Genomic DNA, 144,179 nt, shown 5'->3' with positions numbered 1-144,179 from the left:
TTACAGTTTTCACTACTTTTTTGACGTGTTTTTTAAAGGATAATTTCGAGTCTATTAGCACTCCCAAATACTTAAATTCCTCAACATCTATTAATTCTTGTCCACCCAAGTGAACTTTTACTGTGGCCACGGTTGTTTTAGGTTTACTAAAAAACGTCTCGGTTACGTATGGTAACCCTCGTTCCCTAAAGGAGGGAACGGAGACGTACGTCGGACGTACCGACGAATTGGGATCACTTCAGGGAGCCCCTATCAGCTTCGAGATATAGAGAACAGGCCAATGGGCCATTGGCGTGCGAGATTTGCATCTCGCGCTCCGCCCCGCGCCGCGGGTATAAACAGGAAGCGAGAGCGAATGCACGCTGTTTTTCACTGAGGAGCCGAACTTAGTGGCTCAACCTGCAGTGATGGTACAGCAACTGTGGCGACGGGACGTACGTCTCCGTTCCCTCCTTCAGGGAACGAGGGTTACCATACGTAACCGAGACGTTCCCATTCAGTCGGTCACGTTCGACGTACGTCGGACGTACCGACGAATTGGGATCCCCTATGGAAAATGCCACAGTTACTACCACTTGCAGCACCCAGCGATGAGCCCCTCAGACCCCGATCTGATGCGGGCGGGAAAGTTCACGCAGGGAGAGTCCAAGCTGCTGTTCCGCAAGACCCATTCAGCTGACTGTATTGGATAACGCTGGGAAAGCGTGCCTGTGAAGGCAGCTGCGGAAGCCACATCATGCCCAGAGGGAGTTAACATGTGGAGAATACACGTATGGGCTGGCCGTAGGCAGCACAACATACGGAAGTCCCAGGGGTGGCCCCGGCCAATTCGTGGAGGGGGACAACACGTACCTGGGACGGCAGAGGACACTCTGCCGAGGGAAAGACACGGGCTCGCCGTAGGGAGCCGTACCGTGGAAGAATACACATATGGGACCGCCGTGGGGGTCACTACATATGGAACCCAGCCTAACAAGTTCCACCAATGCATACGAGTGTTAGACCAGGCGTCGAACGCTCCGCCACGTCCGACTGCCGCGGGTTGCGGAGGACTCAACAGGGTTCGCCGATCCGGGGAACTCGACTGGAGCAGAATAAGCTTACGCATCTGTCTACCATAGGGGAGAGAATGGCGCAGCAAGCCGACACTAGAACGAGCACTTCGGTGTTACTGACTATGGGAAGTGAGCACACAGGAAGAAACCGGCTCTACACGGAGGCTATAGAATCTAGCGAACGTGTTAGGTGTCGCCCAGCCTGCAGCTCTACAAATATCTGTCAGCGAGGCGCCACGAGCCAGCGCCCAGGAAGAGGCAACACCCCTAGTGGAGTGGGCTCTTAACCCGAGCGGGCAGGGCACGTCTTGGGACTGATAAGCCAAGACGATGGCATCCACTATCCAGTGGGCCATCCTCTGCTTGGAGACAGCCTTTCCCCTCTGCTGTCCTCCGTAACAGACGAAGAGCTGCTTTGAGGTCCTGAAGCGTTGCGTTCTATCCACGTAAGTCCGGAGAGCACGGACGGGACAGAGAAAAGCTAGGGCTGGGTCTGCCTCCTCCGAAGGCAGCACTTGCAGGCTCACCACTTGGTCCCACTTGGAAGGGAGTAGTGGGAACCTTGGGCACATATCCAGGCCGGGGTCTCATGATCACATGAGAGTTACCGGGCCCGAATTCCAGGCACGATTCATCAACCGAAAATGCCTGCAGGTCCCCTACCCTCTTGATGGAGGCCAACGCAGTCAGGAGTATTGTCTTTAACGACAGAATTTTCAACTCAGCTGACTGCAGAGGCTCAAAGGGTTCTCTCTGTAATGCAGTTAGCACCAGAGTTAAGTCCCAAGAGGGTATGGAGGGAGGATGAGGCGGATTTAACCTCCTCGCCCCCCTAAGGAACCTGTCGACCAGATCGTGCTTACCTAGAGATTTTCCATCTACTAGCTCATGATTAGCGGCGATAGCGGCAACATAGACTTTGAGGGTGGAGGGAGGCCCCCTCCACAGACCCGAAACTGCAAGCCCGTTGTACGTGGCACCCCAACCCGTGGATGAGGCATCCGTGGAGACAACGCAGTGCCTGGACACTTGTTCTAGGGGAACTCCCGCCCGTAGAAACAAAGGGTCCGACCATGGGCCGAAGGTTTGGCGGCACCTCGGAGTCACTTGGACACGGAGGGAACCGCTGTGCCACGCCCATCTCAGGACTTGATCGTGTAGCCAGCGTTGAAGCGGTCTCATATGAAGCAATCCGAGCGGCGTTACTGCGGCTGCGGATGCCATATGCCCCAGGAGCCTCTGAAAATGTTTCAGTGGTACCGCTGTCCTGCCTTTGAACGAATTCAAGCAGTTCAACACTGACTGGACGCGCGCTCGGTGAGGCGCGCTGTCATGGCGACCGAGTCTATCTCCATACCGAGAAAAGAGATCCTCTGTGTGGGACAGAGTTTGCTCTTCTCCCAGTTGACCCGAAGTCCCAACTGGCTTAGGTGACTGAGCACCTTGTCCCTGTGTTCGCACAACTGCTCTCACGACTGGACAAGGATCAGCCAGTCGTCGAGGTAGTTGAGAATGCGAACACCATGCTCTCTCATGGGGGCAATGGCCACCTCCGCAACCTTCGTAAAGACGCGGGCGACAGGGACAGGCCGAAGGGCAAGACGCGGTACTGACATGCCCGTCCCTCGAACACGAAGCGCAGAAAGGGCCGGTCGAGGGGAAACGAGAATGAAAGTACGCGTCCTTCAGGTCGATCGCTGCAAACCAATCTTGGGGACGGACGCACCTGAAGATGTGCTTCTGCGTTAGTATTCTGAACGGCAGCCTGTGAAGGGACCGGTTCAAGAATCGCAGGTCCAAGACCGGCCATAACCCGCCGCCTTTCTTGGGTACAATGAAGTACGGGCTGTAGAACCCGGACCTCATATCGGCTGGAGGGACCGGCTCCATCGCGTCCTTCGCCAGTAGGACTGCGATCTCCGCCCGGAGCACGGGGGCGTTCTCCTTCGCTACTGGGAAGTGAACGCCCCCAAACTTAGGGGGACGCCTGGCGAACTGAATCGCATAGCCGAGTCTGATGGTACGGCCCCGAGACGGGCTGGGAAGCTCTAGCCAGGCTTCCAGACACCGAGCAAGGGGATTAACCACAGACGTACCCACAGTGGGGCAGCGACGCGGAATGCAGGGATCCGACTCGGACGGCATGGAGCGGCCCGAAGTGGGATCTGATTGTGCTGTGCAACACTTACCTGCGTCCGCGGAGGGGGCGTGCGAGTGTGGGGAGGCATGGGAGCGTCGACCACCGCCAAGCGCGCTCCCAAATGAAGGAGGGGCTGAGCGTGGCAAGGCTTTGTGGCGTTGCGCACGGTCTGCCTCACCTCCTTCCTCAGCGGGGAACAAGAGTGGCGAGGCATAGCGTCGCGCACTGTTGTCCACGCACCGCTGAGAAGAGGGGAATGAGAGTGGCGAGGCTTTGTAGCGTCACACACTGCCATTCTCGCCCTCTTGTGGGGAGGGGAATGAAAGCGGCGAGGCTCTGTAGCGTCACACGCTGCCATTCCTGAACTCCCGAGACCCAGAGGTATTGGAACTGCTCTTTTTTTTCTTTTTTTTTTGGGTACCACTGGCTGTTTTTAACATCAATGGCGGAACAGAATTACTAATGGTTTTCCACCCGGCCCTCCTCCGGGGAAGAACAGTTCCAGACAAAATCTGGGTCAATTGTGTTTCTGGACCAGGGTGGACATCGTCTAGCCAAGGGCCAGCGCTGTGCGCAGCTCAACCTCGGCTGAGAACTACCCTCGTGCACTAAGCAGGGCGGAGGTGGCCTGCCAGTGGCACTGCCACCCCACCGATGAGGGTAGTGAGAGAGAGGAAAACTTTATACAGATTATGGCCCTATTGGTGTTCCATATTTTGGCACCAATAGTTCCACAATGCCAAAGCCTTCCAATGCACATCCGAAAAAGGCAAGGGGCAGGCAAGGCGATTTACGCGTTGCACTATGCCTCAGCCATCCGGGAAAGCATGGCTGTCAAGTATGAATCTGATTCAGCACGAGCGCCCACTATTACGGTGGGAATCTCAGCATCATCTTCATTTTCAACACATAACAGCCCTCTCTCCGATGCAGCGATTGACATCTGTCCTCTGCTAGAGCCCCAAATGAAACGCTAGGTCCCCTTTCAAGGACCAGCAATCCCATCTGTAAGCTACCAGCAGACACGTGAGACAGTGGGCGTGGCCGTGAGATGGCACACGGCGCGCTGAACACTCAAGCCCTTATGAAAAAGGCAAGACGAACCACGCGCCGACGTGGCCATGCTCTCATGAGAGAGCATAGACCACCCACGAACACAGTCTCAACATGCTTGCGATGCGATAGAGGAGTGAGGGGCCCACAGAGATGTACGCGGCGGGGAAGGCTCACTGTAATCCTCAGGCCACCCAGGCTTATCAGCCAAAATAGTCCCCCCTCTGGTGCACCAGAAAAGAGACTAGATCGGGGTATAAGCGAAGGGACTCAACCCCGTTTGAGGCATCATAGTCTCGACCGCGCATCGGAGGCGCCGAATGACGCGCGCAGAGTTGCCGTGGCAACCCGCGCTGTCACCCGGCAGCCAGACGGCACACGGCGCGCTGAACACTCAAACCCTCACGCGGAAGGTGAGATGACCAGCGCGTCGACGTGATCCCGTTCCCCTGAGAGAACATGGATCACCCACGACACAGTCTCAACATGTTTATGCGAGAGGGATCGTGGCCGTCAGGACAGGAAACAACCGCATCCAGAAACGCACGAGTGGAATGACGTCTTGAAAAAGACGCAGTGTCACACCCGTGTTGCTCTTTTGTGAGGAAACGCTCTTTAAACAGTGCTGAAGCACCCAGGGGAAGACCGCGGCAACACACAGGTGGTAAGTGCAGTCCTGTGGTGCACTCACTGAAACAAACGCCCTCACCAAACCGACAGTTGCTGTGAGAACAGCAGTTTGTTATGCTGATGCAGCGGTGAACATGCGGTCGCGCTGATTGTGCCTTTTCGCCAACACAGAGCGTCCTTTTCGTTCTCTGGAGCATCTCTCTTGCAGATAGGCTCTCTTTTAGAAAAGCAGTCTTGCTTTATCAACGCCGTTCGGCTCCGAAGTGAATGACAGCGTGCATTCGCTCTCGCTTCCTGTTTATACCCGCGGCGCGTGGCGGAGCGCGAGATGCAAATCTCGCACGCCAATGGCCCATTGGCCTGTTCTCTATATCTCGAAGCTGATAGGGGCTCCCTGAAGTGATCCCAATTCGTCGGTACGTCCGACGTACGTCGAACGTGACCGACTGAATGGGAACATTGACACAGTCTTTTTAACATTAAGGCACAGGCATGAATCGTTCAGCCATTTTTGTAAGTCATTTAAGGCTAATGAAAGCTGATGGACTGCATCATCAGCACTTTTGGCCTGTGTAAAAATTACCGTGTCGTCTGCATACATAATCGTGTCCACATTTTTACACACATTGGGCAAGTCATTTACATAGAATGAAATTAGCAGGGGACCTAAAATTGATAGCTGAGGGACACCTTGCGTATAATGAAGATAGGGTGACTTACTATTTTTTATTTGCACACATTGTTTTCTATCTGATAGATATGACTGTATCCATTTAACGGTATGATTGCTAAAGTTAAATGTTGACAGTCTAGACAAAAGCTTCAGGTGATTCACAGTATCAAACGCACGCTTAAAATCAACAAAAACAGCCGCAACATAACTGTTTTTGTCTAAATAAGACTTCACCTTCTCAACAAAAACACAGACAGCCGTTTCAGTTGAGTGAAGAGATCGAAATCCGAATTGCATAGGGTGCAAACCCGGATTAGAATCATTAAGATGTGCAATAATAGAGTTAGCAACCCATTTTCAGGCTATCTTTGAAAAGATAGGGAGTATGCTAATAGGTCGATAATTAGCAGGGTTTAATTTATCACCCAATTTATATATTGGTATGACATTTGCCACCTTCCAACTCAAAGGGACGACTGCCTGCGTAATTGATAAATTAATAAGATGGCTCACAGGCACCAAGATACAAGATTTATAATGCTTCAGAAGATTGGTATCAAAGCCAAACACATCCCTTGCTTTAGAACTTTTCAATTTAGAGATTATGTTTTCTACTTAATTTTCTGTAATTAATTGAATATTAAACTTTGAATTTTGAGTTGAGGCATCCATATGGGGGTCGGCGTTGCCAATATTTTGTTGAGAGTCACAAGAATTACAAAACAGTTGTGCAATCTCATCAATGGTACTTTGGAAATAATCATTTAATTTAGTTGCTAGGCTGAGAGGCTCTGATACCAATTCATTGTCAAATTTGAGTTCAAGGTCTTTATCAGCATTGTGCTTACTTTTACCAAGAAGTTTGTTAATATTTTTCCAAATTAGCTTACAATTTCCTTTGGCACCATTAATTACAGTCATGAAAAAAATAGCTTTTGCTATTCTCAAAGTTTGTGTGACTTTATTCCTTGCGGATACAAAATTTAGTCGATCAGTAGGTAATCCAAATTGTAATGATTTTTTAAGTTATTTGTCTCTGATTGTCATAAGCTGTTTGCACTCACTGTTGATCCAAGGCAAGGAATAAACTTTCTGAAACTGAGACAGAACCCCTTTAATAGAGGAGTATAGTAGATCACAACATTTATTAATGTCATCACAAGATGTATACTAGTATACTAGACCAATCAAGATTATTTAGAGCTGCAGTTAAACGTTGTTCTTGGCTCTTTGGAGTAAATGTTTGTTTTATATTAGAGCTTTTACTTACACTTCTCAATCGTTTTATATTCAACTTTCTAGAGAAGAATATGGCATTGTGGTCAGACAAGCCAGTCAAGAAATTGTATGTTTTTATAATTCTATCTAGTTTGTTAGAGAACACCAGGTCTATTAGAGTTTTAGAGCGATTTGTTATTCTAGTGGGATCACTGATCATTTGTATTAATCCAAAATTATCTGTAATTTCTTTCAGTTTCTTTCTGTCATTTATGTTGTTCCAATTTACATTTAAGTCTCCCATTAGAATAACCTCATTATTAAAGTCACAATAACTCAGAAGTGCCTTAAATTGATCATAAAAATCTACTTTTGCTGAAGGCGGGCGATAAATACATAAAACAGTAAATTACATTTCTGCTGAGAGTGACACTTTAACTCAAACACATTCAATTGGGATTTCATTAGGCCAAATTATATGTGTACATTTCAAAGAATCCTTCATATACAGTAATACCCCTCCCCCTTTTCCTTGATGCCTATCCTTTCTAAAGACATTATAGCCTTGTAATGATACCACTGCTTGTGGGGAAGAGGGTTTAAGCCAAGTTTCTGAAAGTCCCAAGAAATCTACATTTGAGTTAATGAGAAGATGCTCCAATTGTTCCCTCTTAGGGGCCATACTGCGCATGTTCAGATGGCCACCTAAGAGCCCTTTGTTTTTACACTGTGGATCCCATATAGTCCTGGCTTGATTAAGAGTCTGAAATAACTTACATGATCGATGTTTTTTAAATACAAGGTTCCTCTGTGTACGCATGGGTGTGATAGGTTGTGGTGACATACTGGGCTTAGTTGTAATAGGGTCCTGCAGTGGTGATGTTAGCCTAGGAAGCTGCTGTAACCCAGGTAGCAGTGGTGGTATTAGCACAGAGAGCTGCTGTAGCTCACGTAGCAGAGGTGGTGTTAGCCCAGGAAGCTGCTGTAGCCCAGGTTGCAGTGGTGGAATTAACCCAGGAAGCTGTTGTAGCCCAGGTAGCAGAGGTGGAATTAGCCCAGGAAGCAGTTGTAGCCCAGGTAGCAGGTAGCCCAGGTAGCCCAGGTAGCCGAGATGGATTTAGCCCAGTAAGCTGTTGTAACCCAGGTAGCAGAGGTGGAATTAGCCCAGGAAGCTGCTGTAGCCCAGGTAGCAGAGGTGGATTTAGCCCAGGAAGCTGTTGTAGCCCAGGTAGCAGAGGTGATGTTAGCCTAGGAAGCTGCTGTAGCTCAGGTAGCAGAGGTGATGTTAGCCCAGGAAGCTGCTGTAGCCCAGGTAGCAGAGGTGGATTTAGCCCAGGAAGCTGTTGTAACCCAGGTAGCAGAGGTGGAATTCGCCCAGGAAGCTGTTGTAGCCCAGGTAGCAGAGGTGATGTTAGCCTAGGAAACTGCTGTAGCCCAGGTAGCAGAGGTAGAATTAGCCCAGGAAGCTGCTGTAGCCCAGGTAGCAGAGGTGGTGTTAGCCCAGGAAGCTCTTGTAGAAGACAGGCAGATACAATTCCAAAGGAAGTTTAATGACGAAGATTCTCAGGTGAGTAATACAGGCAGGTTGCAAAACACACGATACACAATGAAGATCGGACAAACTAAGGGAAACAGCAGAACTTAAATAGGGAACACAAACAAGATAATATACAAGACACAGCTGAACAGAACTAAACTAACGAGGGTTACCATGATGACAGATGAGTGGCCGGAAACTGGAACAAAGGAACATGTGATCAGGAAACAGAATGAACAGACAGGCATGTGACATATGAAAACACACTGAAAGTCCATGGACAAAACAGAACCTAACTGTGACAGGCGCGTTGCTATTTTGAGGCAACTAAATAGACTGTGCCATTGACCGACAAAAACCTGGTCTTAAGTCAATAGCGCAATATTTTTTGTGTTATTTAAAGGGCGCGTTAGTAATATGCGCCTATATGCAGGTGCACAGCACGTGTACACTGCTTATTACACACACAGGGATGCGCAGCAGCACAAAACATTTTTAACCTGTTAACCTGCATATAGCTTTTGAAAAAATCCTAAGAAATGGCATAATCAGACTAAAACTGTTACAGTTAATGTTTCCTTTGCAATAAAATCATAAGTATGGCGTCATTTGAAAGCAGACACTTGGGAGTTTACTGTAAATTCAATATAATTATTTTCATAATCAAAAATAGCTATAATAAGCTTCAAAGTTTTGTAAAGTTATTAGAAATATATTTGTATGAAGTTGGCCTTTTAGCAAATCTAGAAGTGGACTACAGCTAAAGCCACATGTCTGACCATGTTATATTTCAAATCTGAAGATGATAAGTCTAAAACTCTGAATTTGATTAAATGTTTTTCAAGATCATGTCATTTGATTTTATTTTGAGATTTCTCTAAAATGTTAACTGATGTTTATTGCCATCTCTTCTGAGCTACCATTCAGTTTATTGTCTCTATTGTTTTGAGGTGCAAACTGCCCATTCAGTTTCAGTCTCCCCAGAACACTTTCACACCTCTCTGGTCTGGTTATGGCTCTTATAATCTTAATTCTTTTGTCTTCATTGTAATCACTGACGACTCTCTATTCAAACTGTTCAATTCAAACCTCATTTATGATCAAACTTCTCACTTCACCTTCTATAAAGTGCCTAAAATGCCGTTGTTGACAATAGAAACATTTCAGTTGGTTTTTCATTTCAGTCTATTCAAAATTATTAATAAAAATAACGTATTTGCCCAGGTGGCAGGTGCATTAGCTAGCTAGCATGTTAGCTTAGCACAAAATCAAAATACAATAAAGATTAAAACCATGTTTTTTTCTCCAAAATTACTTTATATCACAAGTGGGATGTTTTAAATAACCTTCTGTGGTCTCATTTGGCTTCGGATCAAAAAATCAGACAGAAAATATATCATTTTACAATATTCTGCATTTTGATAAAAGCTATGTCGAATAGCATTGCATTATAAATATAATCTATTATGAATACACCTAACATGGTATAAAGAACACAGACAAACCATACATCATCGCGATTGTGTGTTTATTAGTCTTCAAATGTCTCTATTTGCATGTTTCGCGATCTCAGGAAGCTTTTATTATGGACTTCTATTATGGCACATGGTATCTTCTTCGTCTGTCTGTACCATATATGGACTACATGTGCACAGAGCGCCCTCCGGCTGCCAGTATGAATTGAAAACAACACATAAGAGACTCCGTCGCTCATGATAAAGCTACATCTGCGCATTTTGAGGAAGTATTGAATAAAAATACTCCTCTGTTTAGAAATTTGACACAGACATATGAGAATCTATCAATATTTCTCCTCATCTGCACACTTTTGAACTAAAAGCCCTGAGGGATGTTGATTTGTCGTGAGTCTTCGTGAGGAGAATAGAGGAGTTTTTTTATGAATGAGATCAGCTGAGGCTCACATTACAATCAAACGGTACCGACGCGGTTTTCATATTCATAACTCCTGACACATATTAACAAATTACTGTTACTATAAGACTTTGAGAGTAAAACAAAGGTAAAAAATGGAAGCTTGACTCTTAGATCTTTTAAATGATGTATAGATTGTCATGGTAATTACTTACATCTGACAGTCATTTGAGCTAATTTAAACAAATAAAGCTTGAGGACGAATGCGCCCTCAATCCGGTTAAGAGGTTAAATATTACAAATAAAAGGATTACAATGTAAAAGATTATTATTTTGTATATAAAGATAAAAATGCCTACATGTCATAATGTATAGCCATCGCATGTATCAGAATTACATATTTGTAGTAATGACGAATGAAATTGGCTACTTATTTAACCAATCGTGGCAATACACATGTATTTAAACTGACTCGTCAGGTTGAGAGTGTCTATACTCCGTCAAGTAAATAACGAATCCGCCATTGTGCAAGCGCAACTGGCTCTTAAAGGGAATGGGAGATGAGACTCTGATTGGTTTATTGCATGTTATGCCCAAAACATACCCATTACTCATTAAGAGAAAAGGGGCAATCCTTTTAGACCATGCGCCGGGCAGGCAGACCATGCGCTTATATCGTTAAAATAGGGCCCTTTGTCAACAAAAACTGAATGAGCGGTATATGATTGCAAGATCACGGTGCAAGACTCTGCAGCCATCAGTACCAGATCCACCCACTCGTTCCCAATCACCAGAATTCTGATCACCTGATCACCCTTCACTCCCTGTCTGGTCTCGTCTATGGACACTACAGACTGAGCGCAAGATCCAGGAAATCGGGAGATACCTGCGGTCATATGCCACCAACACCAGAGCAGCTGGAGCCGGTTCCTACCCTGGGCGGAGTATGCCCAAAACTCTCTGCAACAATCCACCACTGGGCTTACTCTGTTCAAGTGCATGCTGGGCTTCCAACCACCCTTGATCCCCTCGGAAGTCCCAGCAGTGAACCACTGGTTCTAGCAGAGCAAGAGGGTGTGGGACTCATCACATGTCGAAGCAGGCATTGCGGAGACACAAAGCCCGGGCAGATGTCAGACGCTCTGAGGCTCATTAGTATCGTCCAGGACAGAAGGTGTGGCTTTCGACACGAGTCATCTGTCTTCGCCTGCCCTGTTGGAAGCTGAGTCCCCACTACTTTGGTCCTTTCACCGTGCAGAGGCAGCTCAACGATGTCACCTACCGTCTCAATCTACTTGCACAGTACCGTATCTCACCTTCCTTTCATGTATCCCTACTCAAGCCCTACACTGAACCTTTGTCTCCCCACACAGGATCTCCAGAGCTTGCAGAGGATGGATTCCATCTACCGGGTCCGATCCATCATCAACTCACGACGACGAGGGGCACAACTGGAGTAGCTCATTGACTGGGAGAGGTACGGTCCAGAGCAGGGTTCCTCAAACTTGGTACTGGAGGGCCACTGTCCTGCAGAGTTTAGCTCCAACCCTAATCAAACACACCGATGTGAGTCGCGAGGACATTCTCGATCCCACACTACTAACCCAATTCCATCAGGACCACCCGGATCGTCCAGCTCCCAGAGGCAGAGGTTGCCCCCATCGTCGTCTCCAGTCGTCAGGAACCGCCCGTGGAGGAGGGGGTACTGTCACGGTGCAAGACACGCCCCCTCTGCAGACATCATTACCAGATCCCCCCAATTGTTCCAAATCACCGGAATTCTGATCACCTGCACCTGAAATCACTCATCAGTTCCCCTTTATAAGCCACCATCTCCCTTCACTCCCTGTCTGGTCTCATCTACGGACACCACAGACAGTCTCTGCTCACCTGAGTTACTTACCTGTTCCCGATCCGTCATCTGTCTTCTGTCCTCTGTATCCTGTTCGTCCACATCAGTTCCCATCATCCAGACACCTGCACGCCAACATCCGTGCTGACCATCCAGCCTTCCGGTTTACCTGCAAGATACCAAAAGACTCCAGATCACCAGATAAGCTTAATTCATTCTGCCATACTACTGTTTCGTGGACAAATTTGGCCGCGAAGGTCTCAGCTGGTTATATCACCATCTTCGATTAAACAAAATCTATCAAAGTATGCCTTTTTTGTGATTTTTGGGGTATTAATGAATTTATTTACCTCTAAAAGTACCATATTTTTAATGTGAAATATGCTTATATTTATGTTATATTTAATATTTATTTAACTTCAGTAAAAACATCATTCCAGTAAGTCAGGACAGCCAAAACCTAAAAATGACTTTGGTGACATCTAATGACATATGATAGTATAAAAATAATAAAAAGCTAAAATATCAATAGCCACTAGATTGCAATAGTACTCAATGGCTGCATATAGGCTGAACTATAAACCAGTGTTTTAATAACCTTAACCTCTTAAGTTTTAGATTTTATCACAAGTTACAATTGTAGAATGCTTTAAAAACCATTGTGTTGGGTGAGTACACAAAGATGACAAAATATGCTTACAGAGATATATGACCATGCGATAAGGAAAAGACAAAGTAGGAAACAGAGCAATCATTTATTTCTAAGAAAAAAACATCAAATTTCAATAACTCAAAAAAGTACAGAACAGGTAAGAATAAACAATAAACCTAACAAAAACTCAATAAAAGTAAATGGTATCAAACAGATAAAAATGAACAATATACAACATGTTTTGTTTGGAAGCATCAACAAATCTTGCAGTAGTACTTTGATCTGACTTTGAAGAGTGTGTGTGTGTGTGTGTGTGTGTGTGTGTGTGTGTGTGTGTGTGTGTGTGTGTGTGTGTGTGTGTGTGTGTGTGTGTGTCTATGTGTGTGTGTGTGTGTTTTGCAGTGGCTGATTGGCACATTTAAAACAAACAAAAAAGTTCAGTTATTGGCTCATTCAATTCCTTAGTTTGTGTATGTGTGAGTGAAAAAATAAAAATAAAATAAAATACTCTGTTATAGGCTCATTCAATGGCTTTCAATGCAATGCTTTTGTGTGTGTGTGTGTGTGTGTGTGTGTGTGTGTGTGTGTGAGTGTGAGCCACATTGAGAATGTTGTATAGGCTCACTCCTTCATTTGTGTGTATGTATGATCTGCATTGTGTTGGATTTATTGATTTTTATTGGACAAAAAAAAATGCTCTGAATTACAGTTTCCCCCATTCATTCCTATGGGTGCCCATTTTTGTCCACGAAGGCGAGATTAAGGAGGTTATAATTATTTTTTCAAGCACTTAACATTGTAGAATCGAGTCAAATGGTTCTGCTAGATAAGACCCTATTCCTCGGCTGGGATCATGCAGAGCCCTCTGAAGCCCTTTGAAACTGCATTGATTTGGACCTTCAACCCGTTGGTTGCAATTAAAATGCATTATGTGAAGAAAAATCCTGGAATGTTTTCCTCAAAAAATTGAAGAAAGAAAGACATGAACATCTTGGATGAGATGGGGGTGAGCAAATTATCAGGAAATTTTCATTTTGAAGTGAACTAATCCTTTAAGTGTTAGCCCACCGATCTTGGATATGAGAATACATTTGCTACACTTCATAGCATTGGCTGCAGCGGTAGATATACATCACCTAGATAGCAGACCAACACTGAATCATCGTTGAATCAATGTTAATGTATTAATCAAATTATCATTGAATCAATGTTGATATTTAACATTGATTTTTCATCAGGTTTGCACCTTGAAATAATGTTATTTTTCAGAATTCAATGAATGGAAAAGCAAGGTGAAAATATCTTCAAATATCTATCTTGTTTTTTCTAATATTAATACTGTATTTAATAGTAAATAATAGTAAATAAACAAATAACGTGAGAAAGTGAAACAAGTAAATCAATAATCAAGTAGCTAAATTAATAAAAAGGAGCTGGATAGGCTACACAGTGGTTTGTAAGAGATTATCCATTTTACAACACGAACTGGAGGTGCAGCAGTTTTCTAAATTTCTGCAGTTTGATAGCTGCCTACAGAACTTAAAGCTCTCACTCTTCTTTCTTGCTGCATTAAAGATTAAATTGGAATTCTGTAATTCTGGTCGCCCCTCGTGAGCTAATCGCACAGGCACAGCTGAAGCAGAGCTACGGACTGATTGTCCTATTTCCCCTCACCGCAAACAGGGCAATCAGTTCTAGATCTGCTTCAGCTGTGCGATTAGCTCACGAGGGCCGACCAGAATTCCTGACATGCCAGAAATTCATCCGATCGCCGCTCGTTTCTCCCTGTACACTGGACAAATATGGGATGATTTTACTATCAAAATTATTAATAAATGCAGGCACAATAATCCATGAACTTGATACATTTTATAGATAATTTTAATGTCCACAAACAAATGCCTTTCAACTTGTGTGTACTAAATACAGAATTGCATGAATGTGCAGCATTTTGTACAAATAGACAAAATTGTGAATGCAATACTTCGATTTTGTATTAATGTTGGTCAGAATCTGTGTGTGCAACGAGTAATATGTGCATTTGTGGATCCGGTGCCGCGCATGCATTCATTGACTCATATGAATCAAATAGGATCGACTCACAAACGAGTCAATGAATGCATGCGCGGCACTGGTTCCACAAATGCACATCTTACTCGTTGCACGCACAGATGAATCATTTTGATTCTAAAATCACACGAACACCTCACAACAAATGACGCACGAGAAAGATGAAAATCGTCCCGACCCAAATAAGAGTTGCACGAGTCAGAATTCGGCTCGAAATCGAACGAAAATTGCACCCTGTATGCCCAGCTTAAGAAATAAAGATTAATAAAAAAATATGATAGGGTTTGGTTTGGTTTGGTGAAAAACAAACTGAAATTCAATGTATTAAAGAATATTCTTGCCGCTGGTTGTGTACGGAGGGCATTCACGTGACTTTATTAACGTTGCAGTTCACTCTGACTCGCCCAGGAGAAGCTCACAAGTTGTAAGAAATAAAGATAAATGAAAACACGAAATGAAAATTGAGATGAATTGTCAAAAATTGAAATCTTTTTGTACTTACCTCTAAAAAAAAACACTGTTGCTGTCCTGTTTCTGTCTTTTTCGTGCTTGAAGTCTGTTAAGCCGCGCTTTGATCTGAAGGTGCATTACCGCCACCTACTGGATTGGATTGTGGCGCATTCGATCGGTAGGGGATAATATTCAAAATTCTTTATTAACCCTGTATTCTTTAGATAAATAATTAAATGTATATAAATGATACATGATTTAAATAATAATAATAATAGCCTACATTTTATACATTTAAAACAGGCTATGATTTGGATGACCACAAGAATTAAGGACTCTGTGCCAGTCATTAAATATCTCTCTGCATGTGATGTAGCTAGCCGAAAACACTAGAGGATTGGAGATGTTTTCCATGATGAGGCGATTTTAAAACAATAATTAAAACAGTAATATTAACAACATGCCTACTAGTAATAATCAACTAGTTCGTCCCATTGAGTTAAATTTATGGTAGTAGTTCTTTGTTAATCCACACACTTGTTGGCGGAGATTCATCGTTTGAGGAGAATGGATGTGCTCACATTTCACAGAAATGTACCCAAATGATTTGGATTTGCTTTAACATGTTGAATGATGGGACAGATAGATTGACAGTAAGCCTCACCAGTGGAGAATTAAGCTGACCAAAAATCAACATTGATTCAATGTTTGTCTTTTCAATACTGAAAAGCATGGAATTATCAACATTGATCCAATATTATTTAGCATTGCATTTTCAACATTGGTCCACTATTTATTTTGCATCGAATTTTCAACATTGATCCAATATTATTTAGCATTGACATTTCAACCTCAACCAAATGGATGATTCTGATGGAATTTCAACATTGACTCAATGTCACAATGCTATCTGGGTGTATTCTTTAGATAAATAATGAAATGTATGTAAATTATACATGATTTTTAAAATAATAATAATAGCCTACATTTTATATATTTAAAACAGGCTATGATTTAATTAACTGATGACCACAAGAATTAAGGACTGTGACAGTCATTATATATCTCTCTCTGCATGTGCTGTAGCTAGCCGAAAACACTAGAGGATTGGAGATTTTTTCCATGATGGAGGAGATTTTAAAACAATATTTAAAACATTAATATTAACAATATGCCTACTAATAATAATCAACTGGTTCGTCCCATTGAGTTCAATTTATTGAGTTCAATTTATGGTAGTAGTTATTTGTTAATCCACACACTCGTTGGTGGAGATTCATCCTTTGAGGATAATGAATGTGCTCACATTTCACAGAAATGTACCCAATTGATTTGGACAGTTAGATTGACAGTAAGCCTCAACAGTGGATAATTAAGCTGACCAAAAATCAACATTGATTCAATGTTTGTCTTTTCAACAGTGAAAAGCATGGAATTATCAACATTGATCCAATATTATTTAATATTGAATATTCAATATTGGTCCACTATTTTTTTTGCATAGAATTTTCAACATTGATCCAATATTACTTAGCATTGGCATTTCAACCTCAACCAAATTGATGATTCTGATGGAATTTCAACATTGACTCAATGTCACAATGCTATCTGGGTAGCTTGTAGTTTGTTTGATGTTCTAGTTATGTCCTTCTGCACTTGATTATAGTGCTAGCCGAACAAGAGACTTCAGACTTCTGAGGGAAGTTTGTTTGGCAATGTTGGCATGAACCTTTGGGCAGTTGTTCTAAGTCACCTCAGTGAATTCATGTCCCCTTACACAGAGTTTCATGTTTTCATCAAACTCTGTGTAAGGGGCATTGACCCAAAGGCAGTCTAAGCGTGGCTCAATGAGGAGATGTAACCAAATGAGACTAACACAACAAAAACTGCCTATAGGTTAGCCGCCACAATAGCTGATGGGTCCACCCGACATGTCTGTGTGTATGTGTGTATTTGTCTGTGACTGAGAGAGAGACAGTATATAGAAGTGGTTCTTTGGAAGGACTTTGGAGTTGCATGCTTGTGTAGATTGGGGTCTTCAGTCAGAGTTTCTCTAAGGGCACTTCTCAGTCACATGGCTGACCTTGATCTATTACATAAACCCAGACATCTGTGACCCAAGACTACCCCCATCAACTTAAGATATCTGGAGAAACTAAAGTTGACATTAGAAAGAGCAAAAACTGGCTGTTCAATTCAGCAGCCACTCCAACTGCATCATACTAACAATACTATCTTCATTCTGGGTTAAAATTAATTAACTGCTTTAGCACCCAAACGTCCTCCAGAAGGTTCTAAGGGGTCCTCAGAAAATTTCAGAGAATAAAAAGACAAAGCAAAAATGGATAAAGTCTACTGAACATTCTAACTGTTTCATTTGAAAATATTTCTCTCCTTTCTTGCCGTATACAAATTTTCCAGAATTGTATATGTTTGCTTTGTATCTTTCTAATGAGTTTCTCTCACTATAGTCCCCTTTATCTTGCTACGGCAATATTCTTAACGCAGTATAAGCTGCATACATTTATTGTGAATGTTGCTTATACAAATAATGCTCAATTGAAAATGTTCTTCTTCAGGTTTATACATCCAACATTAAGTATAGCCAATTTAAGTTTGGAAACAATATGTTGTAGGCTATTTATAATATCACACTTAGCCAACTATTTATCTAACAGTTTAAATGTTTTTTCATACATTAAAATATATAGATGGATTTTAGGAAGGGGGTCCCTCATAAAAGGTTCATCATTTTTGGGGGTCCTTGCCATCAAGTTTGAAAACCCCTGTTCTAACTAACATTTTTAGTCCAATAATTTGTTGAATTTACTTAAAATAATTTAGTAATCTGTACTGTTTGCTTGCTATCCCTTCGTTACTCAGAAACCCCAATCAAACATTCCTTGACTGGTTTGAGTACCATTTTGCAAAGCAAAAAAAAAAAAAAAACTTTTTGAGGCGGGGCAATTCTTAATAGACTTTTCACTCATTTCCTCCTTAGTTGCATTCCCTTATATTCCAACGTCATCTTAAATGTTATTGTCAATACAACTATTGACTATATATTGTGGCGGGAGGAGCAAACGACAGACACAGTGGGTGTGGCACCAGGCCTTGAAGAGGCATTTATTAACACAAAAAAACATAAAATATTCAAAAAGGGGATTAAAGTGACAAACAAAACAGGAGATCTGGTGTCCCCGGTGTGCCAGGGAATAGGAAAGGATGGGTAGTGAACGGATAGGATGGGTCCAGGTAAGGGACGGGGTCCAACGGCCGCACGCACTTCTCTCCGGTCCGAGGCTCGAGGGGCGGCGGCTTTGACGCAGCGGGTCGTCTTCTTCAGCCACAGCAATCGAGGGGAATAGCGGCCCGGCATCCTAGCCCATCAGCGGTGTGATGCTGCGTTCACACCAAACGCGAATAGAGCGGCAAAATCGCGTCTACCACGTCTAGTTTGACGCGTGGACATTTTGAATCCATTCGTATAAATCATGCGTTTGAAGCGAAATAGACGAGCGTTCAAGTTGCTCCAGGAGAAATGTGTCATAAAACACCTCTGCCTCTTTTCATTTTTATCAAAAATATATATTAAGCATTAATAGCCACACAAATGTGGTCCAGGCAACTCCTACATTATCTTCACTGCATGTATATTTAAATATCCTTAAAAAAATTAAGTTATCAAACTTCTCTTTGCCCTCAGTCAAAAACGATTTGGCAGACAACAAATTATAGATTCATGACACCAAAGATCACCTGTTAGATCCATACAAGACGAACCACTACAGGACATCAGAGCCAGTAGCAAACGTCAGAAGGACTAGCCGAGGAAAGGCTGCTCTCGCCGGGTTAATGAACGCCACTGATGGCCTGGATCTCACAACTCCAAAAACGCAAGACTTTTTTTTTTTTAATTAGGCGCTCTCTTTATAAACCACAGATTTGAGCTTTAAACAACTATATTCTCACCTGAAAAAGTCTTAAAACCTCATATTGTGACACAATAGTAGTATTTTTAAATTATGCAGGGTTTCTCATCACGTCACTTTACCACGTGACAGCAGCAAGCAGGCTCCTGATTGGTTAACGCGGCGCGCATTGACGCCAAAGTTCAAATTTTTCAACTCGGGCGCCAGGCACGAATTCGAATTCAAACGCGTGAATGCACAAAAGCACCACTCACGTGTAACGCGTGTATCACGCAAGACGCGTCCAATTTGCATCATTCGCGCGGCAGGACCTCCAGACGCGACGCGCCTTTCCATTGACTTAACATTGAAATTACTCGCTCCTGACGCTCTAATCGCGTTTGGTGTGAACACAGCATTACGCGGTGATGAGGCTTCATGATATTCAGGTGTGCCTCATCACTCGCCGTCATTTCTCATCATTTCAGCGCCCCTCCTCTCTCTCTCACCCACACCAGTTGGGAACCTGGCGAAGGGCGGCTATTTCAGGGACAGGGTGGCGCTGATAACGAGGGAGAGGCAGCTGTTCTGTCACAATACATATATATATATATATATATATATATATATATATATATATATATATATATATATATATATATATATATATATATATATATTAGGGATGCAAAAATACAGTTAGTCCACGGTTCAATACATACCTCGGTTTTTTAACTACGGTTTTTGGTTCGGTTCGGTTCTGATGGCTAGTCACATCAGTTTTTTTGCTATTCTATTCTTAGCCGACAGGAACAGAAAGAGGATATGGTGAAAAAAAAATACAATTCTTTTTGTATTGCAATACCCTTTCCTTATTTTATTTAAAAAAAACTACACATTCCTAGTGTATTGTATAATATAAAATAAATGTATAAAAAGATTTATACTGGCAGCTCAGAGCTGTATATTAGCATTTAAGTATGAGATTGAATGAATAAATGTAAAATTAAAACAATACATAGACTTCACTATAAAATATACATTGATTCTTATTAAAGCTACTGTATTAAATTTTTTCAGTCAAGAGCAGTGAGTGATTTTCTATTTGTCTTTTGTTGTTTTATTAATAGTTCACTCAAAAATGAAAATTCTGTCATCGATTACTCGCGCTCAAGTTGTTTTAAACCTGAATAAAGTTCTTTCTTCTGTTGGACTTAAAATATATTTTGAAGAATGTTGGAAACCAAACAGTTGCTAGTCCCCATTGTAGGAAATAATAATATGGATGTCAATGGCTACCATCAACTGTCTGGTATTCAACTGTCTGTGTTCAACAGGAACAACATTAGATTGAGTAAATAATGACACAATTTTAGAGGTGAACTGTCCCTTTAAGGACAAGTTGCAGCGTGTTCATTAGGCTGCGCTGCTGTCAATTTAAGACCTGCCCGCATCTAATATACAGACACAAGCCAATTTTACTTTCCAATAATCACGTGTTTGACAGGCTTTTAGTTTGCACACTCGGAAAAGCGCATGTCCATAAGCACGCGAATGAAATGTTTAACCGGCAAGGTTTAAAACGCATGCAAATAATGAACTTTCATGATTGTGAATAAATACAAAGTTCAGTCATGAAACTCTATTAATCGCCGATTGGTTCTTTCAGTTCTACGACACCAACCAATCGGAGGTACTTCCTCATCTACGTGGCTTTACTTATATCGTATCATAGCAGCTATCCGCATGCTGCGTAATTATGAGAACTCCGATAATCCCACCTCCTCCCCAGCGCCACCTGTAGAGATCTGCTTGGGGGTTACATCATTCTGTAGCAGACTTCCTTGTTATTATCTTGACTAAGCTGAACATTATGTATTTGCTCAGCAGCAGCAGCAGCGTAGCAGATCTCTTCCGCCAACATCAAGCCTATGTACATTCCATGCTCTATGCTAATAAAATGGTTGAATCTATTTCACTCCGAGAGTTGTCATGATTGAACTATAGTGTTACGTGAGTATAACTCTACCACTAACGTGTGATGTGAATGTATGTCGCATTGTTCAGTATTGGGATGGAGGCAAATGATAGAATTTGTAGAAAAATTGATCAGTCACACACATACTTCAACATTCAGCATGCAAAACACAACAATGGTAACCTTTTTTTATTTTATTAATAAGATCATTACAATTTTATTTTCTGTTGTTATTGGGGTAATACTGACACAAGACAGCAAATAAAATTGTAAAATAAATCCAAAAATAGTAAACCAAAGCAATTAACTTATTCATGCAGCAATGCACTCTGGGAGTACACTTCCTCAGATCACAGATAATTATGTTGACAAAACTGGTTTAAGTAAGAACAACTTGATACGATTAAGTTATGCTTACTTATTTGAATTAAGGCAATAAGGGAACACAAAAGGGGAACTTGAAGAATATGTAAGTAATTATAGTGGAACATAAATGATGACCCTGACAAATACAATTAATACTAACCATAATGTTGTAAGTCAGTAGATCAGTATTACAATTTTTTTCTCTTCTCTAGGACATGGCTGAACACTTACACAGGCGTGAGTCTTTCAATTTCATTGCCATCTAAATAAAAGGGGAAAACGTAGGAATAATTTTGTACTGTAATGTAAACATGGATAATTTAACTGTCACTGAACAGAAGGGCACAGACAAGCAGGTAAGTTAAAGTGACTTTTATTACGTTTCAGAGTGTGGTTGTAGCAGCGTGAACCAGGCAAAGGTGGGAGATGGTGACTTGTATGATGGTAAAGATGACTTAGCTGGTGCAGACTCAGATGGTGGTACTTTGCAAGTGATGGTGAACTAAAAGCCTGGATGATGGACTGAAGACTGAAGACAGGAGACGAGATGGGATAAGGTAGTTAGACAGGTAAGGAGTCTGTGGTTTCTGCGTGTACTGAGACGAGACAATGAGTGAATGGTGACTGGGTGCAAATATAGCACTCTGATGAGGTGCAAGTGTAGCGTGTCAGTATTCTGGTGATTGTGAACGAGTGGGTGGGTTTTGTTGAGTGGGTGATTGTGGCTGTGACGGTGTGACTGACAGTACCCCCTCCTCCACAGCCGGCTCCTGACGGCTATCGGACCTGGCGACTGGGACAGCCACGACCTCGGGGGGCTGGACAGTAGGGATGATCTTCGTGGAACTGGGTAATAACGGATCCAGAACATAGTCTCTGGCTACCCATGAGCGTTCTTCGGGACCGTACCCCTCCCAGCCGATGAGGTACTCAAGGTTACCGCCCCGCCACCATGAGTCTAGGATGGTGTGAACTTGGTACACTAGGTCCTTGTCCATGACTTCAGGTGGAGGAGGTACTTCGTCCGTGTTGGGTTCTGTAGCAAAAGGAGACAGGGGTTCAGTGAAGGGCTTGAGTAATGAAAAATTAAATGAAGGTGAGATCCGTTAGTGCGCTGGAAGTTTGAGTCGATAGGAGACTTTGTTGACCTGCCTCTGCACATTGAAGGAACCTATATAGCCAGGACTCAGCTTACGGCAGGGAAGGCGAAGACAGATGTCACAGGTGGAAAGCTGTCCTGGTTGATATTGGGTGGCTTCAGTTCTTCGGACATCGGCTTGGCGTTGATGTCTCCGCACTGCCCATTGGAGTTGCATGTGTGCTGAGTCCCATACCCTCTCGCTCTCCTCGAACCAGTGGTTGACGGCTGGAACCTCCAATGGCTTTCCGGACCAGGGGAAAAGAGGAGTTTCTGCCATTAGATACTCTGCCCAGGGAAGATACTGGCTCCAGCCGTCCTGGTGCTGGTGGCAGTATGACTGGAGATATCTCCCGATTTCCTGGATATTGCGGTCAGTCTGGCCGTTGAACTGTGGATGGTACCCAGATGATAAACCTACGGATATGTCCAGGAGTCAGAAGAAGGCTCTCCAGACACGGGATATGAACTGGGGACCTCTATCAGAGACAATGTCTTCTGGTAAGCCATAATGGCGGAATACTTGGTTGAACAGCAGTTCTGCAGCTACGAATGCGGTGGGTAAGCCCTTGATAGTGATAAGCTTGCAGGCTTTCGAGACTCGGTCGACGATGACAAAGATACAAGTATGATGGTTTGATGGAGGGAGGTCGGTCATGAAATCAACTCCCAGATGGGACCGTGAACGTTGGGGTATCGGTAGGGCTACCAACTTACCTTCCGGGAGTTTCCGTGGAGTGTTGGAAATTGCACAGACTGAGCATCCCTTGACATACCGGGAGATCTCCTGGGTCATGTTGGGCCACCAGTAGCGATCTTGTAGGAGCGAGAGGGTTCCCTGGCTGCCTGGGTGTCCAGAACCCGGAGATGTGTGTGCTGAGTCCATGAGGGACAGACGGCAGTTGGATGGTAAGTGTTACGTCTCATGTTGGCATAGAGGTAGAACTGACGCACATAATATCCGTGTCAACACTCTTTTATTTTGGACTCTGGGGAGTAACTAAGGAGGAAATAAACCGAGGACAAACGGGGAAGCGGTAACCATAAGTGGTTTGCTTTATTTATACAGACAGATAAATTTATACCATGGAAAACATAATCCAACCCATATTTACAACTATATACAAACAAACAGAAAGAAATAAAAAGAAAACAAGATATAGTGAATTAAACCAGACCACAGAGAGAAGGAAAACGAGCGGTGCTAAATAAACAAAATAACAAAACCAAAGCCCGTTACTAACAAATCCCCACCCTCTACACTAACTGAAAACAAAACAGCAACAAAAGAAGTCTTCAGCGTTCAACACGCCATAACTAAACTTCACTAACTAAAACAAAAACATACAAAGGGTTGCACCCGCTCCTTACCTAATGTGTTTAACAGAGAACTCTACGTGTATGTAAGATGTAAGTCACGTGACATACTTCCCTTTTCTCTACTCTCCGGGCCGGCAAAGTATCGAACAGGAACGACGTTCTCTGAAACAAAAAAAACACAACGAGCAAAGCGAACCACCACTAAGACAGCGACACAAATGGCACAGCCAACAAACACACTCCAAGCTCCGCCCCCCCTCTTCCGTTCCACCAGGTGTCCTTTATGGTGAAGCACAGTTGATGATTGGTCAATTTCCAGGTCCATCACGCCAACTGATCTGGAGAAGTAACCAATCACAGCACCTACAACTGAGCGACAGGGAAGAACAGGAAAACAAAGACAACAAAACATAGCAAAGGGGAGAAACACAGCAACCAATAACAAAAGGGGGAGGGAAAACAACCAAATCATGTAACAGTAAGTATAACCATCCCTCAGGACCTCCCGGTGGGGCAGGTTCGGTGAGGGTTGCCTGGAGGATTTGATCGTCGACGGACCACTGAATGGGACTAACCACCATCGCTGGAGGGAGAACAGGTTCAGGAGGATTGGAGTCAGGTTCAAGATGATACAGATGGGATAGGGCATCCGCTATGCAATTCATTGTACCAGGTCGGTAGGTAACGGTGAAGTCAAACCATGTGAAGAAGAGAGCCCACCGGGCTAATCTAGGATTGAGTCTTTTGGCATCTCGGAGATACTCCAGATTCCGGTGATCTGTGATCACTTCAAAGTGATTTTGAGCCCCCACCAGCCAATGTCTCCATTCCTCCAAGGCAAGCTTGATTGCGAGTAACTCAAGATTTCCGACATCATCATTTTGCTGCTTCTTGGAGTAGAAGGCGCATGGATGGAGTCGAGGAGGCTCACCCTGCCGCTGGGATAGCACGGCTCCAATCCTAGTAGTGGATGCATCGACTTCGACCATGAAGGGGAGTTCAGGATCCGGATGGACCAGGATTGGAGCAGTCATGAAGGCTTCTTTAAGATGTTGGAATGCTTTGATGGCCAAGGGGTTCCAGGACAGAGACTTGGGCTGATTTCGGAGGAGTGAGGTGAGCTGAGGAGACTGTAATTTTGAATGAAACGACAGTAGAAGTTGGCGAATCCGTTGGAGTTCCTTGACAGTGACCGGTTGGGGCCAGTTGTGGATGGCGTCCACCTTCCTCTGGTCCATTTGGATACCGTGATGGTAGATGATGTATCCCAGGAACTGGACACTGGGTAGATCTTACCCTTAGGTGGAGTGGCCCCAAGCAGCAGGTCAGTAGCACAGTGAGGTGGAAAACGGGTTGCCAACCGCTTGCTAAAGACATCCTGGAACACCCCGTACTCTGGAGGGATCTTGATGTTCACTTCCGTTTTAGGGCTTTCGACGGAGGTGGAGTTCAATGGCAGACAGGAGGAGCTGGCGGGATGATGGTAGTTCTTTCAAACCGGAGGTTTGAAAACCGGATACAGACAGGTCTGAAAGCATGCATCACTCCATTGTAGAATCTCTCCAGTGTTCCAATTGATGGTGGGTTCATGATGAGTCATCCAGGGGCGTCTTAGGATGAGATCAACAGTTGAACCTTCCAGCACCATGAACAAAATCATCTCCTCATGCAGGCAGCCGACACAGAGCGTGACAGTGGGGGAGAAGTGATGAACACAACCACGACCCAGCGGCTTGCCAAGAATGGTGGGGATGGTTAACTCTTGTGGACGGTGTTTCCTCTGGAGATTGAGTCTTTGGAGGAGTTGATGCGAGATGAAATTCCCAGCAGAGCCGGAGTCAATGAGCACTTGTGCTAGAAGGAGAAGTTTAGGGGTTATAATTTGGACAGGAGTTCGAGTAAGAGGTGCAATCTTGGGCAAAAACTGAAAAGTACTCACCGCTGGGTTTGGTGGTCATATATGATCCATATGTGATCATATGCCCTTCTCCCCCACAATAGAGACATAGTCAGTTGAGTAGTCTTCTCTGTCGCTCCGCGTGGGACAGATGATAGGAATCCACCTGCATGGGTTCTGGTGCTGGAAGGGCGACAGATGGATCAGTGGGTGGAGGATGCGAAGCAGGTTGATCCAGAGAGCAGGAGGATAGACGTTGCGGGATGCGTACAGCTTTATGAATACAATTTTCCAGGCCTATAGTGTCATCATAGGTAACCATCTGGTGACGTACCACAGGATTCAATCCTTGGCGAAAGGCGGTGAGTAAAGCCGTTTCATTCTAGCCACAACCCTTCGCGGCCTACCAATCCCAGAATTCATAGCACACCAGTGACAACAGGATTTGTATAGACTGGTCTGCATTCCCACTGCACTCGATCAGATTTCTTGCGGCGCAGGATTAAATTTCCCAGTGAAAGACCGTAGCGCCCGGTAACTGGTGTATACTTTGGATGGGAGTGAGTGGTCTGACAATAGCCCGGCCGCTCCCGACACATATATATATATATATGTTATCAATTAAAATAATAATTAATTCATCATGAAGGGTACATGGCATCTGATAATAATAATAATAATTATTTGTTACGTTTAATAGTGCTTTTCTGGGTACTTAAAGCGCTTAACATACACAAGGGAGGAATCTCCTCAACCACCACCAATGTGCAGCATCCACCTGGATGATGCAATGGCAGCCATATTGCACCAGAACGCCCACCACACACCTGTTTATTGGTGGAGAGAGAACAGGAGAGGAGAGGAGCCAATCAGTATATGGGGATGGTTAGGAGGTCATGATGGACAGAGGCCAATAGGCAAATTTGGCCAGGATGCCGGGGTTATACCCTCTTTTTTCCAACGCACATCCTGGGATTTCTTATAACCACAGAGAGTCAGGACCTTGGTTTAACATCTCATCCGAAGGACAGTGCTTTGTGAGAGCATAGTGTCCCCATCACTGTACTGGGGTGTTAGGACCCACACAGACCACAAGGTAAGCACTTCCTGCTAGCTTCACTAACACCTCTTCCAGCAGCAACCTAGTTTTCCCAGGAGGTCTCCCATCCAGATACTTACCAGGCTCAACCCTGCTTAGCTTTAGTGGGCAAACAGTCTTGGGCTACAGGGTGATATCTGCTGGCTGTGTTGGAAGTGGGCAGAGAGGCATGACCTTTGGAAGATGGAAGCCAACGGCCCATCTGAATGGGTGGGCTGTACATCTAGCCCACAGAGGCTTATAAAACGTCTCATGTTACTTGCGTAACCTATGTTCTCTGAGTAGGGAACGAGACGCTGCGTCACTTTATGACGTAATGGGAACGCCCTCTGGGTGTGCCGATTGTCTGAAGCCCTTATAGAATCACGCAATTCATTGGCTGATGGCGCAGGCCCGCCCCAACGCTCTGACGTCGCCACATTATACTGGCGCACACGCCATTCGCTCCTCAGATTTCTCTGCCGAAAAGGAAGGCCTGTCAGCAGCGCGAGGAGCTTGGCAGCGAACGCAGCGTCTCATTCCCTACTCAGAGAACATAGGTTACGCAAGTAACCTGAGATGTTCTCTTTCATAGGTTCACTCGACGCTGCGTCACTTTATGATGTAATGGGAACGATATACCACACACGCCAAGCTAAATCGCTGCCATATCTGGCTCAAAGAATACCAGATAACCTGCATGGCCAGGTTAAGCAGATAAAACATGCAAACCCGGAGCCATGTCGAGATCCAAGCTATAGAACCTCACAAAAGTGTGCGGGGAGGACACAAACATACACCAGAAGAGCCCCTCTAAAAAGCGCTTGAGAGGAAGCCACACTTCTGGTAGAATGCACCCTAATGCTAAGAGGTGAAGGTATACCGCGCACCTCATAAGCCAGCAAAATAGCCTCCGTAACCCAATGGGAAAACCTTTGCTTCGACGCGGCAAGCCCGTGGCGGCCAGCACCGAAGCACACCAAGAGCTGGTTAGATTTCCTCCAACCGTAAGACATAGCACTACAATGCTCGAACAGGACAGAGCAAATTAAGCTTCTCATCCTCCTCCGAGTCTAAAGTAGAGGTGGGTGAAAAGAGTGAAGGGTGATAACCTGAGAGCTGAAGGAAGTGGACAAACCTTGGGCACATAACCTGGCCTAGGTCTTAAAGTAACCTTGTCTAGGCCAGGAGCAAAATCCATACAGGCCCCATTAACAGAGAGAGCCTGCAGGTCGCCCACTTGCTTCAGGGAGGATAATGCTAGCAAAAGAGCAACCTTGAGAGTCAGAATCCGCTCTGGGGCTGACTCCAAGGGCTCAAAGGGAGCTTTTATTAGACCCTCAAGGACAACTGAGAGGTCCCAAGAAGGAATACTAGGGGGGCGTGCTGGCCTCAGGCGCCTAACCCCTCGCATAAAAGATGAAACCAGTCTATGCTTGCCTAGAGGATCTTTGTCCAACTCCCTATAAGCAGCGATAGCTGCAACATAAACCCTAAGGGTGGTAGCCGCTGCTCCAGCGGCAAACTTTTCCTGCAGGAACTCCAGAACTGGACCCACCAGGCAGTTAACTGGGTCCACCGCATGGGACGAGCACCATGACTCAAAGACCCTCCACTTGGAGGAATAGAGCCTCCTAGTGGAGGGAGCTCTAGCACTCGCAATGGTCTCCTGAACATTGGCAGGAAGACCAGTGTCCAGCGCTACTGGCCCTTGATGGGCCAAACCCACAACTTCCAAATTTCCGGGTGAGGATGCCAAATCCTGCCCTGAAGCTGGGACAATAGGTCCTCTCTGATCGGGATCTCCCAGGGGGGGAGAATCCAGGAGGAGAACCATCTCCGAGAACCAAGCCTGGAACGGCCAGTGTGGAGCCACCACCACTCTCGCTCACCCTGCACAGAACCGCCGGAATCAGTTTGATGGGCGGGAAAGCATAGAGTTTCAGATTGGACCATGGATGAGCGAACGCATCTATCCCCAATGGGGCTGGGGAACTCGGAGAGAACCAGAGTCGGCACTGGGACGACTCCTTCGAGGCAAAGAGGTCCACCTCCGTTTTGCCGAACACTTCCCTAATCTGAGATACAGTTTGAGGGTTCAGCATCCATTCTCCTGACCTGAGCTTCTGCCTCGACAGGTAGTCCGCTGCGAGGTTCAAGACTCCGGGTACATGGACTGCTCTCAGGGACAGAAGTTTGTCCTGAGCCCACAGGAGGAGACGGAGCGCATGCCTGTCCAGGGTGCGTGACCGTGATCCCCTTTGGCGATTCACATGAGACACCACCGCCATGTTGTCAGTCCTGACAATGACATGATGTCCCGTGAGGGAGGGGAGAAAGTGCTGAAGGGCCAGCTCTAGGCAGTTTAAGTGCCAAGAGAGAACTTCCCCTTCCCAGACCCCACATACCGGTCTGCCCTCGAATACCCCAGCCGGTTAGAGAGGCGTCCGTCGTGACCATTTGGTGATGGAAAACAGCCCCCATACTGATCCCCTTCTGAAGAAAGATAGGGTTCTGCCATACTGATAGGGCGCGGAAGCAGCCGTGCGACACCTTCAATAGACGAAGGGTCGATCCTGTTGACCGAGCCCCTGAGCGTTTCATCCACCAAAGGAAGGGTCTCATGTAGAGCAGTCCCAGGGGAAGCACCGGGGAAGCTGCGGTCATGAGACCCAGGAGCCTGCGACATGTACCCACAGAAACATGATGACCGAGCCTGAAGCGGGCCAAGCATGTTACAATACTGGAAATCCGAGCAGGGGCCAAGCGGGCCTGCATCGGAATGGAATCCAGATGAACTCCTAAGAAGGTGGTCTGCTGAGCTGGGGTGAGAACACTCTTGTCGGTGTTCACTCTCAAACCAAGAGACTGAACGTGCCGAAGAACGACATCTCTGTGGTGAGTCACCAACTCCCTGGAGTGGGCCAGAATGAGCCAATTGTCCAGGTAATTGAGAATACGGATGCCCTGGAGCCTCAGCATCCATACACTTCGTGAACGTCCTCGGTGCCAGGGCGAGGCCGAAAGGAAGAACTTTGTATTGATAAGCCCTCCCCTTGAAGACGAATCTGAGGAACTTTCTGTATCATCTGATGACCTGAATATAGAAGTATGCATCTTTCAGGTCTATTGTAACGAACCAGTCCTCCGCACGTGTCTGTGACAAAATAGCCTTGAGTGTTAGCATCTTGAACTTCCCTCTGTAGAGGGCGAAGTTCAGATGATGAAGGTCCAAAATGGGACGCAATCCGCCGTCCTTCTTCGAAACCAGGAAATAGCGGCTGAAGAAGCCACATTTCTCTTCTGCTGACGGAAACTCCTCTATCGTCCCCTTTTGGAGGATAGAAGTAAGTTCCTGTTGTAGAACAGAAGCCTTTGAGGCGCTGTTTACTACAGTTTGAATGACCCCGTCGAAGCGAGGGGGGTTGCGACAGAACTGAACTGAAGTGTGTAACCGGACTGAATTGTGCGCAGGACCCAGGATGTTATCCCTGGCAGGATGATATCCCTGGGAGAAATGTGACAGAGGGAGTGGGGTGGGGTGTTGAGGTGCGGTGGACATACCTGAGATAGGGTGTCGAGCTGAACCTCGAAGGAAGGCCTGGCCATCCGCGAAGGAGAACACGTGGCGTCCTGGCGCGGGGTGGGAGCTGTCACAACCAGAGTGGGAAGACTGGGTCGCTCTGTTTCCTGGAGAAGACCGAATGTGTCTCCATCTGAACGCGCGGCTGATGGTGAGCCAATCAGACACGAGGGGAGAAAGCAAAAGGCGTCTCTTTCCTTCAGTGCCGGAAAAGGCGTGGGTCGGGCCAGTTCTGTACTTCAAAGCGCGCTGGGCGGCGAAAGTAACAGAGCTGGATAAGGAGAGCTGGTGAGAGGCGGGCAGAGACGCTTGCACGGTCTGACCCAGCCTCGGACGTGAGCCGGAGCTGTCCTTTTTTTTTTTTTTTTTTTTTTTTTGACCGGAGGGTCAGGAGCGACTCGAAGTGGCGGGAAACGGGCGACCACGAGCTCCCCAAATCGTGGTGTTTGGGGGATGACCCTGGTCGCTCCTCCTACTGGTAAACTCCCTTCTATAAGAAGGGGCGTTCTCTGGACTGAGAGGGGGAGGGGCTGGGAGAATCCTTCGCTCTCCTAGGCATGAACTGCTTAAAAGCGGCAGACTGAGATTTAGCGGCTCTAAACTTTTCAACCACCGTGTTGACCGCCTCCCTAAACAACCCAGACTGTGAAACCTGAGCGTCCAGTAGGAAAACTTTTTCCTTATCACGGATTTCCGTGAGGTTGAGCCACAGGTGACGCTCCGCCACCACCGCGCCCGCCATTGAACGTCCTATGGCGCGAGCTGTGTGCTTCGTGGCTCGGAAAGCCAAATCCGTGGCTTTGCGCAGCTCCTGAACTGCTTCTGGTGTCAAACTGTAGCGCGCGAAAGCACGTAGACGAGCTCCGCGTATGCCGCTGAAGGCCGCGCTTCCTGGCCGCTAGGCGGGAGAGCGTCGTCATTAAAGGCAGGCCCGAAATCCTCAGAGTCGGACGCTGCGGTAAACACGACATCATCCAGTCCGAAGGAAACCGAGTCGCGTGCCTCCGGGCTGGGACACTAGTAGTCGTTAGAAAACTTGACGGGCGGAGTCCCGCGCACGTGCTCGGGGGAGAGAGGGAGAGAAAGGGCGAGGCCCGTCTGCTCGCACTCCACATCTTCGAGCTCTATATCCGAACCCCAGGGCGGGACCGAGAAAAACAGATGACTCCTTCTCAAAAACCGCGAGCCTCGAGCGGAGGGTTTTGAGAAGGAGATTATCACAAAATTTGCATTTTGAAAAACCCTCAACCGCCTTGCGCGCGTGTGAAAACCCCAAACATTTAACACACTTAATGTGGAGGTTGTCGTTCGCGATGAAGCGAGTGCACGGCGGCAGAGAACGACGAAAATCCATGGCACTTCACCGCAAGGAGAACAATGTTCCATTATCCGCAGTCGCTGAAGTGCTGGTGATAAAAGTCGTATGAAATCCAAGATATTTCGGCCAGAAAAAACGAAACCGAAGGGCATGAAATGGCCGCTTCGTGAAGGCAGAGAAATCTGAGAAGCGGATGGCGCGCGCACCACTATAATGTGGCGACGTCAGAGCGTCGGGGCGATGCCTGCGCCATCAGCCAATGAATTGGCGTGATTCTATAAGGGCTTCAGACAATCGGCACACCCAAAGGGCGTTCCCATTACGTCATAAAGTGACGCAGCGTCGAGTGAACCTATGAAAGAAAACGTAACGTTAATGACTAACGAATGGGGGTTTCGCTTAGAAGCCTATCATCTTCGAGCTTTAAGAAAACGCCCAATGGCGTGCCAATGCCATGGGGCATGTGGAATTTGCATACGTAACTCCGCCTCACCACGTGAGTTTAAAAGGAAGTACGTGGCAATATCGCATTATGTTACCTGCTTGAGGAGCCAAGACTGAACTCCTGCGTTCCAGGTAGCACAGCTGATGAGGCAACGGGACGTTACGTCTCCGTTCCCTCCTCAGGGAATGAGGGTTACATCCGTAACCGAGACGTTCCCTTTCGTTCAGTCACTACGACGTAACGTTAGTGACTAACAAATGGGGGTCCCAATATAATCCCGCCACTCAGCTGTCTTCCAGTGCCCTGCGTAAGTGTGAGTGCCCTGTTGTAAGACTAGTACGGACGAAGGACTCCCACTAATCAAAGGAATACCAAGGTACACTGGGATGCATATTGCAGTGAGGAAATGCCAAGATGCCTACACGTAGGGAGGACTTAAGAGTACACATATGACCCGCTAAGGGCTGCATATGGGAGAACTCTAGGGTACCAGCCGAAGGTGGATTTTTAACCCTAGAGGTGGCAGGGACTTGCCAAGGGAAAGACACCTGCTCACTGCGGAGGCTTATGGTGGAAATACACGTGTGGGGGTCGCCGGAGGGGAACCATGCACACAGGGCACCTGGCCGGACACGAGGGTCTGGGCTCGCTAGAGGGCAGACACACAGGTATCGGCGTAAGCAGTGCTGGAAGGACTCAGGGCTCTCGGGTAGAAGATATCGCACGTATCCAGTCCGTGGAGTGGAATGGCGAGCAAGCGAAGACACCTGAGCCTGGCCCATTACCGGCCCCGGGGAGGGGCGAGTACATAGTCGGACACTGGCTCCACTCGGAGATTATAAAATCTGGCGAATGTGTTAGGTGTCGCCCAGCCTGCAGCTCTGCAGATGTCTGCGCTAAAGCCCAAGAGGAGGCGACACTCCGAGTGGAGTGAGCCCGAACCCCAAGGGGACATGGTCGACCTTGCTGCTGGTAAGCCAAAACAATGGTGTCCACTATCCAGTGAGACAGCCTTTGCTTTGAGAGAGCTCTTCCCTTCCGCTCTCCACCATATCAGACAAAGAGCTGGTCTAAGGTCCTGAAACACTGTGTCCTGTCTACGTATGCGCGGAGAGCGCGTACTGGACAGAGCAGTGCCAAGGCTAGGTCTGCCCCCTCCATGGGCAGCACTTGCAGGTTCACCACCTGGTCTTTGAACGGAGTGGTGGGAACCTTGGGCACATATCCAGGCCGGGGTCTCAGGATCACGTGAGATTTGGCCGACCCAAATTCCAGGCACGCTTCGTCAACCGAAAATGCCTGCAGGTCCCCGACCCTCTTGACGGAGGCCAATGCAGTTAGGATCGCTGTCTTCATTAACAAATATTTAAGATCCACTGACTGTAAAGGCTCAAAGGGAGGCCTCTGCAGAGCACTTAAAACTACTGAGAGGTCCCAAGAGGGTACGAGAGGAGAGCGAGGAGGATTTAGTCTCCTCGCTCCCCTCAGGAACCTGATGATCAGGTCGTGCTGACTTACCTTTTTGTTCTCCAAAAGATATTGCGGCCACATAAACTTTGAGGGTGGAGGGAGACAGCCTTCGCTCCAACCCCTCTTGGAGAAACGAGAGCACAGACCCGATCGGGCATTTCCAGGGGTCTTCTTGGCGAGAAGAGCACCAGGTGATGAAGAGGTTCCACTTCAACGCATAGGCATGCCGAGTGGACTCTGCCCTTGCGGAAGTGATGGCCGCGACCACCGTAGGTGGCAGGCCACTCAAACCTGCCGCGCCCCATCGAGGAGCCACACGTGGAGGTTCCACAGATCGGGACGCGGGTGCCATAGTGTGCCCCGTCTCTGAGTGAGGAGGTCCGGTCTCAGAGGAATAGGCCAGGGAGGGGCTGTCGCAAGGAGTATGAGTTCGGGGAACCAGGTCCGGCCGTGCCAGTACGGGGCGACCAGAAGGACCTGCTCCTTGTCCTCCCTAATCTTGCACAAGAACTGTGCGAGTAGGCTCACTGGGGGGAACGCATATTTGCGTAGGCCCCGCGGCCAGCTGTGTGCCAGTGCATCCGTGCCGAGCGTGCCCTCGGTCAGGGAATAAAACAGGCTGCAGTGGGAAGAGTCGTGGGAGGCAAACAGATCTACCTGCAGTCTACTGAACAGTCCCCGAACTGTTCCCAAATCAGCTGGACCGTCTGGGGATGGAGTCTCCATTCTCCCGGGAGAGGCTGAAACCGCGAGAGCTTGTCGGCTGCGTGGTTCAGGACTCCCGGAATATGGACAGCACGAAGGGACCTCAGGCGCTTCTGACTCCATAGAACGAGATGGCGGGCGAGTTGAGACATACGGCGGGAGTGTAGACCACCCTGGTGGTTGATGTACGCTACTACGGCCGTGTTGTCTGTCCGGACAAGCACATGTTGACCCTTCAGCAACGCCCGGAAGCAGTGCAGGGCAAACCGTACTGCCAGCAACTCGAGGCAATTGACATCCAGAAGGCGCTGGGGTCCTGTCCAGCCGCCCGCGGCTGCTTGTCCATTGCACATGGCACCCCAACCCGTGGCAGAGGCATCCGTCGATACGACAACATGCCTGGAAACTCGTTCTAAGGGCACACCGGCCCATAGAAAACTGAGGTTCGACCACGGGGTGAGCGTCTGTAAGCAGGTCAGTTGAACCCGGAGCGTGCCAAACTGCCATGCCCATCTCGGGACTCGATCGCGAAGCCAATGCTGAAACGGTCTCATATGAAGCAATCCGAGCGGTGTCACCGCGGCTGCAGATTTCATATGCCCCAGGTGCCTCTGAAATAGTTTCAGTGGAACCGCACTCTTGCTTTCGATTTGACGGAGGCAAGTCAGCAGAGACTGCACACGCTCGCTTGAAAGCTGCGCGCACGTGGTGACCGAGTCAATGTCCATACCGAGAAAAGAGATCCTCTGCGCTGGGCAGAGTTTGCTTTTCTCCCAGCAAACTTGTACTGATATGCCCTCCCCTCGAAAGCAAACCGTAGGAACGGTCTGTGTCAAGGAAGGATGGAGACATGGAAGTAGGCGTCCTTCAGGTCGATCACTGCAAACCAATCGGGAGGACGAACGCATTTGAAAAGGCGTTTCGCAGCCGGTAAAGGGATCGGTTCAAGATGCGAAGGTCCAGGATTGGTCATAACCCACCGGTTTTCTTGGGTACAATGAAGTAGGGGCTGTAAAACCCAGACTTAATTTTGGCTGGAGGGACAGGCTCGATTGCACCCTTCGCCAGCAGGGTGGCAGTCTCCGCACGCATGACTGGGGCTTTGGCCCCGATCACGTTCTGGCGGACTCCCCTGTAGCGGGGAGGAGCCTGCGCGAACTGAATCGCGTAGCTGAGTCTGACGGTCCGCGTGACCCAGCGGGACAGCCCCGGAGGCTGAAGCCAGGCTCCCAGGAACTGCACCAGCGGGGTCATACGGACCACAGACGTACCCAGGGTGGGGCAGCGAAGCAGCGTTACCGGCCCGGACATGGGAGGCTGTTGGGCGTCCTGGTGTGGGGGCACGGTTAACGGCTGCGTCCTGACAGAGGAGACCAGGGAAGGACATGCATTCCACTGGGGTCTGATCTGAGAGGAGGCTGGCGACAGAGAGGGATGCGAGTGGCGGGACCCGGGGATGGCGCGCACGTCATCACCGGTCTCTTGCTGCTCAGGGATGGGATTATTAGTTCTTTCTTTAACCACATTGGGGTGCTGCTGACCCGGGGGCCAGCAGCTGAACAAAAGATTCTCCCCCGGCCCTCCACCGGGGGAAGGAGCGGCCCTGCTGCCGTCTCCTGGAAAGAACTGCCCATCCCTGAGCTGTCCGCGTCAGGAGTGCCACTTAGCCTGGCGTTTTTTCGCGGGCTGCGGGGCTGGAGCGGACTGGGACGCCTTCCTGCGGTTACGGTTGAGGGAGCCCCGGGAGGGCGCCCTCGGCGGCGAGCAGGCTGAGGCAACTGCGCGGGCAGTGGGGTGGAGGCAGCAGCTGACTGCCGGGGCAGTATGTGTTTGATGGCCTCAGTCTGCTTCTGAGCGGCCGAGAACTGTTGGGCGAAGCTCTTGACCGCCCCGCCGAATAGCCCATCCTGGGATATGGGAGTGTTGAGGAACCGGGTTCGCTCGCCGTCCCACATATCGGCCAGGGTGAGCCATAGGTGTGTCTCCTGCACCACGTTTGTGGACATCACCTGACCCAGGGAGCGTGCGGTCACCTTCGTCGCCCGGAGAGCGAGGTCGGTGGCGGCACGCAACTCATTGCTGAGTCCTGGATCAGCCCCGCCCTCGTGCAGGTCACACAGCAACTTGGCTTGGTAAGCCTGAAGAGTTGCCATGGCATGCAAAGAAGCGGCGGCCGCGTCAGGTCAAAGCACTCTGAGGACACAGTTGCATTGCAATAGATCGTTCAACTGGGGGGACCCAGTACCCCCAGTGTACCCACGAGCCACGCCTCCATCGAGAGCGGTGAAGGCGGAAGAGTTCACCGAACGGTCACGGGAAGACACGAGCCACGAGCGTGCCGCCCCCAAAAACCAATCATCCAGCCGCGAACGCTCAGGTCGGGGCGGAGGGTTCCACTCCAACCAAAGCGCTGCGGCGGCCCGAGAGAGCATGGCTGTCAACTCCGGGTCCGACTCGGGCAATGCTGGCACACCCGAAGGCGGTAGCACAGCCGAGTCATCATCCTAAGATGACTCCAGCCCACCTTGTGATGCGGCGATAGACATTTCTTCGTCCTCCGCCGCGCCAAACGCCACAGTCGGGACAGCAGGAGCCGGCCCCGATGTAGACGCTTGAACACGGGGCGGGTCAGGTGCAAGAGAGGGGGGTGTGGGCCGAGGCATGAGCGTCGGAGCTTTATTCCACACCGTCACCCTCAGATCACCCTGGCCACTAGCCAAAGTGCAGCCTCCGGTGGAGACCGCAGATTGGGGTGTGGCAGAGGGGACTCTCGCTCCGGCATCAGCACGAAGCTCACGGAGTCTTGATCAAAGCACCGAGATGACCATGTTCCCGCAGTGAGAACATGAATCACCCACGAGCGCTGCCTGTGCGTGCTGAAAGCCCAAACACGACAAACAACGCTCGTGCCCATCAGAGGGCGAGATAAATCTACCGCACCCAGAAGTGCACGGGCGAGACATCCTGAAAAGGACGTGCCACGCGCAAGCTCTTTTTGTGAGAGGAAGCCTCGCAGTTGATGCCGAAGCGCCCAGGGAAACACACACCAGCTGTCAGACAGACCACTGCGCAGATCAGCAGGCAGGAAGTATGCGATCACTGGAACGCGCCATTACACCAACACCGGCTGAAAAGCTGCTCATCTCGAAGAAGCTGACAGAGTCTCAGAAGGCTGTAGGAGTGAAGAGGTAGGTACTCTTGGCTCCGAAAGCAGAAACATAATGCGATATTGCCACGTACTTCCTTTTATACTCACGCGGTGAGGCGGAGTTACGTATGCAAATTCCGCATGGCCCATGGTATTGGCACGGCGTTGGGCATTTTCTTAAAGCTCGAAGATGATAGGCTTCTAAGCGAAACCCCCATCGTTAGTCACTAACGTTACGTCGTAGTGACTGAACGAAAGGGAACGCATGTCCATGGAAGTCCACCAGTAGTTTTCTGCTCACTGAATACATACACTGCTCTTTCATGGCACTATGTCAATAGCAAAACAATAGTGGGGCACTCCCTCTAGAAAACTGCCTTTCTTCTGCAGAGCTTTGATTAGCGGAACAAATTAAAACCATTATATAACAGAAAGATATTAAGGTTTGTCTATTTCTTTCTGGTTTTATGATGGTCTGAAGTCAAGTCAAGTCAAGTCAACTTTATTTATATAGCGCTTTTAACAATGCAGATTGTTTCAAAGCAGCTTTAAATTGTTAAACAGGAAAATAATGCAGCATAATTTTATCCAGCCGTCTAGCCATTCTCAATTTACAATAATTGAGAAATGAACAATAATTTATACTGTTGGAGTTACAGGTTTACAGGGCTTTAAGTATTTACTCATAGTTAATAACTTACTGCATAATTTCTGCTGTATTGCAAAGAAAAAAATTTCATATGTAGTCAGGTATGCAAAACATATAAAAATTCAGTTCTCTGCAGAGTCGGAAATTAACGTGCAAAAAATGCCCCTGCACATTTAAAGAAAATCTTTTACAAATATTGTGATGAAAGTGAAATGCTGCACGTAAGAGGTAAATTGACTGCTTCAGAGATGGGGAATGTTCTTTGCTCGCTTTATTCCCAGTTTGAAACATTAAAAAAGGGCACATATGACATATAGTATTATGACAATGTCTAAATGGCAGATTTATTACAGTATGTCCAAATTGTCTTCATAATACACAAATGCATATTTTATAGAATGCACCTTTTTTTTAAGGAAGTAAGTTCTTGATCCAACATCAAATGCAGTACATACTCTGACAGTAACCACCTGCTATGTTCTACAAGATCACTGTACAGTGATAATTTAAAACAATAATTGTGCTGGAACATACCAGAAGTCAGTCTTGGAGTTACTTGATCCAGGGCCAATAGCCAGAGGAACTATTTCTCTTGCGTTTTCCCCTCCTCTTTATAAGTCTTCTCTTGACAGTGGGTGAATGCAAAACAAGCTAGACTCAGAGATGATTGTGAGGCTTGAGTGAGACAGATGGTCTCTCATGTGCTGTCCAGAATGGGCATGTGGGATGCTGAGCTTTCCGTCTCTCGCGCGCTGCTAGTTTTAGATAATAATGGATCACAATTCCATTTGACTGTGGACAGGCGACCACAAGTGGAATGCTTAGACGCCACCGCAGTTTTGTGGAAAGTTATGACTGGATGGAGCGTGCATCTTCTGGAGGTGTTTCCTTGGTGCAACTTCCTAAGGTCTGTATGTAATTTCCTCATAGTCTTTAACAAGTGTGAGAGGCGAAGGATAGGCTTTAATCGATTTAAACTCACACTAAAATGTTACTTTTGTAATAGAAGTTGTTGCATTGGTTCTTAGTATTTGATATTTCTTTTGTTACATTTTGCAATTATTCAAGTAGAAGATGTGTTTTAAGTGATTTGTTTGCAAGAAAAATTTGAAGGTACATGAACAAAAGTGTGAAATGTAGCCTACATTAGTATATGGTCTTGGGTAGATTACTTACAGTTTGTAATCGGTTACTGAGTCAAAATTACTTGACAAAAATTGTAATTAGTAATGTAATCCATTACATTACCTGTTAAAGGTAATATAATTGGACACATTCTTTTCTTTATTTTTAAGTAGATGTGGCCAAAATATTACAATCTCACAAATATGTCATTTTATTTCACGATAAGGATAACACTATATAGTTATTTTTGCTTTAAATAAGGTTATGATATCCAAAAAAAATGTACCATTAAAATGTCATAATTCTTGTCATCAACACTGAAAAAAAAAACAATAAGTAATTTATTTCCAAGTTTTTGCATGCATATATTTTTAGAAAATTTCACATGTGGAATTAAGTAAATTCTACTTAACTAAGTTAGGTAAAATTAACAATGAAAATAAGTCATTTTAACTTGGCCAGTAAAAGATTGAGTAATTTGTACATAGTTGAAGTTTCCTTTGCAATACTTTATGCTCAAACAATTAAGCCATGCTTTTAAAGTGAATGTTTTACTTAGAAACATCTAAGTAAATAACACAATAGACATTGTAAACACCATATCTACATAAAAGAAGTAACACTGCATGAACAAAGAGACATCAATACTTGGTTTACAATACACAATGACGGTAACATTCGATGGATCGTTTTTGAGTATGAATGTCATTTTGAGTAGAAAATGACCAAATGTCACAAAATGACAAGTTACTAAACCTAACAGCAAAAGCAATGATAAAACAGTGTAAATACAGCTGGAAAACCGCGAAAAAACAACCAAATTATTCAAACCCCAGTGCATGATGGGAACACCAGTATCAGAAAAGTTGAGTAGTTTTACTTAATTTTATAGTGTTGATATTTATGCTTTCATTTCTACAAGCTTGAATTGACCTATTGGTAAGCCCCGCCTCCCTTAGTTACTGTTGCTAACTCGGACAAACAAACGGAGTTGCTATATCTTTCAATGTACAGCTGTCAGTGTGAAAACCTTATCCCAAGATGTTTTTGGACACAGATTGTAGCGTATATCCCGTCCGAATGATGGCCAAACTTAACTGATGGTTTATCAAGTTTATTGCATCGTTATTCACTCCAAAAAATCATCGTAAGAGCTGAACAAACAAAGCATAAGAAGTGTGCATTAACGTCTCATTCACAAACTATCTCTCTCCGTTGCATTACCATTAACATACACAGCAAATTACACAAGAACACTCAAACAACTAACAGTAAACATACATATACACAGACCATGTGCCTTTTCGAGGGTGCAGTTAATAACTGGTAAACTTTGTATCTGCAAAACAACTCCGATAAACTGCGTGCAAGCTCTTCCTTTCGTTACCCGGAGACTATAATACCCATCAAAATAGGAGTCCTCCTTAGTAGGACCGATAATGTAGACCTTAAACATATCTAAAATGAAATGTATGTAAATATAACCAGTTTAATATGGAGAGGCACTGAAATGTAGACCTTCGTGTTTTTGACCTACAGTGTTAACGTTACATGACGTGAGAACAGTTAGTTATTTCGGTTTGTATGTTAGCAGGGATTTTAAACGTAACTTAACGAGAGTATGACAAACAGAAAATCCTCTCAGGATACCTGGAATCAGTGTTACAGTACCTCAGGCACTATGTTTTAGCATTTTTGTAGCATAAACACCATCAAACCGATGAGAGCTTCAGATTTTCCAATGCATCTCTATGGCGCTGACACCTAAAGATGTCCGAGTTCCGGTCCCAGCGCAACTGATACTCAACTGCTATTGGCTCATCTGCATTCGAGGGGAGGGGCTTACCGATAGGTCAATTGAGTACTAATATAGAATTTACTTTTTAATTTACTTTTAATTTACTTTAAATTCTTGTCCGAACTAACTTTTCATGTAGAAATTAGGGGCCAAGCACCGAAGGTGCGAAGGCACCTATTGAAACCGTTCCCGTTCCTATTATTATTATTATTAGGGGCCAAGCACCGAAGGTGCGAAGGCACCTATTGAAACCGTTCCCGTTCCTATTATTATTATTATTAGGGGCCAAGCACCGAAGGTGTGAAGGCACCTATTGAAACCGTTCCCGTTCCTATTATTATTATTATTAGGGGCCAAGCACCGAAGGTGCGAAGGCACCTATTGAAACCGTTCCCGTTCCTATTATTAGGGGCCAAGCACCGAAGGTGCGAAGGCACCTATTGAAACCGTTCCCGTTCTTATTATTATTATTCATCTTCTTCTTCTTCTTCTTCTTCTTCTTCCGCCACGAAGTCTGTGGCAGCCCATAGAACCGTATGGTAAAAAGTTGTGAAATTTGGCACACTAATAGAGGACAGTCTGAAATGTCACCGTAGCAAATTTGGAGTCTCAAACTCAATCCCTCTAGCGCCACCATCAGTCCAAAATTTGACTCATGTTTATGCTAATAACTTTTGAACCATAAGGGCTAGAAACAAAATTATTTTTTCCTCTGATTCCTTGGCTCAAGACGATTCGATTGCACCATATGACGTCATTTTCCGTCATAAAAATTTTCCCGCCATTTTGAATTTTCCGAAAAACCTACTTTTACAAACTCGTCCTAGACGGTTCATCCGATTTGCACGAAAATTGAACCAGATCATCTTCAGACCATGCTGACAAAAAATCTTGCAAATCAAGTTGATTCGTCAAATCATTTGCGATAAACTCGCAAACAAATTTTACGTAGCGGTTGCAAAAACACTCATAAGCCTATATCTCCGCAACGCTTTATCGTATTGAAACCAAACTTGGTACATGTCATCACAAGCATGACTTGAGGCAACATACAGCGTTTCGGCGCAGCGCCACCTACTGGTCCGGAGATACGAAAAATTGCTATTTTTGCTTATAACTTCTGAACTGTTTGTCCAAAAATCATAAAAAAGGTCTCGTTACATTCAGGACGGCATGCCGAGTCGTCTGATATTCAATTTTACCATATCGGCCATTTTGGCTGTCGGCCATTTTGAATTTTGTCAAAAAATGCTATATTTTACAAATGCATTAGTATATTGTTACTAAACTCGGTATGTGACTTCCATGCTATGCCCTGAAGGTACTCAAAAAGTTTTAGGGCAGTGCCACCTTGTGGTCAAAATATATAACAAACTTGACAAAAATGCTAATAACTTTTGATTAAATTAGCCTAGTATATTGAAACTGGTCATAATAGAGTCATTGGCTCATGCCGATTCAATTGCAACCTATGATGTCATTTTCGGTCATGATAATTTCCCCGCCATTTTTAATTTTCCAAAAAACCTACTTTTGCGAACTCGTCCTAGACGGTTTGTCCGATTTGCACAGAAATTTAACCATATCATCTTCAGACCATGTTGACAAAAAATCTTGCAAATCAAGTTGATTTGTCAAATCGTTTTCGATAAACGCGCACACAAATTTTGCGTAGCGGTTGCAAAAACACTCATAAGCCTATATCTCCACAACGCTTAATCGTATTCAAACCAATCTTGGTATATGTCATCACAAGCATGACCTGAAGCAACATGCAGCGTTTCGGCGCAGCGACACCTACTGGTCCGGAGATACAAAAAATGGCTATTTTTGCTTATAACTTTTGAACTGTTTGTCCAAAAATGATAAAAGTGGTCTCGTTAGATTCAAGACGGCATGCCGAGTCGTCTGATATTCAATTTTACCATATCGGCCATTTTGGCTGTCGGCCATTGTGAAATTTTGGCAAAAAATGCTATTTTTTACAAATGCATTAGTGTATTGTTACTAAACTCGGTATGTGACTTCCACGCCATGCCCTGAAAGTACTCAAAATGTTTTGGGGCAGTGCCACCTTGTGGTCAAAAGTTATAACAAACTTGACAAAAATGCTAATAACTTTTGATTAAATTAGCCTAGTTTATTGAAACTGGTCATAATACAGTTATTGGCTCATGCCGAGCACATAGATACCAATTTTGCCATATTTGGCAAACTTTCTTGTCCTCCATCTTGTTATTTGCTAAAAACCTACTTTTGCAAACTCATCCTAGACAGTTCGTCCAATTTGCACAAAAATTTAACCAGATCATCTTCAGACGATGCTGAAAAAAAAACTTAGAAATCATGTTGATTCGTCGAATCGTTTTCGATAAACGCGTGGACAAATTTTACGTAGCAGTTGCAAACATACACTTAAGGATATATCTCTGCAACGCTTTATCGTATTCAAACCAATCTTGGTACATGTCATCACAAGGATGACTTGAGGCAACATGCAGCGTTTCGGAGCAGCGCCACCTACTGGTCCGGAGATACAAAAAATTTTTATTTTTTCTTATAACTTTTGAACCATTTGTCCAAAAATCATAAAAGTGGTCTCGTTAGATTCAGGACGGCATGCCGAGTTGTCTGATAATTTTGCCATATTTGGTCAAACATCTTGTCCTCAATGTTCTTATTTGATCAAAACCTACTTTTTCAAACTCATCCTAGACCGTTTGTCCAAAATCGAATCGTATCATCTTCAGACTATGTCAACAAAAAGTTAGGAATTTTGCATCAATAGATGAAACCGTTTTTGTAAACCGCAGTGACGAAGTTGAGCCATGATGCCAAAATGACTCTTGAGGCTGTATCTCTGCAATGCTTTGACATATTGGCATCAAACTTTGCATGTGTCATTGTTCCCTTATTCTGACCACACCACATACATTTTGTAACTGTGCCACCTATTGGTCAAAAGTGATAAACCATTAACTTATATTATCAGTGACTCTATATATGATATTTCAGCCATTTTGCCTAATCTTCTTAAACTGTATAATTTTTCATTGCTGCAGTTGGTCTAACACTCTCAGACTACAATGCATTTTCAGCCTTTTGCCTAAAATCATCTTAAAACGTGATTAATTTCTCATTGCTGCAGTTGATCTGACACTGCCAGCCATTTTGGCATGTCTTGTCTTCTTCTTTGCGTTTGGCCCCGGTATTGCTGCTTGCAGCTATATTTAGGGGCCAAGCACCGAAGGTGCGAAGGCACCTATTGAAACCGTTCCCGTTCTTATTATTAGGGGCCAAGCACCGAAGGTGCGAAGGCACCTATTGAAACCGTTCCCGTTCTTATTATTATTATTCATCTTCTTCTTCTTCTTCTTCTTCTTCTTCTTCTTCCGCCACAAAGTCTATGGCAGCCCATAGAACCGTATGGTAAAAAGTTGTGAAATTTGGCACACTAATAGAGGACAGTCTGACATGTCACCGTAGCAAATTTGGAGTCTCAAACTCAATCCCTCTAGCGCCACCATCAGTCCAAAATTTGACTCATGTTTATGCTAATAACTTTTGAACCATAAGGGCTAGAAACAAAATTCTTTTTTCCTCTGATTCCTTGGCTCAAGACGATTCGATTGCAACCTATGACGTCATTTTCCGCCATGGTAATTTTCCCGCCATTTTTAATTAACCGAAAAACCTACTTTTACGAACTCGTCCTAGACGGTTCATCCGATTTGCACGAAAATTTAACCAGATCATCTTCAGACCATGCTGACAAAAAATCTTGCAAATCAAGTTGATTCGTCAAATCATTTGCGATAAACGCGCAAACAAATTTTACGTAGCGGTTGCAAAAACACTCTTAAGGCAATATCTCCGCAACGCTTTATCGTATTCAAACCAAACTTGGTACATGTCATCACAAGCATGACTTGAGGCAACATACAGCGTTTCGGCGCAGTGCCACCTACTGGTCCGGAGATACGAAAAATTGCAATTTTTGCTTATAACTTCTGAACTGTTTGTCCAAAAATCATAAAAGTGGTCTCGTTACATTCAGGACGGCATGCCGAGTCGTCTGATATTCAATTTTACCATATCGGCCATTTTGGCTGTCGGCCATTTTGAATTTTGTCAAAAAATGCTATATTTTACAAATGCATTAGTATATTGTTACTAAACTCGGTATGTGACTTCCTTGCTATGCCCTGAAGGTACTCAAAAAGTTTTAGGGCAGTGCCACCTTGTGGTCAAAAGATATAACAAACTTGACAAAAATGCTAATAACTTTTGATTAAATTAGCCTAGTATATTGAAACTGGTCATAATAGAGTCATTGGCTCATGCCGATTCAATTGCAACCTATGATGTCATTTTCGGTCATGATAATTTCCCCGCCATTTTTAATTTTCCAAAAAACCTACTTTTACGAACTCGTCCTAGACGGTTTGTCCGATTTGCACGAAAATTGAACCAGATCATCTTCAGACCATGCTGACAAAAAATCTTGCAAATCAAGTTGATTTGTCAAATCGTTTTCGATAAACGCGCACACAAATTTTGCGTAGCGGTTGCAAAAACACTCATAAGCCTATATCTCCACAACGCTTTATCGTATTCAAACCAATCTTGGTATATGTCATCAAAAGCATGACTTGAAGCAACATGCAGCGTTTCGGCGCAGCGCCACCTACTGGTCCGGAGATACAAAAAATGGCTATTTTTGCGTATAACTTTTGAACTGTTTGTCCAAAAATCATGTCTTCCGCACCATGCTTTGAAGGTACTCAAAACGTTTTGGGGCAGTGCCACCTTGTGGTCAGAGGTTATAACAAAATTTACAAACATGCTAATAACTTTTGATTAAATTAGCCTAGTTTAATGAAACTGGTCATAATACAGTCATTGGCTCATGCCGAGAACAGAGATACTAATTTTTCCATATTTGGTCAAACATCCTGTCCTCAATGTTCTTATTTGATCAAAACCTACTTTTTCAAACTCATCCTAGACCGTTTGTCCAATTTCCACCAAAATCGAATCGTATCATCTTCAGACAGTGTCAACAAAAAGTTAGGGATTTTGCATCAATAGATGAAACCGTTTTTGTAAACCGCAGCGACGAAGTTGAGCCATCATGCCAAAATTACTCTTGAGGCTGTATCTCTGCAATGCTTATACATATTGGCATCAAACTTTGCATGTGTCATTGTTCCCTTATTCTGACCACACCACATCAATTTCGTATCTGTGCCACCTATTGGTCAAAAGTGATAAACCATTAACTTACATTATCAGTGACTCAATATATGATATTTCAGCCATTTTGCCTAATCTTCTTAAACTGTATAATTGTTAATTGTTGCAGTTGGTCTGACACTCTCAGACTACAATGCATTTTCAGCCTTTTGCTTCAAATCATCTTAAAACGTGATTAATTGCTCATTGCTCCAGTTGATCTGACACTGCCAGCCATTTTGGCATGTCTTGTCTTCTTCTTTGCGCTTGGCCCCGGTATTGCTGCTTGCAGCTATATTTATTCATCTTCTTCTTCTTCTTCTTCAGCCACGAAGTCTATGGCAGCCCATAGAACCGTATGGTAAAAAGTTGTGAAATTTGGCACACTAATAGAGGACAGTCTGCAATGTCACCGTAGCAAATTTGGAGTCTCAAACTCAATCCCTCTAGCGCCACCATCAGTCCAAAATTTGACTCATGTTTATGCTAATAACTTTTGAACCATAAGGGCTAGAAACAAAATTCTTTTTTCCCCTGATTCCTTGGCTCAAGACGATTCGATTGCACCCTATGACGTCATTTTCCGTCATAAAAATTTTCCCGCCATTTTTAATTTTCCGAAAAACCTACTTTTACGAACTCGTCCTAGACGGTTCATCCGATTTGCACGAAAATTGAACCAGATCATCTTCAGACCATGCTGACAAAAAATCTTGCAAATCAAGTTGATTCGTCAAATCATTTGCGATAAACGCGCAAACAAATTTTACGTAGCGGTTGCAAAAACACTCTTAAGGCAATATCTTCACAACGCTTTATCGTATTCAAACCAAACTTGGTACATGTCATCACAAGCATGACTTGAGGCAACATACAGCGTTTCGGCGCAGCGCCACCTACTGGTCCGGAGATACGAAAAATTGCTATTTTTGCTTATAACTTCTGAACTGTTTGTCCAAAAATCATAAAAGTGGTCTCGTTACATTCAGGACGGCATGCCGAGTCGTCTGATATTCAATTTTACCATATCGGCCATTTTGGCTGTCGGCCATTTTGAATTTTGTCAAAAAATGCTATATTTTACAAATGCATTAGTATATTGTTACTAAACTCGGTATGTGACTTCCTTGCTATGCCCTGAAGGTACTCAAAAAGTTTTAGGGCAGTGCCACCTTGTGGTCAAAAGATATAACAAACTTGACAAAAATGCTAATAACTTTTGATTAAATTAGCCTAGTATATTGAAACTGGTCATAATAGAGTCATTGGCTCATGCCGATTCAATTGCAACCTATGACGTCATTTTCGGTCATGATAATTTCCCCGCCATTTTTAATTTTCCAAAAAACCTACTTTTACGAACTCGTCCTAGACGGTTTGTCCGATTTGCACAGAAATTGAACCAGATCATCTTCAGACCATGCTGACAAAAAATCTTGCAAATCAAGTTGATTTGTCAAATCGTTTTCGATAAACGCGCACACAAATTTTGCATAGCGGTTGCAAAAACACTCATAAGCCTATATCTCCACAACGCTTTATCTTATTCAAACCAATCTTGGTATATGTCATCACAAGCATGACCTGAGGCAACATGCAGCGTTTCGGCGCAGCGCCACCTACTGGTCCGGAGATACAAAAAATGGCTATTTTTGCTTATAACTTGTGAACTGTTTGTCCAAAATTCATGTCTTCCGCACCATGCTTTGAAGGTACTCAAAAAGTTTTGGGGCAGTGCCACCTTGTGGTCAGAGGTTATAACAAAATTTACAAACATGCTAATAAATTTTGATTAAATTAGCCTAGTTTAATGAAACTGGTCATAATACAGTCATTGGCTCATGCCGAGAACATAGATACTAATTTTGCCATATTTGGTCAAACATCCTGTCCTCAATGTTCTTATTTGATCAAAACCTACTTTTTCAAACTCATCCTAGACCGTTTGTCCAATTTCCACCAAAATCGAATCGTATCATCTTCAGACTGTGTCAACAAAAAGTTAGGAATTTTGCATCGATAGATGAAACCGTTTTTGTAAACCGCAGTGACGAAGTTGAGCCATGATGCCAAAATGACTCTTGAGGCTGTATCTCTGCAATGCTTTGACATATTGGTATCAAACTTTGCATGTGTCATTGTTCCCTTATTCTGACCACACCACATCAATTTCGTATCTGTGCCACCTTTTGGTCAAAAGTGATAAACCATTAACTTATATTATCAGTGACTCTATATATGATATTTCAGCCATTTTGCCTAATCTTCTTAAACTGTATAATTGTTCATTGCTGCAGTTGGTCTAACACTCTCAGACTACAATGCATTTTCAGCCTTTTGCCTAAAATCATCTTAAAACGTGATTAATTTCTCATTGCTGCAGTTGATCTGACACTGCCAGCCATTTTGGCATGTCTTGTCTTCTTCTTTGCGCTTGGCCCCGGTATTGCTGCTTGCAGCTATATTTAGGGGCCAAGCACCGAAGGTGCGAAGGCACCTATTGAAACCGTTCCCGTTCTTATTATTAGGGGCCAAGCACCGAAGGTGCGAAGGCACCTATTGAAACCGTTCCCGTTCCTATTATTATTATTATTCATCTTCTTCTTCTTCTTCTTCTTCTTCTTCTTCCGCCACGAAGTCTATGGCAGCCCATAGAACCGTATGGTAAAAAGTTATGAAATTTGGCACACTAATAGAGGACAGTCTGAAATGTCACCATAGCAAATTTTGAGTCTCTAACTCAATTCCTCTAGCGCCACCATCAGTCCAAAATTAGACTCATGTTTATGCTAATAACTTTTGAACCATAAAGGCTAGAAACAAAATTCTTTTTTCCTCTGATTCCTTGGCTCAAGACAATTTGATTGCACCCTATGACGTCATTTTCCGTCATAAAAATTTTCCCGCCATTTTGAATTTTCCGAAAAACCTACTTTTGCGAACTCGTCCTAGACGGTTCATCCGATTTGCACGAAAATTGAACCAGATCATCTGCAGACCATGCTGACAAAAAATCTTGCAAATCAACTTGATTCGTCAAATTGTTTTTGAAAAACACGCAAACAAATTTTACGTAGCAGTTGCAAAAACACACTTAAGGCAATATCTCCACAACGCTTTATCGTATTCAAACCAAACTTGGTACATGTCATCAAAAGCATGACATGAGGCAACATGCAGTGTTTCGGCGCAGCGCCACCTACTGGTCCGGAGATACAAAAAATGGCTGTTTTTGCTTATAACTTTTGAACCGTTTGTCCAAAAATCATAAAAGTGGTCTCGTTAGATTCAGGACGGCATGCCGAGTCGTCTGATATTCAATTTTACCATATCGGCCATTTTGGCTGTCGGCCATTTTGAATTATGTGCTAAAATGCTATATTTTACAAACTCATTAGTCTATCGTTATGAAACTTGGTATGTGTCTTCCGCACTATGCTTTGAAGGTACTCAAAAAGTGTTGGGGCAGTGCCACCTTGTGGTCAAAGGTTATAACAAAATTTACAAAAATGCTAATAACTTTTGATTAAATTAGCTTAGTTTAATGAAACTGGTCATAATACATTCATTGGCTCATACCGATTCAATTGCACCCTATGACGTCATTTTCGGTCATGATAATTTCCCCGCCATTTTTAATTTTCCAAAAAACCTACTTTTGCGAACTCGTCCTAGACGGTTTGTCCGATTTGCACAGAAATTGAACCATATCATCTTCAGACCATGCTGACAAAAAATCTTGCAAATCAAGTTGATTTGTATAATCGTTTTCGATAAACGCGCACACAAATTTTGCGTAGCGGTTGCAAAAACACTCATAAGGCAATATCTCCGCAATGCTTTATCGTATTCAAACCAATCTTGGTACATGTCATCACAAGCATGACCTGAGGCAACATGCTGCGTTTCGGCGCAGTGCCACCTACTGGTCCGGAGATACAAAGAATGGATATTTTTGCTTTTATCATTTTTTTAACCGTTTGTCCAAAAATCATAAAAGTTGTCTCATTAGATTCAGGACGGCATGCCGAGTCGTCTGATATTCAATTTTACCATATCGGCCATTTTGGCTGTCGGCCATTTTGAATTATGTGCTAAAATACAAACGCATTAGTCTATCGTTATGAAATGTGGTATGTCTTCCGCACCATGCTTTGAAGGTACTCAAAAAGTTTTGGGGCAGTGCCACCTTGTGGTCAAAGGTTATAACAAAATTTACAAAAATGCTAATAACGTTTGATTAAATTAGCCTAGTTTAATGAAACTGGTCATAATACATTTATTGGCTTATGCCGAGAATATAGATACTAATTTTACCATATTTGGTCAAACATACTGTCCTCAATATTCTTATTTGATCAAAACCTACTTTTTCAAACTCATCCTAGACCGTTTGTCCAATTTCTACCAAAATCAAATCGTATCATCTTCAGACTGTGTCAATAAAAAGTTAGGGATTTTGCATCAATAGATGAAACCGTTTTTGTAAACCGCAGCGACGAAGTTGAGGCATGATGCCAAAATGACTCTTGAGGCTGTATCTCTGCAATGCTTTGACATATTGGCATTAAACTTTGCATGTGTCATTGTTCCCTTATTCTGACCACACCACATAAATTTCGTAACTGTGCCACCTATTGGTCAAAAGTGATAAACCATTAACTTATATTATCAGTGACTCTATATATGATATTTCAGCCATTTTGCCTAATCTTCTTAAACTGATAGATACTAATTTTGCCATATTTGGTCAAACATCCTGTCCTCAATGTTCTTATTTGATCAAAATCTACTTTTTCAAACTCATCCTAGACCGTTTGTCCGATTTCCACCAAAATCGAATCGTATCATCTTCAGACTGTGTCAACAAAAAGTTAGGGATTTTGCATCAATAGATGAAACCGTTTTTGTAAACCGCAGCGACGAATTTGAGACATGATGCCAAAATGACTCTTGAGGCTGTATCTCTGCAATGCTTTGACATATTGGTATCAAACTTTGCATGTGTCATTGTTCCCTTATTCTGACCACACCATATCAATTTCGTAACTGCGCCACCTATTGGTCAAAAGTGAAAAACCATCAACTTATATTATCAGTGACTCTATATATGATATTTCAGCCATTTTGCCTAATCTTCTTAAACTGTATAATTGTTCATTGTTGCAGTTGGTCTGACACTGTCAGACTACAATGCATTTTTCAGCCTTTTGCCTAAAATCATCTTAAAACGTGATTAATTGCTCATTGCTCCAGTTGATCTGACACTGCCAGCCATTTTGGCATGTCTTGTCTTCTTCTTTGCGCTTGGCCCCGGTATTGCTGCTTGCAGCTATATTTCATCTTCTTCTTCTTCTTCCGCCACGAAGTCTATGGCAGCCCATAGAACCGTATGGTAAAAAGTTGTGAAATTTGGCACACTAATAGAGGACAGTCTGAAATGTCACCGTAGCAAATTTGGAGTCTCAAACTCAATCCCTCTAGCGCCACCATCAGTCCAAATTTTGACTCATGTTTATGCTAATAACTTTTGAACCATAAGGGCTAGAAACGAAATTCTTTTTTCCTCTGATTCCTTGGCTCAAGGCGATTCGATTGCACCCTATGACGTCATTTTCCGTCATAATAATTTTCCCGCCATTTTTAATTTTCCGAAAAACCTACTTTTACGAACTCGTCCTAGACGGTTCATCCGATTTGCACGAAAATTGAACCAGATCATCTTCAGACCATGCTGACAAAAAATCTTGCAAATCAAGTTGATTCGTCAAATCATTTGCGATAAACGCGCAAACAAATTTTACGTAGCGGTTGCAAAAACACTCTTAAGGCAATATCTCCGCAACGCTTTATCGTATTTAAACCAAACTTGGTACATGTCATCACAAGCATGACTTGAGGCAACATGCAGTGTTTCGGCGCAGCGCCACCTACTGGTCCGGAGATACAAAAAATGGCTGTTTTTGCTTATAACTTTTGAACCGTTTGTCCAAAAATCATAAAAGTGGTCTCGTTAGATTCAGGACGGCATGCCGAGTCGTCTGATATTCAATTTTACCATATCGCCCATTTTGGCTGTCGGCCATTTTGAATTATGTGCTAAAATGCTATATTTTACAAATGCATTAGTGTATTGTTACTAAACTCGGTATGTGACTTCCACTCCATGCCCTGAAGGTACTCAAAAAGTTTTGGGGCAGTGCCACCTTGTGGTCAAAAGTTATAACAAACTTGACAAAAATGCTAATAACTTTTGATTTAATTAGCTTAGTATAATGAAACTGGTCATAATACATTCATTGGCTCATGCCGATTCAATTGCATCCTATGACGTCATTTTCGGTCATGATAATTTCCCCGCCATATTTAATTTTCCAAAAAACCTACTTTTGCGAACTCGTCCTAGACGGTTTGTCCGATTTGCACGAAAATTGAACCAGATCATCTTCAGACCATGCTGACAAAAAATCTTGCAAATCAAGTTGATTCGTCAAATCGTTTTTGATAAACGTGCACACAAATTTTACGTAGCGGTTGCAAAAACACTCATAAGGCTATATCTCTACAATGCTTTATCGTATTCAATCCAAACTTGGTACATGTCATCACAAGCATGACTTGAGGCAACATGCAGTGTTTCGGCGCAGCGCCACCTACTGGTCCGGAGATACAAAAAATGGCTGTTTTTGCTTATAACTTTTGAACTGTTTGTCCAAAAATCATATCTTCCGCACCATGCTTTGAAGGTACTCAAAACGTTTTGGGGCAGTGCCACCTTGTGGTCAGAGGTTATAACAAAATTTACAAACATGCTAATAACTTTTGATTAAATTAGCCTAGTTTAATGAAACTGGTCATAATACAGTCATTGGCTCATGCCGAGAACAGAGATACTATTTTTTCCATATTTGGTCAAACATCCTGTCCTCAATCTTCTTATTTGATCAAAACCTACTTTTTCAAACTCATCCTAGACCGTTTGTCCAATTTCCACCAAAATCGAATCGTATCATCTTCAGACTGTGTCAACAAAAAGTTAGGGATTTTGCATCAATAGATGAAACCGTTTTTGTAAACCGCAACGACGAAGTTGAGCCATTATGCCAAAATGACTCTTGAGGCTGTATCTCTGCAATGCTTTGACATATTGGCATCAAACTTTGCATGTGTCATTGTTCCCTTATTCTGACCACACCACATCAATTTCGTATCTGTGCCACCTATTGGTCAAAAGTGATAAACCATTAACTTACATTATCAGTGACTCAATATATGATATTTCAGCCATTTTGCCTAATCTTCTTAAACTGTATAATTGTTAATTGTTGCAGTTGGTCTGACACTCTCAGACTACAATGCATTTTCAGCCTTTTGCTTCAAATCATCTTAAAACGTGATTAATTGCTCATTGCTCCTGTTGATCTGACACTGCCAGCCATTTTGGCATGTCTTGTCTTCTTCTTTGCGCTTGGCCCCGGTATTGCTGCTTGCAGCTATATTTATTATTCATCTTCTTCTTCTTCTTCTTCTTCCGCCACGAAGTCTATGGCAGCCCATAGAACCGCATGGTAAAAAGTTGTGAAATTTGGCACACTAATAGAGGACAGTCTGAAATGTCACCGTAGCAAATTTGGAGTCTCAAACTTAATCCCTCTAGCGCCACCATCAGTCCAAAATTTGACTCATGTTTATGCTAATAACTTTTGAACCATAAGGGCTAGAAACAAAATTCTTTTTTTCCTCTGATTCCTTGGCTCAAGACGATTCCATTGCACCCTATGACGTCATTTTCCGTCATAAAAATTTTCCCGCCATTTTGAATTTTCCGAAAAACCTACTTTTACGAACTCGTCCTAGACGGTTCATCCGATTTGCACGAAAATTGAACCAGATCATCTTCAGACCATGCTGACAAAAAATCTTGCAAATCAAGTTGATTCGTCAAATCATTTGCGATAAACGCGCAAACAAATTTTACGTAGCGGTTGCAAAAACACTCTTAAGGCAATATCTCCGCAACGCTTTATCGTATTCAAACCAAACTTGGTACATGTCATCACAAGCATGACTTGAGGCAACATGCAGCGTTTCGGCGCAGCGCCACCTACTGGTCCGGAGATACGAAAAATTGCAGTTTTTGCTTATAACTTCTGAACTGTTTGTCCAAAAATCATAAAAGTGGTCTCGTTACATTCAGGACGGCATGCCGAGTCGTCTGATATTCAATTTTACCATATCGGCCATTTTGGCTGTCGGCCATTTTGAATTTTGTCAAAAAATGCTATATTTTACAAATGCATTAGTGTATTGTTACTAAACTCGGTATGTGACTTCCATGCCATGCCCTGAAGGTACTCAAAAAGTTTTAGGGCAGTGCCACCTAGTGGTCAAAAGATATAACAAACTTGACAAAAATGCTAATAACTTTTGATTAAATTAGCCTAGTATAATGAAACTGGTCATAATAGAGTCATTGGCTCATGCCGATTCAATTGCACCCTATGATGTCATTTTCGGTTATGATAATTTCCCCGCTATTTTTAATTTTCCAAAAAACCTACTTTTGCGAACTCGTCCTAGACGGTTCATCCGATTTGCACGAAAATTGAACCATATCATCTTCAGACCATGCTGACAAAAAATCTTGCAAATCAAGTTGATTTGTCAAATCGTTTTTGATAAACGCGCACACAAATTTTGCGTAGCGGTTGCAAAAACACTCATAAGCCTATATCTCCACAACGCTTTATCATATTCAAACCAATCTTGGTATATGTCATCACAAGCATGACCTGAGGCAACATGCAGCGTTTCGGCGCAGCGCCACCTACTGGTCCGGAGATACAAAAAATGGCTATTTTTGCTTATAACTTTTGAACTGTTTGTCCAAAAATCATGTCTTCCGCACCATGCTTTGAAGGTACTCAAAAAGTTTTGGGGCAGTGCCACCTTGTGGTCAGAGGTTATAACAAAATTTACAAACATGCTAATAACATTTGATTAAATTAGCCTAGTTTAAAGAAACTGGTCATAATACATTTATTGGCTCATGCCGAGAACATAGATACTAATTTTGCCATATTTGGTCAAACATCCTGTCCTCAATGTTCTTATTTGATCAAAATCTACTTTTTCAAACTCATCCTAGACCGTTTGTCCAATTTCCACCAAAATTGAATCATATCATCTTCAGACTGTGTCAACAAAAAGTTAGGGATTTTGCATCAATAGATGAAACTGTTTTTGTAAACCGCAGCGACAAATTTGAGGCATGATGCCAAAATGACTCTTGAGGCTGTATCTCTGCAATGCTTTGACATATTGGCATCAAACTTTGCATGTGTCATTGTTCCCTTATTCTGACCACACCACATAAATTTCGTAACTGTGCCACCTATTGGTCAAAAGTGATAAACCATTAACTTATATTATCAGTGACTCTATATATGATATTTCAGCCATTTTGCCTAATCTTCTTAAACTGTATAATTGTTCATTGATGCAGTTGGTCTGACACTGTCAGACTACAATGCATTTTTCAGCCTTTTGCCTAAAATCATCTTAAAACGTGATTAATTGCTCATTGCTCCAGTTGATCGAACACTGCCAGCCATTTTGGCATGTCTTGTCTTCTTCTTTGCGCTTGGCCCCGGTATTGCTGCTTGCAGCTATATTTATTATTCATCTTCTTCTTCTTCTTCCGCCACGAAGTCAATGGCAGCCCATAGAACCGTATGGTAAAAAGTTGTGAAATTTGGCACACTAATAGAGGACAGTCTGAAATGTCACCGTAGCAAATTTGGAGTCTCAAACTCAATCCCTCTAGCGCCACCATCAGTCCAAAATTTTACTCATGTTTATGCTAATAACTTTTGAACCATAAGGGCTAGAAACAAAATTCTTTTTTCCTCTGATTCCTTGGCTCAAGACGATTCCATTGCACCCTATGACGTCATTTTCCGTCATAAAAATTTTCCCGCCATTTTGAATTTTCCGAAAAACCTACTTTTACGAACTCGTCCTAGACGGTTCATCCGATTTGCACGAAAATTGAACCAGATCATCTTCAGACCATGCTGACAAAAAATCTTGCAAATCAAGTTGATTCGTCAAATCATTTGCGATAAACGCGCAAACAAATTTTACGTAGTGGTTGCAAAAACACTCTTAAGGCAATATCTCCGCAACGCTTTATCGTATTCAAACCAAACTTGGTACATGTCATCACAAGCATGACTTGAGGCAACATACAGCGTTTCGGCGCAGCGTCACCTACTGGTCCGGAGATACGAAAAATTGCTATTTTTGCTTATAACTTCTGAACTGTTTGTCCAAAAATCATAAAAGTGGTCTCGATACATTCAGGACGGCATGCCGAGTCGTCTGATATTCAATTTTACCATATCGGCCATTTTGGCTGTCGGCCATTTTGAATTTTGTCAAAAAATGCTATATTTTACAAATGCATTAGTATATTGTTACTAAACTCGGTATGTGACTTCCTTGCTATGCCCTGAAGGTACTCAAAAAGTTTTAGGGCAGTGCCACCTTGTGGTCAAAAGATATAACAAACTTGACAAAAATGCTAATAACTTTTGATTAAATTAGCCTAGTATATTGAAACTGGTCATAATAGAGTCATTGGCTCATGCCGATTTAATTGCAACCTATGATGTCATTTTTGGTCATGATAATTTCCCCGCCATTTTTAATTTTCCAAAAAACCTACTTTTACGAACTCGTCCTAGACGGTTTGTCCGATTTGCACGAAAATTGAACCAGATCATCTTCAGACCATGCTGACAAAAAATCTTGCAAATCAAGTTGATTTGTCAAATCGTTTTCGATAAACGCGCACACAAAATTTGCGTAGCGGTTGCAAAAACACTCATAAGCCTATATCTCCACAACGCTTTATCGTATTCAAACCAATCTTGGTATATGTCATCACAAGCATGACCTGAAGCAACATGCAGCGTTTCGGCGCAGCGCCACCTACTGGTCCGGAGATACAAAAAATGGCTATTTTTGCTTATAACTTTTGAACTGTTTGTCCAAAAATCATGTCTTCCGCACCATGCTTTGAAGGTACTCAAAACGTTTTGGGGCAGTGCCACCTTGTGGTCAGAGGTTATAACAAAATTTACAAACATGCTAATAACTTTTGATTAAATTAGCCTAGTTTAATGAAACTGGTCATAATACAGTCATTGGCTCATGCCGAGAACAGAGATACTAATTTTTCCATATTTGGTCAAACATCCTGTCCTCAATGTTCTTATTTGATCAAAACCTACTTTTTCAAACTCATCCTAGACCGTTTGTCCAATTTCCACCAAAATCGAATCGTATCATCTTCAGACTGTGTCAACAAAAAGTTATGGATTTTGCATCAATAGATGAAACCATTTTTGTAAACCGCAGTGACGAAGTTGAGCCATTATGCCAAAATGACTCTTGAGGCTGTATCTCTGCAATGCTTTGACATATTGGCATCAAACTTTGCATGTGTCATTGTTCCCTTATTCTGACCACACCACATACATTTCGTAACTGGTCAAAGTATTGGTCAAAAGTGATAAACCATTAACTTACATTATCAGTGACTCAATATATGATATTTCAGCCATTTTGCCTAATCTTGTTAAACTGTATAATTGTTAATTGTTGCAGTTGGTCTGACACTCTCAGACTACAATGCATTTTCAGCCTTTTGCTTAAAATCATCTTAAAACGTGATTAATTGCTCATTGCTCCAGTTGATCTGACACTGCCAGCCATTTTGGCATGTCTTGTCTTCTTCTTTGCGCTTGGCCCCGGTATTGCTGCTTGCAGCTATATTTATTATTATTCATCTTCTTCTTCTTCTTCTTCTTCCGTCACGAAGTCTATGGCAGCCCATAGAACCATATGGTAAAAAGTTATGAAATTCGGCACACTTATAGAGGACGGTCTCAAGTGTCTCCATAGCAAGTTTGGAGTCTCTAACTCAATCCCTCTAGCGCCACCATCAGTCGAAAATTGCACTCATGTTTATGTTAATAACTTTTGAACCATAAGGGCTAGAAACAAAATTATTTTTTCCTCTGATTCCTTGGCTTAAGACGATTCAATTGCACCCTATGACGTCATTTTCCGTCATAATAATTTTCCCGCCATTTTTAATTAACCGAAAAACCTACTTTTGCGAACTCGTCCTAGACGGTTCATCCGATTTGCACGAAAATTGAACCAGATTATCTTCAGACCATGTTGACAAAAAATCTTGCAAATCAAGTTGATTCGTCAAATTGTTTGCGAAAAACGTGCACACAAATTTTACGTAGCGGTTAAAAAAACACACTTACGGCAATATCTCCGCAACGCTTTATCGTGTTCAAACCAAACTTGGTACATGTCATCACAAGCATAACATGAGGCAACATGCAGCGTTTCGTCGCAGCGCCACCTACTGGTCCGGAGATACAACAAATGTCTGTTTTTGCTTATAACTTTTGAACCGTTTGTCCAAAAATCATGAAAGTTGTCTCATTACATTCAGGACGGCATGCCGAGTCGTCTGATATTCATTTTTACCATATCGGCCATTTTGGCTGCCGGCCAGTTTGAATTATGTGCTAAAATGCTGTATTTTATGAACACATGAACGGATTGTTACGAAACTCGGTTTGGGTCATCAACACGGTGCCCTGAATGAGCCCAAGAAGTTTCGAAACAGCGCCACCTAGTGGAGAATTTTTTTTTCAAATGCTTATAACTTTAGGTGAGATTGACTTATTTTCATGAGAGTAACTTTTTTGTCTCCTGAATCCTCGCAGAGTCCAACGATACCAGACTTGCCAGGTTTCGGCGTATTATTTGTGCAGCGTTGTAATTTACATTTACATTTACATTTACATTTACATTTATGCATTTGGCAGACGCTTTTATCCAAAGCGACTTACATTGCATTCAAGGCACACATTTTACATTTTGTCAGTTCTTGCTTTCCCTGGGAATCGTACCCATGACCTTGGCATTGCTAGCGCCATGCTCTACTGTTTGAGCTACAGGAAAGCAAATTTAGCACTTTAAAAACATTAGCTGATATCTTCGAAACCGCTAGTCCGATCGAGACGAAACCAGCTTCAGAAGTTCGGAAACATAGGTCGATAGCTGTACGCTAATTATCAAATGTCAAAATATTGATAGTAAGGGGGTGTAAAATCCAATCAAAGTCAGGTGTCAGTCATTTTTTATGTGTTTTTTCATATAAATGTATATAACTCCAAAACTAAACAAGATATTTTCACCAAAATTGACACAGACATGTATGGGCTCACTCCAAGGACACATAAAAAAAATGATAGGATTGTGCCACTTGGTGGCGCTATAATAGAACAAAACATGAAATTCCCATTGACTACAATGCAGTTTTATGATATAAAATGCTATGCTTCACAAATGAATTGGTGTATCATTACGAAACTTGAAATTGGCCATCAATGACATATTGACACTATATTGACACTCTGCTTTGATATATTGACACCAATCTTTCCATGTGTCATTGTTCCCTTATTCTGACCACACCACATCAATTTCGTAACTGTGCCACCTATTGGTTGAAAGTGATAAATCATTAAATCATTATTATTGACTGTATTTATCATTTTAAAGCAATTTTGCCTAAAATCACCTTAATAGGTCTTTAATTGCTCATTGCTGCCGTTGATCTGACATTGCCAGCTTTTTTGGCATGTCTTGTCTTCTTCTTTGCGCTTGGCCCCGGTATTGCTGCTTGCAGCTATATTTCATCATCTTCTTCTTGAAAAACCTACTTTTACAAACTCGTCCTAGACGGTTCATCCAATTTGCACGAGAATTGAACCAGATCATCTTCAGTCCATGCTGACAAAAAATCTTGCAAATCAAGTTGATTCGTCAAATCATTTGCGATAAAAGCGCAAACCAATTTTACTTAGCGGTTGCAAAAACACACTTAAGGCAATATCTCCTCAACGCTTTATCGTATTCAAACCAAACTTGGTCCATGTCATCACAAGCATGACTTGAGGCAACATGCAGCGTTTCGGCGCAACGCCACATACTGGTCCAGAGATACGAAAAATGGCTATTTTTGCTTATAACTTCTGAACTGTTTGTCCAACAATCATAAAAGTGGTCGCGTTACATTCAGGACGGCATGCCGAGTCGTCTGATATTTAATTTTACCATATCGGCCATTTTGGCTGTCGGCCATTTTGAATTATGTGCTAAAATGCTGTATTTTATGAACACATGAACGGATTGTTACGAAACTCGGTTTGGGTCATCAACACGGTGCCTTGAAGGAGCCTGAGAAGTTTCGAAACAGCGCCACCTAGTGGATAATTTTTTTTCCAAACGCTTATAACTTTGGGTGGGTTTGACTTATTTTCATGGGACTAACTTTTTTTGTCTCCTGAATCCTTGCCGAATCCAACGATACCAGATTTGCCAGGTTTCGGCATATGGTCTGTGCAGCGTTGCAATTTAGCGCTTAAAAAACTTTTACTGATATCTTCGAAACCGCTACTCCCATTGAGACGAAACTAGCGTCAGAAGTTCGTAAACATAGGTCGATAGCTATATGCTAATGCCCAAATGTCAAAATATTGATAGTAAGGGGGTGTAAAATCCAATCAAAGTTAGGTGTCAGTCATTTTTTACATGTTTTTTCATATAAATGTCTATAACTCAAAAACGAAATGAGATATTTTCCCCAAAATTGACACAGACATGTATGGGCTCACTCCGAGGACACATTAAAAAAATTGTAGGAATGTGCCACTTGGTGGCGCTATAATAGAACAAAACATGAAATTCCCATTGACTACAATGCAGTATTATGATATAAAATGCTATACTTTACAAATGAATTGTTGTATCATTACGAAACTTGGTATGTACCATCAGCACCATGCCTTTAAGGTCCTTAAAAGGTTTCAAAACAGCACCGCCATGTGGTCCATACTTATAATGAAAAGGCCTCTTGAGGCTAGATCTCTACAATGACATATTGACACTATATTGACACCCTGCTTTGATATATTGAAACCAATCTTTGCATGTGTCATTGTTCCCTTATTCTGACCACACCATATCAATTTTGTAACTGTGCCACCTATTGGTTGAAGGTGATAAATCATTAAATCATTATTATTGACTGTATTTATCATTTTACAGCTATTTTGCCTAAAATCACCTTAATAGGTCTTTAATTGCTCATTTCTGCTGTTGATCTGACATTGCCAGCCATTTTGGCATGTCTTGTCTTCTTCTTTGCGCTTGGCCCCGATAATGGCTGCTTGCAGCTATATTTATTAGGGGCCAAGCACCGAAGGTGCGGAGGCACCTATTGAAACCGTTAGCGTTCCTATTATTCTTCTTCTTCTTCTTCTTCCCCCATGGGAGTCTATGGCAGCCCATAGAACCGTTTGCGGGAAAGTTATGAAATTTGGCACATTCATAGAAGACAGTCTGAAGTGTCAACATAGCAAATTTGGAGTGTCTAACTCAATCCCTCTAGCGCCACCACCTGTCCAAAATATGACTCATGTTTTTGCTAATAACTTTTGAATCATAAGGGCTAGAAACAAAATCATTTTTTCCTCTGATTCCTTGGCTCAAGCCGATTCGATTGCACCCTATCATCAATCATCTCAATCATCAACATTTTCCCGCCATTTTTAATTAACCAAATCCCAACTTTTTCGAACTCCTCCTAGGCCGTTGGTCCGATTTTCAAGAAAATTGAACCAGATCATCTCCAGACAGGGTTGACAAAAAAACATGGAATTCAAGTTGATTCGTTAAATCGTTTTTGATTAACACGCAAACAAATTTTACGTAACGCTTGAAAAAACACACTTAAGGCAATATCTCCGCAACGCTTTATTGTATTCAAACCAAACTTGGTACAAGTCATCACAAGCATGACCTGAGGCAACATGCAGCGTTTCGGTGCAGCGCCACCTACTGGTCCAGAGATACGAAAAATGGCTATTTTTGCTTATAACTTCTTAACTGTTTGTCCAAAAATCATAAAAGTGGTCTCGTTAGATTCAGGACGGCATGACGAGTCGTCTGATATCCAATTTTACAATATCGGCCATTTTGACTGTCGGACATTTTGAATTATGTACTAAAATGCTGTATTTTATGAACGCATTAACGGATTGTTACGAAACTCGGTATGGGTCATCAGCATGAGAACCGGAAATAGCCTGGCAAGTTTCGAAACAGCGCCACCTAGTGGATAATTTTTTTTTCAAACGCTTATAACTTTGGGTGGGGTTGACTTATTTTCATGGGACTAACTTTTTTTGTCTCCTGAATCCTTGCCGAGTCCAACGATTTTACCATATCTGCCATTTTGACTGTCGGCCATCTTGAATTATGTGCTAAAATGCTGTATTTTATGATCGCATGAACGGATTGTTACAAAACTCAGTATGGGTCATCAGCACGATGTCCTGAAGTAGCCTGAGAAGTTTCGAAACAGCGCCACCTAGTGGATAATTTTTTTTTCTTATAACTCTGGGTGAAATTGACTTATTTTCATGGGAGTCACTTTTTTTGTCTCCTGAATCCTAACCGAGTCCAACAATACCAGACTTGCTAGGTTTCGGCATACGGTTTGTGCAGCGTTGTAATTTAGCGCTTTAAAAACATTAGCTGATATCTTCAAAACCGCTAGTCCGATCGAGACGAAACCAGCGTCAGAAGTTCGAAAACATAGGTCGATAGCTTTACGCTAATGCCCAAATGTCAAAATATTGATAGTAAGGGGGTGTAAAATCCAATCAAAGTCAGGTGTCAGTCATTTTTCATGTGTTGTATCATATAAATGTCTATAACTCCAAAACGAAATGAGATATTTTCACCACAATTGACACAGACATGTATGGGCTCACTCCGAGGACACATAAAAGAAATGGTAGGATTGTGCCACTTGGTGGCGCTATAATAGAACAAAACATGAAATTCCCATTGACTACAATGCAGTTTTATGATATAAAATGCTATGCTTCACAAATGATTTGGTGTATCATTACGAAACTTGAAATTGGCCATCAGCACCATGCCTTTAAGCTGCTTAAACGGTTTCAAAACAGCACCGCCATGTGGTCCATACTTATAATGAAAAGGCCTCTTGAGGCTATATCTCTGCAATGACATGTTTACACTATATTGACACTCTGCTTTGATATATTGACACCAATCTTTGCATGTGTCATTGTTCCCTTATTCTGACCACACCACATCAATTTTGTAACTGTGCCACCTATTGGTTGAAAGTGATAAATCATTAAATCATTATTCTTGACTGTATTTATCATTTTACAGCTATTTTGCCTATAATCACCTTAATAGGTCTTTAATTGCTCATTGCTGCAGTTGATCCGACATTGCCAGCATTTTTGGCATGTCTTGTCTTCTTCTTTGCGCTTGGCCCCGGTATTGCTGCTTGCAGCTATATTTCATCTTCTTCTTCTTCTTCTTCCGCCACGAAGTCTATGGTAGCCCATAGAACCGTATGGTAAAAAGTTATGAAATTTGGCACACTTATAGAGGACGGTCTGAAGTGTCTTCATAGCAAATTTGGAGTCTCTAATTCAATCCCTCTAGCGCCACCATCAGTCCAAAATTGGACTCATGTTTATGTTAATAACTTTTGAACCATAAGGGCTAGAAACAAAATTATTTTTTCCTCTGATTCCTTGGCTCAAGACAATTCGATTGCAACCTATGACGTCATTTTCCGCCATGATAATTTTCCCGCCATTTTTAATTAACCGAAAAACCTACTTTTGCAAACTCGTCCTAGACGGTTCATCCGATTTGCACGAAAATTGAACAAGATCATCTTCAGACCATGCTGACAAAAAATCTTGCAAATCAAGTTGATTCGTCAAATCATTTACGATAAACGCGCAAACAAATTTTACGTACACACTTAAGGCAATATCTCCGCAACGCTTTATCGTATTCAAACCAAACTTGGGGCATCTAATCACAAGCATGACATTAGGCAACATGCAGTGTTTCGGCGCAGCGCCACCTACTGGTCCGGAGATACAAAAAATGGCTGTTTTTGCTTATAACTTTTGAACCGTTTGTCCAAAAATTATAAAAGTGGTCTCGTTAGATTCAGGACGTCATGCAGAGTTGTCTGATATTCAATTTTATCATATCGGCCATTTTGGCTGTCGGCCATTTTGAATTATGTGCTAAAATGCTGTATTTTATGAACACATGAACGGATTGTAACGAAACTCGGTTTGGGTCATCAACACGATGCCCTGAATGAGCCCAAGAAGTTTCGAAACAGCGCCACCTAGTGGAGAATTTTTTTTTTCAAATGCTTATAACTTTAGGTGAGATTGACTTATTTGATGAGAGTAACTTTTTTTTGTCTCCTGAATCCTCGCCGAGTCCAACGATACCAGACTTGCTAGGTTTCGGCGTATTGTTTGTGCAGCATTGTAATTTAGCACTTTAAAAACATTAGCTGATATCTTCGAAACCGCTAGTCCGATCGAGACGAAACCAGCGTCAGAAGTTCGAAAACATAGGTCGATAGCTATTCGCTAATGCCCAAATGTCAAAATATTGATAGTAAGGGGGTGTAAAATCCAATCAAAGTCAGGTGTCAGTCATTTTTCATGTGTTTTTTCATATAAATGTATATGACTCCAAAACTAAACAAGATATTTTCACCAAAATTGACACACACATGTATGGGCTCACTCCAAGGACACATCAAAAAAAATGATAGGATTGTGCCACTTGGTGGCGCTATAATAGAACAAAACATGAAATTCCCATTGACTACAATGCAGTTGTATGATATAAAATGCTATGCTTCACAAATGAATTGGTGTATCATTAAGAAACTTGAAATTGGCCATCAGCACCATGCCTTTAAGCTGCTTAAACGGTTTCAAAACAGCACCGCCATGTGGTCCATACTTATAATGAAAAGGTCTCTTGAGGCTATATCTCTGCAATGACATATTGACACTATATTGACACTCTGCTTTGATATATTGACACCAATCTTTGCATGTGTCATTGTTCCCTTATTCTGACCACACCACATCAATTTCGTAACTGTGCCACCTATTGGTTGAAAGTGATAAATCATTAAATCATTATTATTGACTGTATTTATCATTTTACAGCTATTTTGCCTAAAATCACCTTAATAGGTCTTTAATTGCTCATTGCTGCCGTTGATCTGACATTGCCAGCCATTTTTGGCATGTCTTGTCTTCTTCTTTGCGCTTGGCCCCGGTATTGCTGCTTGCAGCTATATTTACATTTGTTTTTTCTGTAGTATTTACTTCACCACAGAATAATTTTGTATCAGTGAATTTCAATATCACAAAAACTATAATTCTAATTATATAAATACTAATTCAAGCAGGGCTGGAAATGGCTGAGATATATATAATGCATATGTAGATTGCAGCAACTAACAGTGAATCTCCGCCATTTCCAGCCCTGCTTGAATATATATTATGGGGGGCCAAACAGGAAATAATTCAATGTAAATCCCAATATATAGTTAAAACTCTGAATATATAGTTGTAAATCCTGAATATATAGTTATAACTCTGAATATATAAATGTAAATCCTGAATATATAGTTAAAACTCTGAAAATATAAATGTAATCCTGAATATATAAATGTAAATCCTGAATATATAGTTATAACTCTGAATATAAAGTTATTACTCTGAATAAATAAATGTAACTCAGAATATATAGTTATAACTCTGAATATGTAAAAGTAAATCCTGAATAAATAGTTATAATTCTGAATATATAAATGTAAATCCTGAATATATAGTTATAACTCTGAATATATAAATGTAACTCTGATATATACTAAATGTAAATCTAAATATATAGTTATAACTCTAAATCAGAGCATGTGAGCTAAGCTCAATATTCCGATCTATGCCAGCGCGCTCCACTCAATTGCTCACGGCCCAAGCACTCAAATCCCACCCGACATGAAATTTAAATGTAACATACTGTACTACAGCCTTTGTTGATGCTGTTTAAGGCATTGCTAGGGGGGGGGGGGGGGTGTTTACCATTTTGCATAGATGGCCTCAGCACATTGCCTATGAATATAGCGCTCTGCGCGTGGGTGATCACATTAATTATAATTATATGAGATAGGAGAAACTTTGTATCTCTTAATTTCATACAGATTACATTGCAGGATAATATTTGTTTTATTTATTTCTTTAGACGTATATTTCATGTTTGTGTGATAATAGGCTATTCGTTGAGTTTCAGTTAATTTTTGAGTTTCAAAGATTCTCGCGAATACAGAGACAGTTGAAAGCTTTTTATTTACAAAAGCACAAGGTTTTGGTGTTATATATATTTGGTGTTTTTATGGTTGATATGATTGATACAATCTTTATTTGAAGCATCAAGTTACTTCAAAAGGTGATTGACTATCATTTTGATGGTAACGCTACCGTAGACATCAGAGTTTATATCTGAAATATAAACTTTTTTCCCAGTACTTCTCTGATAATTTGAATTACTGTAACACAGAAATAATGATCCTGTGTGCTTGAAAATACTTTGTGAAGCTGTTTCATATCTATACATGATAACTGCTCTCTCTGACTCAGAGGCTGCGACAAGACAGATCTGAATGTTTGCTGTGATAATACTAGTCAAAGGTTTAATAGACACAGCTGAATCATTATCATCTAGGAGTAAGATTGCGGGGATGTTTTGAATCGAGATTGCATTCTTTTAATGATTGACCATGAAATCATCTTTGTATATTTATTTATTTTAATTATGTAAGCTTTGGAATTCCATAACCGGATGTCAAAACACAGTGCTGAAAAAGTATAAATACTCATTTATTTTTGCTTTTAGAAAAATATATATTTGTGTATGTATTTTTCATGTATTTTTGCTTTTTTTTTATTTCTTTGTATATTTATTTATTTATAATTATGTAAGCTTTAATTCCATGACCTGATGTCAAAACACAATGGGCGCAGTGCTGAAAAGGGGCGGGGCTATATAAGGTCAATACAACAGTTATTGTACAACAGACTGTACAACAGACTGTACAACAGAATGTTTTCTTGTTTTCAGTAAGCTTGAGAGTTTAAAAAAAAAAACTTGTATTCAGGGCTGGAAATGGTGGGTAATTTCGAAGCGTTCCAGTTCAAATTGGTTCGATTTTTTTTTTAGGGAAATGAAAGGGGTTTCTATCTTATATTCTCCAAATAGCCTACAAAACCTAAATTAATTCAGCACAAAAATGGTGGATAATTTCACGTGCTTCCATGTCAAAGTATCTGTTATCAGATCTGTTAATGATGCGGTTTCCATGTTTGCCAAGACATTTTAGAAATCCCGACCAGACATTGTTTTACAGCCATGTTCAGAATAAAGAGTATGTGTGGTAACCCTACATACATACAGTTAAGGTGATATTAAATGACTTAAACTGTGATATAAACTGTGATTTTGGATACATTGCCAAAGTCATTAATTCCCTGTGCGACTTTTTCAAAAGCTTGCGTTTCGATTGGTCACACCACAAGGTGTCACTGTGGACTCAAAACGTCTCGGGTTTTGACTATAACCCTTGTTCCCTGAGAAGGGAACAAGACACTGCGTCGGAACGACACTTTTGGGAATGCCCTCAGCGTTGCGCGTCTGAAGTATGAATGAAACTAACATCGATCTTGATTGGTGATACGTCATGACTTAATATGTGACGACATACCCGGAAGTATAAAGGGACGCCGGATCACAACAGCGCTAGCTTTTTTCGCGATGAAGCAGACGCTCCCCAGCATGAAGAGGCGTGGCAAGGAGCAAGGTTATAGTCATAACCCGAGACGTTCCCTTTCGAGGGAACTCGCACTGCGTCAGAACGACACTTTTGGGAACGAAATTCCCACTATGCCACCGCGAACCATGCCTCCCCTAGTGTGAATCTGGAACCCATCCACACTTACGAGAGCACCCTAGTGCCTGGCGTCGCAGGGAGATGCAGACTATAGAACCTGATAAATGTGTGTGGGGTAGCCCAGCCGTCTGCCTCACAAAACAGCTGAATCGGGACCCCCATATGAAGGGCCCGAGAAGAGGTTATGCCCCTGGTGGAATGCGCCCTCAAGGCCAAAGGTGAAGGCAAACCGCGCACCTGATAGGCCAAGGCAATCGCCTGAACGATCCAATTACTGACCGTCTGCTTGGACACAGGCAGCCCCTTCTTAGGAGACCCGAAGCACACTAACAGTTGTTCTGATCTTCTGCACTGCGAAGACTTCCGCAGATAAATTTGCAGAGCTCTGACCGAGCAGAGCAAATGAAGCCTCCCCTCTTCAGCCGACACATGAGGTGGAGGATGAAACGCCTGCAGAACCATAGGCCGTGCCACATTAGATGGCACCTTGGGCACATAGCCCGGCCTAGGATGAAGGATGGCTTTAACTCCGCCAGGGGCAAACTCCAGGCAAGTTGGTGTGATAGCCAAGGCCTGAAGGTCCCCCACTCTCCTCAGAGAAGTGATAGCCAGGAGCAGCGCCACCTTTAGCGACAGAACTTGGTCTGTCGCAGACTCGAGCGGTTCGAAGGGGGCCGAAGCCAATCCCTCGAGAACCACCGCCAGATCCCAAGTTGGAACTCTGGAGCGAGTCGCGGGCCTCATCCTCCAAGTACCACAAAGGAAACGTACGACCAAAGGGTGCCTCCCCAAAGGCCCATCAATTATTGGAGCGTGGAAAGCCGCAATGGCAGCCACGTACACCTTAAGCGTGGACGGGGTAAGCCCTGCAGAGAAGCGATCTTGGAGGAACTCCAGCACTGAAGCCACTGGGCAGTTAACTGAGTTCACCTCACGCTCCCTGCACCAAGTGGAAAACACGTTCCACTTTAAGCCGTACAACCTTCTTGCGGAAGGAGCCCTGGAACTGAGTATGTCTCCACTACATCTGCCGACAGGCCAGCCTCTAAGTACTGAGCCCCCTCAGGGGCCAGACCCAAAGCTTCCACAGCTCTGTCTGGGGGTGAAATATTGTGCCCCCTGCCTGAGACAGCAAGTCCATCCTCAGAGGGATCTGCCATGGAGGACCTGCCAGCAGTGCCATGATGTCTGAGAACCACACTCGGGCCGGCCAAAACGGGGCTACTAGGAGTAGACTGACCCCGTCCTGCCGGACCCTCTCCAGGACTCCCGGGAGCAGAGCTATCGGGGGAAATGCATACAGACGCAGCCTCTGCCACGTCTGCACCATAACATCCAACCCCAGCGGGGCTGGATGCCTGAGAGAAAACCACAGAGGACAGTGGGACGTCTCTCGAGACGCAAATAGGTCCACTTCCACTGGGCCGAACCTCTCGCATATGGACTTCACAACCTCTGAGTGAAGTCTCCACTCCCCGGGCCTCAGCCCCTGCCTCGACAGGATGTCTGCTCCCTGGTTCTGGTCCCCGGGAATAAACATCGCCCTGAGAGACGATAATTTCCCCTGGGACCACAGGAGGATCTGATACGCCAGACTGCACAGAGGGCGAGACCTCAGACCCCCCTGATGGTTCAGGTACGCGACCACTGACATGTTGTCGGAGCGCACCAGAACATGATAACCCCTGACACTGCATGAAAAGTGGGATTTTCGTCAGTATGTGGCACTGTAGATTGCCGTGAAACTTCAGGTTTACGACTGTGCACGGCAATTTGCAGGCAACACCGAAAAATTGTGTTGGGCACTTCTCTTTGACGTTTTTGGAGGACAACATAAGATACATTACTGCTGCACTGTACATAGTTGTGTGTTTAACAATAAAGCTCTTTCTTTGAATGAACAGCTGTGTGTTTATAAATGAAGCTCTTTCTTTGAATGAACAGCTGTGTGTTTATAAATGAAGCTCTTTCTTTGAATAAACGGCACGGTCCGTATAATTTTCCCATATATTTCTTGATGTTATGAATAGTGTACTTCATAGCACAATAACATTAATATAAAACATAAATTATTACAACATAAATGATATATTTATATGTATTATTATTATTATTATTATTGGGGTTTACATTTATAATGAGCCAGGGGGACCAATAATGATTGGTTTGCAGTGATCTGCCAACCAATCACGAGGGATTTTTCTTGTTTAAAAGTAGTGGCCTCAGCCAATACTGAGTGAGTAAATTCAAGTCTGGCCGTTGACTCTCTGGTTTCGCTGCTATTCATATGCTAATTAGAGGCGTCGCACCTCCGCGCGGTCTCTCCGCGGGGGGCTCTCCACCTACGTCATGGTTCGTTTACGACAATTTGTGGCACAGACAAACGCGACGTTCGCTGCCTCTAAATTGTCGAAAACTGCCGAAAATTAGGGAGATTTCCGGGAGTCTACAGGCGTTTACGGGGTCGAAAATCCCACTTTTCATGCAGTGTGAGATCTGTGAGGAAGCTCCTCAGAGCCCTGAACACAGCCAACATCTCCAGGCAATTTATATGCCATGAATGATGATGGTCCTGCCACAGACCCTGGGTAAAGCGGCCGACCATGACCGCGCCCCAACCAGTGAGGGAGGCGCCCCTTGGCTTGGCCACCAATGCAGGGGTCTCATGTACAGCAGGCCAAAAGGTATTATGTTGGACGCAGCTGCCATGAGCCCCAGCAGTCTTTGAAACTGCTTTACAGTGACGTTGCGGCCTAGCTTCATGCTGGAGACCATCGCCCGTATGGACTCCACGCGTGCGGGAGACATTTGTGCCCGCATCGTTTGTCGAGTCCCATACTACCCCCAGGAATGTGGTCCTCTGGGAAGGCGTCAACACGCTCTTTTTCGTGTTGAGTCTCAACCCCAAGCTTTGAATATGGCCAAGGACGACATCTCGATGCCGAACTGCCATCTCTCGCGACTGAGCCAGTATGAGCCAGTCGTCGATATAGTTCAGCACACGGATACCCTGGAGTCTCAGAGGAGCCAGAACTGCATCCATGCACTTGGTGAACGTGCGAGGGGAAAGAGCTAGGCCAAACGGAAGAACACAATATTGGAACGCTTCGCCCCCGAAACCGAACTTCAGGAACTTCCTGTGCGTAAGACTGATGGAAATATGCGTCCTTTAGATCTATCGTGACAAACCAGTCCTCGGACCGAATTTGATTCACGATGATAGAAATCGTGAGTATCTTGAACCTGAACCTCCTCAGAGACCGGATCAAGTACCTCAGATCTAAAATTGGCCACAGACCCCCATCCTTTTTGGGAACTATAAAGTACCAGCTGTATTTATGACATTGATTTATTCTGTCCATACTATTTTATCATTAGCTGCCATATTGGAGCCATATATCAGTTCAGCTAGGGGTCCCTCCTTTTCAGAGTAAGCCAGTATGAAGGTTCTACAGTATGACGTCATACCCAAAAAAGACAATTTGCTTTTTTGTAATGTGTTTTGGGATGTTCTGTATGGCTTCTACCCTAGTTTTGGAAATCGATTTCCCTGAACCTTCCATGCCCTAAAAACGTGACCTTTTCCTATCCTGTGACTTTTCTGGGGTTAACTTTTTGGCCCTTATCTGCTAAGTGACATAGTAATGAAGTTGTGGCTTCGTCACATAGGTCCTTGTTTGGTGCACACAGCAGGAGGTCATCTACGTACTGCAAGAGAACCACTTCCTCTGGCAGCACCAAATCATCTAAGCTATTTTTCAATGCCTCATTATATATCGTTGGACTCCCACAGTACCCTTGACACAGTCTTGTGAAAGTGTATGCCTTACCATTGAAATTGAAGGCAAACCAGAACTGTGAATCTTTGTGCACAGGTACACTATAAAATGCGTTTGAGATGTCCACCAACGTATAATGTGTCGTATTGGCTGGTATTTGAGATAGAATGGTGTACGGATTTGGTATGTTTGGAGCTCTGGCCTGCACCGTACTATTCACTGCTTGCAGGTCCTTTACAAATCCATTCAGTGGGCTTGCCTTTTTGCCTTAATTTTTTCACTGGAAAAATTGGAGTGCGCACAGGTGAGTCAGGGCATTCTACCTCTGGACAATAGAGATTCAAAAACAGGCGTAATGCCCTCAACTCAACTTCATATTGCATTCTTTTAGGCCTGTAGTCGCTTTTAGGGGTGATGTGGACTGGCTCACAACCTTTTATGAGTCCCACATCATATTTATCTTTTGCCCATAAGCACTCTGGTACCCCCTCCTTTTTTTGTCACATCTGTCATCAACATCCTGTCACAGTTTCCAGCGTCCACAATGTCAACAAAGCATGTGGCTGTCAGAGTTTTCACGCAAGGCTGTCTATAACATCCTGTGCTTTCGCTGAAAAAAGTATTTCTCTTAGAATCAAATATCTGCCAGTCCTTTGTGGTTTGGCATTTTACAGTGAATGGGCCACAATCTTCCCATTCTGATTTTTTAGATTTCGACAGCGAAATGTGAGGGGTCGAACCCTCCATAGAAAACAGTTATTTCTGCTCATCTGACAAACATACGCCTACAACACACATCTCAGCATTCCAAAAGAGGAAGTCAGTTTTGAGTTCCTCAACTGTAACACTGCATCATTTTTCTTCAAAGTTTCATCTGGGCCTGGGCTGACATGGCATGTGCAGTGCAAATCTGCTTCTTTTTCATAATATCTGAATCAGGGTTTACCCTGGCTTTGGCTTTTTCTAACACCCATTTATTGGGTGTTCCATTCATAAGCAAACAAAACATTTTCTGTCATCATGCGTATGTCAGCCGTGACCCCTCCTTCATCCCAATACAACTTCATTTTAGCTTACACATCAAATTCCTACTTAAAAGGTTAACCGGACATGTTTCAGTTTTCAAGAAATTATGTACAAATTTAAGGCCCTGCAATTCAAATTTTAATGGCATTTTATATGGTTCACGAACTACGTGACCTGTTGCACTTAACTTAATGTCCATTTTCCTGACAGAGAGACATCCTGGGGTAAATCTTTACATCTAATCACAGAGTTTGTGGCCCCTGAGTCTACTAACATTCTAATTCTACAGTCACTTCTATCATAGATAACTGAGTATGAGCTTTATAGAAATTATCTATGTTTATGTCAGCAAGCAGATCTTCATTGCAAGTAGCAAAATCAGAGAAAAGAAAAATGATACAATCACCCCATCAGAAGCCGTGGTCCCGTTGGACGACCCCTCTCCTCAGTCCCCCTCCGTTCTCTTTGCTGTTAAACCCTCGGCCTCTTCCTCTTCCTCTCCCCCGTCCTCGCGCTCCCACTCCTCTCATTGTGCGTTGGTTGTGCACTGCATGTCGTCTGACTTCTGAGAGTGGCGCAGTTGCCACTACCACGCACATTCTTTTTGTCCTTTTTGTCAAGTCAGTCAGTAACCATTCCTAGGGGGTCATTTCCTTGCTGTGGTGCACGTGGTTTTAACTAACTGCAACGATCAAAAGTTTATTTCAGCTCGCAGTAATGCTCATCCACATCCTGCCCGTCTTTTTGCTTGTGGCGTCTGATCTTTTCTGTGTCCACTATGGGCGGGTATGCTTCTTCCAGAGCTTTCAGCAGTGTTGTTACTTTGTCTCAGTAACTTGCATTGTCATTATTGTCCCAATCAACATGTACAAGTCTGTCATCCTCCGACCCCTGAGATTTCTTGGATTTCTTTGCCTAATGGTAAGTACACCCCGGATGGTATGATACGAAGGAGCATTGGAGGCAGGTGACCCTGGAGTCTTCCTTTGTTTTCTGAACGTGTTAGAATGGGGAGGTGGTCCATATTCTCCTGTTCTGGTTCCATGAGGCTCCGCAGGGACTGGTGGGTACAATTGTGCTGGAGGAGGTGGTGTCTGAGAAGATGGGCGCCGTCCCAGAACTCATTCGTCTTCGAGGCTCATATGAATGAAACAATCAAAACAGTCAGAAAATTCCTTTAACTTTTCTAAAGCTTTATCTTAGAGTTTCTTCTGGTTTATCTAAAGGAGCTATAGCCTAGCATATTTGTTTTCTTTGTCTGGTCATGACCTCGCATAATCACATATCAATAATTTTGCCGTGTCTCTTCTATGTATCTTTATCTTTTTTAGGCTTTTGATTTGCTTAATTTTTTCCAAATTTTTATTTTGTTTTCTGCAGATATGAGGTTCCTAAACGTCCATTAAAGCCATATAATTTATCTATGTATGGTGTCGATATCAGCATGCCACCACAAACCATATTTGTCTGTCATTAATTTTATAACAACCTTTCGAGAAATCTCTTTGTGAATCCTGTGTCAACTCTGTATTTTCGTTTCTCATTTTTGCACTATATTACAACTTGCCTTTACTCTCAGTAAAGGCCTTTAAAGGACCTCGTCCTTTTGATACCCGCGTAGGTCGCCACGCCCTGCCTTTACTCGTCAGTTAAGGTCTTTATCCAACCGGCTTGGGATTACCCTTTTTGTAATATAGAGCAAAAATGCGGTTCCTATTCTTGTATTTATATTACTTAAATCAAACAAAGTTCCTTATTTAAAATAAAGAAATAAATTTGTCTTATATTATCAAATTCCCAGCGCGGTCACCACGCCCTGCCTACATTTGGCCTGAATATAGGTCTTTCCTTTAGGTCTGACCCTTTTGGGATTTATCACTATGTAATATAAAACAAGAATTTTCACCGTTTGTCAAAGTGACCTTGGTGTGTTCTTAGGATTGCGTCCGCCTAGGCCGTCGTACTGTCTGTAAGACATCTCTCCTTCCCTCAATCACGGGGTTGAGCCTCAGATCCACTGTCTGGGGATGGCCAATCAGTTGTCCCAGTCACGACAGTCATCAGTTTAGCAATCCCATCCTCGCCGCCATTTGTTGTGGAAATTATTTTATTTTGAAAGTAATTAGGATTCAGAGAAGTAAAGGTTTAACAATTTTTTATTTCTTGCAAGAAAGGCGTTCATCACTCTGAGCATTCAGAGAGCTAAGGCAAACTTCCCTCTGTGTCTGAAAGCTTTATACCTCGTGCGCACAAGCTCTCGCACTCAACATCCTCTTTATTTTTGCAGCTTGCACACGGAGGGTTCACAAAAGTCACGTATAAAAAACACACACATATAGCAATACAAACATAGCATGTCATATTCCTTAATATAAATACACAGCATATCTGCCTGTTGCCGGGCAGAAGTTTCCTCTTTTAAAGTTTCTCTGAACTAGGCCCTTTTTCTTGTTATCTAGTTTCGGCCAAACTAAGCAGAACTTAATGTTCTCTGAAGTTTATTGTAATAAGGAATCAAAACTAAGAAGAATTTAAAGGAGAACTCTGGTGAATTTTTAAGTTAATCTTGATCGTTATACCTTTGTGAGTACTGTCTATAGAAAAAAACCCGAACCGGATTGATGCTTGCAACACGGAGCTGTTACAGTTAATGCCCAGAGCTCCCACTCAGCTAACACGGCAGCTATGGGGGCATATGAATAAAGAATGTCTTTGCTTTGTGCCTCTTAACAGACACAAAATGCAATTAAAATGTCTGTCCAACATGAACAGGGCCCTTACATGACAACGAGATGCGTTTAGCAACTTAGCCATTGTTTAAACTCACCGAAATAGTGTTTTAGACGGCAAGCTGTAGTCTCGTGCTGAAGTCCCATGGGAACTCAGTTGTAGCCAGTAAAATGTAAATAGTCCAGGGGGGAGGTAAAGGACCAATATTTTTTGATAAACCTTTTTATTTTTGTAGGGAAATTCTTCTTACACAAATGTAAATTTCAAGGTGCCAAGCCCTACTTTTTTATCTTTTGTAAAGAGTTTAAATCCTACTTGGACACTCTTCTTCCATCCAGCAACTCCAAAGCCCTTAAAACTGTCTCACTGTGTCATATGTATGATATTTTCCTGATTGTCTAACCTGTAATTGTACTTTCAATTGTATTTACCCCTGGCATGTATTATGTATGTTCTTTGCATCAATAAAAAAATAAAATAAAAAAATTACTGCCAGTTGAAGTGGAGCAAGAACAGAGAAATGATTTTGCGCATCTGTCAGTGACTGTTCTGTTAGACCAGTACGTTATTAGAATCATAGATATTTATGGTTAGAACGTCTCGCAGAGAACGCATGCACCCTAACATGAGCGCGGGCGCGTGTCTGCTGAAGTGCTGAAACAGTTGCGCCGCCGCCAGTGAGCGGTGCTTTACAACAGGTTATTTTACTCTCAAATAATCTTAGACAAGCTGTCCAAGATTATCGTTTGGGTAACACTTTACTTGAAGGGGTGTGCATAAGACTGACATGACACCTTCATAATCATGACATGACACATGTCATGAATATGAAGGAGTTTTTATGCATGTTCTTGACAACTGTCATTAAGTGTCATTCGCTCAATTATGTAATTTTTAATGCAAAGATTAGGCTACATTATTTTACCAAGACAACATAAACATGCACTGTAAAAAATGTAAGGCCTCTCCAATTCAACATTTTGTAGTGACCAATCACATCTAAATTTTTCACTAGGCCAAATTGAATTTCTGTGAATTGAATTTTATTAATTGTGGCAACAGTCTGTTAACATGGGCTCAATTAGAAATATAATATGTTGAGCCAATGGAAAAATGTAATTTACCAACACTGTAAAAAATTTCAGGCCTCTCCAATTTAAAATGTTCTAGTGACTGGTCACATCTAAATTTTTCAGTTAGCCAAATTGAATTTCTGAGAATTGACGTATTGAATTCACAGAAATTAAATTCGGCCAATTAACAAATTTAGATGTGACCAGTCACTAGAAAATTTTAAATTGGAGAAATGTTTTACAGTGAAACTGTGAGGTTGGTCCAATTAAATGTTTTAAATTGTAGTAACAATTGTTTATTTCTCACTGTCCCAAAAGACAAAAATTACTAAAAACATAAATATATTAAGCAAAATAGAACACAGACAACAGGGTTGACATTTTATCTCATTACATTAATTTAAGTCAATTCCAACACAGGATATTTGGTGAAAATACAGTAATTTCAATAAGGAAAAACTCTGAATACATTCAAGAAGTCTTCTGCATAACAGGATGTCTTAAAGGACAACTCCGGTGAAAAATGAACCTAGGGGTAATTAACACATGGTTACCGAGTAGATTGTTCTCTGGGATGCCTTTTCATGAAAATCAAATGTAAAGAGTTTTATCTCTAAAAAAAGATTATCTTATAACGCTAGTATATGGGGCATATAATAAGTAAAATTAAATCGCTAGTTAATACCACTAACAAGGCTCAAAATAGCCTCACACTAACACAATGAGGGTGAAGCATTGAGAACTTTGTAAGTGTACAAACAGTTTAATAAGAATATACTTTATAAAGACAGTACATTACGCGTATACAGACCGGAGCCATTTTGGAAAACAGCCTCGACAAGTCAAGCCACGGTTGAATAATCCGCCATCTCTTTAGTGTGTATCCTTTGGAAGCACTAGTCTCTGTTGCGTTCAGTTTTTTTTTTTTTATTATTTTTATTTATTTCTTTTCTCTGTTGCGTTCAGTGCTTTCTTCCGGAAACAACGGACCATATGAGATTCCAAGTCACAGTTCATCACTTAGCACAGCGTTCGTGGCTCGACTTGTCGAGACTGTTTTCCAAGATTGCTCCTGTCTGTATACGCGTAATGTACTGTCTTTATAAAGTATCTTCTTATTAAACTGTTTGTACACTTACAAAGTTCTCAATGCTTCGGTTTGCATGTAGGGACCCTCATTAGTGTGAGGCTATTTTGAGCCTTGTTAGTGGTATTAACTAACGATTTAATTTTACTTATTATATGCCCCATATACTAGCGTTATAAGCTAATCTGTTTTTAGAGAGAAAACTCTTTACATTCGATTTTCATGAAAATGCATCCCAGAGAACGATCTACTCGGTAACAATGTGTTAATGACAAAGCTCCACTGCATCACATCTGGCAAGAGACATAACAGAAGTTTCTTCATTATATAATGAGGATGAGACGAATGAATGGACGAATAAGAAAAACGCGAGCTTGACGTGTTTGATATCAAAAGGCAATTAAAGGACAAGTCTGGTGTAAGTCATTTGTGATTTTAACGAGCGCAGTTTCTGTGCTATGATGGGATCTGAATCCAGTCTGAATTTTTTCATAGATATCGTTTTCTTGTAAGTAAGAGCATAATTGAGCAGACACAATTTTTTCTAGTATTTTAGACAGAAATTAAAGATTTGAAATAGGTCTGTAATTTGCTAATTCATTTGGATCTAGTTGTGGTTTCTTAATGAGAAGTTTAATAACTGCCATCTTGAATGGTCTTGGGACATGACCTAGAGTTAAAGATGAATTAATAATATTGAGAAATGGCTCTTCTGCTACAGGTAACAACTCTTTAAATAGTTTAGTGGGTATTGGATCTAATAAACATGTTGTTGGTTTAGAAGCAATCATAAGTTTATTTAGCTCTTCCTGTCTTATAGCTGTAAAGCACTGCAGTTTTTTCTTCAGGGGTGATAATTGAGACTGAATCGTAAAACGCTGTCAAAGGTTGTACATTTATAATTGTATTTCTGATGTTTTCAATTTTTTTAGTGAAGAAATTCATAAAGTCATTACTACTAAACTGTACTGGAATATTTTGTTCAGGTGATGTACGTTTATTTGTTAATCTGGCTGTAGTAAGGTTAGTTTGTGTGGTAAGAAGGAGGCGGGAACCGGCGAACATTCAACAATAAACTTTAATCAAATAAACAAACAAACAAAGTGAAAGTAAAAGCGGCAGCCCCTCACGGACGACTGCCGCACACATACATAAACAAATTATAAATAAAACACAACTTAAAGTCCAGGCCTGGTCCTCTCTCGTCCTTCACTGTCGTCGCTCCTCCTTTATACTCCCGTCACTCCTCCGTGAGACACGAGGTGTCGATCATCATCACTAATGACCGTGGCCTCGTCCCGTTTTCATGGTCCCTCAGCCTCGCTGCTCGCCACACTGGCCACTGTACTAAATAAAACCCTGTGGTTGTTTTGGTTATTTTCTATCAGTTTATGGTAATGGTCAGCCCTGGCTGCTTTTAGAGCCTTTTTATAACAGGAAGTGCTGTCTTTCCACGCAATTCTAAATACCTCTAAATGTGTTTGTTTCCATTTGCGCTCTAGATTACGAGTTTCTCTCTTGATAGCGTGAGTAATATTGTTGTACCACGGTGCAGTACTTTTCTCTCTAACCTTTTTTAATCTGAGCGGTGCTACCGTTTCTAATGTACTAGAGAAAATGGTGCTCATACAGCTAGTCATTTCCTCTAGTTCATCTGTGTGTTTGGGTACACTGAGCTGCTGAGATAAATTTGGTAGGTTATTTGTGAATTTATCTATAGTGTTTGGGAGAATTGTTCTACCTGGTCTATAACGCGGGGCAGTATGTAAAATATCAGCAGTGCACAGTGTGCACGTTACAAGGTAGTGATCAGTGACATCACTTTGCGGAATGATGTCTATATCAGTAGGATTGATTCCATGTGATATAATTAAATCTAGTGTATGATTAAAACGATGAGTGGGCTCAGTTACATTTTGCTTGACCCCAAAGGAGTTTAATAAATCTGTAAACGCAACCCCTAGCGCATCGTTTGCATTATCTACGTGAATGTTCAAATCACAGACAATCAGTGCTTTATCGACATTAACCATTAGGTCTGATAGAAAATCTGCAAACTCTTTTAAGAAATCAACATAGGGCCCTGGCGGTCTATATATGGTAGCCAAAGCAAAAGATAATATGGATTTTTTTCTTATATCTGAGAGTTTAACATTCAGCAAAAGCACTTCAAATTAATTAAACCTGTGTCCTGTTTTCTGAGTAACATTAAGAATATCTCTATAGATAGTTGCAACACCGCCACCATGGCCAATCAGATGGGGCTCGTGTGTATAACAGTAGCCTGGTGGAGTAGACTCATTAAGACCAAAATAATCATTAGGTTTAAGCCAGGTTTCAGTCAGACATAGTAAATCAAAGCTATTATCTGTGATCATTTTGTTTACAATAACTGCTTTAGGTGTGAGCGATCGAATGTTAAGGAGACCTAGTTTTAGAATGTTTTTGTTCATTTCTTTTACGATTATCTGGTTTAATAATGATCAGATTTTCTTTAGATCCTATAGAGGATTTTGACCTAAATATTCGGGGAACAGACACAGTTTCTATACAATGCACTACAGAACAATAACTGTCAAGTGTAGTTTGACTTACTAGTCATACGGTGCGTAGCGTCTTGGAGATGTTGTTGGACAGAAGATCCGCTCCGATCTTGCTGGGGTGCAGGCCATCAGCACGGAAAAGCCTAGGCCGCTCCCAGAAAAGATTCCAATTATTTACAAAGAGCAGCTTCTGTTCATTACACCATGACATTAACCATTCATTTAGAGCGAATAGTCTACTGAACCTTTCATGCCCTCGTCTGTATGTGGGAAGCAGTCCGGACACAATGATCCACTTCGCAGGTGATGTTCTGCGTCTCGATCAGGCTCCTGAAGTCCGTCTTCAGAACCTCCGTCACCATTCAGAATCGCCGGTATTATAAAATTATGTAATTTTTAGAGTAGGCATTGAGGTCCACCATGTTCTCTTTATTATGTAATAATAAGAAAGTAGAAAACAGAAAGTAGAAAGTAAGTTGTTTTGGCATTTTGGTTTAATAACATATGTTTGGACTAAAAAGTTTTAATTCTGAAACTTTTCAGGGTTTATTTTAAAAATTACAATGACCTCTTATGTGTCAAAAGATCAAGGAATTTTTTCTTAGTTCATGACCATTCTACAAAATGGATAATTATTTTTTTACATCACGTGGATGGCTGAGTGCATGTGCATCACTAACCTGGGGAACACATGGCACCAGGATGCACTATGGGAAGAAGGCAAGCCAGCAGAGGCAGTGTGATGCTTTGGGCAATATTCTGATTGGGAAACTTGCTCGTTTTGTGTTGTTTAACTGTATCATATATTACAAATACAAAAACTTCACATTTTGAATGTTTACCGCAGTAAGTTAACTGAGTTTCCCTTTCAGTCGGTCACGTTCGACATACGTCGGAACTGACCGACGAATTGGGATCTATTTTCAGAGACCAATCTACTTCGAGTGTATTAGAAATGAGCCAATGGACATTGGCATGCGGTTCACGCATTCCACGCACCGCACCGCCCCGCGTCGCCGGTATAAATACTGAAGTGGTACCATATGGTGATAAATACCATATCGCTTTCAACTTCGGAGCTGAACACTGCTGTTTTCAGCCTCTCTGTGTTTTCTACGAAGAGTGTTTACTTACGAGTCTGCTCGAGGAAGGAACTCCAGGACTGCTTCTTCAGCGCGGGTGTCACGGCGTGTTGCAGTGAATTGCCGCCGACGAGAAACAACAGCTGTTTTCACAGCTCGCTGGGCTTTCCATTGAGTGCTCACAGCGGGCTTGCACTTACGAACCGGCCAAGGGTTATGTGGAGGTCCCCCCAGTGGAGCGGGCGGTAGCGATGCAACTGTGTCCAAAGACAGCTACTGACTGGCGGGGTCGTCCGCGTCTCCCCTCCTGGGTGTGTAGGTTTTTGTCTGGTCTAACGGGCAGAGCCTACACGGCCTGTGGAGAGGCCGCGTCATCTTTGCATGCCATGGCGCTCCTGCAGGTCTACCAGGCTAAAGCACACAAGGAACTGCACAAGGGTAGTTCCGACCCAGGGGTTATGCAGGAACTGCGTACCGTGACGGACCTCGCCCTCCGGACGACAAAAGTCACTGCACGCAACCTGGGTCGGGCGATGTCCACACTTGTTGTCCAGGAACGCCACCTGTGGCTGACCCTGGCGGATATGTGTGAGACCGACAAATTGCGGTTCCTCAACGCCCCTGTCTGCCAGGCCGGCCTCTTCGGCGACGCCATCGAGAACTTCACCCAGCAGTTCTCGGTGGCCCAGAAGCAGACAGAGGCCATCAAAAAAGAGCAGTTTCCTCCTTCCCTGGGCCCCGAGAGGGACAGGTTGGCAGTGTGCGACGCCTCCGGGCCTTGCCACTCCTTTCCTCCCCTCTCACCCCTCGCAAGGGGGCAGCAGAGTGGGCACCAGGACGCCCCCGGGCCTTCTCACCCACTCTCTGCCCCACCCGGAGTACTCGGGCAACACTCCGGACCGCCTCCGGGCCTCCCGAGTCGGGTCTGAGTACTCCACCTTGCTGCTTCACCCCGGGTACGTCTGTGGTGCCGTTGGTCCCACTAGTTCGGTTCCTGGGGGCCTGGCTAGGTCTCCCCAGGCCGTCTCGCTGGCTCATCCATGCCATAAGACTCGGCTATATGATTCAATTCGCACGCCGGCCTCCCAAGTACAGGGGCATCCTCTTCACCACCGTGCGGAGCAGCGATGCCCATGTCTTGCGGTCTGAGATCGGTGTCCTGCTGACACCCGCGTCCAGACCCTCTGGAAACTCCATGTCTGGTCCCTGGACGGGACGCGGAGGTTCTAGGTGGCCTACCACAAGCAGTGGTAGACACCATCACTTCTGCTAGAGCCCCCTCTACGAGGCGCCTCTATGCTCTGAATTGGAACCTGTTTGTCGAGTGGTGCTCTTCCCGCCGGGAAGACCCCGGAAGTGTTCGATTAACGTTGTGCTTTCCTTTCTGCTAGATGGGTTGGAGCGAAGGCTGTCTCCCTCCACCCTCAAAGTGTACGTCGCAGCAATAGCGGTATATCACGATGCAGTAGAAGGTATATCCTTAGGTAAGCACGACTTAATCGTCAGGTTCCTCAGAGGTGCGAGGAGACTAAATCCTCCTCGTTCTGCCTCGGTACCCACTTGGGACTTAGCCCTGGTGATCAGAGCACTGCAGGCTCCTCCATTTGAGCCTTTGCAGTCTGTTGAGTTGAAAATTCTGTCCATGAAGACAGTTCTCCTGATTGCATTGGCCTCAATCAAGAGGGTAGGGGACCTGCATGCACTTTTGGTCGACGAATCGTGCCTAGAATCGGGCCGGCCAACTCTCACGTTGTCCTGAGACCCGGGCCTGGATACATGCCAAAGGTTCCTACCACTCCCTTTCGGGACCAGGTGGTGAACCTGCAAGCGCTGCCCTTGGAGGAGGCAGACACAGCCCTGGCTTTGTTATGTCCCGTCCGCGCTCTCCGCGCTTACGTTGACCGGACTCAAAGCTTTAGGACCTCACTGCAGCTCTTCGTCTGTTACGGAGACCAGCAGAAGGGAAAGGCTGTCTCCAAGCAGAGGTTAGCCCACTGGATAGTGGATGCTATAGTCCTGGCTTACCAGTCCCAGGACGTGCCTTGCCCGTTCGGATTGCAAGCACACTCAACAAGGAGTGTTGCTTCCTCCTGGGCGCTTGCTCAAGGCGCCTCGCTGACAGACATATGTAGAGCTGCGGGCTGGGCGACACCTAACACGTTCGCTAGATTCTATAGCCTCCGTGTAGAGCCGGTATCTTCCCGCATCCTCGCCCCCAGTGGCCAGTAGCGCTAAGCACCCGTTCTTGTGGTGGCTTGCAACGCAACTCCCGCCCTCTGGGCTGGATACATGCGTCCACTTTTCTCCAGTTGAGTTCCCCGGAAACGGCTAACCCTGTGAGCTCCTCCGTCACCCTTTCGGTGTCAGACGTTGCGGCCATCTGACGCTAGGCCTACACCCGTATGCTTGTGGAACGTGTTTGTAGGCTGGGTTCCATTTGTTGCTGTCCCCTAACGGCTACCCCATATGTGTATTCTCCCTACTTGGCTAGCCCCGTGTCTTCCCTGGACAGAGCTCGCTCTGTCGTCTCTGGGTGTGTTCTTTCCCCCCTGGGACCAGGTTGGATCCACCCCAGAGACTTCCATATGTTGTACTACCCTGATAGGTTAGTCCTTATGTGTATTTCCACCTCTCCTTCCATTGAAGGATGTGGCTCCGCAGCGTACCATCTATACGAGACGGCCACGCTTTCCCAGCACTATCCAATAGTCATTCTGAGTGGGTCTTGCAGGAACAGCAGTGACTGACCTTCCCTGCCCGGAGCCCTGACTTCCACTCCAACTAGGAGTGGCCAGTGAGCTCGGGCAGGGCACTGGAAGGGCCAGCTTCCCTGGTGTGTTTGTAGGGATCCCAATTCGTCGGTCAGTTCCGACGTACGTCGAACGTGACCGAATAAAAGGGAACGTCTCGTTTACCTATGCAACCCTCGTTCCATGAAGGAGGGAACGGAGACGTACGTCCCGTCGCCAGGTACTGTGCTTCAGCTGAAGGCCAAGTCACTTGTCTCGGCTCCTCAGTTGAGAACGATATGCGGAACTTCCACTTCCGTATGTATACCCGCGATGCGGGGTGGTGCGTGGAATGCGTGAACCGTATGCCAATGTCCATTGGCTCGTTTCTAATACACTCAAAGTAGATTGGTCTCTGAAAATAGATCTCAATTCATCGGTCAGTTCCGACGTACGTCTCCGTTCCCTCCTTCAGGGAACAAGGGTTACATACGTAACCGAGACGTTCTCTGTGTGAGGAGAGTTTTCTCCTCAAGAGGCGCGAGCGCCCCGCAGCGCAATCTTGTTACCGTCAGTTCATTATACATTATATATTATTTAGAGATGCACCGATTTTTGGGGTTCGGCCGAATACCGAATCTACTGGTTAAGATTCTGCCAAATCCAAAACTGAATACCAAATCCTACTCCCATCCGCAGTCCAGTATCACAGTAAACACATTAATGAAGTAAACAACGTCCACAGCAGTGTAGGGATGCTATTTTACCATTTAACAGTTAACCGAAAGTAAGAACTTTGACCGATTATTACTATCAGTTAAACGGTTAAAATGTTTTTAACGCTTTTTTGTTGTTGTTTTTTTATGCATGGTTAAGAAAAATATGCTGTATAGCGTTATTTGTTCACTCACGGAGCGCGTCGACATGTGCAACCACAAACAAAATAATTATATAATTATAATAATAAAATCGCCTCCATTATGGAAAACATCTCCAATCCTCTAGTGTTTTCGGCTAGCTACAGCACATATAGTGAGATATATAATGACTGTCACAGAGTCCTTAATTCTTGTGGTCATCCAGTTATATAAATCATAGTTTTAAATGTATAAAATGTAAGCTATTATTATTATTTTTTAAATAATGTATAATTTACATGCATTTAATAATTTATCTAAAGAATACAGGGTTATTAAAGAATTTTGAATATTTTCCCCTACCGATCGAATGCGCCACAATCCAATCCAGTAGCTGGCGGTAATGCACCTTCAGATCTAGAGAAAAATGAATAAACACCTAGGCATGAAAGTCAGTGATAAAGTCTTTTAGGTATGCGGGACGAGCCCTTGCTCGACTCAGCCGACCCTCAGTTACTGTCGACTGCGGCACCTCCTGGCCCTCCTGATTCTCATCAAGCAGTGGCTGAAGAGGTTGAGGCCCCACAGCTGGTGGAGATTGTTGCGGAATCACCCTGACAGGGGAACCTTGAAGTACCCGGCCTGTCCCTGGTTGTACTGGCCTCAGTGATGGTGGTGCAAAAGCTATGCTGTGTGTTGGTCCTCCCCTAGGCTCCCTTGCCTGTGAGCACATGTTTGAGTTGAAAGAGGTTGGAACTTTCCGGACTCGGCTAGCATGCCAGCGAGAACCATCGCTCAACAAGAAAGTGGCAGGCCCTAACTGACGATCCACCTGGAGGGGTTTAGACCAAAACAATGTCATTTTGTTGCTACGGTGGGGTCTCTGGACCCGAACCCAGTCTTGAACTGTTATCTTACTATGTTTGGCCTTGTGTTTTCTGTCGAAGTTCGCTTTCTTTTGCCTCTGGTTTGAAGTTACGGCAGCTTTGATTGCTGTCCAGGTGCCACCTACTGCTGCAGCCGACAATTCTTGTGGTCTGAGTCTGTCCAATGGCAATCCCATTTCTCGGCCAAGCATGAGCAGAGCAGGAGAGGCCTGAGTGGTGGTGTGCTGGCTAGCTCTGTAATGCATCAGTGTTAAGTTGAGTGCTGTTTGGAATGTATACCCCTGGGCCTGGTGTGCACGAATGCCGTTCTTAAGGCTTTGATTGAATCTTTGGACCCCACCATTTGCCTGAGGATGGTAGAGTGCGGCACGGAAATGCTTAATTCCTTTACTGCACAGGAAGGTGGAGAAGTCTGCAGAGGTAAACTGCGGCCCATTGTCAGTAGTGATGGCACGGGGCATGCCCCAGCGAGCAAATAGACTCTCCAGTATCTGAGTGATGGTCTGTGTTGTCACTGTTCCGGCTGGTATTACCTCAGGCCATTTAGAATGGAGATCATACACGATCACTAGAAAGCGCTCATGGTGGGGAATGCCATGACCAGGAATTTCCCCACAAATGTCCAGTTGCAGGCGCTCCCATGGATGACATGGCCATGGAACAGGCTGCAAAGGGGGTGCGACCGGTTGTCCAGTCTTTCCACTGAGTAGACACGGTTCGCAGTCTCTGACCAGTCCTTCAATGTCACGATCAATGCCTGGCCACCAGACCAGGTCCCGGCATCTTTGCTTGAGCTTTACAATACCCAAGTGCCGCTCATGCATCATTGAGAAGACTCGTGCACGCAGGCTGCCCGGCACCACTGTACAAAGGCCTCTAGAGACACAAACATCGCTCCAGGGAGACTGCTTCTTGCAGAGGTGTGTGTAGCATCTGAATGAGGTCTGGCTCCATGTCATCATTGCCTGGCTGGTGTGGATGCATCAGTTGATCGAGATAAGAGATCAGCCACCACGTTGTCCCTCCCTGGCTTGAACTTGAGTTGGTAGTCATACTGCCTTTGACGCTCACCCCATCTGTGCAGACGCAGGGGTTTATGACCTGAGCCAGAGGCTGACAAGATTGTGGTCAGAGCCTGATGGTCTGTGCGGAGGGTGAAGTGCCGACCATAGAGGAAGAGATGCCATCTTTCAGTTTCCCAGACGCAAGCAAGGGCCTCGCGTTCACCTACAGAGTAGCGCTGTTCTGTGGGGGTCAAAGCTCTGGAAGCAAATGCTACAGGTCTTTCCACTCCGTTCTGCATCTGCGACAGCACTGCTCCCAGTGCCTGTGTGGAGGCATTGCAGGTGACGACAGGCTGGCTCTCGGGGTCGAAGTGAGCTAGGACAGGAGGTGTGGTAAGCTGGGACTTCAGTGTTCGAACAGCCTCGGAGCATGCACTAGTCCAGTTCCATGGCTCTTCTTTCTTTAGTAACTGGCGAAGGGGTGCCGTGGTTTGGGAGTACTGAGGCAGGAACCGAAGGTAATAGGCTGTCATGCCCAGAAACGATTCTGTGTATCGCCTCAATATTTGACTGAAGAGGGGCGATGCCCCTAGACGTGAGGCGGTACCCCACAAAGTCTATGGCTGAGGCTGCAAAAGTGCATTTCTCTCTATTCAACATAAGGTTATGTGCCATGAGATCACTGGCCACCCTGTTGAGATGGTCGTTATGGGTTTGGACATCTGGCGCATGGACTACTATATCATCCAAGAATACTGCTACTCCGGGAATTCCAGCCAAAATGGTGGTCATTACCTTTTGAAAGCAACTGGGGGCGGAGCTTAGGCCAAACGGCATACGAGTATAATGAAATACCCCAGCGTGTGTGACGAATGCTGTGAGGTCTCTGCTAGAAGGGTGAAGCGGCACCTGCAGATAACCTTGGCGCAGGTCCATTTTTGAGAAGACCGTCGAACCATAGAAGTTAGCAGTCAGCTCCTCAGCTGTGGGTAAGTGGTACTTGTCTGGGATAACTGCCTTATTTACAGGGCGCAAGTCAACACAGACTCGTATTCCTCCCGATTTTCTTTTGCAATGACCAGGTTAGAAATCCAGGGGGATGCATTGACTGGCTCAATAACGTTGCCTTGTACTTGTACTTGTGTAATGACAATAAAGTTGAATCTAATCTAATCTAATCTAATCTAATAACTCCCATGTCCAGTATCATTTGGAGCTCCGCAGTAACTTCCTCCCGCAGGGCTAGGGGAATTCTGCGCAGGTGCTGTATGACCGGCGGCACAGCAGGGTCAACTAAAGGCCTATGGGTGAATGTTTTAAGGCAGCCTAGTCCGTCGAACAGCGATGGCTATCTTCAGAGAGAAGCACCGAACATCAGGGAGAACAACTAGTGTGTGAGTTTCTGTATTCATTTTCCTCACTTGATCTGTAGTTCAACTTTTGTTTAGAACATTGTATGTGTGCTGTAGTTGGCCGTTTGTTGTAGTCTCGTTTGTTATCGTTTGACCTCGTGCGAGCTAACGCGTTTCACTGGGCGTGGCCATAAGCCAGCGTGGTATTTAGAGCGTGCACTGTTTACATTGTGTCAGAGAGAAGCACCGAACATCAGGGAGAACAACTAGTGTGTGAGTTTCTGTATTCATTTTCCTCACTTGATCTGTAGTTCAACTTTTGTTTAGAACATTGTATGTGTGCTGTAGTTGGGCGTTTGTTGTAGTCTCGTTTGTTATCGTTTGACCTCGTGCGAGCTAACGCGTTTCACTGGGCGTGGCCATAAGCCAGCGTGGTATTTAGAGCGTGCACTGTTTACATTGTGTCAGAGAGAAGCACCGAACATCAGGGAGAACAACTAGTGTGTGAGTTTCTGTATTCATTTTCCTCACTTGATCTGTAGTTCAACTTTTGTTTAGAACATTGTATGTGTGCTGTAGTTGGCCGTTTGTTGTAGTCTCGTTTGTTATCGTTTGACCTCGTGCGAGCTAACGCGTTTCACTGGGCATGGCCATAAGCCAGCGTGGTATTTAGAGCGTGCACTGTTTACATTGTGTCAGAGAGAAGCACCGAACATCAGGGAGAACAACTAGTGTGTGAGTTTCTGTATTCATTTTCCTCACTTGATCTGTAGTTCAACTTTTGTTTAGAACATTGTATGTGTGCTGTAGTTGGCCGTTTGTTGTAGTCTCGTTTGTTATCGTTTGACCTCGTGCGAGCTAACGCGTTTCACTGGGAGTGACCAGCTGTATTCACTAACGACACTTACCGTGAGTATAAATTGAGTAGTACTACGCGGCAGCGGAAGCGGCAGCCCTCGTGTGAAGCCCTCCTCGTGTGAAGACCGAAGAGTGTAAAGACATCGACTCTACTCTGTGCGACTCCACTCGAGCAAGGACACCGACAAGGCACTTAAGTATAGCTTTCCTTCTACTTTGTCCACTTTTGTGTTTTGCTTGTTTTCATCTGTTTATTTGTCTGACCTGTTTTCATAATGTGCTTCCAAATCTCTACTATTACCACACACACCCGTAAATCACGCTCAGGACATTCTAGACGCCGTAATCCCAATAATCTGCGTAGTGTACCTATTTCCTCTGCTACATTAATATCCATTCCAATTGGTCTCTGGAATTGCCAGTCTGCTGTAAACAAAGCAGACTTTATTTCATCTCTTTCCACTCTTTCACATCTCAGTCTCATGGCTCTAACTGAGACATGGATCAAACCAGAAGACACTGCCACTCCTGCAGCTCTCTCAAATAATTTCTCTTTTTCACACACCTCTCGCCCGATTGGGAGGGGCGGAGGTACTGGTCTGCTCATTTCAAAGGATTGGAAATTTGAGCCCATCCCTTCTCTATCTGGCAACTGCTCATTTGAATCACACTCAATCACGATCACTCACCCTGCTAAAATCCATGTTGTAGTTATTTATCGCCCTCCAGGTCAACTGGGTAACTTCTTGGAGGAGTTGGATATGTTACTCTCTCACTTCCCCGAGGATGGCACTCCTCTGGTACTGCTCGGTGACTTCAACATTCACCTTGATAAACCACAGGCTGCAGACTTCACCACTCTTCTGACCTCATTTGACCTTAAGCGAGTATCTACTGCAGCTACTCACAAATCAGGTAATCATCTGGACCTTATCTACACGCGCTACTGCTCCACCGACGACCCTTTAGTTACTCCATTGCACACCTCTGATCACTTTCTCATCACTCTTAACCTCCTACTGACTCCTGACACAACACACACTCCTCCCCAGATCACCTTTCGGCGTAATCTACGCTCACTCTCTCCCTCCCGTCTATCCACTATGGTTTCCTCCTCACTCCCTCCACCTGCTCAGTTCCAAGCACTGGACACTAACAGTGCTACTGACACTCTTTGCTCCACTCTAACATCTTGCTTGGACAACCTCTGTCCCGTTTCAACCAGGCCAGCCCGCACCACTCCCTCTGCCCCCTGGCTGTCTGATGTTCTCCGCGAACATCGTTCTGGGCTCCGGGCGGCAGAGAGGAAGTGGCGAAAAACTAAAAACACTACTGACCTGACCCTGTATCAGTCTCTCCTTGCTTCTTTCTCTGCTAATGTCTCCACTGCTAAATCTACATACTACCACAACAAAATCAACAACTGCTCTGACTCTCGTGCACTTTTCAGAACATTCTCTTCACTCCTTTGTCCCCCCCCCCCCCCCCCCTCCTTCATCAACTCTTACAGCTGGCGACTTTGCATCATTTTTCACAAATAAAATCTCCTCCATCAGCAGCCAATTCTCCGCACCACAAACCGACACGCACATCTCAACAACCATCACACATACGCTCCCCTCTTTTTCTCTGCTCTCTGAAGCTGACATCTCCAAACTCATCCTTTCCAACCACCCCACTACCTGTCCACTTGACCCTATCCCCACTCACCTCCTTCAGGCCATCTCTTCTTCTGTTACTCCTGCACTCACTCATATTGTCAACACCTCTCTTCACACCGGGACCTTCCCCACAGCATTTAAGCAGGCTCGGGTAACCCCACTGCTTAAGAAACCCTCTCTGAACCCAGCACTTTTAGAAAACTACAGACCGGTATCCCTTCTGCCTTTCATTGCAAAGACACTCGAGCGAGTTGTTTTTAACCAGCTCTCTACGTTTCTTGAACAGAACAACCTCCTGGATATCAACCAATCTGGCTTCAAAAGTGGCCACTCAACTGAGACTGCCCTGCTCTCGGTTACCGAAGCACTGAGACAGGCAAGAGCGACTTCCAAATCCACAGTACTTATCTTACTGGATTTGTCTGCTGCTTTTGACACAGTTAACCACCAGATACTCCTGTCAACTCTCATGGAGATGGGCATCTCAGGAACTGCTCTCCAGTGGCTCAAGTCTTACCTCTCAGGTAGGTCCTTCAGAGTGTCATGGAGAGGTGAAGTGTCTAAGTCACATCATCTAGCTACTGGCGTTCCCCAGGGCTCAGTGCTTGGACCACTTCTCTTCTCCATCTACATGTCATCACTGGGAACTGTCATTCAGAAACATGGCTTTTCCTATCATTGCTACGCTAACGACACTCAACTCTACTTCTCATTTCAACCAGATGATCCCACGGTTGGTGGTCGTATCGCTGCCTGCCTAACAGACATTTCTGCCTGGATGAAGGAACATCACCTGCAACTCAACCTTCCAAAGACAGAACTGCTTGTGGTCTCAGCCAACCCAGCACTTCATCATAATCTCTCCATTCAGCTAGGATCATCAATCATAACTCCGTCCAGGACAGCCAGGAATCTTGGAGTTGTGATTGATGATCAGCTAAAATTCACTGACCACATTACTGCAACATCCCGGTCCTGCAGATTTGCGTTATACAATATTAGGAGGATCAGACCCTTCCTATCAGAGCAGGCCACACAACTCCTGGTCCAAGCTCTTGTTCTCTCCAGACTGGACTACTGTAATGCTCTTCTAGCGGGCCTTCCGGCATGCACTATCAAACCCTTGCAACTGATCCAGAACGCAGCGGCGAGGGTGATCTTTAACGAGCCGAAGAGAGCGCACGTCACGCCTCTCTTCATCAGTCTCCACTGGCTGCCAATTGCTGCTCGCATCAAATTCAAGTCACTGGTGCTCGCCTTCAAAGCAACCACTGGCTCTGCACCAATATACCTAAACTCGCTTGTTCAGACTTACACACCCTCCAGGAGCTTACGGTCTGCCAGTGAACGACGCCTTGTAGTGCCATACCAAAGAGGCATGAAATCACTCTCACGGACCTTTTCCTGGACTGCCCCCACCTGGTGGAATGACCTGCCTATCTCAATTCGAGCCGCCGAGTCTGTAGCCATTTTCAAAAAACGGCTAAAGACACGTCTTTTCCAGCAGCACCTAACCAATCAAGAATAGCACTTAACATTCCATTCGATTCATTTTCTGTCTGTCTAATTTATTTAAAAAAAAATTGTCGTGTGTTCTGTGTTAGATTAACTGAGACTTGTTACAGCACTTGCATACTGTAGCCCTTGACCGTTCTAGTTGCTTCTATTGCTCTCATTTGTAAGTCGCTTTGGATAAAAGCGTCTGCTAAATGACTAAATGTAAATGTAATGTAAATGGCTATCTCTGTTGCCATGTGGAGGTGAAATGGTGAATATCGGAGCCCTTTTCATCTCGAAGTGTGAATCCCAAGCTTGTAAATAGATCAAGTCCCAGAAGGTTGGCTCCCCGCTCATTAATGTAGAAAGGAGATGATGGCAGATGTTTACAGCCGTAACATACTGAGACCCAGAGAACGCGAGCATCACAATCTTTGAGCTGTCGTAGCCACAGAGGGAAGTGCAGGGTTGCTGTAAAGCCAAATGTGAGAAAAACTTGTGATACGTACTGGCATTAAGCAACGATGCCGCTGCTCCCGTATCCATCAGGAGTGGAAGGCTCACCTCCTCCAGGAGCACAGTACATGTCCTAAAAGCTGCCTGACCAGCTGATACATGCCTGATCTCAGTGTAGTCATTACGGACAGGTGAGGGTCTTCTTCGTGCTGCTTGTGTAGTGGAAGCCGACCGGCAAACTTTAGCAAAGTGATTTTTTTTAAACACTTTCTGCATGTCTGTCCAGGTGCAGGGCAATTTTGGGCTCTTGAATTGTGTGAACTGGAGCCACAGTTGTTAAAAAAGCTCAAACTGTGTTGGTTTCGCTTTAACTGTGTAAACTGCACTGGAACACCTGCATTGTTATCTTCAGTATTTTCTGTGGATAAATGACAGTGGCCTGAATGGCAGGAAGATCAGAGCTGTTGCATGGGAACTTCTGCAGGGGGGTGCGCGTCAGCGAGCAGTGTGGAGCATACGAGAGCAGCCTCCACTTGCTGTGCAATTACAACTGGTTGGTTTAGTGTCACACTGCATGAAAAGTGGGATTTTCGACCCCGTAAACGCATGTATACTCCCGGAAATCTCCCTAATTTTCGGCAGTTTTCGACAATTTAGAGGCAGCGAACATCGCGTTCGTCTGTGCCACAAATTGTCGTAAACGAACCATGACGTAGGTGGAGGGCCCCCCGCTGAGACCGCGCGGAGGTGCGATGCTCTAATTAGCATATGAATAGCAGCGAAACCAGAGAGTCAACGGCCAGACTTGAATTTACTCACTCACTATTGGCTGAAGCCACTACATTAAAAAAAGATAAATCCCTCGTGACTGGTTGGCAGATCACTGCAAACCAATCATTATTGGTCCCCCTGGCTCATTATAAATGTAAACCCCAATAATAATAATACATATATAATTTATGTTGTAATAATTTCTTTTATATTAATGTTATTGTGCTATGAAGTATTCATACCATCAAGGAATATATGGGAAAATTATACGGACCGTGCCGTTTATTCAAAGAAAGAGCTTCATTTATAAGCATACAGCTGTTCATTCAAAGAAAGGGCTTCATTTATAAAACAGCTGTTTATTCAAAGAAAGAGCTTTATTGTTAAACACTCAACTATGTACAGTGCAGCAGTAATGTCTTGTAATGTAATGTAAAGTTCGGCGTGCTCCAGGCTGCGAGAGGGCGGTGGCCGCACAATCCATCCAGACACCCCGTCAACAAAACCGTCTTCCTCGTCAGATATGAGTTCAATGGTCGCGGACTTCCAAATGTCCACCTCATCCAGCACACTCTTGCTTCCAGCAACTGTAATACAATCCATAAAGACAATAAGCAACCTGAAAAATACTCACATTGACAAAAAACGGATCTAATATAATAAATCTTACCCTTTTTCTTCTTGATCGACTCACATTAGAAGTTACTTACACACAATTTCGTCGTGATCAGCGGTTAAATCTGGACTCGCGGAAATCGCTCCAAGCAGATAAGAGCTCACGGCTTCGTTATGAGGCGAGGATAGTCTGTGAAAACAAAATGTGCAGTTTTAAGCTCGGATCTATTAACGCATCCATTTCCTTATACAGCTGAATAAAAGCATATTCTTTAAATCGTAACGTTACATTATCCATGCTCTGGTTCATAGCGCCTGCAGTTTGCCTCAGAGTTGTGAAGACGAAGACAGCTGAAAATTAGTCGAAAAAGTTAGCAGTGTCCATGCAGAGGAGTTGAAGGGGAGCTGAAGGCGAAATTACGTCCTGTCGTTGTTGATCACGAAAAAGCAAAACAGCAAAAACACAAAGCAAAAAGAGTCCAAGGGTCCGTCCACACGGAGATGCGTATCACTGTATATGTATACATTTTTTTATCGTATTGGCGTTTCGTCCACACGGATCCGGCGTTTTTGGAGACTGAAACCGCTATTTTTTGAAACCGGGTCCTAAAGTGGATACATTGAAAACGACACCCTTGCGGTTTCGTGTATACGGTCAATCCGTCTATTTTGTGAAACGATGATGTCATCACACCACGTCCTGCGCAGGGAAGACTTAAAGGGGATACAACTACGGGCACTGGGCATGCGCACATCAATACTGCGTTGTTTAATTACTGTATTTGCATTATTATAAGGTTATGTTTAGGGTTGGGATAGGTGTATGTGTTAATAAAACACATCTGGTAAGTAGCAAATGTATTTATTGTTATTTTATTGTGAGATTTTACCTCACCTCCGACTGTTGCCGTACCCCTTCTAGCCACAACTCTTCTTCTCCGTTTTTAGTGTATTTCTGTGGCAGAATTACAGTGCCACATACTGGCCTGGCATGTATACTACATCGTTTTGAGCCGTTTTCATGCTCTCGTGTGTACGCTGATATATCTTGAAACGAGGGAAAAAAAAGATCGGATAGGGAAAGTTCTGGCTTCGTGTGGACATGGCCCAAAACACGTCTGTTTAAAGCTCGTCTTCAAGTTTTGTACGCGTCATGGCCATGACCTGTGTGTGTGTGTGTGTGTGTGTGTGTGTGTGTCTGCCTGCACAGATGTGTGTGTGTGTGTGTCTGTGTGTGTGTGTGTGTGTGTGTGTGAGAGAGAGAGAGAGAGAGAGAGAGAGAGAGAGAGAGAGAGAGAGAGAGAGAGAGAGAGAGAGAGAGAGATCAAGAGTCAGGAAATCAGTCCACAGAGGGGCTTAATTTATCCCTATATTCTTCAACCTCATTGAGGTTTCAGACCACCAAGGAGCTCCAGAAAAACCTATTATATTTATTTTCACTTTATTTAAGTTAATGGGTGTGGCAAAAGTGCTTCAATTACATATAGGCATAACACCGTAACTTTTTATTTTGTGTGTATTTTTTTTTTTTTCACATGGTTATTGCTAATGACATACAGAGTAATTAATCTACTCTGTTTGCCCGGACAAGTTGAATCTACTTAAAAAATTGGAGCAAACTGGTTGCCCTAGAAATTTTTTTTAGTAATGTGAACTAAAACGAGTACATTTAACTGAAAAATGTTTTAGTTAAAAAAATTCAGAACCTAGATAAAACTCCCCCTGCTGCTACTCTGATTTGCATTTGTGTAGCTCACAGCATGTTCATTTACATGATAAAGCCTCCCCTAGAATTAAGGGGAGGGGGGGGGGTCATGGGGGGACAACTGCCAAGCAAGGCCCACGTCAATTTCCGTCAATTTACGGCAGTTTTCGGTGTTGCCTGCAAATTGCCGTGCACAGTCGTAAACCTGAAGTTTCGCGGCAATCTACAGTGCCACATACTGACGAAAATCCCACTTTTCATGCAGTGTCAATTCGTCAGGTTCTAACAACAGTTTTTCCCGAATCTTGTCACATAGTATTCCTTCAATAAACTGATCACAAACAATCTGATCTTGAAGCGTCCCATAATTGCATGAGCGCGCCATGTCATGCAGATTAGTCACGTAGTCTTGCATGGACTCACCCGGTCACTGAAGACGCTTGCGTAGTTTATATCGGCGGAGTATGACTCACTGTTGGCCCGTGAAGTGTTGTGTGAAAAGGGAGACGGCTTCCTCATACATCTCAGCTTCCCCGAGAGCACGATATATTCTCTGTCCCTCAGCCCCGAGGCAGTGACGAAGCAGAGCGATTTTCCGCCTATCTGGTATGTCATCATAGTTCATGGCCTCGAGATACACTGTGAAGCCATCAATCCAGCTCGCCCATGGAATAGGCACAGGAAGAAAAGGGGCCGGCGGTGGTAAGCTAAACTCAGCCATCCTTGTCGCCAATGTTATGTTGGAGTAGTTCATTTAGTTATTTAACATGAAGCACACGCACACAGCTGAACGGATAACCACTTTACTAGTTCTGTGTAACTCATTCTACAACACATGCGCACAATGCAGACAAAAACGTAACCCCTTGAAACCCGCAAACCTAGTGCTAGAACACAACAACATTGAATTTCAGTTTGTTTTTCACCAAACCCTATCATATTTTTTATTTTTTATTTTCTTAAACTGGGCATACACGGTGCGATTTTCGTCCCATTTTTTTGAGCCGAATTCTGACTCGTGCAACTCTTATTTCGATCGGAACGATTTTCAGCTTTGTCATGCGTTTGTTGTGAGGTGTTCGCTTGATTTTAGAATCAAAATGATTAATCTGTGCGTGCAACGAGTGAGATGTGTATTTGTGGATCCGGTGCCGCGCATGCATTCATTGCCTCGTTTGTGAGTCGATCCTATTTGATTCATTTGGATTTTGAGACAATAGGATCGACTCACAAACGAGTCAATGAATGCATGCGTGGCACCGGATCCACAAATGCACATCTTACTCGTTGCACGCACAGATTCTGACCAACATTAATACAAAATCGTTTTTGCAAGTTTTGCATTCACAATTATGTTTATTAGTACAAAATGCTGCTCATTCATGTAATTCTGTATTTAGCACACACAAGTAGAAAGGCATTTGTTTGTGGACAGTAAAAATATCTGCAAAATGTAACAAGTTCATGGATAATTGTGCGTGCATTTATTAATCATTTTGATAGTAAAATCATCTCATATTTGTCCAGTGTACAGGCAGTAACGAGAGGCGATTGGATGAATTTCTGGCATGTGAGTTCTTCTGGTCGCCCCTCGTGCAGGTATCGCACAGATGAAGTAGAGCTATGAACTGATTGCCCTGTTTGCGCGGTGAGGGGGAATAGGACAATCAGTTCGTAGCTCTGCTTCAGCTTTGCGATACCCGCACGAGGGGTGAACAGAATTACAATTTAATCTTTAGTGCAGCAAGAAAGAAAATGAAAGAAGAGTGAGATCTTTAAGTTCTGTAGGCAACTAATGTTATATCAAACTGCAGAAATTTAGAAAACTGCTGCGCCTCCAGTTCGAGTTGTAAAATGGATAATCTCTTACAAACCACTGTGTAACCAATCCAGCTCCTCTTTATTAATTTAGCTACTTGATTATTGATTTACTTGTTTCACTTTCACACTTTATTTGTTTATTTACTATTATTTACTATTAAATACAGTATTAATATTAGATAAAACAAGATAGATATTTGAAGATATTTTCACATTGCTTTTCCATTCATTCCTCCTGTGTCTGCAGGTGCTTTAAAGGGAAAAGTCTATACTAAAATTCATTAAATAGTCTTGAATTTAAATTCAGCGTGTTTTAACTGGAATGTAAAGATTTTGATCACATTTAGATTAGATTAGATTAGATTAGATTAGATTCAACTTTATTGTCATTACACAAGTACAAGTACAAGGCAACGAAATGCAGTTTAGGTCTAACCAGAAGTGCAATAGCAGCAAGTGCAGGATATACAACGTTTGCATAAGTGCAGGACATGGATATGTACTGAGTATATATAAATATATCTATACATAGAGAGATGGTTATTACTATAAACAGAATTTACAGGTGAATATGTACAGTGAATAATATACAGATGGTTATTACTATAAACAGAATTTACAGGTGGATATGTAATATAATATACAGATGGCTATTACTATAAACAGAATTTTACAGAGAGAGGTATATAATGATATGTTAGGCTAAAATGAGGAATATGGCAGTGGATTAAGGTAGTGCAATAAATTATGGACAGAAGCTATCCGGAAAAAAAGTGTAAAAGTGCAGTGGAAGGTGATTGCATATTACAGTTAGAAGTACGGTGCAAAATGCAAATGTAAACAGTAGGTACTGTAAATAACAGTCGGCAGTGCAAATGAGCATAATACAGTTAAGGTATGGTAGTGCAAAATGAATAAGTAAACAGTTGTGACTGTAATAAACAGTCGGTAGTGCAAATAACAGAGTGAAGGCGGATGTGAGGTAGGAGAGTTATCAGTATATGAGGGAAGTGGATCAGCGGCGGTTAGAGTTCAGTAAAGAGACAGCTCTGGGGAAAAAACTGTTCTTTAGTCTGCTGGTCCTGGTCCGGTGGATCCTGAAACGCCTGCCGGAGGGCAGGAGAGAAAACAGTCTGTGGGCTGGGTGAGAGGAGTCCTTGAGGATGCTGCGAGCTCGATGCAGGCAGCGTTTCCTCTGGATGTGCTCGATGGCAGGTAGTGGAGTCCCTGTGATGCGCTGGGCAGTTTTCACCACCCGCTGCAGTGCCTTGCGCTCCGCAACAGAGCAGCTCCCATACCATACTGCCACACAGTTGGTCAGGATGCTTTCTATTGCGCAGCGATAGAAGTTCACCAGGATAGCCGAGGAGAGCTGATTCTTCCTCAGTGTCCTCAGGAAGAAGAGGCGCTGGTGAGCCTTCTTGACCAGGCTGGAGGTGTTGGTCGTCCACGACATGTCCGCCGAGATGTGGATCCCCAGGAACTTGAAACTGGAGACACGTTCAACAGCCATTCCATTGATGTGGATGGTGTCGTGTGTGCCTCTTGACTCCTTCCTGAAGTCCACGATGAGCTCCTTTGTTTTGGTGGTGTTGAGGAGCAGGTCATTTTCGGTGCACCATGTGGCCAGGTGCTGGATCTCCTCCCTATAGGCAGTCTCATCGTTGTTGCTGATGAGACCAATCACCGTTGTGTCGTCCGCAAACTTGACGATAGAATTAGATCCATACACAGGCTTGCAGTCGGCGGTGAAGAGGGAGTAGAGAAACGGGCTTAGCACACAGCCCTGTGGTACACCAGTGTTAAGAGTGATGGATGTGGAGCAGGTGAATCCTGAACGAACATTCTGGGGTCTGTCAGTTAGGAAGTCCAAAATCCAGTTACACATTGAAGTGTTGATGCCCAGGTCTCCAAGTTTGGCTATTAACTTGGTTGGGATGACAGTGTTGAATGCTGAGCTGAAGTCAACAAACAGCATGCGTGCGTAAGTGTTTTTATTGTCCAGGTGAGTGATCACAGAGTGCAGTGCCATGGAAACGGCATCCTCTGTGCTCCTATTGCTGCAGTAGGCAAACTGGTGTGAGTCCAATGTGGATGGTAGAGAGTCTTTTAGGTGTTCCAGGACCAGCCGCTCAAAGCACTTCATGACGATGGGTGTTAGTGCTACAGGGCGGTAGTCATTAGGGCACCTCGGGTTAGAGTGTTTTGGCACTGGCACAATGGAAGTGCGTTTAAAGCATGAAGGTACAGCTGCTTGGGCAAGAGACAGGTTGAAAATGTCTGTAAAAACCTCAGCGAGCTGCTCCGAACATGCCCTGAGAACACGACCACGGATGTTGTCTGGTCCAGCAGCCTTGTGCGCGCTGATCCGGCTCAGTGCCTTGCAGACATCTGTGGAGGAGAGTGTGATTGGTGGGTCAGCTGAGGGTTTGAGCTTGGTGGCAGTTTCTCTGTTGTCTCTTTCAAAGCGAGCATAAAAGTAATTTAGCTCGTTCAGGAAGTTGACATCAGTGGCTGCGGGGGTGGAGTGGGGGGGGTTTGTAGTCACTGATGGCCTGAATGCCCAGCCACATGCGTCGAGGGTCAGAGTTGGAAAAGTGTCCCTCTATCTTTAGCTTGTAGCAGTGCTTGGCCTTTTTGATGCCCCTCTTCAGGTTTGCCCTGGACGTACTGTAGGCTTGTACATCTCCTGATCTGAAGGCAGTATTGCGTGACTTCAGCAGAAGTCGCACTTCCCTGTTCATCCATGGCTTCTGATTTGGGTATGTGGTGATCTGTTTCTGGGTTGTAACACTGTCAATGGTGGTATTGATATGATCCAATACAGAGGAGGTGTAGAAGTCAATGTCTGTGTGAGCGCCACTGGTGGCTTGAAGCAAACACACTCCAGTCTGTGTGTAGAAACCTTTCCTGGAGTGTGGAATCAACCCCCGCAGGCCACACCTTGATGGTCTTCACTGATGGCTTCACACGGTTGATGAGGGGTGCATATTTGGGGATGAGGAACAAAGACAGGTGATCTGACTGTCCCAGGTGGGGGAGGGGTGTCGCAACGTAAGCGCCAGCCATGTTTGTGTAAACATGGTCTAAGGTTTTGTTTCCTCTGGTGTGGCAGGAAACATGCTGGTGAAACTTGGGTGGCACTGACTTTAAGTTTGAATGATTAAAGTCACCTGCAACAATAAAAGCAGCTTCCGGGTGATCAGTCTGTTGTTTACTGATGGCTGCATGAAGTTCTTTCATAGCAAGCTTGGCATCAGCATCCGGGGGAATATAGGCTGCAGTTATAATGGTGGAAGTGAACTCCTGCGGTAGATAAAACGGTCTACATTTAACCATGAGAAACTCGAGGTTAGCTGAACAACGACTCCCAACAATAGCAGAGTTTGTGCACCAGGCTTTGTTAATGTAAATGCACAATCCACCACCTCTGGTCTTACCGGAGCCATCTAATGTTCTATCCGCCCGGAGCGTGTGGCATCCCGCTAGCTCAATAGCGGTGTCCGGTATTCCGCCGTTTAGCCAGGTTTCCGTGAAGATTAGGACGTTACAGTTCAAAAGTTTCTTGCTGTGTGTGATGCTGAGTCGAATCTCCTCCATTTTGTTCACTAGCGACCGTACATTGGCAAGGAAAATACTGGGTAAAGAGAGCCGATGTGGGGTTAGCCTTAGCTTTAGCCTTAGCTTAGCTCTCAGTCCTCCGCGTATACCCCGCCTTTGTTTACGATCTCGGCGCCGCCTGCGAGCACTTCCGCCCGGCCGGGTAGAGTGCATAGCCTCGGGTGTCCTAGCGATCTCAGGAAGGAGTCGAAGGTTGTCCATAAAACTGTCGGAAATTCGCAAACCAATATCCAAAATCTCACCACGGGTGTACGATGTTAAGGCACAACTATTCTGAACGAACAGACCCGAGATGAGCAAGAAAAATACCGCAAAATTGCAGAATCTGGAGAGACCCAGAGCCTCGCGAACTACTCACGCCGCCATCTTGGGTGTACCCCCACTCCATTTCAAGTTTCACTTCATTTTGTAGTACATTTGAAATGTATAATTAGTCACTTTTCCAAATATTTACTAACTTATTGTTGTTTTAGGTGCATTACAAGTGAATGCTGAAAAAAAGGAGGAATCAGAGTTCATCTTTACTGGAACGGTGCACAAATGGCTTCGTTACACCCCTGAAAGACTTGGGGTCATTGCTCATGGTGTAAACCCCTGAGTTTAGAGTATTCAGAGTATTTCATTCTTTCTTCTACCTTTTTTCTTTCAGTAGTACTGTCCCATTTCTGTCTTTATTGGCAAGTTTCCATTTGTATTTACTTCCATTTTGCAGATGCAGGTTGTCATGTTTTTCATTTGTGTTATAAATTCAGATGTAATTGTTTTAAGTCAATGTGAGATTTCCTGTTGAAACTGTGGGGGCATAAATAAATACATTTGCATGTAAACTGAAGGGTGTTGTTTACTTTGAGTGACTTTTTGATTCAAAATCATATCAATTGCAGCCAAACATGAAAATTAACTGGCATAGAATCCTGCGGTACATAAAGCAAGATTGATTTTATAGTGTTTCTATGTTGATTCAGTGTTAAATAAGTGATTTAATTTAAGTTGAAAAAATATAGATTTTATGGCCATCTTGATCTATTTTTCATCATTGAAATAACATTATTCAAAGTGCAAACCTGATGAAAAATCAATGTTAAATATCACCATTGTTTCAATGATAATTTGATTAATGCATTAACATTGATTCAATGTTGATTCAGTGTTAAATAAGTGATTTAATTGTAGTTGAAAAAAATAGTGATTTTAAGGCCATCTTGATCTATTTTTCATCATTGAAATAACATTATTTCAGGGTGCAAACCTGATGAAAAATCAATGTTAAATTTCAACATTGATTTAATTATATTTTAGTTGATGCATTAACATTGATTCAATGATGATTCAGTGTTGGTCTGCTATCTGGGGAAGCTCGACTTGAATCGCCTTCTTTTGACTTAAAGTAGCCTACTGCCACGTTTTCTGTTCATGAGTTCCATTTTCACTTTCAACGGCGGCGTCAATACATTCGACCAGCGGAACGTGCGTAGTGCAAGCCTAGGGTAAAATTTCTGAGGTCCAGCAGAAACCGAACCCCGTCAAAAAGCCCAATATTCGTATTCGGTGCATCGCTAATATTATTATCCACTATGGCTCACCACTTACACTAAATTAATGCAGAATCATTCTTGCATTTTAGTGATTCACTAGTTATGTTTTGTTATTAACGTTTTAATCAGGATACTTGTACGTATGGTTTATTTGCCTAATTATGTAGCAATATTGGTTAAGAGATGTGGACCAGATGTTGTAGATTGTTACCTAATAGTTGTTAATGCTTGAGATTGGTGAAAAGTTTTAAAGCTAGTCCTGCATCTTCCCTCTATTCAAGTCAAGTCACCATCATTTATATAATGCTTTTTAAGATTGTTTTGGCTTTTTAGGTATGTTTAACAGTAGTTTTCAGGTACTGAAAAAAAGTAAACAAAAATGACACTGCATATTCTTCACTATATAAATTAAATACCTATTAATCCTTATTAAAGTTATTTAGTCACGATTAGTGAGCGATTCTTTTGTCTTTGTTATTTCATTAACATTAAAACACAGACAGCAGCGTAGCAGGATTATTAGGCTGCTGTAACTTTAAGAGGTACATGGATCCAATATACTGTTACACAAGCATTTTATTTCTCAGCTGTTTACATTAATTTAAGACATAACCGACTATAGCTGTGTCCCAATTAGAGGCTGTATCCTTCGAAGGACTCGGACTTGGCCGCAGAGTCAGATCGAGCATTGTTGAATGGGACGGTCTAGTCTACGGAGGACTCTTCGGAGGCCACAAACAGGCATCTGTTGTATCCTTCATTGCGCGGGAAACGAAGGACACATTTTGAGGTCTCATTGAAGGAGCCTTCGAATTAGGACAGCCTTCATCACGCCACGGTGAAACAAATAGCCTTTGAATGCAGCAATAGAAGGATGCAGCCTCTGAATTGGGACGCAGCTACAGTTTACAAGCATACTCACCAGGAAGGCCATTTTGATAGAATTGTGTGTGAATTAGAAGAAGTGAAAGACATCTCCATTCAATATTTGCCTGTTACCTGAGATGTTGCTTTCCGGGCATGCGCTTTGGATGTGTGCAAACTTCTCACACAGTGAGTAGAATTGGGTTCTCTTTTGTGTCTTCTTGCGCTTGAATTTTATCATTCGCAAGGCTTATAACCACATGCAAAACTTTAGCAAAGTGGTGCACAATTCAATTGTCCTGAGCGTTATTCATACTGACCCTGGGTGGTCCTTCTAGCAGAGCCCTGCTGTATTTTGTACAGATTTAATTTTGTTTTGGCAAGTATTTAATTATTTTACCCAGAGAAAAATGTTGGATCAGCCTTTTTCATGCTATAGCCGATATGTTGATGGTTGTAAATTCATCCAAAAATCCGCTGGCCATTCATCGGTGCATCTCTAGTAAATACATAATAATGTTTACAATTAAATTTTGTCAATATGTCGTATGTTTCAGCATTTCTTCAAAATTTACGTTTTGTACCTGTAAATGTTATGTATTAATATCTATGCATTAACAATGAGACCAGGCTGTGCAAACATAAATGTCTTTTTTATGAGAATGTTACCTTGTAGAAGCAGAATTTGTCGCAGCAAATAAGACTTTTTAGTGTCAAAAATGTACTTGGTTACTAACGTAACCTTGGTTCCCTTTCAGTCAGTACACTATGAGTTACATCAGTTACTGACGAAATGGGGGTTTCGCTTAGAAGCCAATCGCCTTTGAGATCTACAAAACGAGCCAATGGCATGAAAATGCCATGGGTCTGCGGAATTTGCATAATGCAACCCCGCCCCACCGCGTGGGTATAAAGGATGTTGCATTGCACACTCGCATTATGTTTCTGCTTCAGAGCCGAGTATCACTTGCCTGAGCGTTATAATCTCTTGAAGACGAGCTTCTCTCCAGAGTGTTGGTGTGACGGCGCGTTCCAGCGAGTTCCGCATTCCTGTCAGATCTGTGCAGTGATCCACACAGTGTGCAAGTTCTCCCTTGGCGCTTCAGCATTTCTGTAGAGTACAAACTCCTCTCTAAAAGAGCTGCACATGGCACATCTTTTTCAAGATGTCTCGCCTGTGCTCCGTTCCTGGGTGTGGGCGGCTGGTTAATCCGTTTGACGGGCACAAACGCTGTTTGGTGTGCTTGGGCCTCGTGCACGCTGAGCGTGCGTTCGTGGATGCGTCATGTTCTCACTGCGGGAACATGACCATCGCAGTGTTGCGATCAAGACTCAGTGATCTCCGTAAAGGGGGGAGAGTCCCCTCTACCATACCCCAATCTATCTCCTCCGGGAGAGGGGATACTTTGGCTGGTGGTCAGGGTGATCTGAGGGTGACGGTGTGGGCCAACCCGATGAACATTCCTCGGGCCACACCCCCTTCGAGCACGCTGCAACCCGTGGTGTTGCCAGATGATGGCACTGGTGTTTCCCGGGCTGAGAAGGAATACTTGGAAGGAATACTTCGAGAATCTCCTCAATCCAACCGACATGTCTTCCGTTGAGGAAGCAGTGGCTGGGGACTCGGAGGAGGACTCGTCCTTCACCCGGGCTGAAGTCATCGAGGTAGTTAAAAAGCTCCTCGGTGGCAAGGCACCAGGGGTGGAAGAGATCCGCCCTGAGTACCTCAAGTCTCTGGATGTTGTGGGGCTGTCTTGGCTGACACGCCTCTGCAACATTGCATGGCGGTTGGGGACAGTACCTCTGGACTGGCAGACCGGGGTGGTGGTCCCTCTTTTCAAGAAGGGGGACCGGAGAGTGTGTTCCAACTATAGGGGGATCACACTTCTCAGCCTCCCCGGGAAAGTCTATGCCAGGGTACTGGAGAGGAGAATTCGGCCGATAGTGGAACCTCGGATTCAGGAGGAACAGTGTGGTTTTAGTCCCGGTCGTGGAACACTGGACCAGCTCTATACCCTTTCCAGGGTGCTGGAGGGTTCATGGGAGTTTGCCCAACCAGTCCATATGTGTTTTGTGGATTTGGAGAAGGCATTCGACTGTGTTCCTCGTGGCATCCTGTGGAGGGTGCTCTGGGAGTATGGGGTCAGCGGCCCCCTGCTTAGGGCTGTTCGGTCCCTGTACGACCGGAGCAAGAGCTTGGTTCGCATTGCCGGCAGTAAGTCAGACCTGTTCCCGGTGCATGTTGGACTCCGGCAGGGCTGCCCTTTGTCACCGGTTCTGTTTATAATTTTTATGGACTGAATTTCTAGGCGCAGCCAAGGGCCGGAGAGTGTCCGGTTTGAGGACCATACGATTTCGTCGCTGCTTTTTGCGGATGATGTTGTCGTGTTGGCCTCCTCAGACCAGGACCTTCAGCGTGCACTGGGGGGGGGTTTGCAGCCGAGTGTGAAGCGGCTGGGATGAGAATTAGCACCCCCAAGTCCGACGCCATGGTTCTCAGTCGGAAAAGGGTGGATTGCCCACTTCAGGTTGGTGGAGAGTTCCTGTCTCAAGTGGAGGAGTTCAGGTCTCTTGGGGTCTTGTTCACGAGTGAGGGAAGGATGGAACGGGAGATTGACAGACTGATCTGTGCAGCTTCTGCAGTAATGCAGTCGATGTACCGGTCTGTCGGGGTGAAGAAGGAGCTGAGCTGTAAGGCAAAGCTCTCGATTTACCGGTCGATCTACATTCCTACTCTCACCTATGGTCATGAGCTGTGGGTCATGACAGAAAGGACAAGATCCCGGATACAGGCGGCCGAAATGAGCTTTCTCTGTAGGGTGGCTGGGTGCTCCCTTAGAAATAGGGTGAGAAGCTCGGTCAGGACGCTGGAAGACAGCCGTCGTGGCGAGATTGAATTGGGACCCCCATTTCATCAGTAACTAATGTAACTCGTAGTGTACTGACTGAAAGGGAACGTCTCGCTGTACTGAACGCGACACAGTACTCTTTCCCTTGTCTCAGGAAACGTCTCGGTTACGTATGTAACCCTCGTTCCCTGAAGGAAGGGAACGGAGACGTTACGTCCCCATGCCACTACCGCTGTACCGCTGGAATGGCCAGGTGCTCATGCCTCGGTTCTTCAGCAGGTAAACATAATGCGAGTGTGCAATGTGGGGTTGCATTATGCAAATTCCGCAGACCCATGGCATTTTCATGGCATTTGCTCATTTTGTTGATCTCAAAGGCGATTGGCTTCTAAGCGAAACCCCCATTTTGTCAGTAACCTCCTTCAGGGAACGAGGGTTACATACATAACCGAGACGTTTCCTGAGACACGGGAAAGAGTACTGTGTCGCTAGATGCTGTTGGGAAAACTTATTTTTCTCTGAAAACTGAATCCTTTTTAAATCACGCAGTGAAAAAGCATGACCATTAGTTTGTGCAGTGAAACAGTTCGAACCAATGGCAAAGCAGCGGAGCTGCACGAGCCTATGGCGATGAAGCCCGCTGAACAGGGCGGGGACATCTGGCTATTTAAGCGGGCATGGATCTCAGGTCAATTCGACTGCAGCGAGTCGTGCAGCAAAATAGCATGGCCTTCAACGCAGTACTTGTTCCTATATCTTAGGGAACCGATGATACGCTAGTAACAGAGTACGTTCCCTTTCAATACTTCACTTGTACTGGGTCGCTAGACCTTTTGGTGATTTATGTAGGACACTACCGTCATGCTATCCGAGTGGATCAAGACATGGTGTCCCTTTAGGTCTGGCAGGAAGGTTTGTAGGGCACAAAAAACCGCCAGCATTTTGATTTGCAGCCATTTTTCCCTGGCCGACCAGGAGCCGTAGGTCAGTTTGCCTTCACACAGAGTCCCCCAACCTGTGTTGGAGGCATCTGTCGAAACTACTTTCCTTCTGGAGACCGCACCCATCTTGAATGTCCATCTCATGAGGGCGTGGTTCAGATGCCTGAGATTGAGGATGGGCCTGAGGCCCCCATCCTTCTTGGGGACGAGGAAGTAGCAGCTTTAGAAGCATGACTCGCGTTGGGCTTTCAAAACCGTTTTGACAGCTCCTTTTGCCAGCAAAGCCATCACCTCAGAGCGGAGCTTGTGACCTTCATTGCTCCCTACCGAGGTGTGAACCACGCCATTGAAGCCCAGTGGCCTGCGAGTGAACTGGAGTGAGTATCCTTGTTTTATCACCCCCAAAACCCAATTTGACACCCTGGGGATGGCCTCCCAAGCCTCTGCCCGAGTCACTAAGGATTGATAGTTTGAGCGGCAGACCGCTGTGTAGGGGCCTTACACTCGAGATTAGTGTAAGAGGAAAAGTTATCTCTTTTTGAATATGTTTGTTTTTTATTTTGTTCGCTGTAACAGCAGGTAGATGCATGGGTGGGTGAGTTTGAAGAGGCCCAATGCTTGCAACAAACAAACTGCTTCCAGAGCCTTCAGTTTTTTCCTCCAAGGTTCCTGGGAGGAGGAAAACGGGAGGGCGCGAGGGGCGGAGTCGTGCTCTGAAAAGAAAGCGATCCGTGAGTGTAGTGAGAGCAGTTTGCCTCTGTGAATGCGAATTCTGCATGGGATTTCCCCAGACAGGCAACGCATTCACTGTGCTAGTCATCAGCCCTGCACGAGCTACACTGTTGGTGCAACATTTGTATCAACGTAAGCTGCAGGGGAATCGCTGATCAGCTTGCAGACACAGGCTCGCAGAGGTGCCGTCAACAGCTGAAGCTGGCAGCATGCTGAAGCTGAAGACTGATCCACTGCATTGCTTGTCAATGACGAGAAGGCTTCTTTCAGTCTTGTAGTTCAGTGAAGAGAGATGATCTTCGTTGCTGAAGGAGAATTCATCTGAGATCCTATGGCAGAAAGCATCCTTATATAGCCAGATGGCCCAGCCCAGTTTGGCGGGCTCGTACAGCTCCTCTGCCTCACCATTGCTTAAAAAATGTTCACTGCGTGCTTAAAAAAGGCTTCCATAAGTTTTCTCCATAGCGTCTAGCGACGTAGAACGAGTGTATCGAAAGGGAAATTTACCCAATATCTTTTTTATGTATATGTAGACTTTTTCTTTGACTTACCATCCTCATTTTTCCACTATTTGCAGATCATAAGTAAAGAGTCTCTGTCACCAACATGAGTTGGAGCTTTCTCACTCGACTACTGGAGGAAATCCACAACCACTCCACGTTTGTGGGGAAAGTCTGGCTAACTGTCTTAATCATTTTCCGGATTGTTCTGACTGCAGTGGGAGGTGAATCAATCTACTCAGATGAGCAGACAAAGTTCACCTGCAACACTAAGCAGCCTGGCTGTGACAACGTATGCTATGATTCCTTTGCCCCCCTCTCACATGTCCGATTCTGGGTGTTCCAGATAATCATGATATCCACTCCCTCTGTCATGTATCTGGGTTATGCCATTCATAAGATCGCCCGTACCTCGGAGGAGGAATGGCGCAAGAGCCAGATTTATCAAAAGAGGAGTCGCCACAGTCAGTGGAGAAATGGACACCACCTAGAAGAGGTCTGTGGAAATGTAGAGGATGAGGATGCAGAGCCAATGATCTATGAAGAAGACTCTTTGGATGCGCAGGAGGTCAAACCAGAGACAGACAAGGGCAAAGGCCAAGATCCAATGAAGCATGATGGCCGCCGTAGAATAATGCAAGAAGGATTGATGAGAATGTATGTGCTTCAGCTTTTATCCCGTGCCATCTTTGAGGTGGGATTCCTCACGGGTCAGTATTTCCTTTATGGCTTCCGTGTTAATCCTTCGTATGTCTGCAACAAGATCCCATGTCCGCACAGAGTAGACTGCTTTGTTTCACGACCCACTGAGAAGACCATCTTTTTACTCATCATGTATGTTGTGAGCTGTCTTTGTCTGCTGCTCAATGTTTGTGAGATGTTCCACTTGGGGATTGGTGCCTTCCGTGACAGTCTTCGTAGACGTCGAAGCCAGGGCCAACGACCTTCCTACAGCTACCCTTACACCAGGAACATTTCTAGTTCTCCACCAGGGTACAACCTTGTGGTTAAATCTGACAAACCAGGTCGCATTCCCAACAGCATCATCTTACATGACCAGAACATGCCCAGAGTGGTTCAAGAACAGCATTGTACAAGTCCTGATGAGAATATTCCATCTGACCTGGCTACCTTGCACCACCATTTACGAGTAGCCCAGGAACAACTTGATATGGCGTTTCAGACATACAACACAAAAAATTCTCATATTTCCAGAACTAGCAGCCCTGTATCTGGTGGCACAATGACTGAGCAGAACCGGGTCAACACAGCACAGGATAAACAGGGTGCAAGACCTAAAGCAAGCACTGAGAGGGAAGGTACAATAGTAAAAAATGGAAAGACATCTGTGTGGATTTAATGGCAAACTCTTAACTGATTCGTTTTCCTGAACCATTATCCTCAGAAAACATTTTGTCCCAGGCAATGAAAACTTTAGTTAGTGTTGAACAATAAACACAACTGAAAAATAAATATATTGTAGAAGGGTAGTATTGATTTCTAAAACTTTATTTACAATGCTTTAGTGTATTCCCCCTTTTTAGAATAATTCTTAATGTTCTTTTATTTAATGCTACATTTATTAAGTGTTGCGTTTCTCTAAATTCCAATGCATGCAAGTGTCCATCATTGACCATCTTAGAAATCTGTATTACAATTTAGTCTTTAATGGATCATTGATTTAATTGAAATATGTAAGAACAACCCCTGTGTATCTACTCCATTCAAATAGTTATCATAGCTGTAAGACACATGTTCTCCTCTTTATGTTCTCATATTGTTATTAATCTCTGGCTCTGTTCCAAACCCAAGCGAGCTGCCCACCTAGCCCTAAGTTTTAAGGTACATGTATGTGGCGATGCCGAGACTGTTCCAGTCAAGCAACAAGATTATGCTCCTTTATAAAATTTCTAATAGCATCAGCATCACATGTATACTTTGTGGATAAAGCAATCCCTCATTGCATTGTAATGAAAGTGTGATCAAATAGGGTGGATGCAAGTTGCAAGAAACTCAACTTTAAATATAATTGTACATCTTATAAAAATGTATTAAAATGGTTATCTTATTAAAAATGCACTTTCCCACAAGTGGCTGTGCTATGTATTTTTGGCCTTATTACAATGTCTTTATTACAACATCTTTTATCTTATTTACACATCTTTGGCTTAGCAATATGTATCTAATGCCAAACTCAATTTGAATCAATTGCGAGTGTTAGTTTTCTTGTGTGATCACGAGAAGAGTTGTGCTGATAAGTGAAGTTTAACATAGTTGTTATGTAAAGTGGTTTCACATTGTATGGGATTAGCTGCCTTTTTAGACAAGGTTTTGGAACAGAGCCTTTAACTCAAAGTTAAAGGGATACTCCAACCCAAAATTAAAATTCACTAAAAATGTACTTACCCATAATTTTCTAAAAAATCTCTGTGTTCTACAGAAGAACAAAAGTCATATACATACTGTATAGGATGGCATGAGGGTGAGTATATAATGATATTTTTTATTTATTTTTTGCGGTGGAGTATCTGTTTAATCTTAAAAAAGATTATGATGATTTTCAATTTTCTCAGTTTCTTCATTATGAATAAACATGGAGATATTAATGTGCATTTATAGCTTCTATATGCATTCATGTGTGGCACTAAAATTATGCATTGAGATTGCAATGCTAAATTGTGCCATTGTCTTGTGAATATATTTTAAATGTGCAGTTTTATTTACATTTGTCATTATTTATTGACCCTCATGTCATCAAAAAAAATCTATAACTTTCTTTCTTCTGTAGAACAAAATTTAATTACAGTTATTGAGGACTGATGGTTTCAAGCTACAAAAAGGACACAAAAGCACATTAAAAGGTATTATGAAAGTGGTCTGAATTGTGTGCTATATTCCAAGTCTTCTGAAACTGTACAACAGCTCTGTTAATTTAAATCATTATTCACTGAAAAACTTGACATTCGAATTTATGAGTGAAGTAGCATCTTCATGAAGTGGCAATGCTCAATTCATGAACAGATTACTCTTCAGTGTCAATGTAGTTTACAAGTCTGAATGCTCCCTAACAAACCAGTTCTAGAGTTCCCTTTCGTTCAGTCACTACGACGTAACGTTAGTGACTAACGAATGGGGGTTTCGCTTAGAAGCCTATCATCTTCGAGCTTAGAGAAAACGGAATTTGCATACGTAACTCCGCCTCACCGCGTGAGTATATAAGGAAGTACGTGGCAATATTGCATTATGTTTCTGCTTTCGGAGCCAAGAGTACCTACCTCTTCACTCCTCACAAGCCTTCTGAGACTCTGTCAGCCTCTTCGAGACGAGCAGCTTTCCAGTCGGTGTTGGTGTGACGGCGCGTTCCAGTGATCGCATACTTCCTGCCTGCTGATCTGCGCAGTGGTCTGCTAGACGGCTGGTGTGTGTTTCCCTGGGCGCTTCAGCATCGACTGCGAGGCTTCCTCTCACAAAAAGAGCTTGCGCGTGGCACGTCTTTTTCAAGACGGTTCGCCCGTGCACTTCCGGGTGCGATCGATCTCTGTTGCTGTCAATGGGCACATTTACTGCTCGACGTGTTTGGGCTTCAGCACGTTCGGGCAGTGTTTGTGGATGTGTCATGTTCCCACTTCGGGAACGTGACCATCGCAATGTCGCGGTCGAGACTCAATGATTTCCGTGAGGAGAGAGAGTCCCCTCTGCCACACCCCAATCTACCGTCTCCGAGAGAGGTGGTACTTTGGCTGGTGGCCAGGGTGACCTGAGGGCGATGCTGTGGTATTAAGAACCCCGATGATCATTCCTCGGGCCACGCCCCCCTCTCGCACATCGCTTCCCGTGAGTGTTGGACTGACACAGCGGCCCGTCTCTGACGCCTCGTTCGTTTCGTTCACACTCCAGATAGCAACGAGATGTCGATCGCCGCATCCCAAGGTGGGCTGGAGTCCTTTGGGGATGACGATGAGGTTGTGCTCTGCCTCCGGGTGTGTCAGCGCTGCCTGATCCGACCTAAAGTTGACAGCCATGTTATCTCGGGCAGCCGCGAGTCTCGCGCTGGTGTGGAACTCTGCCCAGTCGTGAGTGCTCGTGGTTGCGCGATTGGTTTTTGGGGGCGGCACCCGACAGCTGTTGGGCCCCGCCCCCAATGCCTTTCGCTCCCGAGGTGCATGAGGAGATCACGCAGTCCCAGAAGTCCCCGTGCTTCCCGCGACCATTTGGTGGCCTCCTCCGCCTTCTCTGCCCTTGATGGGGCCGCGGCCTAAGGGTACACTGGGCCCCCCCCCCACTGTTGAACTCTCTGTTGCGCACTACGGTGTCCACAGAGGGCTTTGACGTGGCGTGGTGTGGCTGTCCTAAGCACCCTCCCAAAGCCTGTGGGCTCGTCTACTTCGGTGGCGTGGTCCTGCAGAGCTACGGGCAGGCCGCCGCCCCTTTGCACATGCACAAGGGTGGAGCCGACCCAGGGCTCTTCAATGAGCTGCGTGCCGCAACTAATCCCGCCCCCGGGCGGTGAAGGTGGCCACACGCTCCCTGGGTCGGGCGATGTCCAAAGCTGTGGTCCGGGAGAACACCTGGCCTTACCTGGTGATGTGGAGGACGTTGAGCGGGACCGCCCCCTCAACTCACCCGTATCCCAGGCTGGCCTCTTCGGCGGCGTGGCTGAGAACTGCGCCCAACGGTTCTCGGCCGCCCCAGAGACGCCCAACAGCCTCCCTTGTCCGGGTCGGTAACGCTGCATCGCTGGCCCACACGGGTACGCCTGTAGTCCGAATGACCCCGCTGGTGCAGTTCCTGGGAGCCTGGCTTCAGATTCCAGGGCTGTCCCGCTGGGTCGCGAAGACAATCAGGTGCGGCTATGCGATTTCAGTTCGCGCAGGCTCCTCCCTGCTTCCGGGGAGTCCACTTTCTATGGTCGGGGCCAATGCCCCTGTCATGCGAGCGGAGGTTGCCACCCTACTGGCGAAGGGTGCGATCGAGCCTGTCCCTCCAGCCGAGATGAAGTCCGGGTTCTACAGCCCCTACTTCATTGTACCCAAAAAGACCGGTGGGTTAAGACCAATCCTCGACCTGCGCATCTTGAACAGTTACCTACACAGGCTTCCGTTCGAGATGTTGACAGCGAAACGCCTTTTCGAATGCGTTCGTCCGGTCGATTGGTTGCAGCGATCGACCTGAAGGACGCCTACTTCCATGTCTCCATCCTTTCTCGACACAGACCGTTTCTACGGTTTGCTTTCGAGGGGCGGGCATGTCAGTATGCGGTCCTCCCATTCGGGCTATCTCTGTCCCCTCGCGTCTTTACGAAGATTGTTGAGGCAGCCCTTGCGCCCCTCCGGCAGCACGGGGTTCGCATCCTGAGTTTCCTCGACAACTGGCTCATAATGAGTCACTCTCGAGAGCAGGTTTGCGGACACAGAGATCTGGTTCTCCACCACTTAGCCCGTCTGGGCCTTCGGGTCAACTGGGAAAAGAGCAAACTTTGCCCCGTGCAGAGGATCTCTTTTCTCGGTATGGAGATCGACTCGGTCGCCATGTGCGCGCAGCTTACGAGCGAGCGCGCAGTCTCTGCTGACTTGCCTCCGTCAAATCGAGAGAAAGAGTGCGGTTCCACTGAAACTGTTTCAGAGGCTCCTGGGGCATATGGCATCTGCAGCCGCGGTGACGCCGCTCGGATTGCTTCATATGAGACCGCTTCAGCACTGGCTTCGCGATCAAGTCCCTAGATGGGCATGGCAGTCTGGCACGCTCCGGGTCCAAGTGACTCGGGCCTGCTTACAGACGCTCACCCTGTGGTCGAACCTCAGTTTTCTACGGGCCGGTGTGCCCTTAGAACGAGTTTCCAGGCATGTTGTCGTATCGACAGATGCCTCTGCCACGGGCTGGGGTGCCATGTGCAATGGACAAGCAGCTGCGGGCTCCTGGACAGGACCCCAGCGCCTCCTGCATATCAATTGCCTCGAGTTGCTGGCAGTACGGTTCGCCCTGCACCGCTTCCGAGCGTTGCTGAAGGGTCAACATGTGCTTGTCCGGACAGACAACACGGCCGTAGTAGTGTACATCAACCACCAGGGCGGTCTACGCTCCCGCCGTATGTCTCAACTCGCCCGCAATCTCATTCTATGGAGTCAGAAGCGCCTGAGGTCCCTTCCTGCTGACCATATACCGGGAGTCCTGAACCACGCAGCCGACGAGCTCTCGCGGTTCAGCCTCTCCCGGGAGAATGGACTCCATCCCCAGACGGTCCAGCTGATTTGGGAACAGTTCGGGGACGCGCAGGTAGATCTGTTTGCCTCCCACGACTCTTCCCACTGCAGCCTGTTCTATTCCCTGTCCGAGGGCATGCTCGGCATGGATGCACTGGCGCACAGCTGGCCGCGGGGCCTACGCAAATATGCGTTCCCCCCAGTGAGCCTACTCGCACAACTCTTGTGCAAGATCAGGGAGGACAAGGAGCAGGTCCTTTTGGTCGCCCCTTACTGGCACAGCCGGACCTGGTTCCCCGAACTCATACTCCTTGCGACAGCCCCGCCCTGGCCTATTCCTCTGAGACCGGACCTCCTTACTCAGAGACGGGGCACCCTTTGGCACCCGCGTCCCGACCTGTGGAACCTCCACGTCTGGCTCCTGGACGGGACGCGGCAGGGTTGAGTGGCCTGCCACCTACGGTGGTCGCAACCATCACTTCTGCTAGGGCAGAGTCCACTCGGCATGCCTATGCGTTGAAGTGGAACCTCTTCGTCACCTGGTGCTCTTCCCGCCAAGAAGACCCCTGGAAATGCCTGATCGGGTCCGTGCTCTCGTTTCTCCAAGAGGGGTTGGAGCGAAGGCTGTCCCCCTCCACCCTTAAAGTTTATGTGGCCGCAATATCTGCCCACCACGATCTCTTGGAGAACAAAAAGGTAAGTCAGCACGACCTGATCATCAGGTTCCTGAGGTGGGCGAGGAGACTGAATCCTCCTCGCTCTCCTCTCGTACCCTCTTGGGACCTCTCAGTAGTTCTAAGTGCTCTTCAGAGGCCTCTCTTTGAGCCTTTGCGGTCGGTCGATATTAAGTTCCTGTCGATGAAGACGGCTCTGCTGACCGCATTGGCCTCCGTTAAGAGGGTCGGGGACCTGCAGGCATTTTCGGTTGACGAAGCGTGCCTGGAGTTCGGGCCGGCTAACTCTCACGTGATCCTGAGACCCCGACCTGGATATGTGCCCAAGGTTCCCACCACTCCGTTCAAGGACCAGGTGGTGAACCTGCAAGCGCTGCCCGTGGAGGGGGCAGACCCAGCCTTGGCACTGCTCTGTAAGTCTCCGCAGTGAGCGGGGTTCTTCCCTTGGCGTGTCCCCGCCACCCCTAGGGTTAAAAATCCACCTTCGGCTGGTACCCTAGAGTTTTCCCATATGCAGCCCTTAGCGGGTCATATGTGTACTTTTAAGTCCTCCCCACGGGTAGGCATCTTGGCATTCCCTCACTGGGATATGCTTCCCAGTGTACCTTGGTATTCCTGTGATAAGTGGGAGTCCTTCGTCCGTACTAGTCTTACGACAGGGTACTCACACTTATGCAGGGCACTGGAAGACAGCTGAGTGGCGGGATTATATTGGGACCCCCATTCGTTAGTCACTAAAGTTACGTCGTAGTGACTGAATGAAAGGGAACGTCTCGGTTACGGATGTAACCCTCGTTCCCTGAGGAGGGAACGGAGACGTAACGTCCCGTTGCCACATCAGCTGTGCTACCTGGAACGCAGGAGTTCAGTCTTGGCTCCTCAAGCAGGTAACATAATGCGATATTGCCACGTACTTCCTTATATACTCACGCGGTGAGGCGGAGTTACGTATGCAAATTCCGCATGCCCCATGGCATTGGCACGCCATTGGGCGTTTTCTATAAGCTCGAAGATGATAGGCTTCTAAGCGAAACCCCCATTCGTTAGTCACTAACGTTACGTCTCCGTTCCCTCCTCAGGGAACGAGGGTTACATCCGTAACCGAGATGTTTGGCTGACTCAAAGACTTATGACTTAACAGGTTGATGGAGAAGCTGTTTGTCAGTAAATAGCAACTTCAATTTCACTCTGTCTATCACAAAACTATAACGTCTTCAATTAACTTGAAACATAAAGCCTTATGGACTCATTTTAGCTGCATTGACTGTTGTGAAGCTTAACGTTAATGTTACCATTTATGGACAAGAACATTTAGTACAAAACCTTCTTCTTTTGTGTTTCTAGAACAACATGAGAATAAGCAACATAATGTTTAGTTTTGGGTGAACTATTCATTTTAAGTAAGATATGTGTTTTAATTATTTTAAAATTAGCTTGTATAAATTACCTGATGTGATTTGCATTGTTCCTGTTCCTTGTCAAAGTGGGAGGTACATTTACATTTACATTTACATTTATGCATTTAGCAGACGCTTTTATCCAAAGCGACTTACAACTTGGGGGTACAATAAGCGATTGGTCGTGAAGAGTCGAGTGAGCGCAACAAGTGCCTGAAATACTTGGTCCGTGTACATTTCTCAGTGTAGCACAGGCCAGAGTAGGGCGGGAAAGAGGAGGAAAAGAGGAAAGGAAAGTTTTTTTTTTTTTTTTTTAATTTATTTACATTTTTTTTTTTTTTTTTTTTTTAGGAGGTTAAGTGCTCACGGAAGAGATGAGTTTTTAGTTGACTTTTGAATGTTGTCAATGAATCCGCATTTCGGATGGCGGTGGGCAGATCATTCCACCAGCTGGGAACGTTGAATGAAAATGTTCTGGAGAGGGATTTTTTGCCTCTCTGTGATGGTACCACAAGCCTTCGCTCCTTAGCTGAACGAAGGCTTCTGGTGGGGGTGTGATGACGTAGAATCGAGTCAAAGTATGCAGGAGCTGAGTGCGTGGTGGCTCTGTAGGCAAGCGTCAGCGACTTAAACTTGATGCGAGCAGCGAGTGGTAGCCAGTGCAGAGAGATGAAGAGTGGTGTGACGTGGGTCCTTTTGGGCTCGTTGAAGACCAGACGTGCCGCTGCATTCTGGATCATTCGAAGTGTTTGGATCGCACAAGAGGGGAGTCCAGCCAGAAGCGCATTGCAGTAGTCAAGTCTAGAAATAACCAGGGCCTGGACAAGAAGCTGTGTTGCGTGTTCTGTTAGGAACGGTCTGATCTTCCTGATGTTGTAGAGTGCAAACCTGCAAGAGCGAGCTGTCTTAGCAATGTGATCTCTGAAGGACAGCTGGTCATCAAATGTAACTCCAAGATTTCTGACTGATTTTGAAGGGGAGATCAGGGATGCACCTAGCTGGATGGTGAAGTCATGTTGCATAGTGGGACTGGCGGGAAAGATGAGGAACTCAGTCTTTGCCAGGTTGAGCTGTAGGTGGTTTTTACTCATCCATGCAGAGATGTCAGCCAGACAGCTGGAGATTCGTGCAGCTACTGTGGGGTCGTCTGGTTGGAATGAAAGGTAGAGCTGAGTGTCATCAGCATAGCAGTGATATGAGAAGCCATGTGCCTGTATGATGGGACCTAATGAAGTAGTGTAAATGGAGAAAAGGAGAGGTCCAAGCACTGAGCCCTGAGGAACCCCCGTGGTCAGTTGATGCGCTTGGGATTCCTCTCCTCTCCAGGCAACCTTGAAAGACCTACCTGTGAGATAAGATTCAAACCAATGGAGCGGAGTCCCTGTGATGCCCAGTGATGAGAGGGTGGACAGAAGAATTTGATGATTTACCGTGTCAAAGGCAGCAGATAGATCAAGGAGGACAAGGACTGATGATTTGGACTCAGCTTTAGCTATCCGCAGGGCTTCGGTGACCGACAGTAATGCAGTCTCTGTGGAGTGGCCCCTTTTGAAACCGGATTGGTTCGAGTCCAGCTGGTTATTCTGTGAGAGGAAGGATGAAACCTGGTTGAAAACAACTCGTTCAAGAGTTTTTGCTATGAATGGCAGGAGAGAGACAGGTCTGTAGTTATCTATGAGTGATGCGTTTAAAGTGGGTTTCTTAAGCAGTGGAGTTACCCGAGCCTGCTTGAAAGTGGTAGGGAAAGTGCCAGTGCAGAGCGATGTGTTGATGATGTGTGTGAGTGCAGGAAGGAGAGTAGGAGAGATGGCTTGAAGGAGGTGTGAGGGAATGGGATCGAGAGGACAGGTGGTAGGATGGCTGGAGAGGAGAAGTTTAGATACTTCGGCCTCAGTGAGTGTGGAAAATGAGGAGAGAGTATGTTCGGTCGTGGAAGTGGCTGATCTAAAATCCACAGTGTGTGGGGGTGAGAACTGATTGCTGATAGTTGTTGTTTTGTTTGTGAAGAATTGTGCAAAGTCGTCTGGAGATAGGGAGGTCGTGGGGGGTGGAGGAGGAGGACAGAGCAGAGAGTTGAATGTTCTGAATAGTGTGCGTGAGTTTGAGGTGCTGCTGATTTTGTTTTGGAAATAAGACTATTTAGCTGCGTGTACTTCATTCGAGAAGGATGAGAGCAAAGACTGATACTTAGCTAGATCTGATGGGTGATTTGATTTATGCCATTTCCTCTCTGCTGCCCTGAGTGTCGTCCGATGTTCACGAATAACATCAGATAACCAAGGGTTAGAGGGAGTAGCTCGTGCTGGCCTAAAAGAAAGAGGGCAGATATTGTCTAGACATGAAGTTAAGGTGGAGCATAGAGTGTCAGTTGGAGTGTTAACATCCATAGAAGAGAATTGTGTGGATGAGGGAAGGGAGGAAGAGACAGCAGAGGAAAGATGAGAAGGAGAGAGTGAGCGCAGGTTTCGTCTGAAAGTAACTGGTGGAGGAACTGGAGGTGTGTGAGTACTAAATTGAAGATTAAATGTGATGAAAAAGTGATCTGAGATGTGTAGAGGTTTGACCAAGATATTGTCTGTAGAGCAGTTGCGTGTGTAAATGAGGTCCAGCTGGTTACCAGATTTGTGGGTATGTGAAGTGATGAGGCGTTTGAGGTCGAATGAAGCTAGGAGGGAGTGGAAATCTGAAGCATAAGATTTGTCCAGGTGAATGTTGAAGTCGCCGAGTACTATGAGTGGGCAGCCATCCTCTGGAAATGAGGACAGCAGAACATCTAGCTCATCAACAAAGGTGGTCAGTGGACCTGGGGGGCGGTAAATGACTACAATATGTATTTTAGTGGGAGTTGAAAGCGTTATAGCATGATATTCAAATGTGTTGTTTTTGCAAAGAGCTGTGTGAGATGAGTATTTCCAATTGTTAGAAATGAGAAGACCCGTGCCCCCACCCCTCCCAGTCTGGTGAGGGGTGTGGGAGAAAGAGAAGTTATTAGAGAGAGCAGCAGGTGTTGCTGAGTCTTCTGGACGGATCCAGGTCTCAGTCAAGGCCAGGATTTTGAGGGTGGATTGAGTGGCAAAGGCAGGAATGAAGTCAGCTTTATTGACAGCTGACTGACAATTCCATAGGTCCACAGAAAAAGAAAGAGATGGAGAGGCATTAGAGGAGGAGGGAACAGGAAGTAGATTAGCAGTGTTACGGTGCCGTCTACGTCTACGTGTAATAGTGGGTCGTGGTTGCGAGATAACGGGGATGGAGTGGACGCACATGGTTAGAGAGAGGAAGGAAAGAAAGATGAAGGGAGAAGAAGGAGATAACTCGGTGCCTTATCGGAGTCCCTGCCTCGGAGGAGTCGCGCAGAGGAAGAGTCGAATGCAGATGTCTTTACCCGCGTCGGTCTTCACACGCGGAGGCTGAAGGTGTCATTAAGTGATGTTTTATTAACAAATTTCGGGAGGAGCACGTTCAGAAATTTAATCATAATTTAACACAAGTGGAGCATGTTCAGATAATTAAACCTTATTAAACATGAGTGGAGCACATTAAGTTAATCAATGTAAGGGGGGGAGGGGGCTCTGGGTTAGGGCCAAAATTTAGAGCCCGGAGCCCTCCCCCGGACAGCGTGCCAAATACACATAATATTTACTCTATTTAATTTGATGTAAGTCTGAACTTGTGAAATTATGTATCAAATAAAAATACACAATCCTGAATGTCAGCATGTTGGGCAGGTAAGAACATCTTAATCACTGCACACATCAGGGGCGCAGCACAGCCTTTCTGAGAACGTCATTCTTACGAAACATACACACTTTTAGAAAGAAGTAAACATTAATGTCCACCCCTAAACCTAACCCATAGTGGGTTGTAAGCAAATGAGATTTGCCACCAATTCACCAAAACGTAAAATAGTTTTGAGTTGCCATGAGTATGCCACTAGTAATATTAATAATAATAATAATACATTTTATTTGTAACACACTTTACATTAAACAAAATCTCAAAGTGCTACAGATTTAAAACAAAAAAATAAAATAAATTAAAGCTGTGCCGATGACGGGCCCAAGCCGGTGGCATCAGCTTAACTGTGCACGGCAGGCAATAGGCATTTAAAATGGGAAAACATAAAAGGACTATGTCAAAGTAATCTGCATTCACCACATTAACTGCAGCAGTTGGTGCTGCTATGACCACTAACCACAACAGCCACATCTAAGAGATCAATTACATTTAAATGAATTTCATGTCAGATGATGTCAAAGGTCAAATCGTAATGAGTTCAGAATACCATTCGAATGCTGTTGTATTAACATCAATATAAAAAATAAAACAAACAATATAAAAAATAAATTACAAAATTAATAAATGGAGCCAAATCACAGAAACAGCAAAGATGATTTTAATATCAGTGTCAGGTAAGAGTAAGATGCGTGTCTACATTTTATGAAGTTTATTATAAATAGCCACTTTTATCAAATCATGTGAAATTTATGTTTTTATCAATTTATATTATATCGGTAAATAATTAATTTAAAGACATATGCATCATCCGTGATCTTGGCAAACACATCAAATGACGTTTTTATTTAAAGTGATAGTTCTTTGTGATAGCCTATATGAAAGGGTTAAATTATCATCATCAAGAGAGAAAGTCACACACACACACACACACACACACACACACATACACGTCTATATTACCAACAGGGGACCATCACTCCACACTGACCAAGAGGGGACCTGTGTTTCTAGTCATTTTGAAGAAACAAAACTTAGATACAAAATTTTGTTTTAAGGTCTTTTTTCATAATATAACTTCAAATAAGCATTTATTTTTTATTTTTTAAACATGCCAAGAGGGGACCTGACCGATGTCTACCTATCCAACAGGGGACCTCCATAGACTACAATGGAGCTGAGTGTGTGAAAGGGAAGAGAGCTGGCAGTCAAGTCTGTCTTCATTAATTAATATATATATATAATTATATAATGTTCACACAGGCATCAGGGAACACAATGAGCACACAACGGAGAAAAAGCCATGTTGTGGAGATTACAGAAAAGAATTTAAGAAATTAAAAAATTCTTAAAATTAAGAATTATCTTTAAGAAATTCATTCTCTGTTGTGTCTTCATACTTACAGTATATGATCCGTCCACATCTCTCATTTAAGCTTATTTTCAAGAACACCAACACTGTAAAAAAAAATCAGGTCTCCAATTGAAAATGTTCTAGTGACCGATCACATCTAAATTTTTTAGTTGGCCAAATTGAATTTCTTGAATTTTAACTGAATTAAAGTGCATCAATTTACAGAAATTTAATTTGGCCAACTGAAAAATTTAGATGTGATCGGTCACTAGAACATTTTCAATTGGAGACCTGAATTTTTTTTACAGTAAAGGTATTTCAATGTGTGATTTATTTTTAATTAAAACATAGTTTCTGCTCTCTAAAATCCACAAAAATGTCCTTTGTTTTTGAGATTTTTAGAGTGAGATTTGATTTCTTGCACCAATAAAAAAATAAATAAATATAGGACTGGACAAGCAGAAATTGTTCTTTAAGGTAATAATCACAGGTCATCACTTTATATATAAATCGTGATAATGTTACACAATAACACATTACACAATAACTCGGTCCCCTGTTAGATAGTAAATCTCGACACCAGTGTGTTTGCTTTGTCATTTCTTGCCATCATAAACACACTGTAGAGATTTAGAGTTTGTATAGCAATAACTGAGTTTTAAGAGTTAAATCAAGCAGAAATATTTCTCTAATGTATTAATTGCAGATCATCTTTGAATAATGATTATGTTAAACACAATGACTCGGTCCCCTGTTAGATAGTAAATCACGACACCAGTGTGTTTGCATTGTCATTTCTTGCCATCATAAACACACTGTGGAGATATAGAGTTTTTATAGCAATAACTGAGTTTTAAGAGTTAAATCAATCAGAAATATTTCTCTAATGACTTAATTGCAGATCATCTTTGAATAATGATTATGTTAAACACAATAACTCGGTCCCCTGTTGGATAATAAATCTCGACACCAGTGTGTTTGCGTTGTCATTTCTTGCCATCATAAACACACTGTAGATATTTAGAGTTTTTATAGCAATAACTGAGTTTTAAGAGTTAAATCAAGCAGAAATATTTCTCTAATGTATAAATTGCAGATCATCTTTGAATAATGATTATGTTAAACACAATGGCTCGGTCCCCTGTTAGATAGTAAATCACGACATCAGTGTGTTTGCGTTGTCATTACTTGCCATCATAAACACACTGTAGAGATTTAGAGTTTTTATAGCAATAACTGAGTTTTAAGAGTTAAATCAAGCAGAAATATTTCTCTAATGTATAAATTGCAGATCATCTTTGAATAATGATTATGTTAAACACAATGGCTCGGTCCCCTGTTAGATAGTAAATCACGAAACCAGTGTGTTTAATTTGTCATTTCTTGCCATCATAAACACACTGTAGATATTTAGAGTTTTTATAGCAATAACTGAGTTTTAAGAGTTAAATCAAGCAGAAATATTTCTCTAATGTATTAATTGCAGATCATCTTTGAATAATGATTATGTTTAATACAATGACTCGGTCCCCTGTTAGATAGTAAATCACGACACCAGTGTGTTTGCTTTGTCATTTCTTCATCTCAAACACACTGTAGATATTCACTGTATATATTGAGATAACTCAATTTTATGGTGACTTGCATTAAAATGTTTATCCGTCTCAATTAAATTATGTGAACTGAATGACTTTTAACATTGACACTTTAGTTATTTAACCAACTGATGATTTGCAACTCAGCAATCAACACACAACTGAGTTTTGACCTCCAAAATCTTATTATAGTGTATTTTTATGGTAAGTATTGGTGTTTTATGTTTTAAATCAAGCAGAAATCACTCTTTAAGGAAACAATTGCAGGTCACACTTTATACAGTGAACATGATTTCCTTAAATTGACTTAAGTCCCCTGTTGGATGGTAAAACACGACACCTGTTTGATTGCTTTGCCATTTCTTGCCATCACAAACACACTGGAGAGATTTTGAATGTCAGAACTACATTTTTTGGTGACTTGCATGAAAATGTTCATCCGTCTCAATTAAATTATGTGAATTGAATGTCTTTTAACATTGACACTTTAGTCGAAGATTTTCAACTCAACAATCAACACACAACTGAGTTTTGACCTCCAAAATCATTATACAGTGTATATTAAATTTAAATAAAAAATATAAAATTTCTTTACAAAACAAGTTTGACTCTCTACTGCTTATTAATTATTGTTTATGTTACATGGTCCATGTTTACATTACAGGATAAAAATGTTCCTAAGTTTTCCCCTTTTATATAGATGGTAATGACTAAATATCCTCGCACACCGAATTTTTCACACGTTAAAAAAAAGATCAAGCACGTTTACACACAGCCTCTGAAACTTTCCTTCATCATAAAAAAAAATCTGATCAGGTTCAGTTTTCTGCATTTTTTGAATCCATAGTAAGCATTTAAAGAGGGGTTTCAATTTTCTGTGTTATTCATTTTTGTGTTAAAATTTTGAACATAAGTTGAACAGTTTAAAAAAGAAAGTGTGAACCTTCAAATTAGCCATTATAGTTCATAAAGTTTTGCTGGCGTTTGTATCTAATTGAGAAAAGAATGAATGTAAATCGAAAGATGTCGTCATTGAACGCATTTTGTGCCAAAGCAAATAAATGATCCACAGTTTAGCCACATAGGCTGATGTGATCCCTGAGTGAAGAGTTTTGAAAAAGTGATGAGTATTCAGAAATGTGTCCTAGCAGATGTTTAAAAAAACCTGTAATATCACTATTAGTAAGGGATCACTGTATAATATCAGTCTTTAAATGTGAGATATTTAAAGTGAACCTAAAGTATACTTGCAATAGTGTGATTTAAGCACAATTAAATATACTTAATGGATGTTTCGCAAAAGCGTTGTTTAGTGATATTGCGTCCTTGTGTTTCTGCTGTACGTCATCAGCAACTGTCGAAGTTCAATTACAATACTCAAGAACACATGTACAGAGGATGCACAAAAGTACCCGGATGTTATAAGATATATAAGTATATGAAAACAATGTCTACAATAATATGAAATAAATGTTTTAACAGGTTATGTTTGTGGTTATTTTGTGTTAGCCACTATGTAATATGCTGGGATGGTTAGTTGAGCAACAAGTTCGCAGCACATCTCAATTTCTGTTCTGTGTCCTCACAAACTTCTGAGCTCGTTCTTTCAAGATCACATAGCAAGACTGGTCTCCACGAAATCACAAGTCCCTTCTTTGCATTCCCAGAATTGCGAAACAGCCATCATTAAGAAATGTGCACTGTGCAATAAAGGAGTACTCCAAGAATAATTATAATATTTATACCAGTAAGTCTCACGCAGGTCACTAGGGTTTACAATATTTGATGCTTTAATACTATCCAAAAAAAATTGTTACGGCCATTTCACACTGAACGCGACAATGTGAGGTGAATCGTTGATGAATGGAGGTTTAACACCGAACGCCACTCAAACCATCATCGAGGACTTGCTATAATTATATAATAGGCAGACATGCATTATTTCTAGTGATTTATGATTATGTAATATAATTGACCGATCCAGAGCGAATGCGAACTCTGACTCATAACACTCACACACGTGGAAGAAAACGGACAGTTCTCTTCTGATAGCATATAATTCAGTGGAAAAAGAAGTAAACTTGAGAATTACATATGGCATATCTTGCTTTATTATGCTGAGATTGATCGAGCCTGGTATAAATAACTCCATACAGATCTATTGTTTTACAAAAATAATCTATTGTTTACAAAAGGAGAAAACGTGTGTACTTTAATGTAAACGTGGACCATGTGACATAAACTGAAGTTAACAGCAAAAAAATATACTATAATGCTGACTGTTGTTAGGGTTTTTTGTTGTATGGGTTAAAAGTGTATATGTTGGGTGAATCCTCATTGTGTTCTGGAAGAATGAGTTGATTTAAGACATCAATGAAGTGTTTTGGTAGTTTTAGCACATTTTGAACGTGAAATTAATTGCTTTGCTAAGAAAAGAGAAAGGTGTCCCAGCGATTGTAGCTGAGAGATAGACGTCAAACAGACTCAAACAAAGACCCAGAATTCTGTGGTGTTACAGCACTGTGGCTGCTGTAAATGGCTGCTGTAAGGTTTCTTTATGAAATAACAGGCACAATGGCAAATATATTTCTGCAAAAACTCCAAAGTAATGTTCGGTTGCAGTGAGAAAGTCACAAGAGACAACTAAAAAAACTCATGCGTGTATTTAGCCTAGTGTAGATCAGTTTGCTTACACATCCCCCAAACTCCATTTACATATGAATACAGGAAAGGCCAAAGCCATTGTCTCACAGGTGAGGAAGAGGCCTTACAGAGCTTTTACACCCATGTCACAGACACAAACTTCTCATCCAAACTAGAGAAAACGCTGGGATTTACCTGGGAAAATTAAATCAATGTACACTTTTTCCAATCCCTACGACACATTTTTCAATACTTGGGTCACTTTTTTAAAACTCTTCACACACTTTTTCACACAAATTCACACAACTGAATTTCAGCTTGGCACAGCAGTTATTTTAGTGTTCAAAATGCACTAAAACTACCAAAAAGGATTCTGAGGATTCAAAGGAATCACCCAATATTTCAATATGGTAATACTGCCGAAATGTAGCAAATTGTTTTTTTTTATTTTATTAATTTTAGTTAAGTTTTGAACATAAGTTAGGGAGTTTTGAAAAGAGAATCAAAAATTTTTCTAATTGGCCTATACAGTTCATAATGTTTTGGTGGTGTTTGTGTTGAAGTGAGAAAATAATTCTTATAAATCGAAAGATGTCGCCATTGAATGTATTTTATGCCAAATCAATGATAAATTATGACTTTGGATGGCCCCACTTTATATTAGGGGGCCTTAACTACTATGTACTTAAATAAGTACAATGTACTTATTGTGTTCATATTGCGTTGCAAAACACTTTTGCTGATATTGAGGTGGGATATGGGTAGGGTTAGGGACATGTGTGGTTGTATTGGTAAGTTTAAGAGTAGGGTTAGATGTAAGGGAAGTGTCAACAGTGTAATTACAAATGTAACTACAGAAATTAATTACAGATGTAATTACATGCCGGTATATTTAAAAATGTAAGTACAATGTAAAGACATGTATGTACACAATAAGTGCATTGTACCAAATGGATAATTAAAATGTTAGTATATAGTAGTTAAGGCCACCTAATATAAAGTGGGTCCCTTTGGATTTTAAGATTTTATATTTCTGTATAATTCCTGCAGAAATGAGTTAATCATCGTTCTGACTTGAATGTTTTTGATCAGTTCTGAAAGCAGTGTGTTAGCATTCAAAGAATGTGCTAAAAATATATAGTTTTGCAGATAGTTAGGTACGAATAACAAAAGTGTTCGTGGATTTTGGAAAATGTGGTCATTGAATGCATTTTGTGTGAAAGCAATGAAAAATGATTCACAGTTTTTAACATATCAATTTAGTATTGGCCAATGCAATTAAAAAAAAAAAAGGTAAAGCGATATGCAGAAAGCTGTGGGGCTAAACACCAAGAAAATATCACTTCTAATAAGATGAAAATATATTTAATTTAATTTTTGAAACAATTTAAAACATGTCAACAGTTTTATTTTTATTTATTTTTTTACATTTGCTGGGACACATTTCTCAATCCTCATCACTTTTTCACTGTTCACTTTTTGTCTTCACTCAGTGATCACATCAGTCTATGTGGCTAAACTCTGGATCATTTATCATTGCTTTGGGCACAAAATGTGTTCAATGACGACATCTTTCAATTTACATTCATTCTTTTCTGACTTTGAAACAAACACCACCAAAACATTATGTACTATACAGGCCAATTTGAACATTTTTACATTCTCTTTTCAAAACTGTTAAACTTATGTTCAAAATTTAACACAAAACTAAAAAAAAAATAGAAATTTGCTACATTTCGACAGTAATACCATATTGAAATATATTTTGAATCTAAAATATAAAATACTATCAAAACAAATAGATTTAGCTGGTGTTAGTTTTTAAATTGCATTGCCATCCATTCAAAAGGGAAAAAATTAGGAATAATGTTATACTGTACTGGACCAAGGACCATGTAACATAAACTGCAGTGAATTATAGTGTAAGTCTTTTTTTGAAAAGAACATTTTACAAAAGAAAACATTGTGTAATGATCATGTGTTTTAGGTCTGTGTTTTATGATTGAAAAAGTGTGTTTGTTGGGTGATTCCTTTGAATCCTCAGAATCCTTTTTTGTAGTTTTAGTGCATTTTGAACATAACTGCTGTGTGTGAAGAGTTTTAAAAAAGTGACCCAAGTATTGAAAAATGTGTCGTAGGGATTGGAAAAAGTGTACATTGATTTAATTTTCCCAGGTAAATCCCAGCATTTTCTCTAGTTTGTTTGAGAAGTCTGTGACATGGGTGTAACTGTATGGGTGTAACCACTCTGTATGGCCTGTTCCTCACCTGTGAGACAATGGCTTTGGCCTTTCCTGTATTCATATGTAAATGGAGTTTGGGGGATGTGTAAGCAAACTGATCTACACTAGGCTAAATACATGCATGAGTTTTTTTAGTTGTCTCTTGTGACTTTCTCACTGCAACCGAACATTACTTTGGAGTTTTTGCAGAAATATCTTTGCCATTGTGCCTGTTATTTCATAAAGAAACCTTACAGCAGCCATTTACAGCAGCCACAGTGCTGTAACACCACAGAATTCTGGGTCTTTGTTTGAGTCTGTTTGACGTCTATCTCTCAGCTACAATCGCTAGGACACCTTTCTCTTTTCTTAGCAAAGCAGTTAATTTCACGTTCAAAATGTGCTAAAACTACCAAAACACTTCATTGATGTCTTAAATCAACTCATTCTTCCAGAACACAATGAGGATAGGCCTTTATCACACTTCCTATTTCCGGTAAGTGAAGCAGTGCCCCTCTACTTCCGGTCCCATCGCGACTCAATCAAAACGCGGGTGTAACTGCAGTGATCCCGTGCTCTAATACTAAATAGTGACATCCTTACCTCAGATTTGAACATTTCCTGACACTAAAAGAATAGAGGAGAGCATGGGTGAGACTGATATGGTGGGATGAAGTTGTATGTTTGTGTGTTGTAGGCCTGTGCATTTCCAAACTGCGGATGTTTACGTCTCATATCGTCAGCCTGCTGAAATGTTCCCATCCCAATGTGCATTCTGAATAATAAATACATTTCTAACCTGCCGCAGTCCAGTGATTGTCTTCTCATTAACAGTGTTTCTCTTACTAATCATATTTCATACCTGTTGTTACATGTTTTAATTAATTTGACTGATAAACACCCTTACGAAAGTTAACCATGGTTTTATTATAGTAAGAATGTAGTAACCATGTTTTTTTTTTCGTGGATTGACTACCATTTGTATTAGTTTTACTAAAAAATACCATGATAAACTACAATAACCATGTTTTATTTTATTTGTAATAAAAACCATGGTTCATTTTCTTGTAATAAATAGATGAATGAATCCGCGGTAACTGCCTTAAAGAAAGTAAACAATGTTAAGCATTTAATTAATCTTAAACAGTAATACGTTAACAGCGTGACTGAATTTTGGCATAAATGTGTGAATTACATATACTGTACGCTACAGTGAAATGATTGTCACTGAAAAGTGACAGAACAATGACTAAAATATTAATACAAATCAATATGTTCATTCAGATCTTATTCGTCAGGTCTCACACACACTTAATCGCGGACACTATTTAGACGTGCACTGACACCGTGTGGTGAAATAATCACGTATGTTTACGACCCTCTGCTTATGTCGGATTAAAAAACGACAAGTTCAACAGAGTTTGGAAAATCCTGTACACAGTAATGATCAGTTTATCTCTTCTCCTGTCTCGGAAAATGTCCGGATTTTTAAATCATCCTCCAGATGCTTATTTTAATGGTCGTTTGTTCAGCTAGGTGTTCACAGCACATTGAAAACATGCATAACCGGAAGAATCAGCACACTGCTTCGACGCGCACTTCCGGTATTCAATTCCTTGGTGATAAAGGTCTATTCACCCAACATATACACTTTTAACCCATACAACAAAAAACCCTAACAACAGTCAGCATTATAGTATATTTTTTTGCTGTTAACTTCAGTTTATGTCACATGGTGCACGTTTACATTAAAGTACACACATTTTCTCCTTTTGTAAACAATAGATTATTTTTGTAAAACAATAGATCTGTATGGAGTTATTTATACCAGGCTCGATCAATCTCAGCATAATAAAGCAAGATATGCCATATGTAATTCTCAAGTTTACTTCTTTTTCCACTGAATTATATGCTATCAGAAGAGAACTGTCCGTTTTCTTCCACGTGTGTGAGTGTTATGAGTCAGAGATCGCATTCGCTCTGGATCGGTCAATTATATTACATAATCATAAATCACTAGAAATAATGCATGTCTGCCTATTATATAATTATAGCAAGTCCTCGATGATGGTTTGAGTGGCGTTCGGTGTTAAACCTCCATTCATCAACGATTCACCTCACTTTGTCGCGTTCAGTGTGAAATGGCCGTAACAATTTTTTTTGGATAGTATTAAAGCATTAAATATTGTAAACCCTAGTGACCTGCGTGAGACTTACTGGTATAAATATTATAATTATTCTTGGAGTACTCCTTTATTGCACAGTGCACATTTCTTAATGATGGCTGTTTCGCAATTCTGGGAATGCAAAGAAGGGACTTGTGATTTCGTGGAGACCAGTCTTGCTATGTGATCTTGAAAGAACGAGCTCAGAAGTTTGTGAGGACACAGAACAGAAATTGAGATGTGCTGCGAACTTGTTGCTCAACTAACCATCCCAGCATATTACATAGTGGCTAACACAAAATAACCACAAACATAACCTGTTAAAACATTTATTTCATATTATTGTAGACATTGTTTTCATATACTTATATATCTTATAAAATCCGGGTACTTTTGTGCATCCTCTGTACATGTGTTCTTGAGTATTGTAATTGAACTTCGACAGTTGCTGATGACGTACAGCAGAAACACAAGGACGCAATATCACTAAACAATGCTTTTGCGAAACATCCATTAAGTATATTTAATTGTGCTAAAATCACACTATTGCAAGTATACTTTAGGTTCACTTTAAATATCTCACATTTAAAGACTGATATTATACAGTGATCCCTTACTAATAGTGATATTACAGGGTTTTTTAAACATCTGCTAGGACACATTTCTGAATACTCATCACTTTTTCAAAACTCTTCACTCAGGGATCACATCAGCCTATGTGGCTAAACTGTGGATCATTTATTTGCTTTGGCACAAAATGCGTTCAATGACGACATCTTTCAATTTACATTCATTCTTTTCTCAATTAGATACAAACGCCAGCAAAACTTTATGAACTATAATGGCTAATTTGAAGGTTCACACTTTCTTTTTTAAACTGTTCAACTTATGTTCAAAATTTTAACACAAAAATGAATAACACAGAAATTTGAAACCCCTCTTTAAATGCTTACTATGGATTCGAAAAATGCAGAAAACTGAACCTGATCAGATTTTTTTTTATGATGAAGTAAAGTTTCAGAGGCTGTGTAAACGTACTTGATCTTTTTTTTAACGTGTGAAAATTTCAGTGTGCGAGGATATTTAGTCATTACCATCTATATAAAAGGGGAAAACTTAGGAACAATTTTATACTGTAATGTAAACATGGACCATGTAACATAAACAATAATTAATAAGCAGTAGAGAGTCAAACTTGTTTTGTAAAGAAATTTTATATTTTTTATTTAAATTTAATATACACTGTATAATGATTTTGGAGGTCAAAACTCAGTTGTGTTTTGATTGTTGAGTTGAAAATCTTCAACTAAAGTGTCAATGTTAAAAGACATTCAGTTCACATAATTTAATTGAGACGGATGAACATTTTCATGCAAGTCACCAAAAAATGTAGTTCTGACCTTCAAAATCTCTACAGTGTGTTTGTGATGGCAAGAAATGGCAAAGCAATCAAACAGGCGTTGTGTTTTACCATCCAATGTTCACTGTATAAAGTGTGACCTGCAATTGTTTCCTTAAAGAGTGATTTCTGCTTGATTTAAAACACAAAACACCAATACTTACCATAAAAATATACTATAATAAGATTTTGGAGGTCAAAACTCAGTTGTGTGTTGATTGCTGACTTGAAAATCATCAGTTGGTTAAATAACTAAAGTGTCAATGTTAAAAAGTCATTCAGTTCACATAATTTAATTGAGACGGATAAACATTTTAATGCAAGTCACCATAAAATTGAGTTGTCTCAATATATACAGTGAATATCTACAGTGTGTTTGAGATGAAGAAATTACAAATTAAACACACTGGTGTCGTGATTTACTATCTAACAGGGGACCGAGTCATTGTGTTTAACATAATCATTATTCAAAGAGGATCTGCAATTAATACATTAGATAACTATTTCTGCTTGATTTAACTCTTAAAACTCAGTTATTGCTATAAAAACTCTAAATCTCCACAGTGTGTTCATGGCAAGAAATGACAAAGCAAACACACTGGTGTCGAGATTTACTATCTAACAGGGGACCGAGTCATTGTGTTTAACATAATCATTGATCTGATGATCTGCAATTAATACATTAGAGAACTATTTCTGCTTGATTTAACTCTTAAAACTCAGTTATTGCTATAAAAACTCTAAATCTCCACAGTGTGTTTATGGCAAGAAATGACAACGCAAACACACTGGTGTCGTGATTTACTATCCAATAGGGGACCGAGTCATTGTGTTTAACATAATCATTATTCAAAGAGGATCTGCAATTAATACATTAGAGAAATATTTCTGCTTGATTTAACTCTTAAAACTCAGTTATTGCTATAAAAACTCTAAATCTCTACAGTGTGTTTATGATGGCAAGAAATGACAACGCAAACACACTGGTGTCGTGATTTACTATCTAACAGGGGACCGAGTCATTGTGTAAATCATAAATAAATCAAAAGTGGTTTGTTTAAAAAAACTCATAAATGTATAAGGTGGTAAGGTGGGCCTTTTACACCCCATTTTACATGGGGCAAAAGTCACACATTATTTATACAAATACTTGAGCTAAAATGTTTTTTTTTAATAATGTCTTAACACTTGTTTAAAAGAATAGTAAAGTTTGTACTATTTTCTGTTTATTTTGATAAATACAATAATATTCAATGAATATAGGCTACTGTCATTAAAATATGTTAAAATAAAAAATACAAAAACAAAACTTCTAATTACATTCTGGTTGTTTAGATTTTTAAATCCTTTTTTCTTGGATTCTGTGTAGAATTTAATTGTAATGTAATGCAAAGTTTGAAACTAGTCAGGGTATCTAGTAAAGAGATGTAATACTTGTTCCTTTAGTAAGCAGCCTGTTAAACAGCAGAGTCTCTCTGGGACAGCAGGCCATTCAAACAATAGAGTGTGTGTGTGAACGACGTGTGTTTAAGAGCCATTACAGTTCCTGCTCCAGCCTACAGGGGAGCTGCTGAGTATGACATTAAACACACACACACACACACTTAGGTCCCCACTTGGTCATAAGTTTTAAAAAAATTACCAGAGTGTTTTTACTCAATTTTCACATGATTTAAACACACACACTTGTAGGTCCCCACTTGGTCAAAAGTAAAAAAAAATCACCAGAGCGTTTTTTTAGTGTTTTTACTTGATTTTAACATGATTTAAAGCATGACCAACAGGGGACCTGAAAAATGTCCCCTCTTGGCTCAGAGGTCCCCTGTTAGTGAGTGTGTTACGACACCAAGGTCCCCTGTTAGATAGGTAGACAAGTACACACACACACACACACACACACACACACACACACACACACAGTAATAGATTGAGGGGGGAGGGGAAGGACCGAGAGAAAGGCACACACACAAACTCACAGGGTGATAGAGAGGGGGGAGGGGAAAGACAGGCAGAGGGCATTCCATAGACTTAATGGTTTTTATACTGTACAAACTGTACATTCTATCCCTCTACACTACCCCTAAACCTACATATCACACACACACACACACACTACCCCTAAACCTACCATCACAGAAAACATTCTGCATTTTTACATTTTTATTAAAACATTGTTTAGTATGTTTTTAAAGCTATTTTGATTTACGGGGACACATTAAATGTCTTCATAAACCATGACTATGTTGTAATAAACACCCCTCCAACACACCCATTTCTGAGGCTTTGCCCATTTCCACTGACTGACATCTCTGATGTGTGTGTTGAGTTTCAAGCAATTTCAAGCATGTTAAGAGCCTCAAAAACAGCCAAAAGATTATTAAACTTTGACACACTGCCATGGCAACAGTATTTAAAATATCAGGAATCCATTCGTATGTCTATATCTTCCATGTTTTGTCATTATACTGATGAAGTTTGAAGTAAATCGGGTGAAAACAAGACAGTGATTTAGCATTTTTTAAACACACTTCCTGCTGCCAGTTGTATATATTAAATAAAATAAATATATTGATCTGAAAAATAGTATGATTATTTTAAAGTTATTTGGTTACATTTTAATAAAACATTGTTTAGTATGTTTCTAAACACACACAAATAGCACGTTGTAATACCAGTGTAATACCCATGTCATTATACAAATTTGCGTCCTCATAAATCACATAAACAAGAGAGAGAGACACAGAGAGAGAGAGAAACAAGTTTTTTTTTATCCTGCTTCAAAACTAACACAATGCTTCCATCTTCTGTTCATTGAGGGGAGAGGAGCACACACAGACACAGAATAGATTATTCAAAGAAATATTTTAAATAAATAAATATATTGATCTGAAAAATAGTATAGTCCTTTTAAATTAATCCAAGTTCAATTACCGAACATACGATCTTAATTTAATTTAAATCAAAATATTATTTTACAAGATATGAGAGAATTTCTGTTCCCCTTTTTTGTCCTTATTTAATCCCTCGCCATGGCAACACCGTTTGAGATATCCAATATCCGTTCGCATTTTAGCATCTTCCTTATCTTTTTTCATGTTGACCGAGTTTGGTGGAGATTGAATAAATCGCCAACGAGGAAAACGTAAAAACTCAGAGCCCGAATTATCCAAATATTCACATTCAAACCAAAATATCTGACTTCCTGTTGGTCAGAGCTAATGACTGTAAATTAGAAAGTTGTCTGGCTCGATGAGAACAATATATATACCGAGTTTGGTAATTGTAGATGAAACGAAGCCCTCCACTTTTGTCAAAAGGTGGCGCTATAGAGCCCTTCATCCCCGCCCATTTCTGAGGCTTTGCCCATGTGTACTGACTGACATCACTGATGTGTGTGTCGAGTTTCCTGCAATTTCAAGTATGCTAAGAGTCTCAAAAAAGCCAAAAACATTTTTAAACTTTGACACGTTGCCATGGCAACAGTATTTAAAATATCAGAAATCCATTCATATGTCTATATCTGCCATGTTTTCACATTATACTGATGAAGTTTGAAGTCAATAGGGTGAAAATAAGACAGTGATTTAAAGCATTTTTAAAAAGTCACACACTTCCTGCTTCCAGTTGATGGCGCTATAACTTTGACTCACAAAAGTCATATCCATGCGATCGGCTTCCTACAACAAACACACAGCTGAAGTTTCATCCAAATCAGTCAATGTTTGCAGAAGTTATAACACACTTCCTGTTTCCCTTTTCTCGCCATAAATTCGTTGCTTCGCCACGGCCAAACCATTCAAGATATCAAAAAGCCGCTCGCAATTTAGCATCCTCCCTGTGTTTACTTCATGCTGACCGAGTTTGGTGCTGATCGAAACAATGGCCTCGGAGGAGTATATTAAATTCCAGAGCATGCGTTTTCCAAGCAAACCAAAATAGCTCACTTCCTGTTGGGCTGACGCATAACTATGAGCACGAAAGTTGTTCGGCCCGATGAGGTTTTTATGTGTACCGAGTTTCATACATGTACGTGCAAGTCTGTTTGATATATAGACCAAGTTTTCAGACCCCACCTTAGGGGGCGCTGTCGAGCCCCCCTGCCACGCCCGGGTACCAGCTTCAGCCCGGCTCTGATGGCCGCGCATTCCGACATGTGTGCAAAGTTTCAAGAGTTTTCGAGCATGTTAAGTGCCCCAAAAGTACCCGAGAAGTCGAAAAAAAAAAGAAAAAAAAGAAAAAGAATTAAAGCTGCGAGCAGCGATGACGGGCTCAAGCCGGTGGCACCGCCACGCCGGTGGCATCAGCTTAACTGTGCACGGCAGGCAATAGGCATTTAAAATGGGAAAACATAAAAGCACTATGTCAAAGTAACCTGAATTCACCACATTAACTGCAGCAGTTGGTGCTGCTATGACCACAACAGCCACATCTATGAGATCAAATAAATTTTAATTAATTTCATGTCAGATGATGTCAAAGGTCAAATTGGAATGAGTTCACAATACCATTCAACTTCTCTAACCATTCAACTAACACTTCTCTTCATGTGCATATCAGGGTGTCCGCGGGGTCTTGAAAAGTATTAAAAGTTGATAAATCCATTTTTGGAAAATTAAGGCCCTTAAAAGGTATTAAAAAGTCTTAATCACGATTTTATGAGGTATTAAATTTTGTTCAAGCTTTGTCAAAAGAGTTTGACTCCAAAAAGTATTCATGAATATTTATTTTCATCCCCATAACTATATAAAAAAAAATGGTGTGCTCGGTCAGTGAGATCAGCTCGGGGCGCGCGCACCGTCTACGGGTGACGTCACGTATTTTGCGAAATGCGCGGTTAGGTGATTTGTCGCCCTCCACACGTTGCGAAACAGACTCCGAAATGGGGAAATGTAAATTTGTGGACTCCTGTTTGGAGAAGGATGAGTTTAACCTGTTAACTGTCACCCCCCTTTTTGAAGATATACACGAAGATGCACTATCCAAACTTAAATGGTTGCAATTCAAGAATGCTTTGGAATACAGACATAAGTTTGGTCTTATTTTAAAGAAGACAGTCAGCAGATTATGGCTCAAGTGGAATAACTTCAAAAAATCGAAGTATGAAAAGGTTATGAAATTTTAAATTTACTGTAAATCAAATATATTGTACTAAATATTTTATATTTTATATAAAATATATATGTTACAAAATAATTTGTACTCTAAAATTACTATCAAATCAAAGCCAAATGTCTAACCAATTTTTGTTCCAAATTTGAAGTTGATATCACAAAAATTGAAGTTCCCATGAGATTTTGTTTAGGCGCTGTACCACAAATAGCCACCGGGTGTCATTGAAATTCCATAGATTTTTTTAATGCAATCTCCTGTAACAAATGTATATATTTTTGTCCAAATATCACAAAACAGTTGCCAGATATAGAACCATGAGACTCAGACCTTTCCGACGATATGTGTTTTGTCAAGATTAGAAAAAGTTTTTATTATAAAGTTTTTAAAATAAATGTTGTAATATGAAACATGACGACGCCCACTAGGGGAGGTGCCGCTAGAAGAATTTAGAGTACCGTTTCCATGGTAATGCAAAATCCGATTTGAAAACGGGTTTCACAGGATGAATCTTGAGTTCGTAAGCTTTCAAATGATATATAGTTTGTCAACATTAGATCAGGATAAATATAGGATATAACTGTTTTAAACATGCAGTGGCAAATGGGCCCACCGGTGGGCCAGTGACAGTTAACAGGTTAAACAATGGCCGCAGGGTTTTTCTATGGTTTTTCCCGCCTCCATCAAATTTCGTGCCACCTCTGTCTGTCGACAAAACTCAAGACAGGCAGTCACTTGCTCAGATTAGGCATGTCGTGGTAATTAAATAATCATCAGAAATATATATTTTCACATGATCTTTCAGCAATTAGTATTATTAGTATTTTATGATTTGCTAGTACAAAGTCATCTAAAGCCATTCCATAGCTGTCCATCATTCTCCGTTCAGCATTCAAACTGCGAGTCACGTTTGGTTACAGTCAGTCAGCTGCTCGGTAAAGCTCACTCCAAGATGATATATTCCTGTTATAATATTTGATATGTAGATAAAATAATTTATCTTCCTGGAGTTTATCTAGCGGCTTCTGAACGATGTTGTGCTCGCTACCCTACATGTTGTGCTCGCTACCCTACATGTCTCGCTACCACATGATTCCTGTTCACTCCGACAACAAAGCACTTGAATGCAACAAGCTCGTAATCACGACTTCTAAAGTGGGAATTAGGAAATTTCCGATAGCACGTGAAGGCAGCATAACCCTTTAAAATTATGTTGATTGAGAAAAACACCACATACCTTTGCTGAAATCATCATCAGTGTTCCTGTCACTTTAAGAACAGCCGCGGATCTCACGTGCTGTCCCGCGCATCTCATTTCCTCACAACTCTTTAAGTTCATTTAAGACGTTATTTAACTAATTTAAGACTCTAATATGAGAATACTAAAAATCCTCTGTGTTATTGTTTGTTCAAGAGCAAAAGAGAACTCGATGTGAGCAGGAAACTGACGCGAGTCTATCTATGCGTCGAGTGTGTGTGTGTGTGTGTGTGTGTGTGTGTGTCAGCGTCCCTTGATTAGCTGACATGAGACGCATCCACACAGACAGGACACTGACACACACACACACACACACACACACACACACACACACACACACACACACACACACACACACACACACACACACACACACACACACACACACACAGACAGGACACTGACACACACACACAGACAGGACACACACACACACACACACAGGACACTGGCATACAGCGCGCTCTCTTGTGTCTTGTCGCGCTTGGAAGCATTTACATGAATAGGAGCGTGGTGATCATGTAACGCTAAGCAAAAATGGATATAAAAACGGACGCTGCGTTATTTGCGTTAAATATTTTTAATGCGTTAAGCTTCCGTTTCACGTTGACCGAGTTTGGTGGAGATTGAATAAATCGCCTACGAGGAGAACGTAAAAAATCAGACCCTGAATTATACAAATATTCACGTTCAAACAAAAACTTTCTGTGAAAAAAGACACTTATAAACAGACACTTGTAGAAAATAATGTGAATTTTTTTTTTAAATAAATTTGAACTATGTCAGTAAATAATGAATTTAAAGACAAATGTGTCAAAAGTGATCTTTGCAAACACAGCACATGACCTTCTGTAAAGCACATGTATAGAAAACACTCACACTCCTCTGTTTTAAAAAAAGAGTTCTGTCTGAATGAGAAAGGGAGTTTCAAAAATAATACAACACTGCCACCTTTTGGTGATAGAGGGGAGGGCACACAAACAGCCAAAAACATTATTAAACTTTGACATGTTGCCATGGCAACATTATTTGAAATATCAGGAATCCATTCATATGTCTCTATCTGTCATGTTTTCACATTATACTGATGAAGTTTGAAGTCAATCGAGTGAAAATAAGATGGTGATTCAAAGCATTTTTGAAAGTGACACACTTCCTGCTGCCAGTTGGTGGCGCTTTAACTTTGACTCACAAAAGTCATATCCATGTGATCGACCTCTTACAACGAATACACAGCTGAAGTTTCATCCAAATCATTCAATGTTTGCACAAGTTATTACACACTTCCTGTTTACCTTTTCTCGCCATAAATTCGTTGCTTCGCCACGGCCAAACCGTTTGAGTTATCAAAAAGCCGCTCGCAATTTAGCATCCTCAGTGTCTTGACTTCATGCTGACAGAGTTTGGCACTGATTGAAACAATGGCCTCGGAGGAGTATATTAAATTCCAGAGCATGTGTTTTCAGAACAACCCATATTAGCTCACTTCCTGTTGGGCTGACACATAACTTAGAGCACGAAAGTTGTTTGGCCCGATGAGGTCTATATGTGTACCGAGTTTCATACATGTACGTGCAAGTGTGTTTGATATATAGACCAAGTTTTCAAACCCCACTTTAGGGGGCGCTGTCGTGTCCCCCTGCCACGCCCAGGTACCAGCTTCAGCCCGGCTCTGATGGCCGCGCATTCCGATGTGTGTGCTAAGTTTCAAGAGTTTTTGAGCATGGTAAGAGCCCCAAAAGTGCCCGAGAAGTCGATAAAATAATAATAATAATTAAAGCTGCGAGCAGCGATGACGGGCTCAAGCCGGTGGCACCGCCACGCCGGTGGCATCAGCTTAACTGTGCACTGCAGGCAATAGGCATTTAAAATGGGAAAACATAAAAGGACTATGTCAAATTCATCTAAATTCACCACATTAACTGCAGCAGTTGGTGCTGCTATGACCACAACAGCCACATCTATGAGATCAAATAAATTTAAATTAATTTCATGTCAGATGATGTCAAAGGTCAAATTGGAATGAGTTCACAATACCATTCAAATGCTGATGTTGTATTATTGTAACACTTCTCTTCATATGCATATCAGGGTGTCCGCGGGGTCTTGAAAAGTATTAAAAGTTGATAAATCCATTTTTGGAAAATTAAGGCCCTTAAAAGGTATTAAAAAGTCTTAATCACGATTTTATGAGGTATTAAATTTTGTTCAGGCTTTGTCAAAAGAGTTTGACTCCAAAAAGTATTCATGAATATATTTATTTTCATCCCCATAACTATATAAAAAAAAAAAACGGTTTGCTCGGTCAGTGAGATCAGCTCGGGGCGCGCGCACCGTCTACGGGTGACGTCACATATTTTGCGAAATGCGCGGTTAGGTGATGTGTCGCCCTCCACACATTGCGAAACAGACTCCGAAATGGGGAAATGTAAATTTGCGGACTCCTGGTTGGAGAAGGATGAGTTTAAACAATGGCCGCAGGGTTTTTCTATGGTTTTTCCTGCATAGCGGCCGCATCCGTCAAATTTCGTGCCACCGCTGTCTGTCGACAACACTCAAGACAGGCAGTCCCTTGCTCAGATTAGGCATGTCGTGGTAATTAAATAATCATCAGAAATATATATTGTCACATGATCTTTCAGCAATCATTATTATTATTTTATGATTTGCTAGTACAAAGTCATCTAAAGCCATTCCATAGCTGTCTGAATGTCTTTCCTCCACTGTAGCTGTCCATCATTCTCCGTTCAGAATTCAAACTGCGCGTCGCGTTTGGTTACAGTCAGTCAGCTGTTCGGTAAAGCTCACTCCAAGATGATATATTCCTGTTATAATACTTGATATGTAGATAAAATAATTTATCTTCCTGGAGTTTATCTAGCGGTTTCTGAACGATGTTGTGCTCGCCACCCGGGTGACAACACAAGGCATCACACGCACAATAACCGGAATTTAAAACTGTGAAGAAACGAATAATCAGTGACCTTTTGGACCGATATACATAGTAGACTAGGATTTGTGCGCTCAACGCTCATCGTCTCTTTATGCCGTGAACTTTTCAATGTGCACTCGCGCTGCACTGCGCCCTCTGACTCCATGTTGCTTTAAGCGCATAATTTTGCACCCGGGATGCGCATAAGCACATTGTGCCGCGCTTTCATATATTTTCATAGTTTTGATTCTTGTTCTCACGTATCTATCATATATTTGTTGCCCCTTTACAGAGCTGCACATTATGTTTACAATAAACTATAAATCTTGAAATGTTATATTATTTGTGTAGGCCCATATAATTATTTACATTCATATATAAATTAAATATAAATCGTTTTTTTTATAAATGTATTTAATAAGAACACAAAGTAATTTGTACCTTTTCATTAACATGTTTAGATTTTATAAAAATTAGTCCAGAGATGTTTTTTCAAGAATTACTTTTTGTAATTGCAATTTCTTTTAACTATCCACTCACCTAATTTAATATATATTTTTGTCATAGCTTATGATTATGTATTTTTATTTTATTGCTCAACAGTAGTTCTCATCGCCGATGAGGTCTTTACATATTTTGAGAAGGTCTTAAAAAAGTCTTAAAAAGGTATTAAAATTTACTTCAGGATTCCTGCATATACCCTGCAAATGCATCATACGTGATCTTGGCAAACACAGCACATGACGTTTTTATTTCAAGTGATAGTTATTTGTGAAAGCCTATATGAAAGGGTTAAATTATCATCATGAAGAGAGAAAGTCACACACACACACAGAGAGAGAGAGAGAGAGAGAGAGAGAGAGAGAGAGAGAGAGAGAGAGAGAGAGAGAGAGAGAGGGGGAGGGGAGGAGAGGGGAAGGACAGAGAGAGTGAGATTCTGATTGAATAAAAACATTTTTTTTTTAAAATCTAAACAGTGGGAGAGAGTTGGTATTTCATTGTCTGAAACTTTATTTTACTATAGGAATAAGTTTTATCTTCAAAATAGATTCTGCATTTACATTTTTAATAAAACATTGTTTAGTCTGTTTTTTTTGGACACATGAAATGTCATAAACCATGAAATACCCATGTCATACAAATTTGTGTCCTCATAAATCACATAAACAAGCACACACACACACACACACACACACACACACACACACACACACACACACACACACACACACACACACACACACACACACACACACACACATACACAGGCAGAGATGCATGCTTAAGCGGCCAACCCCCACCCCCCTTCAAACACACACAGTGAGAAAGTGAGAGTGAGGGGGGGAGGGGAAGGAAAGGCAGAGGGCATTGCATAGACTTAATGGTTTTTATACTGTACAAACTGTACATTCTATCCCCCTACACTACCCCTACTCCTAAACCTACATCACAGAAAACATTCTGCATTTTTACATTTTGAATAAAACATTGTTTAGAAAGCTAGACAGTGAATTAAAGCATTTTTGAAAGTGACACACTTCCTGCTGCCAGTTGGTGGCCACACACACACACACACACACACACACACACACACACACACACACTCACACTCACACTCACACTCACACAGACAAACCCCTTAGAGAGAAAGAGAGATGGGATTTTTTTATCCTGTTTCAAAACTAACACAATGCTGCCATCTTGTGTACATTGAGTTCATATAATATATATATATATATATATATATATTCATCTGAAAAATAGTGTAGTCATTCCGTTTCATGTTGACCGAGTTTGGTGGAGATTGAATAAATCGCCTACGAGGAGAACGTAAAAACTCAGACCCTGAATTATACAAATATTCACCTTCAAACCAAAATATCTGACTTCCTGTTGGTCGGAGCTAATGACTGTAAATGATAAAGTTGTCCGGCTCGAAGAGAACAATATATGTACGGGTACACATGAAATGTCTACAAATGTAGGTCCTCAGAAATCACAGAAGCACACAGAGAGAGAGAGAGAGAGAGAGAGAGAGAGAGAGAGAGAGAGAGAGAGAGAAACAAGGTTTTTTTTAATCCTGCTTCAAAACTAACACAATGCTGCCATCTTGTGTTCATTGAGGGAAGGGCAGCACAGAGAGGCACAATAGATTCAAAGAAATATTTATAAAATATATATATATTCATCTGAAAAATAGTAGAGTCATTTTAAATTAATCTAAGTTCAATTACCAAACATACAATCTTAATTTAATTGAAATCAAAATATGATTTTACAAGATATGAGACAATTTCTGTTCCCCTTATTTTGTCCTTATTTAATCCCTCGCCATGGCAACACCGTTTGAGATATCCAATATTCGTTCGCATTTTAGCATCTTCCATATCTTTGTTTCATGTTGACCGAGTTTGGTGGAGATTGAATAAATCGCCTACGAGGAGAACGTAAAAACTCAGACCCTGAATTATATAAATTTTCACCTTCAAACCAAAATATCTGACTTCCTGTTGGTCGGAGCTAATGACTGTAAATTAGAAAGTTGTCCGGCTCGAAGAGAACAA

General features: G+C 43.0%; 1 protein-coding gene across 1 annotated transcript; it reads left to right on the top strand.

The window, feature by feature from the left end:
- Positions 1-38,849: 38,849 nt before the first annotated feature.
- gjc2 (gap junction protein gamma 2) lies at positions 38,850-111,018 on the top strand. The gene is made up of 2 exons (XM_079819461.1): positions 38,850-39,115; positions 109,010-111,018. Exon 2 carries the CDS (start codon positions 109,039-109,041, stop codon positions 110,290-110,292), a length of 1,254 nt encoding a protein of 417 aa, XP_079675587.1. The 5' UTR covers positions 38,850-39,115; positions 109,010-109,038; the 3' UTR covers positions 110,293-111,018.
- The last annotated feature ends 33,161 nt before the right edge of the window (positions 111,019-144,179 follow it).

Source organism: Gobio gobio (assembly GCF_949357685.1).
Source record: "Gobio gobio genome assembly, chromosome: 6".
NCBI classification, from domain to species: domain Eukaryota; kingdom Metazoa; phylum Chordata; class Actinopteri; order Cypriniformes; family Gobionidae; genus Gobio; species Gobio gobio.
This window is presented reverse-complemented; position numbering and strand designations above follow the sequence as displayed.

Coding starts and splice junctions, on each gene's coding strand:
- gjc2 (XM_079819461.1), top strand. CDS start 109,039: ATGAGTTGGAGCTTTCTCACTCGACTACTGGAGGAAATCCACAACCAC.